We start from the raw sequence: 139,263 nt of genomic DNA, 5'->3' as shown, positions 1-139,263 counted from the left end.
CCATTGGAAAACAGAAACCACCTCCACTGCCTTATTAACATCCTGCATTGACCAGTAAGGCACAAAATACTTTCTTCCAGCTTCAGTTTTCTGATATGGAAGGAATCCATTGACTGGGGATGCCGGATTAAATTTTTCAAATGAGATTGGTGATGGACATGATCTGGAATATCCCTTATCAGAATAGTTCCCACACATACCATGTGCAGAATTGTTCTGGTGTGGCATACTTCGACAATCAATCTCAACTTGTCTCTCCTCAGTTATGTGCATAGATGGCAAAGAAATGAAAGCAATGTCAGATGCTTTAGGTCCTTCGCCATGCAACTGGATGGGATTTACAGCTGCATCAGACGATTCTAGGGATGAAAAAAAACCACACTGAAGATCTGAAGATTGGATTTCTTCCAATATTGGTTTACATAGAAGAGATGAGTCCATGTCTCTTCTTGCAGCAGAGGAAGATTCACCACATTGTGGCTCTCCTAATGTTGCCCCATCAGTTACTTCATTTCCATCTGAAAAAAGAGTATAGTGTCACAGGAAAGCCAAATCAGAACTTTCTTGATCACGTTGAAGGTAGAAACCATACAGACGTTAACAAAAAACTATGATAAGGTAATGTTTGAAAATTCACAACATCATCTAACCCTACAGTTATGCACCAGTCAGACTAAAAAAATTTAAAATGCCGACATTGAAAAACAAACAAGGATAAAAACAGAGTAATACACACAATTGAGCTTTTCAATGTGATAAACAATGTGTAGGACAACCAATTCATTCTCCACAAGAAGAATGAAACTGTCCACAATTAAGGTGTACTCAGCACATGTTGAATTACACAAAAAGGAACTTATATTCTTACCAAACCCCTCAAAAACTAAACAGCAGATGGTTATGCTGAAAACACAAGATGGCCTTGATTTACATCAACAAATAATGTCAAAAAAAGAGATAAGGGAAGTTCAACAGCTCGCACAATTGTTTTGGCACAATGAAGTCAATTTTTGGGCCAAACTCATAGTGCCTATATTTTTATCTCTTCCATGCATAGATGCAAACTAACTTGTAACTGTAGTTTAGAATCAAGTATTACCAAAAGCAACTCACATTTTTTGTTCTGGTTAAACGATTTAAGTCAATATGAAGTCAAGAAAAATGACAATTGAAAATTTGAAAAAATAGGAACACAAAAGACTTTTCAATGTCATACAAGAGTAAAGTTCGGCAACCTGATTTATACTTTTGTTAGTAAAAAAATAGTTCTCTTGCAGTATTATTTGCTCCAATCAGAAATTTTAGAAACTTGAAAAGATTTTGATAGATTTATCAATGAATTTTAACCTCTCGTGAAATTTGATAATTACCCATAGATATGTCACAACAGACAAGGACCTATTGTTCTTTCCTCAAATGATTTTCTTTTCTTCCACTTCTCTTAAAATCCAAGCTTGTTCTTGAAAGAAAGTAAAAAAATTTCAATCAAAAGCACATAAGGATAACAGCAAGACTACAGAATCTAAAACCCACATTCATAACAGTTTCAAATGGAATATGAACAACATTATCCATGTCTTCAAAGGGAGAACAATGAACTCAAGGGTCATACATACATTCGGATTCAACTACATTTAGGAACAGTGAATCCTAGGCAGCAAGCAGCCAAGCACATTCATATGCCATAAAAATAAGCTTGAATTTATCTTTCATGAGTATGTATGAGACACAGCTCCTTATGCAGGCCCAAGGATCATTGACCAATTAATTATTCAATGGGCACAAATGTTGAACATGTACTCCATCATTTTATCATTGGTTGATTTGTTCTACTACTTGCCTCATGCAGTGAGTTTAGGAAATAAACCATAGCTACGGCAACTGGTTTTGGAAGAAAGAGGGGAATTTCATATAAGAAAAAGGAGAATCTTCATGGACTGGCTTCCACCAATCGAAGTCTTACATATTTAAGATGGTGGTAAAGTGAGAGAGACCCACAACAAGAGCTCTGACTCATTCAGTCATCTTCTTCCATCAAATATGTAAGTACCTTTCTTCTTTAGTTGAATGAATGATTTGCTTTTAATTTACAAAGATAAACATCATCAGAATCGGTTGAAGCTAGAAATATAACCCATTTGAGTATTTCCTACCCAATCATAACCCAACCAACCAGTCCTTTGCTAAACTCCTAGACATTCATTCATTAGACAGAAAAACAATCTAGATACCATATGCACAATTGCACTTATACTTATTTGGTTAGAGTCCTTGGAATCAGGCTAAACTTCAAGCTAGATGTTATCTAGATTGTGTTGACTGTGCATAGAGGGGTTGGAAGTCAGTTTCAGGCAGCAACTTATTCTACCAGAGTGAGTTTTTTTGTTCTAACAAAATTCTCCATCAATGAGCAAAAGAGAAGAGGAAGAGCATGTAACCTAATGCCTCACTTTGGTTCACCATTTATGATGTTTGCAGATCCCATTGTCCATGTGACTACATTTCAACAGAATTATATGTGCCAAATCTGGGATACCAAAAAATGTCATTGGCTTAACATGCCAGCGCCAAGCTCATGCTAGTACCTAGTACCCTTTTTTTACAAAAAATAATAATAATAACTAGAAAAGGGGCACTACCCGCAATAGAAGGGGAGAGGCTTCAACATTGTGCAAGTCGCCTATACAGTTGATTGGTGAGTCCCCATAGCCAATAAGGTACAATATACAGTGGTTTTGTATATTCCTTCGTGCAACCATCTATGGCCTGTAATATATGCCTTAATTTGGTACCAACGCGTACTTACTACGAAATACTAGTTGATTGTTTGTGCTTTCCCCGTAGCTTTGTAGAAGGAGCATGAAAGGTAAAGGAGGTATCGCCAATTATTTGGAGGAACTTCATCCAAACATGGGAGCAGGACAAGAAATTTTGAACACGCACGCTTCTTCATTCACTTCATTAACTAACATCTCGCTGGAATATTCCACCACATGCTAGAACACGTTAACAATAAAAAACAGACAAAAAAGCGTCTTTAACCGAAGGAATGCATAATTGAAGAAGTACAATCCCTAAAAACCGAATGCCTATAGGACAAAGAATGCCGATAAGAGCCGGAAAGATTCAGCAGATAACAAGGCAGGGAAACATCAACAACCCACCGATAGAAGAAGTCGCCAGTAATCAGATATTCTGATCGAAGGAAACACAAATAGCAAAGACGGGATAGCTTCCTACCACCTACCGATAGACGACGTCACCAGTAATCAGATATTCTGATCGAAGGCAACACAAATAGCAAAGACGGGATAGCTTCCTATTAATGCCGTCGTTTCCAATAACCTACCGATAGAAGAAGTCACCAGTAATCAGATATTCTGATCGAAGGCAACACAAATAGCAAAGACGGGATAGCTTCCTATTAATGCCGTCAAAGAAATGCCCAGAAAAACCACTTCTTCTCTATAGATTCAGAAAGGACTTGTACAACCAACTAGCAACCCAAAGATCTTTTTGTTGTTGAACGTTCTAACATGGATCAATTCAACAAGGGAAACCAAATGAAAAGCTCCTCCCAAATATCCGACCTCCAGCACAAGAAAAAATGGAAAAAGAAAATATCACCTGAATTCTTCCCCGAAGAAACCAAACCACCTTGATTCTGCCGATTCCGCCGATTCGCTCGGCGCTTCTTCCGTTTTTCCTTCTCGCCTTCTTCGAACCTCTCAGCGACTGAGTCCATAAGACCCCCGTCATTCCCTTCGTTCCCCTTCATAACTCTCCCAAACAAATCCACAGAAAAGAGCGCGAAAGAAAAAATTTCGAAGCAAGAAGAAAAAGAACAAAGCAACTCCTCTTCGAAGTAAAACCGAAGAGAAGCAAAAAGGAAATGGGACCCTACTCTACGGTTCTCTCCACACGCTTCGATCAGTCTCGTCCAACAAAAAACACAGACGAAACCGGCGCGGGAGACTCTTCCTCCCCCTCTGAAACTCAAAAGGACATACGGCGTGTGGAAATGTCCCAGGAAAATGAGAAATTGAGAAAATAGCGAAAAGAGGGAGGGTCGTGGGAACAGGAGGTCGCCGTCATTGGTCGGTGAAGCATCACCGCCGAATCTATTTCTCTTTCCTCCACTCCACGTGATCTTGGCTTTCCCTCTTTTTCTATGGTCTCAGCAAATCCAGAACACCGCTTTTCCCTGTCCGGACTCCGCAACTCATTAATATCATTTCACAACAGTTCGACGAAATTAATTGAGGTTCGACTTTTTCTCCTTTTCTGAATTAAAGCGAAATTTTATTTACTATTACATAATTATTTTTTGAATTGAAAATAACAACAAAATTAAATTGCTCTTGATCTGGTGTTGTTGAAACCTTTCTCGCAGAAAAATGAACTTCTACTTGCCAATCATTTGTCAAAATAAAAAAAAAAATCACATTTTTTAAACCATGGAGACATGTTTATTATAAACCAAGCTACCAAACCTTTCAAATAAAACGACTTAAAAAAGGAACTCATGATATTTAAAAAAAACTACCAACCTTTTAGCTACGGACGCTATCTTGGTCTGATGTCTACGAAGAAAAATATTTTAGGACACGCAAACTCGAACATATACTTTCTTCTAAGTACCATTTATTATCATTTTATTATGATTTAATATTTTGTACTGTAACAAAAAAATTTCTCAGCTTTTTTTTTTTCGTGCTACCAATTGCTCTTAACTTTTAAATATCTCTATATTTTTCAGAAATAAAAAAAATATATGTGATACCTAACAAAATTAAAAACCTTTTAAAGAATAATAAAAGATAAATATGTATGTATAACTCCTCTCACCCTTGTAGTAATTGATAGTAGAGACGTATTTGGAAAAAATAAGGACCAACCCGAGCATATTTCTAAAACATTGAGTTCACGGGACCTTCTTCACAAAAAATATATGAGAAGTTTGATTACTTCTTATCTAAAATCCTCATGATTTGACACTTTATAATTAAGTTGGGACCCTCTCTTATTCAATCTTAAACATGGCATTTTCTCAATGCGAAAATGCAAAACAAGAATTTCAGTTGCAGATCTTATTTATGTCCTAACTCTATGGTTTGATGAACCATAGATTTTACCAAAGATGATATGGCACATTAGATTCGCATTAAGTCTACAAATAACTTGTAATAAAGTTGTCAAAAGCATGCACATGTGTAGTTCTAATGAACGTAAAAGTTTACTTGCACGGACCCCAAATAAAGCACCTTTGTTCATTTTTATGTCTTGTTATGTGACTTGGCTCCGCTTTTCCAGTAAAATTCTATCATCCCCTCTTTCCAGAGGCACTTTATAACGTCTTTTCACGTAAGCTTATGAGGATATTCTGAGATTCTCTCTTCATTTATCCATTTTCAATTAAAGAGCACTGTAATCCCAACCACCACACTGAATGAAGGGCACGTCAGCGGAGGAATCCTCAAAATATAAACTTCTTGAAGACAAGTGAAGACAACGCTAGACTATAAACTTTTAATTAATTAGCAGCTTAGTTTAGAGATAATTTTCGACAGTTTGTAATGTTATTGAGGATACCTTGTTAAAACTTAAAATATATGTAAATATATTTTTGTCAAGCATTGTAAAAAATGAAATTGGTGTGCATTGCAGAGACAAATTTTGATGAAGGAAAGAGAAAGAAACGCAGAGAGATCTTGCTTGCAGTGGGAAACATAAAAAACAATATAATGGCGCCGAAGGGAATCGTGAGCCCAACATAAAGCTGTATCTTTTTATGCTTTTGTAGAACTTTGCAACAATTTCAGATATCCGACTGAATTGCTTGAAAAAAGTCGGGTACGAAACATCAAGAAATCTAAGCAGGTTCATGTTTAAGAATGACATCTAACTGGATTCAGATTTGGTCTAAAGAAAATATGTTGTGGGATCTTGATTCAAAGTGTTACTTAGTTTTGCATAAACATCTTACATCTAACATCCATATACATTTTAAAAGTTGGTTCTTAACATATACGTCGTAACATATATTTTATTCTATCACGTATTTAAAGATAAATTTTACGATTTGGATGTAAAAATAAAAGTCAGATCTAATCATATTTACATTGAAATTAAAAAAAAATCAAATTTATATATGGTATCGATTATGTTTTCAAATTCATATTTGTATCCATATTTGAACTTGACATATTAACATTCATAAATCGGATAGGGCATTGACAAAAATGAATAAAAGCAAGAAGAGAACAAAATCAATACATTAACAAGGCAGCTCATTACATGGCATATAACATGAGTCAAATTGCCAGAAGGTCACCGATTAAAACTGAAACCTTGTGAGTTTTCCTCGCTCTGTACAACCACAGGACTAACGAAGGTTTAACTCTTAACAAAAGAGAGTGAACTGGCCTGTTTACTTCAGTTGGCTATAATCTTCCCCTTCACTAGCAAAATTGTCGCAAGCAAACAAGGAATGGAGATGAGAGAGCGGGATGGTCTTTAAGCAAGCCGCTAAGCTTTGCCACTAGACGATTCATTTCTTTGCTGTATCGGACGGACCGAGTTGTTCCGGCGTCACGAACCGTTTCCAATACCAGTGCTGAGCCCACACCTTGTTCACATCCTCTAACGGCAAGCCCTTGGTTTCAGGCAAAAACACTGCTATGAAGATGGTCATGATCATAATCCAGACGACATAGAAGACGAAGATCCAGTACTTGAAATTGCAGAGCATGGCGAGAAAGAGTTGAGCCAATATGAAGGTGGTGCCGAAGTTGATTGCCACCGATATGCTCTGGCCGGCGGGCCGGATCTCTAACGGGAAGATCTCGCTAGGAATCACCCAGGACAATGTGCCCCACGACCACCCGAATGATGCCGAGAATGAGCACATGAAAATCAGAACCAGCGTTGCTTGGTTCTTGGTCAGCGCCGACGTACCCGACCTCGCCGTCGACAGACCTAGCACACAGGCGATGGCCGCCTTTACCGGAGCCCGGCCCAAACAAAGGGAATTGTATCAGCATGGTCATCACGCGATGCATAAAACAACAGTTAATTAAACTAAATTGTTTTATTTTAATGTCAATTATGTGAGTCTTCTTTTTGCACTGTAGACAATTAAAGTACTTAGTTAATTAGTGAGGGGTTAGAATGGATGCGGTACTTACATAGGAGAACATCATTTGGAGTCCACCTTCGATGAACAAAATTCTCCTACCATAGCGGTCAACAGCGTAGCTGGAGATGAACACGGCCACAAGGCTAACCAACCCCAGCACCACCGCTCCCAGCAAAGCGGAGCCGTTCTCCAGGCCGACGCTCTGCAATAAAACCGGAGAATAGAAAGCGATGATGTTTACGCCGGAGAGTTGCTGGAAGAAGGGAATCGCGATCGACATCACTAGTTGTGGCCGATACCGGCGCGATAGCATGTTGCGGAACGGCTTCTCCGCGGCCTGGAACTTCTTCCCTTCCTCGGCTAAGGCCTGGATTTCCGCATCTATGTCAACGTCCGGTCCGCGGACGCGCTGCAAGGCGGTGCGAGCGTCCTGAACCCTTCCTCGCTGCATCAGGCTGCTGGCGGTGTCGGGGATGAACAGCGAGCAGGTGACGAGAATTATGGCCGGGACTGCGCCGATGCCGAGCGAGAGCCGCCACCCCGCGATGCGGAGTTGAGCCACGTAGTAGTTGACGACGCTGGCAACTATGACGCCGATGGTTACGCAGAGCTGGAAGCCCATGACGAATGCGCCGCGCCACTGGGACGGTGCCATCTCCGAAATGTACACCGGTGCTGACTGGTTGATGAAGCCAACTCCGAAGCCGAGCAAGAGGCGACCCACTATGAGCATCGCGATATGGATTGCTCCTGCGCTGATGAACGACCCGAGCAAGAAAGCGATGCCTCCGAAGAGCATGCTCGCCCGGCGGCCGAAGGCCCGCGTTACCTTTCCGGCACCGAAGGATGCTGCCAAGCCGGCGATGAAGATGGAGGAGGTGAAAGCTGTGAGAAGCTGGCTGTTGAACATGCAGTATCCATCCCGAGCCTTCGCCATGCTCATTTGCTTCAAGACAAAAGGGAAGAAGCTCTGAAGGAAAGGCTCCATCGTCGTCACTCCGCCTATTATCGCCGCACACAGACCGGTCACCGGCGTCAGCTTACTCTCGGATTTGAAACTGTGTTCGAGTTGTTTGTGCTCTCACTCGTTGACTAAGGCGTGCGCCGTTTGATTCCAGGCCAAAAGAAGTCGCCGGAAAAAGAAAATTTCCACGTTTTCCGTGGGGTCGACCCACTTGGTAAAACAAATGCGAGGAAACTTTTCGATCGGTGAAAACTTTTTCAGAGTTTCTCCAGAAAAGCAGGGATATTAAATGACATTTCATCAACTTGCAACATGGTTGAGTACTTCAGAAGATCCCAACCGAACACCGAGCGAGGGAATGATTTTTTTTTTTTTTTTGTCAGATTGCCAACATAGTGAAGCGAAAAAGATAAAATCTTTTCCACGTAAAAGTGATTTGGCAAAAATTTTTTGTGAAGATTTCGCTAGCAGATTAATCCGGAAGCCCAAATCACTAGAAAGTGAAAGAAAAAAAGAAGAGGCGAAGTACCAAAATGGATATATAAATAGAAAAGTCAAGAATCAGGGTGGTGGGCGTACCGGAGATGCCAATGTCATATCCGAAGATGAGGCCGCCGGTAGCAGCTACGACACATGTCATACAAACTGCAAACGTGATCCTCCCATCGAATTCTCTTCCACGGCCGCTCGGCGCCACTGCTCCGACGGCCATCTCTCTCTCTCTCTCTCTTGAGCAATTAGGTAGAGCACCTGCAGCGACGAGGTGAAAGACGATCTACCGTGCTTCTTCCGCAATGATAGTCTCAGGACGTTATATTTCTTTGCTAAACTTGGGCTTTGACTTCCGACGACCATTGAGAAAGACGCAAGACGGTCCAACGAGAATGGCGCATATAATCAGGTGGCCACAAATCCAGGGTCAGCAGTTCTCGACCTTGAAATTTTGGTTTTTTTTTAACCCCATTGCAGTGACTGGCTCCCTGAATTCAAGGAATCAAGAGTAGTTTCTTGTTTTTTTATATTCTAACAACTTCGCTTAAAAGAAAAATCTAGTCAAAGACCAAAAGAGAGGAGATATGTGTCATTTACCTTTTTTTTTTTTTTTTGAAAATGTACCAATAAATATGGCTACATATTTTTAATATTTCAGTTTACTCTACCGTTAAATATTTTTATTTGTATTCTCTGGTTTTTACTCTTGGCCAAATATAATTCCTATTTTAATTTTAATATTGGGCTTTACTTCCATATGGTACCTGCTTGATGCGCGATTTTTTATTCGTCAATATTAAAATCTTTGGATGCAGCTCATTCGAATAAAATGATTGAATAAACATGTTATTGTGAAGTACGAAAAAACTGAAAGATACTCACAACTCTAAATCCACGATCGCAAAAATAAGAAAAGACAAGACACACATATATATGGCATGAAAACGACCTCCTCTCATATTTTTGTACATTTCACTTCAAAAGTAGTTTGCAGTACAAATATGTTTGTGGCTTCCTAAATAAATTTAATTTCTAATATGGGATGCATATTTATGTGCTCTCCTTACACAGAAGACACTATTTTGGGGACATTTGGTAATAAGAACTTTGTGTTTTTTTATTGGATGTCTTAATGGATAAGTTGTATGAACTATTGCCACGGGCTACTTCAAAATTTTGGCTAGCTTAATGTTGCTTCGTTTAACCCAATAATAACGCCTTCCAAACAAGCTACGAGAATTTAACTGATGCCTTATTCCGTATAAGGGTGTCATGTTTTTAGTAAAGTTCTTACTGCCATATCAAATCGGCGAGTGCAACATTATTGTATCGTATCTAGCCATTCCTAAGCTCATAAACTTAATATATTTTATGCTATTAGTGCCTGCTGGCTGTGCAGCCCAGTTGGCGACACCAGTCAGCAACCCACCCCAAACCATACCGACAACTAGGAATTAACACCAGCTGAATCGAGCTCGAGTTTAGTCAGCTCTAGCTCGACGAAAGCAGCTGGAGCTTGACTTGATTAAGGTTCGATAAACTCGTTTGAATATAATTGATATTCATCATTACGTGTTAAAGTCGAGCTTTGCTCGATTAAGGCTCGAGAAACTCATTTGAATAAAATTTATATTCATTGTTACGTGTTGAGCTTGGGCTCGACTCGATTAAGGCTCGACAAACTTACAAACTCATTTGAATATATCGACTTGATTAAGACTCGACAAACTTGATTAAAGCTCGAGCTCGACTCGGCAGTTACGCGTTGAGCTTGAACTCAACTCAATTATTTGAACGAGTCGACTTGTGAACTTGAGCTCGGTTCATTAAGCAAATGACTTGGTTCGAACTCGCCCATGTTTAACAAGTCAAGCTCAAGCGTTGTTCACGTCTCTAGTTTGAGCAGATCAATTTTACCCTGCTCTAAGATCCCAAACAATTTTGCATCCATACACAGACCACGTGAAGTCGTGGGCATCGTATCAGGTGCATGAACCTGGTGCATGGTTGCAAGTTTGCAACAGGCGAATCTCTCTCTCTCTCTCTCTCTCTATATATATATATATATATATATATATATATATATATTTTCTTGTTATGACCTTAAATGTTGTTTTGCGAGCTTAGTCTTAAATTTTAATACACCCACAACGTACTGATCTTACAGGTTCAGAAGACGCGTAACCTCTTATTGATCTTTTTGTTTTGCATATAAATTGTCATCGTAGGTGTCGGTGTGTTTGTTAGCTGCGAGTCTCTGGTTTATTTGCAGATATTTTTTGGATCTCAGATCCATGAATCTGAGATCCACATTTTATTTAATATCAAAGGATATCTGACTGTCTAATATATTGGTCCAGCCTATCAACCAGTTGTTCATTTACATATCAGCGCGTTTCAAATGCCCTGTATAATTTGGAAGTAATGACAATAAACTGGAACCTGCTGTCTGTTCTGGATCTGAAACCCAAGGGAGGGTGTCAGACTTGATCTGTCTCGGTCAGCTCACTGGTTCAAGGAGTCCGGAACCACTCACCTGTTCCTTTCAGTATTAATTTTTAACGGCCGGTCCAAAGTACGGCATGCAGTCTGCGCCTCTGGGGCACCTGACCGGAACTCTTCGCCCGGACTCGTTCGGACCAAGCGGCCTGCCCACAAACTGTTGACCGATGACTTCTAGCCTTTCCGTTTTGAGAAAAGCCAGGCCGTCCGTTGCCGTGATCGGAGCGCTCGAGTTCTCCGAGCTTTTCAGTCAGCTTTTTTCTCCTTTTGTTCTGGCGCGGGTTGATTCGGACGGTACTTCCTGGTGCCTTCCTCAGGGCAATCTTGCAATGCCAGTGAGCCTGCCAGTCCTTTTCGTCAACATTTCACCGGTCTATAAAAGCGAAGCCGTCACTGAGAGCCGTCTCTGTTAAGATGACTGGGAATTCCCGTTCGAGTCGTCATCTTCTCGCCCATGAAAGGAAGAGTCTGAGATAGCGCCTCTCTCCGATTGTCTTTCCTTTTTTTTTTCTTTTCGCGCTGGGATTTATATCTGGAGAGGAGGAGCGGAGGCTTCGCTCACCGCAGGAGAACTGTGGAATTCTGGTTGGCGGGGTGTCTGAGCGAGGTTGGAAGCGATCATGGCGGAAGGCCGACGTTATGGGATCAGTAGCCGATTAGGTATAAGCTCCTTGTTTGATCTGCTTTTCGCTGGGTTTTTCGAAGCTTTAATATGGTTAACAACTGAATCCGGTTTTGAATTGTTACTCTCTTGGTTGATAACCCCGCGTTTTCGTCTTCTGATTTTTGTTTTTTGTTTTTTTTTTTGCTTTCCATTCTGTGTTGGTTCCCCTTGAGATATATGTATGTATGTAAGTGTGGTTATGCCAGGGTGTTGTTAGCTGGATAGGACTTGTCTGTTCTCCAGTGGAAACTCATACCGTGTGAGTTTCAACTGCTCAAATTGCGACCGGCGTGATTCTTTTTTGTTAGGAATCATACTTTCGGTGTATTGGCTTCTGTATCAATGCTTTCACGTGAAATTCCAGTCTCGCAATGGCTGGTTGTCGAAATTCTTATGAATATTCATTAAGCATCAAGATTTAGGGCTTGAGCTCCATTAAATTAATGAATCGAAGATAACGTTGAGTCTGGTATGTTAGTAAATCAAACTCAAAGTTGCGGACTATCCTTTTTTGTAGTTGATTATTTTGTCCTCCTAGTGAGTAGTGACCACCGCTAAAGCTTGGCGCATGGTTTTCTTTGATGTTGCGTTTCAATTTTTATCTCTTATTTCATCCTGTCATTAACCTGATGAGTGTGAAAAATTGATGAAACTTTGGCAACGTAAAGTTAACGAATTACTCAAATTAGGAGACAAGTTTGTGCACGAGTTTCATATATTAAATTGGACAAGTTGGCAGTAAGCCTTCGAGCAAAAGTTAAGGTTTTGCCTTATTCAAGCTAGCTGCCTTGAGTGAGTTAGCATGTTCTGCTAGGTGTTGTAGCGTGACTCACGTCTTGCACCGGCCCAGCTAAACCTCAACTTGAAGCAAGCCCGCAAGCCCTGTTAACTTCTCGTCCATGATCTCTAGGACATCTCATTCCGTACAACATAAACACGAAAGTGAGTGCTATGACTCCCAATAACTTGGCTGGAACAAATGTTTGGATTAAATGATCAGAGCAAGTAGCTGATAGCCCGCAAATACACAGTCAATTACCCTAGAGTCATCTCTGTCCCTGAGTCTGTCCCTCTCTAGCTTCATCTGCTAAAAACTGGAAAAGTTACTTAAATCGGTTGAGAAATCAAGCCTAGCTTGGGGCATAGATATAAATTGGTTAGAGCTGCATTATAAGTATTGAATAGTTCTAAATCAGTACTACAAATAGACGATGTTGAAAAAATTCCTGACTGTTATTTCCAGTTTTTCCGTTCTCTCTCTGGACTTGCATATTTGGGAGGTGCATCCAACTGATGGTATACCTGTCAAATTATTTTCTATCTAGATGAATGGTTGATCTATAACAATTTATGGGGAGAAGAATCTGGCTTAATTAACAATCCCTCCTGTAAAAGTTTTGTACATTTAATCTAATGTCTTGGTTTTGCGTTACATCATGCAAATGTTGGTATCGGCAAAAGCATTGTCTTGAAACTTGTGATAAATGTGTTTTTTACATTCTCAGTTGCTGTTTAGGAATATGTGTCTATGTGATGCTTAAGATGGTTGGTATTTTCTCCTCCCACTCCCCAACTATCCTTTTCCTTTTCCCTTTTCTGCTTCTTGCTTGGATATGTGTCTTTGCGATGCTTAAGATGGTTGGTATTTACTCCTCCCACTCCCCCACCATCTATCTCTTTTTCCCTCTTTCCATTTATTGTTTGTTACTGATGAAATGCTTGTTGACTTGATGAATAGATATTGAGCAGATACTGTTGGAAGCACAACATCGCTGGCTGCGCCCTGCTGAAGTCTGTGAAATTCTTCGAAACTATCGCAAATTTCAAATCGCTCCTGATCCTCCTAACAAGCCACCTAGTAAATCTCTTCACCCAAATTTTCGTGAATTTCTTGCAATATCATGTGCATGTGGTGCACATGCATGATTTTACTTGCTTGGGTAATTTTTCAGTGAATGTAATACCATATGGATTATAATCTTCTGAAACTAAGGTGTGTGATCTTAATTTATTTCCACAATTCCCATTTGAAGCAGCATGGAGTTTATAATTAGAATATTCCTGCAAATTTGCAAAATGCTAACTATTACAATTCTCATTATTAACACAAAGAGAGAGAGAGAGAGAGAGAGAGAGAGACAGGGAATAAATGCACAAAGCCACAAACAATAACTGGATATCCTATGGATTGAGTTTCTTTCACATTTCATGTACCACTCATTATAGGAAGTTAAGAACAGGGGACCTAATCTAGATAGAATCATTACTGATAATAGCCTATTCTTGGATACTTTTAAATTCCCTGACAGGGGTCCTTCTAATTTATTTTAATAGTACTTCTAGAAATCCAGGGCCAGCTGGTTTATCATTTAAATCAAGTTAGACAGCTGGTCAGCTGGATCTTTGAAAATCATAGACAACTACTTGCTGATGGTAGGATGCCAATGGTTTTGTTTCACCTATTCTTGTCTACATTACAAACTTCTGATGATAGAGGTCTCAGACTTCTGGAACTCATTTATTCTCTTTTCATATATCCTCAATATTACAGCTCTACAGATATTTTTTGTCTTCATTTGCATTTCCTTTTCTCTTGCATTTCATTTGCCAGATGGAATTGAAAAACAAAGAACCTAATCTTAAGAGTTATGTTACCATTTCATTGATACCTGGAGCGAGAAACTGGCAAAGAGGGCCAGATTCCAGACACATGAATACACTTCATTAAGTGCGCCTAACTCATAAGGATCCTAGTGGGTGTCTGGTTCATCCTCAAGTTGTTGAGGTCACACCAGTAAATACACACTAATGCAACTCAAATGACCATGGTTCTTTATCTCTTGCTGCATTAATTTCAGTAAAATTCAAATTATGTAGGCTTGTCATTTTTTTTCATACGTTGGCACATTATTTTGCATCTTTCAAGCATGTCTTCCTGGTGATCACATACATTCTGGCGACACCATCTAAAGCCCAAGAAACTGCAAGTCTGCCTGATTATTTATTTGTCATATCATATGGACCTTTTGTAGCATGTGTGACCTGAAAATGCCTATTTATCTTCTAGAACCTTTCTAGAGTGGGAAGATTTCGCAAAAACCACCTTCTGCTTTGTAACGTGACTGTCTTTAGGTCAGAATGTCTGGGTGCTTAACCTAATACTGAAGTATCATAAACTGAATTTATAGTGTGTCAAAGTGGCTGTTGTTTGCATACGAACATGGGATTTACATGCATAAATTTTTTGCATATTTTTTCAAAAGTACAACCATGTCATCTTTTTTGCAAGTTCTTTCTTTTAAAGCTAACATACTTTTTTTGTCAGGTGGGTCTCTTTTCCTTTTTGACCGAAAGGTGTTAAGATACTTTAGAAAGGATGGTCATAATTGGCGGAAGAAAAAAGATGGGAAAACTGTCAGGGAAGCACATGAGAGGCTGAAGGTAAGTATGAAAAATTACTTATTCTCCCCACCATTGTCTTTTTTTTTTCATGCTTAATCTACAACCGTATTCTCCTAACAAAAGGAAAGGTCATTTCCTTGCCTATTTCATCTTAAGTTATGAACTTGTGATATTGGTAGTTATTCAGTGGGGCCTTGGGTGTTGCAACCTTGTGTAATAGTTTGTTTGTTTTTTTTTTTTTTTGTGTGTTAGGCAGGCAGTGTTGATGTCCTGCATTGCTACTATGCTCATGGCGAAGAAAATGAGAACTTTCAGAGAAGAAGTTATTGGATGCTTGAAGAGTGAGTCTTAAATCATGATTTTTTTTCATCTGCGAGCTCCAAATTTGCTAGAGCTGGTCGTTGCTCCTCTATATCTTATATGTACTATGGTACCTTTTACGAGCTTCCTGTTTTTCATGGTACAACAAATTGATGGTTCCTGAAAATATCTGACTTGAACATGCATGGATGCATTCCTGCAGATCAGAAAACATGAATATTTTTAAGTGATGGAAATCAGCTTGGCTTGCTCATGTTGCTATATTATAGGGAAATCATGCTTTAATTTTTTGTAAAAACATGTTAACCAGTTCAACCATATTAATCTTATGTTTACACGAGTTCTCTATTTACCTTTGATTGGTCATGCATCGTCAACTGATACATTTGCCAAAAACTGCAGGGAGTTCGAGCACATTGTGTTAGTTCACTACCGTGAAGTGAAGGTTGATCAAATCTCCATCCTGTAGTGCTGTAATGTTACTTTTTATTTGTTTCTCCACATGAGAAGTACTCTCATGTTTTGAGCCTGCCATCTATAGTTGAAAATTCATTTTTTTATAATTTCCTATTTCTTTTTCGTTTTTAATCTTTCTGTACATTTTTTTCCTCGGAAGCTCTAATGTTTTGCAAGGTCTGATATTTTAATCAATTATAACTGAAATATAATTTAGCTGCCAAAAGAAAACTGTTATGTGAACCGTGGAATTCCTAGCGGGGAAGGGTCTGCTTTCTAAACAAGTAGGAAGTCCTAGAATAACTTGCAAGAGAGGCTTGGAGTTTTCCTAATCTTATTAATCTCATCATATTAGTTTAGATATGCTAAAACGAAGAATTTACATGGGCAACCTAGTGCATGTGGCACATGAAGTCTGCAGTCCAGGATTTATTATTGATGAATGTAGGCTAAACTCATAAAGGATCTTTCTAGTACCATCCACTCTTAATATCTGTTTTGATGCATTCATGCGACAGATTCACATACAGTTGTGTGATGGCTTGATCTTTGTGGCAAGAGAAACCTGCAATCTAAGATATGCATTGGTGAATTAATTCTCAAGAGTTCTTATCTTCGACCAAGTGTACCATTATCAACTGATCTTCACCAATACAGCTTTCTTATTCCTAATTCGTGGTATTAATAACCAAAGATTTAAATTTGGTGTCATATCGACATGAAAAAAAATGAGACATGGAGAGCGCGCATAGTCTGAAACCTTGAGAATGTTATGTCAGGCCTATTTTCATTTTTGTGCATTGGCTTTTTGGCCTTGGTGCATGTTTCTTCTCTAAAGCTTGTCTTGTATCATGTTTTTATTAGCATGTAAGTTGTGTCATATCTGTCTTCATGATATGCCTATTTAAGGCCTTTGACATGACTGCTAAGTTATGTTTGGCTTCTGTTGTCTTTGCTTCTGTTATGCCGTGGACTGTTGGCTCGTGGTGTTTGCTTGCATTGATGGTAAAAAGCCATATTGCTCCCTTTTGATATCTTTGAATACCATTGTTTCTTGCTTTTATTTATTAGCTTCTCTTCCTTCCTTGTGTGGTGGGTCTTGCTATCCTCTCATCTTCTTTCTTATCCTTTTCTTTTGCCTGCATCTGGGCTGTCAATTTTCTTTCTTATCATCATTATCATGAACATCTTGTTCAATATAATCATCTTGGTTATATTGTTTATTTAAAATCAGCTTCCTTTTCATCTTTGTCATCCCTCACAGCTTTCTTTTCCATCGTATTTTTTTGATGCTCTAGCCTCTACATCAACAACCAGACATGTTTAACGAATCCATGAACTGTGGCATCATTGTGGTGCTAGTCATCTATTTCCCCTACACCTCAGTATTTCTTTGGATTGATGCTTGTCTTTTCTTACTTTTGTCATATTTTTGCTATCTTGATTGTATTACACAGACACTAGATCATTCATATTGCAATTGGTTCTGCATATCTACTTTATAAAGAGGAAAAAGTTGCAAAATTAATTGCTTAATGTGCTAACATTAAATAAAAATGACATATTTAAAAGGTTGTGTCAGAGAATTAACAATTCGAGAGCCTTGTCCTCACCATTGGATGAACAACAAGTGAAGCCGATGACTCTAAGGACAAATCTCTGTAACTCAACAACCCATGCCTATAGAAATCCAGCACCTTGTGTGTGGATGCAAAAGACAAAATATTAAAAACCAAATCAATCAATTAATTGTTTGGTTAAAGAATCTATATGTAAAATCATGAAACTATGACATATTTTAGAACACCTGTCGCTAAAATAAATGGGATGATAGTTGCAGTTTCTGTCTTCAACATGGAGGCATCCTTGCACTGAATGGGGATAAAATGATGGATGCAAATTGAGCTCCTTACATAGTGTACCTGACTTGTGGAACTCCCTGATAGATTTGACAAGATTGACAATAAAAACTGCCCAAAACCACTTGAAAGAACCAGACTGAAGGATGCCAGATTAAAAATATAAACAAGCAGTGGGTGGGTTGTTATCTTTTTAACTTTCTGATCTCTATTGCTGTGTGGTTTCTGGAAGTTAAATTTCCTATTTTATTTGTAGATATATAAATTCTCTCACATTAATATTTCAAGCTTGGCGATATGCATATCCTGATATTATGCGGCCATTTTTGTAGAGCAACAAAACAAGCTTGAGCCGTGTGAATGGTGTGGAAAGGAACTCTCTAAGTGTTGAGATGGCTAGTCCTGCTTGTTCATCAACACTGCTTCCAGACCAGAGTTCACTGCAATGTCAGTCAACAAGTACATCATGCCAGAGCACCGGTCAGGCATTGGAGTATGAAGATGCTGAATCCAGTAAGTATGCGGTTGTCTTTTTGAATTAATGATTAGATAGTATTGCCATAAAGAGGTGGATGCAAATTATTTTAGAAGCATCATGGATTTCATCATGGAATTCTTTTTCCAAAAACATATATCTGTACTCATGGTTGATTTAACTAACAGGTGATCCTCAAGTAACTTCGAGATACAATTCTCATTTTGAATTACAAAACTCGGAAGATAAAAGCTTTCTGGCTCAGGAGATGCCTAGCACTTTGCATGATTATTTAAATGTGCAAACTTCACATGGTAGAGGTAATTGATTTCTATATATGTAAATTAAGTACATGAAGGGAGGAGGTATCTTGCAATATCAATCACAGGCATCCTAACTTTAAATTTCTGCCAGGTAATGATGGGAAGCAGCTTAATATTATACAAAGCTCCTTCTCTCTTGCTGAGCAAAGTTTGTCTAGCAACAACCAAAATCCTGGTTCTGGAATAGGTTTTGATGATTCCAAGAAGCATATTGATTTGACTTCTTGGGAAAACGTTTTGAAACAGTGTACGGTGGATTTCCAGAATGTACCTCATCAAGCTCGACCCCTTTCTGGCCATTCTTTTGGTGTTGGTGAAACACCAAACAGATATGTTCAGCCCAACTTTGAACAACTCTTCACAGATGAGCTGAGAAAGCAAGTTGATGGAAACAAACTGGACGATGGATCTGCATGGCAGGTGCAATTTTTTTTTGTTAAGTTAAGAAGGCTTATCTTTTATATGCTGTTTTATGCACATTGCATTCTATTTTTGAATAAGAATTGACTCTGGGAAACTTTCAGATTAAAAGAGAATGACATGAGAGAGAGAGAGAGAGGCCACAAGTTCTTTGGTATTAATTCCAAAAAGATTTCTTTGTCCAAAAGAGTTTATGTAATGTAGCCTAAAATTTCAGGTGATTTTTTGCTATAGCTGTTGAATATGTAGGCAGTCACATAAAGGAAGCTTTCTTTATCTGTTGGGTGGTTCATCAATCATCCAGAAATTATTCTTAAGCCCTTGCTCATGATGAAATCTGTATCGTGAGTAAATTTGCAGAAGTGACACTTTGTTTTACTTTTAACCATTGCAACAGTTGACTTCTGGAGAAGATCAATTAGCTTCATCGACATGGTCTGTCAGCCCACAACTGCATGAAGATATTCATGAATTGAATTTGTCCAATAACAAGAAACCATCTACTAAAGAACCAAATGAACAGCATCAGCTTAAAATGCAGATGACAGAAAATTACATGCTCTCAGAAGTTGGTTTTCAGGAACACAAAGATTTGGTGGATGCTGCAAATATGGAGGCAAATTCAATTTCAAGTACAAAGGTGGTAGACTATCCTGCAGAGGGAGATGGACTAAAAAAGTTAGATAGCTTCTGTAGATGGATGAGCAAAGAATTTGGAGATGTAGATGAATCACTTGTACCATCCGATTCAGGCATATACTGGAATGTGGAAGAGGAAAGCCGGGATGTGAGTGCAGACTCAGAATTGCTGAGCCCATCACTTTCACAGGAGCAGCTTTTTAGCATTCTGGATTTCTCCCCAAATTGGGTATACTCAGGCATGGAAGCAAAGGCATGTCATCTTCCTCTCTTGCTTTTTTTTTTCCCCTTCTTCCCCCGTCTTTCTTCCCCTAATCTGTAGCCTTCTTTATTGCCAATTTTTATATAACATAGGATGGGTAAAGAAGGATATTAATGCTTTGAGATTTCTAATTTGCTTCCTCTTGCATCATTTTACCAATTGAAGCGTTTATGGTAATGGGAGTGCAAAACTTTTGTCAGGTTTTGATTTCTGGGACATTCTTGCATGACCAAGATTCATATAAGTGGTCCTGTATGTTTGGTGAAATTGAGGTTCCTGCAGAAGTCATAGCCCCAGGTGTTCTTCGCTGTCATGCTCCAATACATAAAGTTGGAAGAGTGCCATTTTACATCACATGCTCAAACAGGTTGTCCTGCAGTGAAGTGCGTGAATTTGAATTTCGGGCAAACAATATTTCTGTGGACATTGCTCCAGGATTATTGGATGGTGAAAATGTGATGCTCCTCCGGATGAGGCTTGCAAGATTCTTGTCATCAGGTTTAGACACACAGTTGAATAATCCTGGTATTCATAGTGGGAAATTGAACATCTGTACCAAAATCAACTCCTTGCTAAAGGATAATGGGGATGAATGGCTTCAATTAAAGAACTTGGCTGGTGATGTGGGTTCCCCTGGACGTGTGAAGGATCAGTTGGTTCAACAATTAATGAAAGAGAAATTACATAATTGGCTTCTGGTAAAAGCACTTGAAGATGGTAAAGGTCCAAATGTACTGGACAAGGAAGGGCAAGGTGTCCTACATTTAGCATCTGCCCTTGGTTATGACTGGGCAATAGCGCCAATGATTGCCGCAGGTGTCAACGTCAATTTCCGTGATATTCGTGGTTGGACTGCGCTTCACTGGGCAGCATTTTGTGGCAGGTAAAATTTTTGACATCCTCTTTCCCGTACTGCACATGTCAGTTCAAGTTTTGGTTTTGTTTGAAATTCTATTTTAGCTGTTGAAGCTATGAGTAACCTTGGTTGAACATGTTTCCTTTTTCAGAGAACGCACTGTTGTTGCATTGGTCACAATGGGTGGTGCTCCTGGAGCATTGACTGATCCAACACCTCAATTCCCTTCTGGTAGAACTCCTGCAGATTTAGCTTCCGGAAATGGGCACAAAGGAATTGCTGGTTATCTTGCAGAATCTGCATTGACATCACATCTTTCCACCCTCACTTTAAAGGAAACCCTTCAAGATGGACATGGATCTGCAGGTTCTGGCAAAAGGGATACAATTACCTTTTTTGATAGTGGTATGACCCATCTTAATGAAGGTGGTCTGGAAGATGAGTCTTCTCTGAAAGATTCATTAACTGCTGTTCGCAATGCTGCCCAAGCTGCAGCACGGATTCATCAAGTATTCAGAGTGCAATCCTTCCACCGTAAAAAACTAATCGAGTATGGTGATGATAAATGTGGAATCTCAGATGAGCAGGCTCTTTCGCTCATTTCTTTTAAGGGTCAGAGAACAGGACAAGATGAGCCTGTACATTTTGCTGCCATAAGGATACAGAAAAAATTCCGTGGTTGGAAGGGGAGAAAGGAGTTTTTGATAATTCGTCAGCGCATTGTTAAAATCCAGGTAGATCTCAGTTTTACTGATTTCTGGATGCACTCTAGAGAAAACTTATCTTCATGTATCCATTTTCCTTTTGAGGTTTAGATTCTGTTAGTTTCCCTCTAACTTAGCTTTCAAGTGCTAATCCATGAGTGTAAAAGTTGGAGTTTTACTGAAAGCAGCTTGATGGACATATTTACTGAGCCCCTTGGCTACATCAGTCTATTGTTGGAGACAGTATAGAAAAGTGGAGGAAGGAGGCAGATAAGATGTCAAGTTGTATGGTCAAAAGAGAAGTGAAGGACAAGGTATTAGAATTATGGCCTTAAGAAAAATTAGGTTTTCAAGGACATGCACAAAAGTGTAGGATTCTAACTATGACACGAGCAACACATGATATTAGCCCACAAAAGTCTGCAGGAAGTCTATGTGTCATGGGTGATAGGTTACCATACCTGATCAGGTGTGCTTATGTTAATGATTTATTTATCATAATTTATTTTTTAATTCAAATGCATATATTTCTTCTATATTTGTAACCATCCTTCCAACCCTAGATTTATGGATCTTAGGAAGGGAAAGGGACAAAGATGTAGACAACCATACGCTTGATGCAGATGCAAATTTTGGTACATACCATACCATACGAAGCTCGGGTTGGTTAGATCCAATAAGTATCAGAGTACACTTATAAGTTTTGCAACATTGATGCTGTCATGACCATGGAATATAATATAGCATAAGTCCATCCATGACATTGGAGTGCCAATACAATTTTCATCATGGTTATGCTGTTTGGTTCATTAGACTAATTTTGTACACATTTTTCCTTTAAATGGAATGCTTCCTGTTTTTAGCTCATGCCTGCTATAAAAGCCCTAACTGTGAAGTTATAGGCCCATGTTAGGGGTCACCAGGTAAGGAAACATTTGAGGAAGATTGTGTGGTCAGTGGGTATTGTTGAAAAAGCAATTCTACGGTGGAGGCGGAAGGGAATTGGTTTGCGTGGCTTCCGTTCAGAAGGTTGCATAGATGGTCCTCCAATGCAGAGCCACCTATCTAAAAAGGATGATGATGGTGACTTCTTGAGAGAAGCCAGAAGGCAAACAGAAGCAAGGATGGAGAAGGCCCTTGCACGTGTGAAGTCCATGGTTCAGTACCCTGAAGCCAGGGATCAATATCGAAGATTGCTCACTGCTGTGACTGAGTTTGAAGAGAGCAAGGTAATCATATTTGCTGAATTTTTGTTCATAAATAATATTTATAAATCACCAATATCAAGCATGAAACTCTCAAAACGGAAATTTTCTCTGGATGTTTCCTAGTTTCTGGAATCTGTATAATTGCAAGGAGAATGCCTCCTACAAATTTGGAAAAATAACATGTAAGGAAATATTTAAAACTAAAAGTCACTGATAATTATATCAACAAATCTCAAAAGAAAAAATAAAATGTTACGTTATTTTTCCAAGATATTGTTGTGACTTTTGGTCTTTTATCAATTACAATAAAGCCCTGGCAACTTGTGCACATTAGCACCAGTGCACATAATATTGTCAAAATATAAATGGGATCATACGTTCACTAGTTCAAGGCTAGTTATTACCGTTCCCATTGTATGGAATCCTGGACAATGCAATTTGAGTAAATAATGTGCACCTGACTTATTGCCTTTGTTTTCTCAATGATTGTATCCATCTGATTTGGTTCAACGTATATGGGGCTGTCAACCATTAGGAAAGTACGCACTTTTGCTTTGATCTTCCAAGTAGATTGAGGCATCAAAACCTACCAGCAAGTTTCGTGCCTCGGGTAATAAAACATAGATTTCCATGTCGGAACTTTAACTCAACTCTTCTACAAAAGGCTGCAGTGCCCTTTGGGGTTGACTTCCACTTGTTTCATTCATGGACAGACCATTTATATCATAGTAGTATGGTCTGTCCATATTAAGTGATCATTCTTGTGATGCATGTTAATTTTAGATAACTTTTTGTTTCTAAATCGTTGTTGAAATCTTTGAAATGTGTGCCGTACAGGTTGAAATTGAAAGATTGATAAATGGTGCGGAGTCCATTGAAATTGATGACCTGGTCATTGTTGAAACACCGGAGGACGATGACATTTCCATGCTTTGAACAGGCTAATGCCTGGGTCCTGCATTATACTGTAAATTATTAGTCTTGTAATATTGCACAGTTTGTAGTGTTCATCAGGAACCTCATTGCTTCCTTTTTGGCAAATAATCGTGTCATGATATGGGCGAATGTATAGGTGCGTCTTTTGTTTTTGACAAGTGTGAGTTGTATGCCTATGGTAAACAATTACTAGGATGTCTACGGGAGGAACCCTAAGCGTATTTAGCAGTATCCTGGGCCTCTCTATGCATACGCCCTATAGATGTAAAAATACGTAAGGCAATCTTAAAATTTGCTTTGTTCAGAAACTTGAGGTCCCTTCTCCCTAGTAAGTTTGTAATCTCCTGTACAGGGCATCACTTTCTCTCCTCTGCATGAATGGAAGGTGGGTTTTGTTTTTATGACTGTTTAGATCGGTAAAAATGGGATCTTCATCTCGCTGATCTGTTCTTTTGCTGCCTTGCACATCCTTGTGGTGTAAAGGCCAATGTCCGAGTCCCCATCAATCTAATGCCGGTGCCCTTCTCTTGACACCCGATAAAATTGGGACTTCAGAGGAGAGAGGTAAAGATGGAGGGGGTAGAGCTGTATCTTCCTTCTAGCTCGAAAGGCGTGTCACTGATGGAAAGTCCTGAGTTATATTGAGTTATACCAACTTTGCCGTATAATCGGAATCAATGCATGATGCAGTATAACACGACATCCTTCTCAAAATTGTAAATTCCCATGTTTCATTTCCGCACTTGAGATGCTACTTAAGAAAGGCACATGCTGAGATCTCAGGTGTTGAAAAGAAATCCATTTCCAACTGCACATATTCACTGCGAACCAAAAGTCAAAGTCGTTTTTTATAGTCATGCACATGACCTTGCTTTTCCTTTTTTCTCCCAAACCTTAAAGTACTAAATCTGCTTCCATATCATTTCTGCCCATTGGAGTTGGGATATCACAAAAATTGCAAAACTTAGCACCATGAACGAACTCATATATTGACCAAACAAGATTAGCGGCCCTACCATTTGCAGTGTTCATAAAACCACTTATATTCTCCAGTACAACTGTAAGCAGCAACGGTCCTGGTCGGCCGGTCAGCATTGAAATTTCCCGTCATTGTCAAGTTACACGTGATAAGTTCTTGAAACAACAGGGAAGAAAACAATTAAAGTGTGGGCGGTTGAGCGTCCAGCCCACATTTTTAATATGGAGTGATCATTCAAATTCAGATTTAAGAAAAGATATTCGATCGGATTCAGATGCAGTTTTGGATTGGATTTATTTTTAGACAAATATCCTCTGCTGAAAATTGACAAAATTTGGTTCAAAATTTGGATTTGGATTGAATTCGGATTGTACAATAATCGGTGGCTAGTGTGGACAAAGAGGGGTGCCTTTCACACTCTCCTTATTAGCCCATAATATGCAAGTTGGACGCCACTTGCAGCGGCCTCTAATAGAGGCAGGAAAACCCTGTGCTACTTATGGACCATGAATAGATAAATTTACGATTTTTTTGTTAATGTTACTTAGCTCGCGTTTTTATCTTTTGACCCGTCCGAAAGCGTTTTACAATATTGCGTTTTACTTTTACGGTGAATTAGTTTGTAAACTTTATCACATAGATTATTATTCTTAGCAGTAGTGACAAGATCCATTATTTTTTTTTCTCGAGTCACAAGGTCAAGCTTGGTGTGGGCATTTTGAATAATCACACTGTGATGTTGAAAGCTTCTAATGAAATTTTCCATGTGCTGGTGCGGGCCAGTGTGGGTAGTGGCCCACACATCTCCACTGATATTTAATTAGTGGCCCAAAAATGTTATACTTGATTAATGGCTGGCAGCAAACATATGAGTCGCACTAAGAATTTTCGAAACATGGGTGACCATTCCGATATTATGCTGAAAATGTTGGACTATGATATTCTCCTGCTTCGCGATGAATCCCATGATCGCCAGTTCGAAGGTTCTCAGAATCTCAGGTAGAGCGCGCGCGTGCGCGCGCCAGAGAGAGAGAGAGGGAGGGAGGGAGAGGGGAGGGGCTCCGGAAGCCCTAAATTTCCGGTTGCCGGAGATGGAGTCGCCGTTATTTCGGTTCGATGGAGCATCCGATCACATAAAGCATGAACCCCGCGAGAACGGCGTCATTCTCCGGCACGTCTCTGGCGAGAACGGCTGCTGTGTCGGCAGAGAACGCTCGGATCCCGAGGAACTGGCGTTCCCGTGTCGTTCTACCTCTGCCGCCTCCCCTTCAGGATTTGGATTATCGAAAGAATGGGTATGGTTGGAGAGGTGCGCTTATGCGTCGATGAAGGGATTCGCCATTGGTGCAGGCCTCAAAGGAGGCTTAGCCGCGTTCTCGATCCTTGCCCGTATTAAGAGGCGATCGTCTTCAAGGTGAGAACTAAGTTGCGAGAAAAATTTTCTCTTTCAACCTTGTGTTTTTCTCATGTTTTGGCTTATTTTTTCTGTTCAGGAAGAGTGTCTCTATGTCGGATCGGGACAGCGTGGTGATTGCCCTGAAAGAGACCTTGCGTTATGGGCTTTTCCTCGGGACTTTTGCGGGCACATTTGTTTCTGTAGACGAGTTCATTGCTGCTTTTGGAGGGGCTGATAGGTGCGCTAATTTTATCTGTCTTCTTCCACAACCCCTCTTCTATTTCCCGTCCCCCCTCTCTCCATCTCTCTCCTATTTTCTGGCCTACATGCTGCGTTTTGTTAAAGGTAATGGAGAGCAAGTCATGTATATGTTTTTCATGGTATTCGTCTTGACAACACTTGATTGGCCAGGTGTTTTTGTGCCGTTAATATCATGTTATATCAGAAATGTAAAGATGACTGTATATCAGAAAAGAAGATGCTATCATGGAAAAAAATCCAAACTGTTTGAGGTAAGCAACTAAGCATGATTAGAAGAACGACCACTTATATTTCACATGCATATCAGCATATGAAAGAAGCTTCAGCAACTTATAGAGGAAGAAGGTGCAAATGCATTAGCTGATATACAATCTTGAAGGAGGTTCAATAATTTTATAATGAGATAAAAGTTAAAACAGAGTAGTCAAATGAAGCTTGAAAAGAAGAATGTCACAAGAGTTTTGGTTCGAAAAAGTGTGAAATTTCAATATCTCAACTTGGTAGAATGTTGCCTAAGTTTATACAGAAAAATTAAATGGTATTCTATGTCACACAAGTGTGGGGTGCAGATGCAGCATTTTTCAGGAAGAACATAGGTGCAAGTGCACACATACATATATATATATATATATATATATGTCCACGAACAATAATACTAAGCAATTAAGAACTAACGAACTGTGATTTTATCAATGAGACAATAAAAAAGAAAGCAATTTGTTGCCGCATCTTCACCTGCACCTGCACCCAAATCATGTCAACTTGTGTGGACCACCTTTTTGAAGAGTCCATATGACTTAGATGACAGTCTAACACGTGTATTTGGTTATGTGAAGCAGGGACAGTGTAAACATTTAGCAGTCTAAACTAAAACCAAAAGTAACCAGATAAATGCTACATCAGAGACTAAAGAAACATCATAATCTCATGAATAGCAACCGAGATGACACATTTTATAATTTATACTATGATTTTCTAAAGTGAAGCTAAGGAGATCTCATCAACAATAACTACTAACATACTCATTGATTGTATGTCATAGTTGCCAAAATAGTAAACCTTCTGATCTTTAAGACTAGCATGCTCATACATTTATATCATAGTTTCCAAATAGTAAACCTTCTGATCTTTAAATGAATGAGTAACAATCACGTATTCCCTGAGAACAACAACATACTGCTTTGAACCTCTAAGAACTGGGAAAATATTGGGAAATGTCTAAGAGCACACACAAAAAGTGAAAAAGAGACTTTTGGACCTGGTTCTTTCTTTCTTTTATTTTTTTTTCTACTTTTATCCAGTGTTGTACGCATTTTACAATATGGGGCCATATTGTACGATACATACTATCGCTTTTTAAATTAATGATACGATACACCACCACCTATATCACAAACAGGTGGTGTATTGTATATGTATCACATGTTTCGTGCGATACACAACCTGTATCGGACGATACAGGGTGATACACCTTGTATCACACAATACATGTCTATTATTAAAAATATGGAGTTAAAACCACCCTTTTTCAAACCTTTTTTTTTGAACATATCTAATAGTTGAAGGAGGGGGAAATTGTGGCAATTTTCAAAAGGAATAATCAGTTTCACCATGAAATAGTCAATTTGAGGGCAGATTTATGCATGGATGATTGATTTTTGTTTAGACAAAGAGGGTTTATATCTTCTACGAAAGATGAAAACGACAATGAGATGATAAAGATTATGAATGAAGCTGTTTTCATTTGTTATTTGCATTAACATTGAACAATTTGGTCTTGTGATGTGATGTATAGTGTACGCAAAACGTGGTTTTTAATGTGTCATGGATCTTATGACTTACTTATGAGTTATTATGTAGATCATCTTATAAATTATGTTTCTTGATGTCTTAGATCATGTTGTGTTACTATATGATATTATGATCACTTATTAATGTTTGTGAAGTAACTTCATACCTATAATAAGCGTGCCATTATGTATAACATATTTTTTCAATTTAAAAAACATAGTTTTTATTTTTCTTGACTTATCTGATTTTTCTCTATTTTTTCTATTTTTTTAAATTAAAAAAATAAATTTACGATACACGTACGATACATTACGATACTTTATGATACAATGTAACTATTGCCTGGACTGATACGGCTTACGATATTCTTTTGACAACATTGCTTTTATGATTTTATCTTTTTTCTATATTGTTTTCTCTTACCAGCTTTCTGTCTTGATGTTGCTTTGAATGAAACAGTGGAAAAGATGTGAAGATGGCCCCTCTTCTAGTTTTATCATATCCAATTTGTAACCAACAGGCCTTTTCCTTTTGTTCTCAGGACTGCAGGATGGAGAGCACTGGTAGCTGGAGGAGTTGCTGGGCCTTCAATGCTTTTGACTGGTCTGGATTCTCAGCACACCAGTTTGGCTATATATATTTTAATGCGAGCTGCAGTCCTGGCATCACGTTGTGGAATAAAGAGTGAGAAATTTGGGCGTATTTGTAGACCACTGGCATGGGCACATGGTGACATATTTCTTATGTGCCTTTCCTCTTCACAGATACTGTATGTATACTTTTTCTGGATGCAAAATTGTCTGTTAGTCAGATGATTCTTTTTCTGCACTGTTTGTAACTTGTAAGTGATACTAACTTAAGCCCATGTAGGTCATAGTAACTTCAGTTGTGTGTGATTGTGCACTTGAATCCAATGCAATCTAGTCCACTACTCTCGCATGAATGTTTTTTTTTGGAAAAGTAACTGCAAGGGAAGCATCTTGGAATTGGTTAGTGAAAGTTGAAAATATGCTCCTTTTTTATGCACAGATATGTTAGCCATAAGGTTTAGAGAACCTGAACTATTGAAAAAAAGAACATGGTTTATGTGTTCACTCTTAGGCTTTCTAAACATAATGATTGCATATGTGTGGTCAGTTTCATGAAAAAACAATCATGGCTAAGATGTCTGCTTGGACACATGGAAGTGTACATGATAATCACCCTCTTTTTATATGTGTGGGGTGCAGGTTCAGGCTTAGTTGTTAAGGCATGGACTACTGCACGCCTAGGCATCGCCTAGGCATGAGTCCACACCCGTCACCTACGTCCATCACTGAGGCGACAGGTGTTAGACTGGCACGTAGGCTGGACTAGGCGCTAGCACCCCTAGTCCATGGCAAGGTGAAAAGTCACCTTCCCTTCAAATTAAGTCCTCAACTTTCATTATACACTGTTATACCATATATACTTATGTTATACACTGTTATACCATATATACTTATATTATATGCAGTTATATTATATAATTTCTGTTCTTTAAGTACAGTTTGCTGTATGTTAATTACATATTCTATATCAACTCATCAAGTAGAAGTTCCAGCCATATCTTAAGTACATATTCTATAAAACCAATGAATTTCTTTATATATCTTATTTGTTCTAAAACATATTTTGTGGAACCTATGGCAGCCTTCTTACTTACCCATGTTAAAACCTAGGTTTATGGTAGAAAGACCACCAGTTTCTCTTGTTTAGTGCATGTCTAACAATCAGAGAATACATGCAAATCTCACTGCAACTTGAATACAGATTTATTTTCTCAATTGTGAGGGTGTTTTGTGTGTTATATGTATACTATATGTACAATCTGTTGTAAACTTGTAATGTACATTATATGTACTGATTTGATATGATTTTTGTTTGAAACGATTCAAATGAAATAGTCTATAACTGAAATAGCCGATAAGAAATGCAATCATTGTGTCCAGTATGTAAACAAGAATGACGTATTCTCTTTTGTGTATCAAACTAAGGCATCAGCTAGAACAGAACAGCACAGTTTTCCAGTATGTGACAAGTTGGAAATGTACTGTTAATCTGTATGTAAACAAGAACAGAACAGTTTTTCATGTTTTACTTTTTGGCGTTACTTACCTTTGTATAATAATTCAATTAGAACAGAACAGAAGTACAGAACAGGACAGTTTTTCAAGTTTTACTTAGAATAGAAGCTTATAGTTCAGTCAGTGAGTACATAATTTTATTATGTAATGGTTAACATAACTAAAAAAACCAAAAAAAAGGTCGCCTTTTTTTGCTTAGGCATGCTTAGTCCTGCCTAGGCGCCTTGACAACTAAGGGTTCAGGTGGGGCATTTATCAAAAACTTGGGTAACACATGGAAATACACACAAACACACACACACACACACACACACACACACACACACACACACACACACACACACACACACACATATATATATATATATATATAGAGGAATTGAAATCAGGCGGCTGCTGTATGTGGCGGAATTGTTTTTTTTTTTTTCTTTTTTTTTTTTATGTTGTTGAAAACTGTCACAAAAGGTGCATTGGTGACGGGCTGACAACAGTTGCGTGACTATGGTTTTTAGCAACTGAATGCACCTTTTGTAATGGTTTTTAGCAGCATAAAATAAAAACCATCTGACCAACAATTTATGATGGAGCAACTGTTCATGATGTGTTTTACCAACAACTCATGGTGCTTTTAGTGATAGATTTTTAATTTTATCATCATATATATATATAGGGGAGTTTTGTGCTGCCATGTGATGGATGTTACCAGATGACTAAAATTAAAAATTGATCACTAAAAAACAATTGTCACATGAGCATTAACAACAAATTATGGTGGAGCAACTGTTCATGATGTGTTTTACCAACAATTCATGGTGCGTTTAGTGATAGATTTTTAATTTTATCATCCAACAACGAAATCATAAAATTTTCCTATATATATATAAATGAAAATTGAAATCATCCATCTATCCATGTGGCTGGATTTTTTTTATTTATTTTGTGTTGCTAAAAAACAATGCAACAAGTGCATGGAATTGCTAAAAGCTGTGGCCAAATAATTGCCATCGTCAATACACCTTTTGCGACATGTTTTATGGACAAGAAAAAATCCATCCTGACCTGGTTCATTTCAATTCCTATATATATATATATATATATATATATATATATATATATGAAGTCAATGTTGGCAGATGTTGTTGGATGACTAAACGTTAAAAATTTATCGATAAAAGGACTACAAATCATCACTAAAGCTACCATGAAACTTCGCCGCATCATAAATTGTCACTAATGCTGTGGTGACTGTTTTTCAGCAATAAATATTTAAATTTTAGCCATGCATTGACAGCCGGCATATATATGTAATATTTATATATCCCATAGGGAAGACTAGAATAACCATTATAATTATGGTATTTAAGAATTAAGAAACAACAAAATAGCAACAATAGTTAAAAAAGAATAGCAAATTGAAATCTAAATTCAAGTTGACAGTGAAGCAATCCTGTTATGCATATTATAGTCAAACATAGATAAGTAATTTGTTGAAATCTCTCTCTCTCCCTCTGTGTGTGTTCCTACACACAACTCCTGTTGCTACAACAGAGAGAGAGAGAGAGAGAGAGAGAGAGAGAATGTACTGGTTGCCAGTGGACATCGCTGTGTGTGTGTGTGTGTGTGATGTGTAAATCAGTTCTTGTAACTTGTATATGGTCCCAATTGAGGGTGTACCTTGGGTTGCTGTCTCTCTACAACTGGGATAAGGCCAAGCTTGTGATTTGATTGGTGAAATATCATCTTTCTTCAGAAAAGCATGTTTTTCTTTTTAAAAGATGCAAAGAAAGTATAAACATAATGAACTCTCTTACCTGTTAAACAAGTTCTCTTTTAGGTGACGAAAGCATGACCTAATATTCTCCATGGGCATGTCTGTCTTGTCCAACTATTGAAAAATAACTAATTTTTTGATGAGACAAACATGGTAGGTTCAAATGAGACAATGATCACTAAAATATTCTGCAGGTCTGCATATATTCTGAAGCAGGAGAGCTTGCCATCCTCATATAGGTCCTTTCTGAACAAGCATGGTGGGAAGGATCCTATTCTTTTGCAAGGTGTGAAAGCGATTGCAAGTGGCAAGGCATTGGAAAATTTGGAAAAAATTGAAGATTATTATAAGTCCATTGGTCTAAATATAAAACTGGATCCTGACATGAAAGTGCCATGCTCGGTATAATTTTTTTTTTCCAATTTGTTATAATCTTTGCTGGCGAGTGATTTTGATTTTGCGTAGATGCCTTGGACTTGTTATCTCTTCTCTCTTGTCATATTTTTTATTCATTTGGATACTGATTCTGTTCACTTTAAATATCCCTTACCAAATTGTTTGCAATAATGAAAACCACATCCAATGAGTACAACTATTATCTAGGTTTAGGGAGGACAAGAAATATGCTTCATAAGAGCAGCAATACAAGGGTGTCTGTTCAATTATGAAAAGGATAAATCTATACTTTTAGCAAGATTGACCTAATCATTTCTGAATGGTACTTCATGTAGATTGTTGAGTGAGTGGCATAGAAAGGCCCTGTTTTCCATGCATTTAGGGGATCAATGTGTGTGCTTGGGGAAACTGACGTTATGCTCCTTCTGTCCTAATATTGTCACTGTAATGCAGTCAAAACATTTTTTAACAATTTAGATGGTTTTCTGCTGTCAATTCATAAGACACGACTATTTCTTCTGTTTATGTATTAAGCCCTTTGCTTTTTGCTAATCATGTCCAGCAGTACATCACTGTGGCTCCCACATTGTGTTGTCAGTTGATAAATTCTTATGAGTAAAAATTAATTAGGTAGTGAGAAACAAAATCCCTTAATTTGGTTGAAAATACTGCAAAAGGTTAAAGTTGATATCATATCATGCATAAACATGCTTTTGAGCCTCACTTTTCTTGTATCCATGAACATGTTCATCTTGATTGTTAACTATGCCTCAGGCTATACAAGTCGTGATGATCATTGCTCACCTCACTTTTTTTGTATCCATGAACATGTTCATCTTGATTGTTAACTATGCCTCAGGCTATACAAGTCGTGATGATCATTGCTCACCATACTCATTATCCTTGATTGGTCCATCTGTTCTGTTTTTGATTTTTGCCAGCTTTATTGTTGTCTGATTTACTCAGAGAGTATGTACAGTTAAGTACTAGATGTCAATAAAGTGGGCTATATTGGAACTTCATCTGCATTACTTTGCAAATATCTGTTTGTTTCTAAGTTTGTTCTTTGTTTTGGTTGAGATGTCACTGTTTAACAACCTTACGTGCCTCAAGAATGTGGATATATAAGCCTAAAGACCAACTCATTAGTGTTGATATCTTGGTTAGCCAATTTCTAGCCATTCCTTGAGTTCCTTGTAAGCTGATCATTTGCATTTTGTAATGCAGCTGAGGATGCACATAATCACAAGGTCTTTTACACATATCATGTGCCATCATAATGTGATGTATTTTTCTTGTAATAATGTTTTTCAGACATTAATGCTGTTGGTGTGCGCTTTCAGATTGTGCATGGGAATCAGTCATGTGCTGCTCATACAATCACTTTCTTACTTCAGGCTTATGGAAGGGCATTGCCAGTTTATATCCCCGTCTATTTGATTCCTGCACTGATAGTCCATAGGCAAGGGTTGTTGAGAAGGTATTAGTTGCTTGTGGAAAATGGTCCCTTGTTCTGTGTCCTGTTGTAAGAGATCCTGTCGAAATGCTTAAGTGAAAGGAGTGACTCCTGCTGATTCAGAGTTATACAACAAAAATCCATGTACACAATGCCATGCAACTCATTTACCAGTGGTGTTATTAGTGAAATTACTCAAATATTCAACAATCAACTGGCAAGGGCTGGTTATAGATGTTGCTCAAAACTTCCCAGATTTGCTGGAATCTTTGGCATCAATCTGGTGGTTAACATATCATGCATTTGTAAATGTAGGTTTGGCACAAGAAATTCATATTTTTTTGTTGATTATATATATTGCTTCTTGTATTTTATTAATTTTTTGTTCTTGGAAAATGGATCACAAGTTGCTATTTGTCTGTGGAACATCTGCCTTTTCTTTGGAAAAGAAAATGTCAAACAAGTTGGAGCTGCATAAGCTGACCATGTTATGGTTTTAGGACTTCTTCAGAGTTAGAGAAGTTAAAAAAATCTGTGTTAATCATAGTTTGATCATGAATTCATGACATGATAATGAGAACTGTTTTATTTCTTGTGTTAAAATGTCATTTGAGAGTGGGGCAATAAATATTTGATGCGATGTGGGCATTAATCCATTTGACAATTCAATGCAGGCCCTACAGTCTCATTGGGAAGAGCATTCTGGGCATTGCACGGTCCAGTTTGTTTCTTTCTGCATATTGTGCATCAGCTTGGTAAGTTTTTTATCCCGATACAAGATTAACTTCCATTTTCTTATGGTCATAAATTCTTTATTTCTTTTCATTCACTAGATATAGTGTTAGAAGTTGTGGACAGAAATGGATTGCTGGTTGCTCTACCTCCAGAGCAATAATTGCACGTTTTGTACATCAATGGTGTAATATGATATGGTGTGTTGTTGTTTGGACTGAATATACTTGTGCTTGTTCTTAGCAATATGGTTGAGGTGTATTGGCTATTGTACGATTCCATTTTGAGAAAATACTGGTCCAGTTATTTTTTCCCCTCTTGGGAATAGGTTGACCAGGTGGAATTACAGAAGACAACCAGGAGAGGTAAGCCTAAAGTCATTGATCTGGTCTAGTTTTAATAAAGCAAATGTCCTTTCCTCTTGTAATTCGGAAAAGGTCACATTGAAAGGTTGAAGCTCGCAGGCCTAAATCACTTTGGTTAGGCATGTACCCTAACACTAATACCCTGTGAGTATCAAGCAAGATTGTGTAAGTGTGCTGCTTAGTGTACCATATTTTGGAGAGTCTTTCTTGGTATATCTGAGACTCTGAGTCAATTTTGGGGAAATAAATCCCTTGATATCTGGTGTGGGGTTGTTCTCTTCCTGCCTACATATTGGCTATCTGAAGTTCTGAACAGAAAGTGGCAGCTGAAAATAGAACTGGGACCTTTGACGATGATGCTCTTGTCCTCAAACAGATCTACTCGACATACAAATTGTGTCAAATTGAGATGACCTGAGTTGGATTTTGCCTGATTAATATCACTTCGTCTCAGCACCTGCTTTAATTTTTTCTTACTAATATTTTCATTTTTATGGTGAACTTTGCTGTAGGAGAATATGCCTTTTATCGCTTTACATCTTGCAGGCTATGTAGTTTAAGTACTGAATGTTACCAGTGTGAACTAGATAAAAACTCTGTTAGATGTTTATTACAAAAGAAAGAATGACATATTTCTTCAGAACGTGATGTAACTCTGACATTTTTATTTCCCTTTTGGCATTTTAGGACATGGACATGCCTACTTTTCAGAATTTTCAAGAGGTGTAATATTCCAATGGTTGCTATTGGAACGGTAAAAAACAAATCATCTATGTTATTTCATCTGTTTAACTTTACATTTTGTTTTTACTTTGATCTTCATGTGTTTGTATTCACTGGTTATTCAAGTTGATAGTTGCCTATTTCTTTCTCAAGTTCTGTGTTCAACTGAATGAATTTTAAGGAAGTGAATGTTCTCTTTTTGTGGCCTTAGCACTGAATTCTGCTTGTGCTCTCTTTTGGTGCTTTGGGCAGTTCCCTCCAGGCTTGGCTTTGTTAATAGAGAAGAAGAGTAGGCGGATGGAGATATCTCTCTACTGCTTTGCAAGGGCAATCGAAAGCTTCTTCACATGGATGTCCGATATTGGCTTGGTCCCACCATCTAAGGAAATTGGCAGGGCAGATGTTGTTTTATTTAGCCTATCAACTGCCATCATAATGCATTGTTATGCACAAGAACGAGAGGTTTTCCGCTCAAAGTACCTGAATGTACTTGATTGGGTTTTTGGGATCCCCTCAACATGCAAAAAGGATACTCAGGTGGATGCAAACGAGAATAAGAAATCTCTAACTGTTTGAGCTGCATTTATAGATCCTGGTTTCTGATATAAATGGACAAACGCATGCCATATTGACTGCTCCCTTGAAAGAATTGAAGTGCTGATCTCTAGCTCGGGTGTTTTTCGTTGGCTTGAGGGATCAGTAACATCATTTAGTGTTGTAACCATTTTTTCTGGTAGTATGACAATCAACTACCTGATGTAAGAGTAGCAACAAATTGGAGGTTTCAACCAAGGATTAGTCACAGGGTATACGATCTTATGGATGACTATTTTTTGTCTGATGTATTAGAAAAGAGTATAATGTACGATATTCAATGTTATTATCTTCCTTCAACATTATTTTACTCAAGAATATGTTGTGGTGATACATCTCTTAGGTCCCCTATAGTCTATATTTTAATCAATGAAAATTGTATTCGGCGTTTTTATCGTGTGGTCATATTTTTGTGGCCTTCATGTAATTTGCTTGTCGTGCCTTGGTGCTCTCTTTCCCTTTCCAGGTTCATATGATGTATTGTCAAAACGAAAGGACTGTATTGCTGTAAAGCCTTTTCGTTTGATCAAGCTGCTAGCTTAGAATAAGAATAGACATTCCGCAGTTCACCTCATTTGGTGTTGAAGGGTAGCAAGCTCAAGAGAACCTTATAGAAAAACAATCGCGGTTGGTAGTTTAGATTCTAGAGGGATCGTGCACTTTGACGCCGTGTTCTAATGACTAATGAGCATGCTTTGAAAATGAAGGGACTGACTTGGAAAACATGCAAATGTCCGACAATGCAGTTTGCTGCGGATGAACGTGTGAAACTATAGCTTCATCCATGCTCATGGCCGAAATCTCTTGCACGCCTACAAATGGTGTAGGCATTTTGTTCGTCATGGCCAACATCCAATTTAGAATGATACCATACTTCTTTTGAATGACAAATATTTTTTTATATAACCTGTATCGGGTATCCATCTATTTCTTCTTTGATGAGCTCATTTACCATAGAAATTACTGCACTAAAGGACTTTCCTAGAGACCACCTAGGTTTTGGCTGAAATCCATTTTTGATTTTTTCGTAATCTATTGAGCACTAGGTCCGTATAGAGTTCCTGCCTTCTGAATATACCTTTTGGAAACGAAGCCTATGGGCATAACTTAGTAGTCAAACTCGTTTTCGGAATTTACTGTGTTTTAATTTTAATATTTGTTAATGTTTTATGACCATTAAAGCTCTCTCTCTCTCTCTCTCTCTCTCTCTCTCTCTCTCCCCCTTATTGCCCGTAGTGCAAAAATCGCTGCTTGTACAATAGCTTCATTTGCCGCTACATTCTAACGATTTTTTGTGAGCTTGATCGGATGAAAGACACGCTCCGCTTCTTCCGCAACATAGCCATATTGGGTGTTCGGAAAGGGGCATTTTGGGCCCATATCATATCGGCCAAATATGAGCCCATACGCAACGACATTGACGACTTCCGCTTTGGCACTGGGCTTGGATTTTTGCTTTGCAGCTGATAGTTTTAGTACATTTTCGAAGAAGACAATGGCAGGATCTGAGCTCCAGTTTATGAAGCCACAGAATAGAGCAGAGCTTCAATCTGCATGCTTCGACGTTACATATATTTTCCTCCAAGCATTAGATACCATTCTTGCATGCTCTCAGAAAAACATGGCAACTACAAAAGCATTATTTGATATTCAGAGCAATGAAGCAACTACATTTTCATTAAATACAAACACATATGAACTGTCAAAACCACCATTTACACTCATTGTCCAACGTGCAAAGGACCGCGTGCTTCCACCATCGTCTGTACACAGGAATCTGCAAACACCTCCACATCTCACAGAGATCCTCTGAGACGACTTTCAAAATGGGGAAAGAGAAAAAACGAGAAGATCCCCAGGAATCTTTGCATTACTTCCTGGAGTCTAAGCTCTCGTAAAACAGGATATATCCATGATCTGTGTTGCTAGAGTACTCCTGTGCTGATCCGAAAAATGTCTGAACAGCTGACTCATCTATCATCTCCACATTTTCGTCATCAAAGAAAAGCCAATGATTGTGGCTCTTCACCAAGCTGACATAGTGACCATGATTAGGGCCACTACCAACATGAACAACAACAGCAAACAAAGAATACTCGGAATCTGAATCATCCATGGTGTTACTGAGCTTCAACTCCAAAGGGAAAACAACTCTATATGATAGTTTTTTGTAGCGACCGAGCTGTTCAATGTACTTGAAGCGTTTCAAATGAATGACGAGGATATGAGGAGGCTTCTTTATCTTCATCCTCTTCTGTGCTTCCTGCAAGCTGCAGAACATGGTAATTCTGGTTAAGAAAAAACAAAAGATCTCACAAGAAAAAAAAAGCAACCAAAAGTAAAATACTGCCATATGAGGAGGTATCATTTTGAAGCATACAGTAACTAAAATACTGCTAGCTAAGAAGATACTTTTTCGAGGCATATAGTTACTTTCCTAATCATAAAATACTAGGACGGAACCTAACATTTTCAATTCAATGTCTCGCAGAATTCATGGTTGTTTTGCAAGCGTCAAATATAAAATGTATCAGAGAGGTACTGAAACACCAAAAGGGTACTGCCTTTCAGGTTTATGCCAATGTAAACTGGAAGGTACACCAACACACATGCACAAAATAGACAATGTGATAAACATAAAGCTCCCCAGGAACTACCAAGAGTTCTAACTTCTAAAATAAAAGCGAATGTTTGTGAGAGAGCGATCCATCAAACTGAGAAAGAATGAATCCATAATTTAGCTCCAATTATCAATCCTATGGAAATAATAGAGATAATGATGAAAGAAATTGAACCTGCAACATTTATCACAAAAAAATTTATCCTCGGCATTGAGTGTCTCTGTAGAACTAAAATTTTTAAGACAACTGGTGATGGAACTGTTCTGCTCGATATCTAGGCTCAAATCTAGAAAAGTCTCCTCCCTGGCTGTGACTGTTTCACACCTGAGGCATCTAGTTTCATTGGTGAGGATTCCCTGAAAAAAAAAATGATGCAGCACCAACCAGTCAGTGGAAGAAACAATCATTGGTCACGACATAATACAGCATCAGCCTGCCAAGCAAGAAAGAATACCTGAAAATTTTTGTGAACCCAAGTCGCCAGGGGCTCCTTCTGGGTTCCATTTGCTTGAAGGGTGTGCTTTCCATTTGCAGTTTCTAATGGTGATGAAGCCTCTGGAGACTCTTGTGCAGCAAGTAACTCTTTCTCAAGGATATCAGCAAGCTCATTTAATAGGAAATTCAAGAATTCATGTGCATCCTGCACCAACAGGTGGAAAAACTTGATTGATCTTTCCAGGAAGGGTGAGGAAATCATGCAGCAAATTTGTCGGTGCACCTGTACCTGATGGCATCCATACCTGATGCATGCAACTGCGGAAAAGCTCATTCTGTTTCTTCACTCTTTGCACAAAACGCTTTGGAGCAATAACACCAGTTTTCTTTTTCTGAGAGCTTATCTGCATAAAATGAAAGAACCGATATTTGGCACTAGCATAAGAGAGTACATAAAATAAATAAAAGCACTAATAATACATTTCAATAAACAAATAAGGTAAACCATATTTTTGGCATAAAAGATAGCATATAAAGTGCAGATATAAAATTCACATGATACAATTGTAGAATCCATTTTAAGAAAAAAATCCTCTGGAAGAGACCTATCACATCCCATAGATAGCACTTTGAAAATGAAGTTCCTTGCAATAACATTGACATTCCACTAGATTGCATATGTGCAGGTTTTGAATTACATACTAGCATCACCCAGCCTTATCTTTCTTTACCTCAACAGCAAGATCACACACCTAAAGATGGTCCAATTTATCAGGATTAATTCTAGCCAGTTGCGATTTTTGAACCAAGTCTACACCTGGATTTTATTCAATTACAAGGCTGTCCTGTAATTTGGATATGCACGAGAGCTTACAATTGTACACAATTGTACCCAGTACAAAAGTTGGCTCTGTGTTCCTCCGCAATGGGTACCTGACCCAGAGGACTACAAATCCAAGCAATAATGTACATTTATAATGAGGGATAGGCAGACTGAAAGAGTTTACTCAGAGTAAAAGGGACAACTGGATACTGTAGAAATCTCAAAAGTTGAAAATGCTTTAGAGAGATGAGAGCAGCCAGTTTGAATACTTCAAGAAGAAAGTCGGTCCTTTTGCATTTTTATTTCTTCCAATGTGGGTACTGGTGGATGTGATGGCTAAATTTTAACAATGTCCATCTTTTCTTGTTTGCCTTAATAAAATACAAACTACTACATTACACAAAAAAACTTATAAACTTAGGATGACTACAAAGAGTTGGATGCTGATACTGCACAATAATTCAGAGTCTCAGGCTGCTGATATAAGAAAGAACTTTCACAATGAAAATAACCCCAAGATACATCACTCCAAGCAATCTCAGTTACAAAAAGGCAGCCTCGCATCAATCTTACACCATTGATTTTAAGAGCCATAAATGATGACAGCATTCAAAATCCAAACTGATAGACAGCTCCAAATATAGCTAATGTCAGCTGCAATTCCAAAGGACCTTACCTAGTCTCATTTAGTAACATCCACATTTTCAAAACATGGATTTAAAAAATGTCATTTTGAATTGCCCATCATGCAGAAAGCCCGGCGGAATCTTTAGGTTTAAGCCAAGTGAGTATGATGATTTCTGTGCTAATCCTTAAACAAGATCTTCCTCTTGATAAATATAGAGATACAGATGCACACTCACATACATACAAAAGCAAAGCTAGCAGTCAGCTTAAGTAAAGAAGGAGAAAAAAAAATAGTTTTGAACATCAAATACAACTACCATTCCACCAGATCTGTACCTGTGTAAATAGATCTGCCAAGCATGTTAGCAGATTCTCCTCTGCATCTCCCGAATTATTGTTGTTAGCATAGTATTCTAACAATTGTTCACGGAATGGAACACAGAAATAAAGTGCCTGCATAAAGGAACTAAGTTGAGCTATTTATTGCTATATGATACATGGGTAAAGAAAACAACACAATTATTGCAAAAGCACAACCAAAATGCAAATTATAGCCCATGTAATATCTTCAAGAAAGACGAGAAACCACCAACAACCAAAAGTTTACATCCTGAAGCGTAACAGAAGCAACGGTGTTCATTGTCATGAAGCACTTGGAGAAGGAAACTATCAACCAGCAAATGCATGGCCACAAGTAAATTGCACCATAAAAATCCCTGCTGAATATAAATCTACTGCAGTGAATCAACTGCCAATGACTTGTGGAATTTACTCAATCTTATCCTACTTAGCCTCCACAAGGAGAGATAAAAAAATCTCCTCATGAAGTTTGAACAGTTTAAATGTCATTGGACTGGAACAATTTCAAACTCTACTCGAAAGATCATTAGGGACCAAAAAACGACACACCACGTGGAGAAAAGGAAAAGTTTCAATCTTGTTATTTCCAGTAACAACAGTAACGTGGATTTTCCCTATCTTCTTGGCAAGGAAATACCAACACCCTTATTTGCTCTTCATTTTGTCCAACAATTCAATACATAATTCATACATCTCAGATAGGAAGCAAGCATGCGTCAATTGAAACGCGAGCACCAGTGAGACTGCAAAAACGAATGGAAGCAACAATGTAGGGGGTTCCGTGAAATCCCACCAATGGAAATGAGTAAAAGTTATTATAAGAATCCCAATTTCAACAGACGCCCATCATGATCCTTAGCAACTACAAATATGCCAAAAAATATTGGTCATTCCACGATGAAGGCAACGGGAGAGTTATCAAGCTATCTCAGAAGGCGAGGCAATAAATCAACAGCGATTCGGGTTCAAGAACGAAGGACGGGCCGAAGAAAATAACCTGCAGGACGCTGTTGCAGTAACAAGTATTCCCGAAATTTTCGAGGCCGAAGTACCGCTCCCCTTCTGGAAACTGGTCGCCCAAAGCCTTCTCTAGCTTCGAACCTGCGACCCCCATGACCATCAAAGGAGAAGCTATACGCCTTTCTTGGATGCAAGAGACCCCTCTCCTCTCTGGCTCTCCCTTGGTCGCCCACCTAATTCTGCTGCTTCTTCATGAACACACTCTCTCTCCCCCTCTCTCTCTTTTCCTGTGATTAACAAAGAATCAAAGCCGAAGGCAGTTCAAGAAAAAATGGGAACTCTTTCCTTTCATACGCGAAGAATGGTGGCTCTGAAAGCAATCTGCCCTTCATAGAAATAAGATTGCCGGTTGACCATCGAACGAAGGGACACGAATTTGCTTCCTGGGTTTTGTCTGATGACATATGACAGCTCTGCGGCATGCCGCCCGCCATACAAAAAGGGAAGGTGCTATTTATATTACATAGCCACACGCATCACATCAGAAAGAAATCAGAGATTCAACTCATGTTGATCGTTGTTTCATCTTTCGAGGAACCAACCGGTTGAATCATGTACGAAGACAAGCAATTTCGTTTATGTGGAGTGCAAGACTTTGCTTTGATCAGATTATATCGTTTATTGGGGGATGGTGGTATCTAGGATATTCTTAACAAAATACCCAAATCTAGTTTTGGGATGGAAACTCTTTAACGTTGGAAGGATGTGGATAGGGATGCTTGAGGTTGATAATGGCCAGATTGGCATTTATGACCCGCGTTGTTAGTGTTTTTCTCATTTTAGAGAAAATGAAGAGTCTTTACATCAGCTAAATAGATGGACAATCAGAATTATAGCATTCAGTTCACTTTGAATGTAATTAGGATGAACTGAGAGTACCCCCCACAGTCTGAATGAGAGCTGAAGACCTTCCTTTTCCTTGCTCCAATGGCGGTGACTCTACCTAGTTTGGAACCTCAATGCATGTTAGTTAGTAGATTAATCTCACTCAATAAGAGAGGGTTGACATCCATGTCACTCCAACCAATGACCGGTTGCCTATCAGCTACTGATCTGAATCGAAGGAGCTAATACACCTCTACCTCAAATACCCATGCTCACCTGCTGGACCCTAACCATTAACTATTGAAGATTATTGTGATGTCAACTCTATCGACCAGTCTAAGAGTAACTCAAGTATACGGCGATATTGGTTTTCATCTGGTCTGCGGAACCTTGTAAAATAGTACGTATTGCCAGATTGTATCGGGTTAATTCGATTTTATTATATATATATATTAAACATTATTTTATACAAATGTCAGGCGATGCATCCCATATCACATATAAGCTGACGTTTGGAGGGCCCACATTGGCCCTTGCATGGCCTGACCTCGATAAGGAGTCAATACGATAAATATGGGACAGGACAAGACACAGCAGAATTGATAACAGTTGCTACATCCACAAGTTACTTTCCTTTGTCTGCATAACTTTTACACGCTGACTTGAGGATGCATATTACAAAGTTATCATGCCGTGTCCTGTTTCGGTTGGTATACTAATTATGTGAGGAGTTAGCATGTGTTTTGGCCCGATTATGCTTTACTAACCTTCTCACATCTTTTTTTTGGTAGGTCGTGGTTTCTTTGTTGAATATGTATATGATTTTTTGGTAGGTTATGTTTTTTTTGTTTGAACTTCACTTAGGGAAACAACTCTTGCTTAAATACTTAATCACTTATCCAGCAGTGTAAAGGCTATTCTCCTCATTGAAGGTCATAGTGTGCACTGGCAATAGTAAGAGCCTAACACCCATAGAACTTTTGGGTGGGTAGGAGAGACTCACTACTCGATTGAAGGTTGAAGCTTCGATCCAACTATTCATTTCTTAGGATACAATGTTTGTTTTTGGTGTTCTGGGATGCCACCTTTCTCTGCACTAATTTGTGCATTGGTAGCTCTTTTTTTGCTGCACGGTTAAATGCACTTAGAATTTAAAATGTAAATTGGTCCCCTATCAGTTCCACCTCGTCATTGTGCCAACCCCTTTAAGGACTAGCACCCATAGAATTTATTCCGTGATTGTTTGTCTCCTGGCCCACCCAGCTGGGTACCCCAAAAACCTCAAAGCTCTTGGTAGGTTATGATTGATGATGAATTATGCTTGTCAACTTAATCGCTTAGTTTTACTTAAAAGTGGAAAAGTGTGGCAAAAATTAACCAAAAGTGTGGCAAAAATTAACTTGTAATTGTATGCATGCATGAACGGTAAATGGTATCAGGTAGACCTTTTACATTCAAAAGTAGAAAAAAAAGAATAGAAACATTGGGTGTCTTGGTTAAACCAAGGATGTGGACAAAAGCTGACGATAGAATAGTTTTACTTACTGAAAAGATTTAGGTGAATTTGTGGACAATGATGAATCAACCTTGACAAGGCGACCAGACTTTTCCTCCTACTAGAAGGCGCCGGTACTAAAAATAGCATTGGTTTATCACTTTAGAACTGATATACTCCACTATGCACTTCGAATTTCAAATATGAAGGAGTTGTTTGATGACACTTTAAAATGTTGGCATTTTACGAATGTTTGGGTGACATCAAAACTGGATTTCAAAAAATATAGTTTTGTAAAAGGAAGTGAAAAACCCGATCCCTCCTCCTTGGCACAGTTATTCCCAAAACATTGGGTTTTGGGTACAAACACAGGAATCAAGTTTTCAAAACTCGTCAGGAACTTGTTTTTCATTCACAAAATTGGGTTAAATGAGGGTGTCATCCAAAGGACCAAAGCCTCAAGAAATTTTTTTTGACAACAGAAAGCAGTAAAAAGATTAGACCACTAAATGAGTTTGCCATTATGGGTGAATCCTGACCGAGCTCCAATTGCCATGCCTTAAAAAAAAAACGACGTATCAAGAGTTCATGTTGCAGAATAACAGTGTTGAGACTCGACTTCAGTAACTCTTCTCTCGCTATGCTGGTGTCTAACTGTGATAGTCAAACTTGTTGGTAAAACTATCTCATGAGCGTAAATCCATGAAACAAGAACATGAAATGCAAAAAGAATAAGAAAATCTAAGTTTTATATGAACAGAATGGAAACGTAGCAAAGAAAAGTTTTTAATAATGAAAGAAACTTACAAATATGAGATTGGGTAGTTGCTCCATTGTTTCTGGTGAGTTTGAAAAACTCGGACAAAGCATACCCAAAGGGTTAAGACTAGACAATGGAACCAAACATGGTGTTAGACAGACAGAAGGACTTAAAACTAGTATAATGGAGCCGATAGCTTGCACTTAAATTGAATTGAGATCAAGATATCAAAAGCGCATGTCACTTAGGAAACCGTTTGTTTATTTAAGGGAGAGTAATTCATTCCACCGCCCTTAAGATAGGCCATTGCCTCCCTCTTGTAGTTGTGCCCCCTACTCCTAGGGTTCACAAAGCATGCTATTGGTAAGAGTCTCTGTCATCCCTAATAAAATGTTCTGGTGGCTGGGTGATTCAAGAAGGTTAAATGGAGGACAACCTGATTTTAATTAGGCTAGAGTTAGTTTAACCAGGATTTAAGTTCAAACAAAGAAACTTAGATGCACTGAGCTGTGAACCGGATTGGTGTTTGATAAAAAGATGATTGTGTTCTAACATATATGGTTAGTACTCCTATTTCAAGAATACTTTGTTTTTAGTTAAAGAAACAGGGTACAATTATACATGTTCATGGAATCCAACGATCAAATGCCGTACATAATTATACTAATTTTATAGAATGGAAACTATTGTGTTCATGAAACATGTCTTCTATGAACATGTGTTTGAGGAGACAATGTGTTTATGATCAAATGTCTCGGTGCGAGGCTCAGGCACGACCCTTTTTAGTGAAAAATGTGAACTTAGCTACACGCACGCGCAGATAACTGTATAAATATAATACTTGTACAAACCAAGAAGAAAACAACGTCCTTTGTACATTTAAGCCCTATGTAAGATGACAACCCTTCCCCTCTCGGGTGGAGCTCGAGCCATCTAACCACACTATTTTTATGGCAAGGCACTATTAAGGGGGCATTTGATTACCTGGGTCTCAAATATGAGGGTTGGATCTACCATGAGATTTATGTTAAATCCATGGTTCTATCTATCAAACTCTGGATTTAAAAACTGTGAGTTTAAGTGGGCGTTTGGTAAGAGTAACACCGTGTTATAGTTTTATGAATTTGTTTATAAGATTGAATGTTCCATGAATTGACCTCAATGTTTAAAACAGATTCATAAAACATTAACACAATAACACAATGTTCATGTTATCAACTCACTAAAGTATATATTATTTCTATAGTTCAGTCCCCAAAAAGCATAACATAGCTGACGGAGTCGGCTGGTATGTAAATAACCCGAACCCATTGAATCGAGGTATGAGTAAGTTGGATTCAGTGATTTTTGATCCGAACCGAGTCTCGGAGAGGCAGAAGATTTTTCCAGGGTTTTGATTTATTTATTCTCGTAGAGAGAAGAAAAAGAAGAAAAAAGAAAGAAGGACAAAAAGAAAAAGAAAAAGGGAGAAAAAACGAGGAGGTGCTTTGGCATCTTTAGGGCGTCGAAGGACAGGATTTCCTTAATTCCTCCGCTCGCTGTAGTGAGAGTTTTTGCTGCGAATTGGCCGCTGCTGCCGCCAAAATTTTGAAATCTTTCTTTCTCTCTAAAGCCGTTGCTGTGCCTTCCTTACTATGAATGGTAGTCGGTGCAACGGATCTCTTCCACGCTCATCGGCCGTCGTCCCTCCTTCGGCGGTCGCCTTCCTTCTTCTTCCCGAGCGCCAGGGTATTGCTCTTTCAGAGAAATCCTCCTGTTTGGTTCTTGATTGCGTTTTTATCTTTTTGGCCTTACTGCATTTGTATTGGCCTCGTAATCGGTGGATGGTTCAATGTCACTTATGGAATCGTTGCCTTTCGCGCGTTTCCCCCCCTTTCCTTTTCTAAATTAGTGAAGGGTGGCGCTGAGAAATCTTATTCTTCAGCCTCGTTCTCCTGGATCTTTTCCGGGATTTTGTGGGAGTCCTGGACCTAAATGGAGGAGTAAATGGTGACCATTTCCTCTGTGAATTGGAGGTTTTTTCCTTTCTCTTTTACTCTTCTGTTCTTTGATGTTGGGTAGGGGAGAAATATGTATTTTAATTTTGTTGGTTGGTGTTCATTCAATTGGTTCCTATCATCTTCTGTGTGTGTTTGGTGAGCATTCTATCAATCTCGCCGGAGTTTAATTGTTCAAGGAGTCGAAAGTCGAAACGTTCATTCTTTAAATTGGTTCTTCCTTTCATCTTCGTTCATTTTCTTTTGACTGGTAAAATTGTCCCATACGACCCAGGTGGAGCCAGAGTTCTCTTTTTCTTGCACAACAAGTATCCGTCCAAGCGTAAAATTTTCTGTACATTTGTGTTTCTTAGAATATTTTCTACGTTCCAAGTTTTTAAGTGTCACTAGTGTGCATGTTTTACATTGACCGGATGATAAGATATTAGGAAATTCAGCATTCGGCAGGTTTTAAGGTTTTGTTATTTTACTTTCCTAATAATGTTTTTTGCAAAAATTATCTGTGTTTTTATTGTTTCTCAATGGGCTATCTTTTTAGTTGCTTTTGAGGGGATTCATGGAATGTGCACCCTTTTGGCTGCTTGATTCATTTCTTAGTGTGTTGTGCGTTTCCCGTTTCTAGATTCATAAAACCAAGCGTGTGACGGCATGAATCAGGCTGGGAGCTGGGTCGACTTTCTTTATTAGTTGCATACAAATAGAGGTGACGGCGATCGATCATGGAGGCAGTGGTCGGAGGCAATAATTCTCTTCCTCCTTTCCTCAGCAAGAGCTATGATATGGTTGATGACCCTTCCACGGATTCAATTGTCTCGTGGAGCTCAACTAACAACAGCTTCATTGTTTGGGATCCCCCTGCATTTTCCCACGTTTTGTTGCCCAAGTATTTCAAACACAAGAATTTTTCAAGCTTTGTAAGGCAGCTCAATACATATGTGAGTGCAGATTTTTGTTTGCTTTGTTGATGATTGCTTCTGTTAAATACACCCACAGGGTGTTTGTTTGTTGGTAGTTATCAAGATTTATTGTTTCTGTGCCAAGTGTTTATATGGTAAAGCATTTTCAAGTATATGCGTACAACTAGCTTGGGTTTTTTAGGCTTGTGTTGTCACTTTCTTGGACCAGGGCTTTCGGAAAATTGATCCTGATCGCTGGGAATTTGCAAATGAAGGTTTCATCAAGGGACAAAAGCATTTGTTGAAGAGCATCAATCGGAAGCGATCAAGTCATGCCCCAGGACACAATCAGCAGGCACAACAGTCTCAAGTGCAAAACCAATCTGTTGGAGAATGCATGGAGGTCGGAAAGTTAGGATTGGAAGAAGAAATCGAGAGCTTGAAGAGGGACAAAGACACACTCATGCAGGAGATGGTAAGGATGCGGCAGCAGCAGCAAAGTACTGAGAATAAATTGGAGAATGTGGGTAAGCGTCTTCAGGGAATGGAACAACGACAACAACAAATGCTTTCTTTTCTGGCAATGGCTATACAATCCCCTGGGTTTCTGGCGCAGTTGATGCATCAGAATGATAACAACAACCATATATCTGAATTGAACAAAAAACGCAGGTTTCCTAAGCAGGGCAATCACATAGAATCTGAGCATGCCCAGTCTGATGGACAGATAGTTAAGTACCAGCTGCCTATGAATGAGGCAGCAAGAAGTTTGCTTAGGCAGATATTAAATATTGATGCATCTCCAAAACTGGACATTTCATCTCCTCATGGTGTTGACAACATATTTTTTAATCTTGAGGCAGTGGATAGTGGAGTTGCCCCTGCATCTGGAGCATCTACCCTTATGAAAGTCCATGTAGCTTCAGGATCTTCCTGCTTACCTGTTATGTCGGGATCAAATGGATCACTGGACATGGTTCCACTATGTGAAACTTCAAACACCAGTAGTCTTTCGAACTTTTCTGAGCGTGTTTACCCTTTTCAGGATGGTTTAGCTCCCAAGGTTGCTCAATCTAGGGAATTGACGATAGAGAACAGCACACCAATTGAGCCTGCTAATGACAGCCATCCAGGGTTGGCAACAGGAATGGAATTTGCAGATTCTGTTTCACTTGAATTCAGCCCATCCATGCCTATGGAAGAAGAAAGAAATGATTCAGTAATTAATGATATGCTTAATTTGCCAAGCATCAATGATCCGTTCTGGGAACAATTTCTTGTTGCAAGTCCTCCATCAGATGATGTTGAAGAGACACAAAAAGGGAACACAGAGATTGAGAATCGGAAGGATTTCACAATGCCCATTCAAGAACCCGGATTATATGCTGACAAGAAATTAGAAAATCTCACGAAACAGATGGCGCTTCTAGCGTCTCAAGGGAAAGGATAAACTTGGACTTGTCCACTGGGTTCAAATAGTTCAATTTTTTGGCGATTTTGGTCTCACTAATATATACATGCATTCGTAGTACCTAAGTCACACATTACCATTTGTTGGCTTCACATGGATGACGCTTAATGACATATACTGCATTTTGGGTTTGCCTTATGTAAGCGCTGTTTGGCCATTGCTGTGGTGGTTGTCTAATGAAGTAGAAATAGCACATCAATATAAACAGTAACTGAAGCCATAATGGGGAAAGGGTGGAAAATTTCGTCTGGTGATTCTAATGGTCTTTGATGCTTGATGCTGACTTTTGATTTTCAGATCCTCTAGGGTAGCATTTCAACTAACAAAATTGGTATTATTGCTGTTGATGAGCCTTTTGTATACTAAATAAGAATAATGTGAAATGAGCTCTTCAGTGGCTGGTTAACTAGGTATTTGTTTTTTGTCATCTGCATTCTGTTTCACAGATGCCAAAGAATTACTTTCCACAATGTAATATGTGATGGATAAATGCAGTCAGCTGGACGGTTTTCTGTTCCAAATTCCACGCATGGCCATCCGTAGCCTGTCTGTTTTGAAGGAAGAAAAGGGTGTTACTTTTGTCTTGTGCTTTCTTCGACTCCCTTTCCTTCCCCAATCGACGTAGATGACTTCGGAACTGTAGATTCTTGATAGCCAAGAGGTGAATGTTACAGTTACACGTGAATTTGGTTGGAGATATTTGTTACCTGGCGTGAGAACTGGGACGGTCTGTACTAAATTTTGCGGCCAGTCTTTGTATGTTCTGCCGTTTCTCTCAGTTATGCATATAGAAACCTTTTATATCAGTAATAGGACAGGAAAAATCATGACATCTTTCATCATGTATAGGGCAGGGTTCTTATTGCAGCTCCTTGACAGAACAAATTATCTTCAGTAGTCTTCCTTCCGTAGAATGCTTCTAAAGCACTTTGAGTTTCAAGTCTTTGATTGGAAGCCTGCCTGTCGCTGAAAAAAGGAGGTAGTCTAATTTATTCGTTGACGAAAAATAAAATAAGGGTAAAGTTACAATATCTGGATATCAGTGTGATCTGCAGGTTGGAAAAAAAAAAAAAAAAGATTTGCAGAAAAAATGAATGCAAACAAGCGGCCTCTTTTTGCCAATAAAAGCTTCAAACACTTGCTAGGTGAGTTGGCGTAATATTTTCAATTTGAAGGAGGATAAGAGTTTGATACCCTTAAGTTGTTTCTCTAGCATAGTTTGGTAGCAGTTTGCCTAACCCCATCTTGCAAATAAAAAATGAAATGGAAGCAAATGTAAACTGATTTGAAGCAACCGCTGGATCCGTAACCGATTTTTTAATTCCCCACTTTCTTCAGAAAATTTTACACAAGAAATAAGCGTGCCTGCAACTACTGTATAAAAGATTTGCATATTTGCATCACTTCACCACCAAACATTTGTAGGTCTCATTTAATGGGCAAAGTGATGTCTATTAAAAACTTGTAGGTTTGCGCACAAAAGCTCCACCCACCTGGCTAGCTGCAAGCCTGCAAAACAAAATCTTTGAGTTGTTGAATCAAGAGTTCAATATATATCTCTGATCATGCTTATTTTAATTTGCATTCTGGTAGAGATCTTTATAAAAGCAGATTAGTATGAATTTAATACGAACCCACATGACTCATGGTAGAATCGTTTAAAGAAGCTCTCTCAATTGTATTAATGGCGGCTACCTGTCATTAAAAAACAGTTAGTCCCGCTGCATTTGGATGAATACAATACATACGCGATAAACTACAATGGTGTTCAGGTACAAGAATACATTTTGTTCATAACTAGAGTATGTTTTGTGAATGTACATAAAGATTAGCCGCCGTTTTATAAAATAGTCACTTTTTTTTATACACGTTAAGTTCAAAGCTCTAGCCAGATGAACAACTCTTGCTAACGAAGCAATTGATCACACCCCTTTGCCAGTTAGACTGCAATGAACATTATTGGGATATTTTTGTAGAAGCAACGTAGAGCCATAATTGCAAAAGAACAAGTTGAAGCCCAGAAGGAGACAAACTGAAGCGTGAATCGAGGCAGCTTTGTTTGCTTCAAATAATTAAAGAAAGGTAAAAAGGAGGACACAAAGGCCATGTTCAAATAATTAAATATAAAACCGGATTCAGTTGAGTTTTTGGATGTTTGTTCAAATTTACGAGCAAAACCCGGATTTGGAGATTCGTGTAATTGAATTCAGATGGGCCATCCATCGGTAACCGGATTCTGACCCGAACTGGATAGGATCCGAAGTCAGAACCGCCTACCGGTGCCGTGGGATCGAGTTCAAGCTGCAAGTCAGCCCGAACGAGGACGGAACGGATCCTTCTCAACGTCGGGTCTACGTCTTGGGTAGGGACGGATGGGTCGGATGGGCAAACGTCTGCGCAGCCGACGTGCTGTATACGTGAATTCTACGATACTGAGATGTGACCCTACGCGTTTCATTTATACGAAGCGTGATGAGTGGCAAAAACCCGGCAAAAGAGAGGCGGCCCCAGTCACCGAAAACTCTCAAGCGTCGGCGAATTTGGCATCCTCCATGAATCGGGCTTATCATTTGGGGAAGAAAAAACAATAAAATTTAACCCAAAAAAACTCATGTCGTTTTACTCCAGATTTCAATTACAACGCTGAGGAAAAATTGAAGACGGAGGCAATTTTCCGCCAATTTTTGTCACCAGAGTGTGAAAACGAGTCTCTGTTCACATGGGTAAGTAATTGGTAACTATCTAGGTATGTACATGATACAGAGGTGGAAGAAAGTAAGAGCCGCCTTCCCTCCCTCTTCTGGAAAAGACAGAGAGATGAGGAGGAGGACGACCGAGTTACGAGACGGCGAGACGCTGAAAGGCAGAGGAAAGAGATGAGGATGTGGATGAGGAGGAGGGGGAGGGGTTTTTCCTCTTGGCGAGGAAGGGGTGGTTGAGCAGCTGCGCAGCCGTCCACCGGCGTGAAGGCTCCTTCTGGAGGCAGCAAGCGATGAAGCTCCGGAACTCGGGCGAGGTGGACGAAGGGGGCGGAATCGGCGGGTCGCCGAAGCAGATGGCGCACATGAGCGTTGGCCAGTCGGGCCGCTGCCCTGGCTGGAGGAAGGGGAACCGGCCGAGGTGAAGCTCCAGGAGCGTGAGGCCGAGGCTCCACACGTCGCCGGCGCAGCCGTCGTAGTTCCCGCCGTAGCTGTCGGGATCGAACCTCTCCGGGCTCATGTAGGCGCAGGTGCCGACGTAGGTGGCGCAGCCTTCGAGCGTCCGGGCCATGATCTTGCTGACGCCGAAGTCGGCGATCTTGACCTCTCCCCGGCGGTTGATGAGGAGGTTCGATGGCTTGATGTCTCGGTGCACGATCCTCTGGCCATGGAGGTAGGTGAGGCCCTCCAGCACTTGGCGCGCCGCCCCCACGAGCGACCCCTCCGAGAAGGTGCCCTCCGCCCTGAGCAGGCCCTCCAGGGTTCCACCTTCCATGTACTCCAGCGCCAGGCACACGTCTCCCCCGCCCCTTCGAAGATCCCGTGGCACCGCACCACGTACGGCGAGTCCGTCTTCTTCAGGATCTCCATCTCCCTGATCGTCTGCCGCCGAGCGGCCGAGTCGCAGTCACCGTGCACAACCTTCAGCGCGTAGATCCTGCCCGTGCTCCGGTGCCGCGCCTTGTAGACCGTCCCGCCGTTGCCGCGGCCGAGCACCTGCTGGGTCTCGAGGTCGGATAGGCGCTCCACCTCCTGGCCCCGCGTCGCGAGGCACGTCGGCGGCAGCGGGAGCGGGAACCGAGGTTTCCGGTCCGCAACCTCCGGCACCGGGAGTTTCAGATTGAGCTGCCTTCGTTCTCTCACCGCCGCCATCTCTGTGCTGTTTCCCTCTCCCGTTTTTCTTCCCTCCCTTTCCCCACTTTCCTCGTGGTAGTTGCGCCTGGGGAGACTCTTATAGGGAGAGACGTGAAGCGCCCGGCTGGGAAGCAGCGATGAAGACGCTGTCCAGCATGGACTGCGGGTCCCGTCAATCCCGTTCCTCCTTTTACCCCTTTCGGCGTTAAATTGTTTCGACAACGCCACTATTCCCTTCCCAAGCTCCCTCTCCAAACGGGTCGGGTTCTGGATCAGCTTATGGTGGTTTGTTGGATCAAAAGTGTGGCACATCATGTCAAATGCCTTCATCGGAAACATTTTCCGGGCTTGCCGGAAAAAGAAGAAAAACAGTCGGAAAACTCGTCATGATTTACGAGGAGGAAGAGCCCCACCTCCCCTGGATCGGTTCCTTGTTGTTCCGACGACATGGGCAGCAAATGCAATCTCGATTCGGCTGCTGCCCTCGAAAGGAAGAACAGAGGAACGATTTGGGGGAGGCTGCCTCCTAAAAGTAAACCAGTCTTGCAACACACTCTTTCTTCTTTCTTAGCATCGGGAACACGGCGTGAATGAATCGGGGCGGCGCCGGAGTGGGAGCAGAACGGTCGCCGGGGTGAGAGTGGCGTTTGAGAAAGGGGAAGGGAAAGTGGAGGGCGATGCGGGGAAAGAGGGAGGTGACGTCGTCGGTGACGGTGTGGGTGGACGGAGAGGAGGGACTAGAGAGGTTGGCAGCGCCACCGTCCTTAGATCTTATCTGTTGGGAAGGTAGAGAGCAGCTTCCACATGGCCCCCCCACCATCTCCGTCTCCTAACCAACTCTCCCTCTCCTGGGCTCCACATTTCTTCCCTAAGTCTAGAATTCGCACGCCTATGTTTCCAGTTTTTCTTACAAAAATTTGTCCTACTTTTTAACACGATTACTGAAACTAGTCAAGAACAAAAATAACAGACACCTAAGCCGGAAGACGGTGCAGATTCAGCCGGAAAATGGTGCGGGTTCAGCCGGAAACAGGTTCATCATCCCATTCATGAGTAAATATTTCATCACTTTCTCCACTGGATTGCTCGAAGGAATGGACTTTCTTATCTGGACTTTTTCTTCTGAATGGATTCCTAGGCAGTAAGAAAAAGGAAAATTAAAAATAATTAAGCGTGATGATCCCATCTCTCTCTGCAGAAGATCTGATACAATCGAAAACAAAGAGGCCCACTTGACATTCCGATCAGATCCGTGAGGTCCCATCAACGAATGGATTAGACAATGATTCAACAAAGCTTAATCTGATCAGCTGAGCCGTGATTAAGATATGCAACCTTCTAAACATTTAAAAAGTAAGGAAGGGAACGTTATATGATTTAATAGGTCAGGGAGAGGATTCCATAGGGAAGGGTTGATAGGCAATCGGTGGCCGGACATTACCATGAGACATCAAAAGCAAGCCTTATACTTTTGGAGATAAGACAGAAGGATTTAACTTTTAGTCGGGCGGCGCTGGATCTCCTCCGCTCACCCGAAACCACGTTCAAGTTGGGGATTATCATGAGACATCAAAAGCAAGCCTTATACTTTTGGAGATAAAACAGAAGGATTCAACTTTTAGTTGGGCGGCGGTGGATCTCCTCCGCTCACCCGAAACCACGTTCAAGTTGGGGATTTCCATATCAAGGGTTCGATAAAGCGTAGAAGCGTGTTTAGAGCACCAAATGTGGATGTAGTAGGTCTGAACCATACAGTCTTTGCATGGGGCAACTCGCGAGAAGTGGGTCCTTCCACTTCATTAATCTTAACCTTTGATTATCATAATTAGATAGTTTATAAATTAGCAAACATAAACTCACTACTAAAAAAACTTAAGTGTTCATTACGTTTTTTATTAACCTTTAGAACGAGTCAGCAGTATTTACAACTCTCTGGTTTTACGGATCAGATAGTCGAGAGGTCAATGTACGCAAGTGCTTACATTTCTTAGTGCTCCTCTGATGAATCCTCCCGTTCAAATTATGTCTTACTGTCATTATTATTCTTGGATTTGGGTCGTTGAAGTAGTGATCCAGACGTGCACTCGGTTCAGACTTGGGTTTGACAAATTTCAATTTTTGTTTAGATTGCCGTCAAACATCCCCACTTTCTATTTGGGTCACCATCCAATCTGAACAGACATGCATCTTTCACATGTAGAGGTCAATTCGATGCCGGTGTGTGTCTCGAATCTTGAATTATTGGATCTTGGTTCACATTCAATTGAACTAAAAGAAATTATCTTTTTATATATATATTTGTCGATTGGGAGCACACTTATGATGAAAATTGTCAAATAAAGGCTTGATGTGAACTTTCGTCAAGTTGGAAGACAAAGTTCCCGTTTTTCAAGTTGAAAGAGATTCACTTCGAGCTCTCGGTTCGCAGTTTTTGTAAAAGCACTTAGAAGCTTTTATTTGATAGTTTTATAAAAATTAAAGGCCTTGTTAAGAAAATATTGTTTTGTTTCTTCTTTTCTAATTATCAAATAAAATGTTGAAAAAAAAAATCCTCTGTCTAGGGATTTATGATGCACTTGGGTGTCGAGACAATGCATCTTCAACTTAGTGCTATGCCTTGCCCTTTACGGACTAAACGGACTAAAGAAATTACACCCATGAAAATTGAACTGACTATCTGGTATGCTACATACCCTTCAGCCTCGAAGCAACAAAAAGGGAGAGAAAGTTCTAAACTTATGAAAAAGAAGCAGTTAGTGAGGATTTTGTTTCTCATTTGATAGTTAAAATTACAACTTAAAACAATTACAACAAAAACAGCAATTTCATTTAATCTAAATGTAATTTGTTCAACTAAAGCCTGCAGTTCCAGGGGCATTCAGAAAAAGCTAAATTCTTTGCTGTGCTAATAATTTCCCATAAATTTAGATTTAGAATCCAAATTCTCTTTGTACAGTTGCCAATGCTGCCAAGCAACTGAAGAAAAGGGCCCTTTCGCAGAGAGGAAGTCAGCAACATAATGGCTAGAGAAAGGAGGAGGAGGAAAGGCAAACTGTACAGCTCTTTCCAACCTCTGCACATTCATGCATCTTACACAACATGCCTCATGTTCATTAGTTCACGCATTATGACAAAATCATCACACTCATTTACGTCACATCGACGCGCTTAAACCACACTTGATGCGTCATTTTGTTGCAATTTGGCATCTAAAGCAGCATCTTAACTGACATAATATAAGATTAAATTCAAGTTTATCTCTTTGAGATTGTAGATTCTAGTCTAAATTGGCTGTACATGCTTGTTTATATTGAGTTGCATGCACACATCAAATCAGATGGCGACAGATTCAGCTTATCCATGTCCAATCCATTTGCGAACTCGCGGATGGATTCTGGCACCAACCAATATTTCTTTTTCTTGAAAAGACTTTCTAAAATTGAACATCCAAGTGTTTGAATGTTCTCATCTTAATTTTTTTCCTTTTTCCTTGTGAATAAAAGGAAAGGAAATGAAAGGAAAGAAAAGATGAAAAATAAACCGAGGTGCAAGAACAATTATAAGGAAGGGAGTCATCACGTGGGTAGGGCGAATTGAATAACCTCATTCCTTTTAAGTGTACTTGTGCTGACGGCACGCGTATACACGTCGTCCCGAGCTCCCCGGGTCCCTCCACTCTTCGCTCTCAAACAAATGTGACCGACAAATAATAATAATAATAACAATAATAATGATCATGGAAGAGAGAATTGGCACGGAGGCCCCCCAAGGGTGGTGGGGTGGCTATAAAGGAGATCCACATGAAAGGTGTGAGGCCCATTTCTTCCTCCCTCTCTACTCTCATGTGCCCCTATCTGGGTCTTTATAGTGGAGGCCATATCTTTTTCTATCTGCTTTTTCTGTACTTTTCATTTAAAGCACCTTCTCCAGTCTGTATCACTTTTCATATCTTTCTCTCTCTATCTAAAACATGGGCTCTACATTTATTTTTCTATGTGCATATATATGTATATAACTGTGTATGTGCACATGCATTTATTGAAATGTGGATAACCATGATTTTTTTTAAAAATTCTAAACCCAAGGTGATCAGAACACAACTTTTTCTAATTACCAGATTCTTGGAGCTGGCTTCAAAATGAAAAATGGCTTTAAAATTCAATCCTGTAGTCCTCTAAGTTTTTCAGACAAATCGCAATATCGAATGAGCGAGGACGACTGTATGAAGAAGTACTGTTATAGGTGGCTGGTCATTAGTTCGAGTGGCATGGGCATCCATGCACCCATGGCCCATTAGAGGCCTCCGACTGCCATATAAAGCACTTAATTCGGTGTTCTTTTGCTTTTCTTTTTAAGTCCTAAGAGTGTCAAAACTCTCGAGCTCTTTTCATATGAAATATTAATCTTAAGATACCCAGTTGCAAGTAGTTCTTCTAGGAACTACTGATCATTTGATTATGGAAACGGCACGATGTGAACAACTGCAAGCTTCCATATTGATAAAAACAGTAACCTCTCTCTCTCTTTGCAATCATTGATACGAAAAGGAATGCAAAGGATCTTCAAAATAATCATGAGATTAGTTAGGTCACATGCAGCAGGGGGCCACCTTCAAAAGGAAGGCGTAAAGGAACTTTTCCTTGGATACTCTTCTGCCCCAACTCATAAGCAGTGAATCACATTGTGCACGTATGGGGGCATCGACTGACATAATTGAGATAAGGTCCTTTCTATGGATTCATGGGAAAAAAGCAAGTTCACCTGTCATCTCTCTACTGCCAAAAAGGGGTTTGGGATAAGATGATGATGATAAACCCACTGCTGGGTAGACAGCACATGACATGAGCCCCTAGTCCCAGTTCAAGCGTTACACCGCTCTCTCTCTGACAAAGCTCAATGGATTCTAACTAATCCAGGCACATCCATGGCGGTTTCTGTTGTTTCTTCATCTACCTTTGATATGATGAGGAAGATGGGCACAAGTTCATAAAGAAAGGAACCCATGATCCACACCTCAAGTGCATTAAAGATTAGCCACACATAGATGAATGGATGAGCTACTCTACTGGAAAAGCACCGCCGACTCGTTCTAATAATCATAGCTTGGGGCCGAAGTCCAACTGGCCTCCACTGGAGCCTACCGAGAAATTCGGTCTTGGCCCTTCTTCCTTTATCTCTAGGTCATTCAAAGTTCAGTTTGTATAGGTTCTTAAATATTTACTCTTTTTTAAAAATCTGTATAACTGCCGTGCTAATGAAAGGTTTGGAAATAATCGGATTCCAGGGCCACAATGCGGATTAGAATTTCAACAAAAGCATAATAATAAAGCATTTTCGGACGGAATTTGCTCAAAATTTCCTTTGGATGTGATTAGCTATTTATTATTACATCCCCCCAAATTCACCTGGGCACCAACCACAAGCAAGACTGGTAAAAACCCCACGACCAAGGCTACAAATTGTAAAGCAAGTTTGATGTCTTGAACATCAACATTTATGCTCTCTTTAATGAACAGGTAAAATATTCACCACGTAATAGCAAATAATTCCACAACAACAAAATTTAGTAAGCAGCCAAACTTGAGAGAGCTAACAACCACCAGACCAGAAGATTCAACTCCCTCCCTTAGGAAGTCCGATCAGAATATGGCCGAATTTCTTGAAAATTCCTACTTGGCAGGAGCTCAGGTACAATGACCAGCACATCGACAGCAACCCTTCCAACAATCCCCATCTTCGCGAAAGAGGAGATTGGAAAGCCACGCTTGGTGCACAATGCCAACAGAGATGGTAAGGTTACCAGGCTGTTCAGGTTGAAACACTTGATCCAATTTTCTTACTCTTTCAGGCCAAAGTCTGCAGCTGCTCGCTTCAGCACATCTGAGACCATCGCAAAGAACGCAGGATCCTTTTGTTTCATTTCACCAAGGGTTGAGGCCTCATGTTCTTCCGCCTGCAAAAACCATGGCATGTGGAAACATGAGAAAAATCAGAACAAAAAATCCAGGGTTCAAGCATTACATACATGAACAATTTTTTGGTCCGCCTTCTTTTTTCCAAAAACAAAACAAATAGTTGCAACAAATTTCAGTCTAAAATTTCCAGCAGGCTGACATCACATTTGGTGCATAGAAATTCAATGGCACAAATCATTTTTTTAATTTGATTTGTAAATTAAATTTATCATTCTAAAGAAAAGTAGGAAACCATTGAATGTGATGTGATCAAACCAACTTTATAAACAAGCACAAAAATATTTCACCAGTAAATGAGTTTAATTAGTTTTCCCATTCTTGTTTTTCTGAGCGTTAGTTTTTGAACTCTTGTTATCTCATAAAACTTGTATTTGAGCACGAGGTCAGCATTTTTTATGAATGAACAAGCTAGAGACAACCTCAAGGTACCTGATTTCTGCACCCTGTGCATTAGACATATGACCTATTCATACTGAAAAAGCAAGATAATGAGAAGCATCTCTTTTAAGGAGAATGCTGTAACATAGATGGTAATGCGCAGTTCATCTTTGTAAAATGGATCTTGAGGACTGGATGACATAAATAGTTAATGCACATAGGTCCACTGATATGAAAATAGCCATCAGGGACATTTAGAATACTAATATAGACATTACTAGGCATAAAATAAAGTCACCAGTTGTGCGCCTTGAAGCATGAGCTAATGCATTTTAAATCAAGCACATGAACAATCTATATATCAGAAGTTCAGAACCTTTACAACTGCTTATGTACCTCCTTGAATTTGAGAAGTATCAAATTTGATACTGTAGCAGGTTTTGCACGATCCCACCTGGACAAGTAGCACTTTAATTACTATTTTGAATGGAGGCAACATTAAATGGTGAATGGAAACAAAAACTCAAAGTTGGAGAAAAAGCAAGAGAAGCACAGGTGAATCAGATACAAAGCCTAGGAGTGAAGTGAGACTAGGGAAGATATAAGCAACAACCTTGAACGAACATTCTTAAACAAATGAAAGAATAGACAAGAAACGAAACTAACTAAAATATTACACATGTAAACAGCTACAGCAAATCCAGGATATCCTGGAACTGCATCTTTTAACCGGAAACTGCCAGACATCACTCATATTTCATAAACTGGAAAAACAAGTCAATTAAAGCAAGAGCAAGTAAGAAAGTTGCACACATAAGAAAGAGAGAGAGAGAGGTTACAATTGCAGTTTTATTAGGCTCCATACAAGTAAGAAAGTTGCACACATAAGAGAGAGAGAGAGAGAGAGAGAGAGAGGTTTCAAATGCAGTTTTATTAGGCTCCTATGGAAAAACAGTAAGGAGTGTACAAGGCATGGATTTGAATTCTGGAAAGCGATAATCATGTGAATAAGCATGGGATAACATGCAGATACACTTGCAACAAACACACACACACGTATGAGAAGCAGAAAGATAACAGATGCACACACAAGGGTAGGACAAGGAGAACCGGCTCAACAATATGCAGAGAAACAAAGATTTTTTCAACTCTTTACCTCACCAACATCAATTCATTAACAGATCTCCACATCCCTCGCCCTACATCTCGTTGAGACTGATCTCGTGCACTACGTCCACGCCACAACTCTTTGACAACATACATCACTTCCTCGACATCAACCTTTAGAAAAAAAAACATCTAAGTTCACCACACTATCATTGTGTAACATTCTTGTGCAGCTAATTTAAGGAGCAGAGAAAAACTTGCACCCAAATATGTAAAATATGGCTTATGAAATACAGCCAAACCTAAGTTACTGTGTAGCCTCAAGGTTCATAGGGAAATGAGCAAGAGAGAAGGCTAAACTCAAATATATTCCTCAAATTTCATCAAGTCTAAGGATTAGGGGGAACAATTTATAATTTTAGATGTTAAAGAAAAGATGCCATCAAAACGGTAACAACAGAGAAAAAAGTCTCGTTATAAACCCTAGGATTGAAACCAACAAGAGAAACCTTTGTTTTTTGTTGTATCATTTGAATATGAAGAATAATACAAGTGGAGAGGAAGCATTTAAACAGTCTTACCAAAGCACATATGACTCTCCATGAAGAACAGGATTCAATAGAGGAACCAAACAGACAGAAGAAGTCTTACGATTTTGATAGTTTATATCAGGAAAAATGTTACCCACCTCAACTTCCATGGCAGTACCATGTAAGAGTTCCTCATGCTCAATAAGACGGTGGTGTAGGATATGATAGTGATCCAAATCCAGATTAACAACTGGCTCCATTTGGACGTGCAAGTCAGCCAGTTTGGTAACCACATAAGATGCCATTACTTGTCCAAAAATGGCCGGAATGGTACCAAGAACAGGTATTATACGTACTCTAAAGCCTGGAACTATCTGTCATCAGGACTCAACAGTGTTAGCTCAGCAACAATATTACACAGAAAAGAGGCAGCCTGAAAAGAAAAACAAAACAAAAAAAACAAAAAACCAAAAATGTCTGTCTTTTAAACCTGATAATCAGAAGGGTTTTCATCATTTCCAGATGAACCTTCAAAAGGAAGAAGCTTGGCCTTTGGTTTCTCCTGTGAAAAGACAACAGGTATTCCACCATTGATACCATGTTCCTTCTTTAGACGGTGCCTCACCTGTAAATGAGTAATTTCCACAGGTAAGGACAATTAATGAAAAGTACACCTGCAGGAAGAGCAATCTTTGACTATAAAGAGAAATGGTTCTTATGTATATGAAAAGGTAACTGGATAATGATGAATGGGCTAGATGACAAAACTAAGCCTAAAATAACAACTTCCATTCCCATTTGAAAATTTTCTGTACATTTTGAAAATAAAGGACAGTTTGATTCCTTCTCAGAGTGACATATTCTTTTTCTTTTTCATTAGTTAAAGTATTATAACCTTTGCAAATATTTTATTGATGTTAATTCTGCTCATTTTTCCTCTACTTATGCATATAAATTAAGATCCTTTTAATCTTCACATGAAACGAAATCGAAATATGCTAAATATTTTCTCGGAGATGTAAATAAGTCAGCCATTGGAATATAAGTTAACAAAAATTTTTGTATTTTTATATATTATAAGACACGGAGACACAAATTTCACGGATGTGAAAAACAATCTAGCATACAGAAAAGAAACATTAGTTTTTGGAATTCATCCAACAAGATAGACAACATGAGAAATCCATTCTATTTGCATAATAAAGTCAGAAACACCAGCTATATGAGCAACTAGGTCTGATCAAATCATGCAGCATTCAAATAATTCCGATTATATACGCAGCATATGCAATTGATGCCTTCATGGATCAAGACTGGATCCATTGCTGTCAGAGTTAATCTCTATTAATCCTGTTATGATATGTGACTCATCCACAATTTTCCTTTAATATGTCATCCACATTAACATAACTAATACTATCCATGAATATAGGAGTAGCAAATATGTGACTTCTGTTAACAAAAATTACAACCCTCAGGAAGGTTATCTTTGAGAAAACTGTTAAAAAGGTGGTAAACTGCCAGTCAAAGTTGAGTTCAAACGAAAGACAAGCACTGACTACTGATGTGGTCAAAGTCTCAAAGGTGATGGTTATCAGATATATAGGACAGTCACAGAACTATTTCATTTCACAGCTTCAGGAGAGCTAAGAAACGTTAAACACCTGAAAAGAAAATCAATCAGGAAGAAAGGGATTGTCTAACACATAAAATAATCAGTATCAAATTCATCAATGCTCTTTTTTTTTTTTTATTGCCAGAGTTTAGAGACGTATAGGCACTCAAACAAAGGATAATGCTTGGCAAAGAGAAATGTGAAGGCAGAGGAGCAGAAAATGAGCTGGCTGGAGGTGCAGTGAGACTAATCACTAGCGGAACAAGGATACAGTTGACGAATGTTAGCAAAAGAGAAGCAGAGATTAATTGATAAAGACAGAAAAACAAAAAAAAATGTTATCAATAGAAAAACATTAAAAGCATCTGAATATTAGTGCATTATAAATCTTCCTTTAGAATTCCCATCACTAGGCACCATGGACAGTGACAGAGAATCTAGGCACTATGTTGCTCCATGATAGGCCATGTAACATGTAAGTGCCCATGAGGCATGAGAGACTGTTTTCATCAGTTTCATAAGACACACTCAAGCTCAGTCAGCTAACCCACTTGGTTTCTTGATTATCTGAAAACTGAAAACTGAATAAAATGCTGCTTGAGCTGAACCTGAGCTAGGATCACCTTATGCCTGGCACACTTCTGAGGTAACAATCAATCAGGGCAGACTCTGTGTGAGAATTTATATAGAGCTGTAGAAGAAAGCCTTGTACCAATTCATTTTGCATTATTTCTTAAAGGATGCAGAACAAAGAGTAAGATGAGAGTAATAACTGCTCGAGATAATGGGTCTATTGATGATTCACTTAAATCAGCAACTCGAATCCTTGTAGGATCAGCACGAGCACCAGCACCAGTTGCAGAAAGCACTTTCAAACCTCTACGCACACATGCAGCAAGGAGTGCCACCTGCAATACATAAGTGCTCAAGTTAATCATAATATGGTAGCTGGAAAAATATTCATTGTAGGATCCATAGCCAAACAAGTGAAGAAAACTTTGACGTCATCCCCTTATTTGCCTAAAAAACAATAACTGCATCTTCAACACACTATAAGTGATTTGCATGGTAATAATAATACACAACAAAAATTCTTTACAAGATTATTTTATAACATATGTTTGCTATCTCAAAGAAAGACACAGCTTATTGAACCTTCTAATTCATTGAATCCAATCAACAGTGGGTGGCACTGGCTTCTGTAGGGAAAAAAAAGTTTTTTAGGGCTTCAGGAGTTTCTAACTGAAACCACACATTACAATAAAGCTGCTAAAAGAATCTGCTTCATTGAATACAAAGAAAAAAAACCTGTATTAAATGTTCGTTTTGCCATTCCTCTGGAGGGTGTTGAATATGTATACATGTGTATTTGATACCTCAAAAAAAGATACACTGTAATGTACAGAGGGGTTCATGTCATTTTTTACCATTTATTACCATATAATATGCAAATGCTGTATATAAATCACCACTTGCCTTGTAAGTGGTTACTGAAAAATGCTTCAAAAGTATCTCTGAATTCACGTCCAATTAATAGCCAGTATGTTGTTCAATTTACAGCACCACTGCTGCATGTAGAAGTAACTTATGACTAGAACTAAACAATGATTTGCTAACTGATCCAGGCTAACATCAGACAAAGTTGAGTAGCAGCCTCTAGCTCATGACAAATGCAGCTTCACAATGACAACCATGAGAAAGAAGAGGGTGAAAGGAAAGAATGAGCAGCTAGAAAAAACAATATAGTGATAATTCTTAGATCATAAGAAACTGCAATTTTACATTGTCTATAAGGGAGTCAGCTTTGGGCCTTTACACTTTTCTAGACAAACTAACAGAAGGCCTAAAATCTTAAATTGCTTGGAACAAAATGTAATGAGTTAAACAAGGGCTGGGTACGTTTGTAACATAATGAAATAGCAAAATTAGGACCTAAGGTGGTAGAAGTACCTTTGTGTCTATGTTATCTATGCAATCCAAAACATAATCAGGAGAGCCTCCAAGAATTTCCTCCTCAGATGATGAATCATACAATTGAACCCGGGCATCCACTTCGCACTCCGGGAAGATCAATGAAAAATGTTTCTTAAGACACAAAGCTTTTGGAGTTCCAACATCATTTCTGGTGGCTACAGCATGGCGATTCAAGGATGAAAGTGACACCTTCAGGAAAAAATATAGAAGGTAAGCTTTTCAGCTTAAGAAGAACAATCCAGTTATCTTTTGATATAGTTGTGGAACAGGACAAAGGAAAACACCCAAAAATGCTTGACAATAACCAACATACTCAAGAAATTGGAAGAACTTCCATAGATAATTTCACATGAAACAGTAGAACTTTAAATGTAATACCCATTTTCTCTACATACTCACTCTCACAGTAAAGAAGACAGGCCTTACAATTTCTGGTGTGTAATTTAGTTAATGAGCAGGAAAAGAAGCACCAGGACATGGTGTAGGTTTTAGCAATATTCCTACAAGAGTACGTATAATATCTCTCAGCTTAGGAGTCTAGGACTATCTCCAGATTAAACCTCTCCTTCACCTGAAGTTAAGGGTCTGTAGCAGGCTAGCAGCTGGCCCTTTAATACTATGAAGTGGCATACTATGTACCGGACATGAAAAGTTTCTGGCATTATACATTCAATCAAATCTTGCACGTGTAATTTGTTGTCGCTTGCTTATGATAAAACAAACTTCCAACTAATTATTTTATTATTTAAAAAAACGCTTATTGTGAAGTTCAGATCCATTATATAAATTTATAGATTTCATTAGAAACTTGTTAAACAACATATCTCCTAATCCAACTCTTATTGTCCACCATCAATATATGTATGTGTGTGTATGCAAATGAGAGAGAGAGAGAGAGAGATGTTAACAAGTGGACTTCAATAGACATCCACAATTTCACCAAAATTATTTGGCTTCTTTAGATCTTATGAAATTTAAGCCCATGTATTAACATAACATAAGCCTTATCAGTGTCTTGACTTGGTTACTCATGGTAACAGATGAGGCATAGAATGGCCATGACCTTTTGAAAATTATGCAGTACCCACCACACAAACAAAACCATTGAGTCACTTTAGAGTAAAAAAAAACACTGCACAGGATTTGCACCATACATGGATTCTATTCCAAATTATAACTATACAGCCAATGAATATGCACTCGTAGTTGACCACCATAGTGATAATAATCAGTGTTAACAACCATGCAATTTTGAAACCTGTTATGAGAAAAAATTTGGCGAATTTATTAAATCCACCAAAGGCTTTTAGACAAGAATACATTTTGGAATTTTGCTGATGTAAAGATACTAAAAAGTACTACAGGCTACCCTATCTTGTACCTTAATAATGAAGCAGCAGGTGAAACCAGATGGTAGATTGAAAATGCAACAAATTCAAAACAACAACTTGTTGCTCAAACTATTTACTATGGCAGGGAGAGTTTTTCAAGGTAGAAATAACATGGAAAAATGCAAAAATGAAAGAAGACAAATTTATGTATTTTGTTCTCTTTCGTGCTATAGTGATTTTAGTCTTCCAACACCAATAATTTCCAGGATGTACTAAAGCCACTATCTTCTGACGATTTTGTGAAAAAAGTCTGTCTTTCTAGTCAGGTTTTGTACCTTCAGAACGGCAATTTATTGACATAAATTCCCAAAGATCACAAATAACCACTCAACAGTTTGTCAAAAGAGAAGGCATCAGAAGCGACCCTCTGATAGAATGGACATTCGAGTTACAAGTATCCACATGCATGCATGTGTGTGTGTCGGTTTGTGCACGTGTGTGTGGGGGTTTGTGCGTGCGTGCGTGTACGAGGAGAGGGAGAGGGAGAGATAAGATTGCTCAAATCTGGATATTCCAGGAAAAGGAAAAAAGAAAGAAAAGAAGAGGAAAAGGAAGGACCTGGTCAAAATCCACAATAAGTAGCTTTCCCACTCCTGATCTTAAAAGCATGCAAGCAGCATGACTCCCAACTCCTCCAAGACCAATGACTACAACAAATGATTTTGTCACTTTTCGTTGGAACTCCAAGCCAAAGAATTGAATATTCCTAATAATACAGAAATCATGCACTTCTTTGAGCACCAACATGGGGAAAAAAGAATCGGAAAAACTCCTAATATTCGCAATACAGATACAGGAAAGAGAAAAGTCAATGGGGAACTAACCAACTGAGCTTAACCTATAAGTTAATTACCTTGTAAGTTGTTCAGACACTATTTCATCTTCCATAAGATCATGAAAAACCTCCCCTGCATCCTCCTCATCATTTTTTCTCCGTGTCCCAGATATGAAGTTCTTCACTGCCATGGGTAAAATGCAACGCAAACAGTTAACGCAGAAAATCTAATGCATATAAAGATGCATAACCGTTTTCTTTCTCTTCTCTTTGTGGAATCAAATCCCACTTATTGCACATTTTTTCTCAATTTTTTACGCCTAGTTAGCACTTCAGAGAAGTCGAGCGACATTTCCCATAGTAGAAGAGCTTGACAATTCACCGAAAGAAAAGGTTTGGAATGGAACTTTTTGACATTAAAAAATCTTATGGTAAATAAGAATGCATTATAGAAGGGTAACAAGATCAAAAGAACTGAAGATTGGGGCCTTGAGCATTGTACCTTGTCAACTTAAGAAGCAGGCACATAAAAGAAAAACTTACCATGATCGGCATCTGTGATGCCCGTAGAGTTGATCAACCGCTTCTTCTTAACATTCCTGCAAAACAAATACACATCATCTTTCCAGGAAATCAAAATGTAAAATACCGCAGTGACCATCTCGCCGCGGCGTATCAAAGACGGCGCCGATTTTTGAATCTGATTGTATTGCTTAGATAGTATAGCGACTCTCTCAGGCCGTGGAGAAAATCGAATAGCACTTTCATGACGGGTGAAATCTCCGTCAAGTCGCTGATGTCTACGAAATTGAAGGGGAAAACAAATGATGAAGAAGTGAAGAAGAAGAAGAATAAGAGGGCTTACGGAGAGAGTAGCTTCAGAAGCGCCAGAGTAGCACATGATCCCAGAATGACGCCCGCGCCTACCAGCACCACGCTATTGGACCTCCCCATCATCCCCCTTTCTCTCACTGATGCGTTTGAAAAGATTGTTGCCCGCCACTTCTCTCGCCCTCTCGCGCGCGTTCGGCCCTCGCCTTCCTGTCTGGGGAACAACGGCTTTGGCACACTTTATGCGCCTGCAAATGGATTCATTTTAAGTGGATCCACTATTTCGGATCTATTTAGGATATAAATCCGATTTAACTCAGACTGAGATTAACACCAAAAAATCAGTTTTAGATCAGATCTGAATCAAGATCTAAAAAGTACAAAGTTTTGCCAATGTTTTCTCCGACCCAATATTTTTACCATCGTCCTTTTATCAGATGCAGTCACGATGAAAGATCTTGCGATTTTAATTCGAGGATAGATAATAAGATCTAAACTCAACCTTTTTAATACAAATTCATGTTTGATATACCAAGGTGTTGATTAGATTAGGTCTCTTCACGAAACCTACGCAGCCCTTCGCAAATCAATCGCATTCGACAAAGACGGACCTTTTTTTGAACGTAGCAATCATTTTTCTGAGTGCCATCAAGTGAAGAGGTCTCTTCTTGGCCTGAGCTTTGAATTTTAAGAGTCCATTACAACGTTTTTTTTCCATATTCATCTTCACGGATAGGCAATTGAACAACTCACTGTAATTTAAGCATGTCTCAAATCATTTTAGGTTAGGAGTTTTTAAAATATTTATTAGGGGAAATTGCCTTCGGCATGATACCCTCAAGGCCATACCTTTATACTATTAAAGTTCTGACCTACTTCGGGGCCTTAGTGGACCTATTGTACATTTTTCAACTTAAGCGTCGCACTTGCCACCATTGGTGGCTCGCAATAATAAAACACTTAAAGTGTGACAACAAACTATGTGATTTGAGTTTTAGACCTCTTGAATGATAGCCACCTTGCCACTCGGTTGTGCTAATACCCTTTGCATTCAAGGTTAAAACTAATGGGCAAATTATATGCTACAGTTTTCACTCTTATCACAAAATGACATCATACTGCTTTTAGAAAGAAAGAGCGAGGACCAACTTGAATGAAATGCGCATACCATTAACTTCAATAAAGGATAAACTTCTTCTCTGTCTCTTAACTATGGCAAGCAGTTAATTATAGTAAAATTAGTAAAGATAGTCATTTGCCTTGAAGGGTGTGAATTGGAACTTTTTCTTTTCCTTCTTTGAAACAAGTTAAGATATACCAAGGAATACTAATAAGTATTGACATTTTGACATTTTAGAAGGTCTTTATGAGTTCAATCCCCTACCCAACTGGACGGCCCCTTATTGGCAGATCATTCCTTTTCCAGGGCAACGTGAACAGAGGTAAAGGAAGTTTAATGGTGATGCATACATATCATGAGCAATGCACTACCTTAAATATCAACTTTCTAGTGAAATAAGAGGGAGATCAAGATCTCATAGCAATCAAGGATAGTTGCAAGTGAAATATGAAAATATTGTATTTTATTGTCCATCTCTCGACCCTTTTTTAAATAAAATGGATTTTTTCCCCATTTTTCTTGAAAAAAGATGTCTAGCATTAATAAATGGTTGTGAGCATCCTATATATCTAGCATCATGTCCAGTTGCAATTTTAAGATGAACAGAAGTCAACAGCTTAACACAATTAATCAGCAAGATTGAGTTTATATTCTTTGAAAAGCAATTCTGCAGTATACTCTTCTCTGCTTTTTCTCAGGTTAACTTTTGCCAGTTCACTAAAAGAAAAGCAACTTTTGTTGACAAATTGATGCACAACAATAGTAAATGTGATTCAATTATTAAATAAATTGTACAAACATGTATGGCTGAACATATGTAATTACGTTTCGCAATCAAATTATGATCTCCATGTATCATTGGCACCATTATTAACCAAATACAACCTTTGACCATCAGAAATCATGTCCAATTCGAGGATCTTCCCAGCATCTTCAGACAAGAGACTTGAAGCAGAATAATTGAGTTTTTCTGAAGCAGACTCTATTAGCTCCCCAAGAGTATCGGGTATCCACATCACAATTCCTTCCCTTCTCTTCTCTTTTGGAGCCCACGGGTGGAAAGGTAGGATGGTGCACTTCTTCCGCAAATGCTTATCTGCAGTTTGATGGTTTTGTGATTTAAAGTTACTTGTTAGTGGATATTCAAGAATCCAGAGAAGGGATGTAACGAAGACTGCGGGATGGCACAAAATATCCCAAAATTGAACATAGGACTGCAACATGGTATCTCTCAAAAGGACATTATTTTCATATTCAAAAGTTAAAAAAAAAAAAATCAAAGATTTCGACAACTGTGATATGGAAGGGAGGGGACAGTTCAGGAGCTTGGTATCTGTTCCGAACAATACATCAAGTAACCAATCAAATTTTGTTGCCCATACTCTCTATAAATAGCATCAAAACCAGCTTAATAAAATTTTTTCGTTTGGGAACCAGTGCAATCGTTACAAGAAGATGCCTCAGATCCATGTTTCAAGTGCTAAAGTGGAAAGATACAAGAGAAAAGTAATGGAACTCATCCTTGTTGCACGGCAAGAACATGAGGAACTCCTACCTACGTTAGGAACTTGTGGAAAACAAATATGAACCCCCTCAACCTTAAGAAGGTATCTTTGCAAACTATGAGGAAACCTCTCTCCGTAAGGCAATTCTACAATTGATAGGAATGTTCCCAATTAAGATGAGTTTCTCTGTTGTCTTTAGGGCAGTTTGATAAAACTAATCAAGCCTTGAACTTGAGATACAATTAGGATTTGACAAAAGTGAACATTTAACCATCTTTGATTGCTTTGAGCTCCAGCAAGGCCGAGCTTTGGATTAACCCTGGTAGAATTTTCTGAAAAGCACAGTAGATAATGGTTTTCGAAAGACCACAATCTTAATAAATTTTAAGTTAGGACAATGAATTTCCACATGAGGGATACAGTGTTCATTGTTGGCCTGGAGAGTTTATTGTGGTAAACTCAAGAAGCTTTCTTATGAAGTAATCGTGTTTACCTTGGACTTCTTTGGAGCAGTCCGGGAGCTGCGACAACTGGGAACTTTTGGCTGTCTCGAGTAATTTCATTATTTGTTTACTTCCACTTCTATGTGCTTCATCAATAGGAGTGTTTCCCCATCTAGAAATGAAAGAAGGAGCAACATTAAACAAAAGATTAACAAGAAGAAACGACAACAACACCCTTCCCCCCCCCCCCACCCCACCCCCCCCCAAAAAAAAAAAGGTGTCCTGCAGCAAAGGATGTTGAAGCATCTTAATGCCTAAAAAGGCAAGCAAACCATTAAAGTACATTTGAAAGCATGACTAGTAGAAATTTTGAAGATCTAGCTGAAGAGGAAATTCGCAAAGTGTACTTCCCAGATCGAGCAATTATTCTGGGAGAGATTGAGCAATCTCTGGCAGTTGGAGCTGCTTGTAGATCAGGGATATGGCCACAAGGAAAGAGGAATAACCATTTTTGTGCACTATATAAGGTATGAAATTTTGAATTCATTTGCCTTGCCGTTATCTTCCTTTTAACCAAGGTAAAAAAAAAATGTAAAATAATGTACGCTTCTTGTTATGCCGCATTTGAACTCATCATCTTCACGAGATATGGAATAGGACAAGAATGTTTGGCTCAAAAATCCTTTGATCAATATTTAGTATTAAAAACACCAAAAAAGTTCCAATATAACCAATCAAAGGTATTCATCACACAGGTAACCACTCCGTTCTAACAATTAAAGTTTCTTTTGCAAACAGTGAGGACATGAATTAGCACTGTTAAACGAAATCTAAACCTATTTTCACAATACCTAGCGCCATTTTACCGTTAGCTATGGCACACAAGATGACGAGTATATGCAAGGCGACAAAAAGCAAATAAGCTTAAGCATCAAACGAGAACATGAGCCACCACCAGTTCGTTTTATGCTGTTAATGGAAAGTGCACAATAAGAGTCAATAGTGGAGGAACCTTGAGGATTTATAAGAGAAAAACTGAAATAATAATACCTGTCCTTCAGAAGCACATCTGCTCCAGCCCCCAATAAAATTTTGACCAGCAAATTCTGTCCCTGTGCAGCGGCAACATGGAGTGGTGTTCGATAATCATAGTCTTTGGCATTTGGATCTACACCATATGATACAAGGCGCCTAATGAAATCTGAATTTCCTCTAGCAACAGCATGGCAAAGAAAACTTCCTGCATCATCAATATTTAAGGATGCTCCATTTTCTAGCAGAAACGAAGCAACTCTGTCGTGCCCATACTTGAGAGCCTCTAGAAGTGGTGTGTTTCCAAAATTATCTGTTAAAATTATCAGTTGAAATGGAAGTCAAATCAGGCTTTAAGATTTAAATTCTCCTACATGTAGTAACAATTTTACCCTTCAGGTTGATGTCGACTCCTTCCTGAATGAGGAATGCAGTTATGTCATCATAGCCTTTTGATGCTGCTAGGTGCTGAAAAGCAAAAGGTAGCCGGTGTAAATTAAACTAAGATATTAAGCTAACATGTTAGCCAAAAGCTAAAGATTGATTAATGTCTTTGCGTTTTAAAACAAGAAAACTAACTAGAAAATGCTGTAGAGAGACAGATTAAATTGTGGTACCAGAGCTGAACGTCCATCATAATCTGTCTTATTGGGATCTGCTCCAGCTCGAATTAACGCCTTCAATTGGTGTAGATCTCCATGGAAGGCAGAACTATTTAATCTTAAAGCAATTTCAGCTTCTTTCTTCTCAATGTGAAACGTAATGTCTGATTCCAATTGCTTTAACCGAACATTTGACTCCTTCACCTGCCAGTATGCAGATTTGGTTAATTCAAGTCTCCGACATGCACAGTATGAAATATTAGTGACAGTTAAAAGATCGATAAAAGGAACCTATTCCAATAGAGAGGGAAAAAACTAAGTAAAGAAACAAAAGCAACAAACAAAGCAAAATGGGCTGCTCTGAACAAGAAGAGGAAATAGTGCTAGAACAGGGTGCCAAATAAACAACTATCCAATGGACATTACCAGGTTACGTTAAGAGATATACCCCAGCTATTGAACCTTGACCTCCTTCCACTAGAAAGCCTTCAGTAGCCCCTTAGGTACACGGAGACATGGCTGCTATTTTAATGAATTTGATGCACGGTGGGGCAATACGTATTCTTATTTCTGTAATTTTGCACACTACCATGTAGGCTACGTCTCTTTCTTTGGAACTCTTAAAACTTTCAGCCCAACTGTTCGGGTAATTAGCCTCAACGAAGTAGCATGTCACCCAAACATTTGTTTTCATTTTAACCATTCTCTTATGGCCTGTTCTGCAGGTGGATGATTTCCTGGTGAAGCAAAAAATGTTGGAAGATTTTCCTGTGAGAACCAGTAACTTCTAAATGCAGAATGTTGGATTCTGCCAGCTTCTTCGTAAATCTCAGTCCAGATTTTTGGGATACAATGTCAGCAACTGAATTTTTCAGGTTTCTGACAAAGAATCCAGAGCTCAAGTATTGAACTCAAGTCCCCTCAATATGAAGCTTAGAGCTATCCTACCTAGCCAGCTGTCTGAAACTCTTCTGAGCATGATAGAAGGGTTGGTCAAATTTCACGCAATTTTTCAATGCCATATTTCAAGAAATCCTCATCTTGAATCATTGACATCTCCACCAATACATCAAATGGGAAGTAAGCTAGACAAGTCTCCATATTGACAAAAACAATCGTACTTATATGCTTTAGTTTCAGGTGTGCAGTGAGCAAAATATCTACCTGAAGAAGGTTATTTAGGATTGTCCGCCCATCTACAAAGTATACTTGCAGGATATTTGTAAATGACTGTTTGTCAAGCCTCAAAAGTCTGCATAATTCACAAACACGGACTGTGTAGGGTTGAGGGATATGGCAGAGAACAGCAACTTCACCGAATGAACAATTAGGTTCAAGCTGCAAAATAGTTTCCTCCAAACCATCTTCTCCTATGCCTATTTCCTCCTGTACAAGAAAGTCAAGTAAATTACAAGTCTTTAAGGTAAGATTTAGCTAACAAGCTAAATAGTCTAGAAGAAAACAGGAGTTTGGGATAATGCTGTAAATTACTCAGATATTTCAGTTCCAATGAAGTTGTGTTCAAGTAAAACTATGCAAGAAATACTGTCTTCAAGCACATGATGTTATACTTTAGAAGTTAGAACTTGATATAGAAAAGCATTTGTTAGTTCAAAGTCGAGAAACCAAAACCCATTGAATTTCTATTAATATGCAAGGTTCTCACGATCGTGACAGGATGAGAGCAATGAAAGACAGAAAAGAAAAAGTTATGAAATAAAATATTTTTGTCAGAATCCACAAGGAGTAAGATGATTTCTCAAATAGTTTAAACTTTAAAGAGGAAAACTGGAGCTCAGTTTTATTGAACAAAGAGATGACATGGAACCGGAACACTAGGAATAAATGGATGATAAGATTGAACTATTACCAGCATTCCATGACAAACAAAATAAAGCTGGTCAACAGCATTCCCCTGCTCCATTATCACTTCCCCAGGAAGGAAAAATTCCTCATGTAGTCGAGCTACCTGATACATTACCAAAACTGGTATGAGAGAAGCCACATTAAGAAGCTTACTATCAGACACTAATAAACAAAGAGTGGATGCAACAAATTGGCAAGAAAAAGAAAGGGGTCTACAGACATATATATGAGGAAACAAGTTTCTGCGGTTTCAGGATAAGGCCAATGCCTCATCAAATTTATGACACTCATTAAAGGACAAGACACATTAAAAGGCCTACAATCATCACCATTATGACATAGGATATTGTTGCAGAGGATACTTTTCATGTGCCGTGCATGCATACTTGCATGTACGTACTTCTATGTATATGTATAACCATGCGCACGCTCCAAAGGTCCTTAATGAAGTGATAAATTTTGGTAATTAAGAATATATGCAACTTACTATTTGATTAACAAACTCAGAGCTGCATCCTTTGAATAGAGGAACATTTTCAATCACTGAACTATATAAATTCTGTGAGATCTGCAAAAAGAAAATCTTATCAACAGAACTTTATGGTCCATAAATGACAATAATGAATACAACGAAGAATTTGGAGAATATGCAGCAAGACTATTCCAAAGGAGTTACTCATAGATTCGGTTGTTTCATATATTAGACAAAAAAAATCTAAAAGTAACACGGATAATTAAGATTCTAAGCAACAGGAGTCAAGCTAACAGGATCATAGTGGAGCAAGATGTCAAAAGAAAAATCTTCAGATCAATAATACAGTTCTGGAAAAAATAAAGCGTCTCTAGTAGTTACCTATTGTCAATGTTATGGTTTATGTTTTGAAAAAACACCTTCATGAAATATGTCACGGATGTTAGATCTTTATTTTCATAATCTCATGATCTTTTTCCTGATCCAATGACTAGAGAAGTCCAGCCAGGAACCAAGCAGCTAAAGCACAAGTAGATATAAATTTGCAGTACAACATCCTACAGAGAAACGAAACTGGTGCTAGTTGTTTGTTTATAACTGCATTTTTATGATCATGAAGAGATCAGGGTCAAGATAAGAGAAAAATGCTGGCAATAGAGAACCGACTACCCAATAAAATTTAAAATTCCAAGAAATAAGGCAATCGTACAGAATACATGTTGAGTAAAAGCTCATTCGACATATTCCTACTACCTTAGCACGTATAGAGACTGGAATGTCCTGAAGAACGGCTGCCTCTGTATAACTACTTTCATACTGTAGGCGGACGTGACCTTTTATCTGGTCACGGATCTCCTTGCCAAGTTTGTTTCTGTTCATGTATTTGATTAGGTCTGTCATTTTATCTCTAAATCTTTCTGTTTTCGAACCTTTCACAATTAGGGCAGTCATGTTACCAATGAGATAAGCACCAAGGATCATGTCAAAAGAAACGAATATCATGATGAATATCATTTCTCTGGTATTGACTGCATGTATGTCTCCATAACCTGCAATTATTCATGTACACCAGTAAGAAGATGCATGTCCTCGTCGGAAGCAACTCGGAAGTGCATAATAAAAAAAAAGAAAGGAAGGACGCGGAATCCATAACTTTTAACAGGTTCACTCAGAACAAAATACAAATTAAAGACGGGCACTTCGATGTCAAGAAATCTGGTTATCAAACCTGTCTTAACAAAGACATTGGCTTTGTGTGTTTGTGTCAGAGAGAGAGAGAGAGAGAGCGGTTTGATGGCACAGAAGCCCACAAGAATATAAATATGAGGACAGCTTTAGCATATGAAAGTTAAACGAGGCAAGAAGATAATTACCTACTGTCGCCATGGTGACGATGGCGAAGTAAAGTGATGTCATGTATCGTTTTGTCAGATCTATTTCTCGGAAATTCTCATAGCTAAAGTTGCCCAACTTTAAGCTTCCAATCCATGTATAACTCTCTTGTGATGCTGGTAGAGTGGTGGCTAGATAGTAAAAGATGCAGGCAGCCGTATGTGTGCAGTAAAGCTCCACAACAAGAAGTTTCACTATCCTTGTGAACAGGTAGTTGATGCGTATGTCCTTCTCTAGCTTCTGGAAGAAATTAGTCACTTTACATATTCGACTTAGCCTGAGCCATACCAGATATCTCACTTCTTCTCTTCTCCCATAGGCCTAGTTAAAAGAAATTGTTTAGTGCACTGACTTATAATCTGTTTTTACTATGGAATATTTGGAAAAGGCATGCCTAATAACCAGAAGAAAGAACTAACAAAAGATAATAATCTTTATGACAGGTTGGAGGTTGAAGAACACAAGTGCCATGCTTTAATAGGAGAAAAGAGAAGGCACATCATGTTGCAAGAAATGCAATATTACTTCTGCCGGACCTACTTCACGCGAGTCGGTTGACAGAAATTTCAATTTCCGACTGGGGGGCAGACCCTTCAAAAAATCAATACAACATATAAACAAGTTACTAACTAAACAAATGGTTATGGGACACTAATATGGACACGAGTACTTCGTGTGGGTCTGTGTCCACACAAACCTACATGTGCCCCCACCATCGTGTCCTCAGTGAATTTGACGAAAGCATCAAGAAATGCCTTCCTCGTTTGTAGCCATGCGTACAAGAAGGTCACTCAAGTAACCAACAAGAAGATCAATCAAGACCGTATAGAAACTTGAAATCATATGAACACATTTCAAGATTTGTCAAGTGCTTGTAGTGTTGGTGCATGCCCTCTTAGATCTGTCTTGGCAAATGAGCAGCTTACGAAGACAAAAACACTAGTAATGACTAATGAGTGACGCATGTATATTAAAAAACAGATCAATTATGAAGCATTTCGTCATACATTTAATTTTCTTGACGTGAAACTAACTTTTACTGTCCAACTGTCAACCGTCAAAGAAGAGTTTATTGAATTTTACCATTGTCATATGAAAAAGGTTAAAAGCTTTGTAAGTTAAGAAAACGAAATAACATTTTTTTCATGAAAGAAGTACGGAACAAAGTTTTTACATGTACCAACATGACAAAATATACATCGAGGCTACTAATTTGTCGGCGAAACTGGGGCTTGTAAAAGGAGAATTGTGAGGCCTTTCCTCAAGTTAAAGCATAAAAATATGGCTCTAATTGAAAATTTTCAGTCTCTCAATCTAAACATTACAAAAGAGTGGTTAACTACATCAGCGAAATAGCAAAAACATGGCCATATTAACACTGAAAAGTTTTAGCTACCATTCGGACGCGGCCAATATTGTTGCATAAACACTTGATTTGTCACTCTCAATTCAATAGTCATATATTGGAGATCTTAAAAAACCTTGGTAATCCATCTATATATTATTCTTTTTAAGTGCAAATTGAAGCCGTTAACTCATTGCAACTGGTATTCAAATGAAATTTGACACTTAGACTTGAAGTCTAATATACCCAAATGCACACCATTTCCACATGCGGACCACAGCATGTCATGTGTGCAGCAATATTTGAAAGCAGTCTCATGTTGAAGATCTTTAAAAATGCTGGAGTTTATATGCTTTTGTTTGATTTATACTGTCAAGTTCTTGGTTCATAGCTTTTTTTTTTTAGGTTCAAATGAAATGCCGCCGCAGGATAGCTTGAGATCACCCATACTACACACTAATTAGTCCAATTTGGTGAAGGAGCGTACCTTGTAAACAGCGTCCCATGGCACGCAACCAAGAATATCGACCAGGAATCCAGATTTCAGGTACCTTCAAATGCAGGACAAATATATGTTTGTTATAATCTTGCCTATACAAACTGATGCATCTTTAGGTGACAGTTTCTTGACCATCATATCCTGTAAATTCTACCAGTATGCATAATATTGGCTCCTCACTGGAGCCTGTACATAGGAATCTATTGCAGTTCTGCTTGAATCGGCGGATTTCTTTTGTAATGAACACAGCCTTTTTAAAAACTTGATGTAAGTGAAAAAAAAAATAGAAATAATATCCAGGTAAGCATGCAAATGCCTTGGAGGATATAGCCTTTACCGGATTCTACTTGATCAGATCACATGCAACCGGGTTCAGATTCACACTTGGATTCTGGTCCTATTTTTCCAAAACGATTTCATATCTGACTAGCAAAAGAACTAACATTCATATATGTAATCCTCCCAATTGAATATTAGGCTTGGATTCGGATTCAAATATGAAACTGTCTACTAATCCGAGTCTGGGATCTGGATTTCTTTACCAAATCCAAATAATGGACTTGAAATTGGATCTATAATCAGATATATTGAATCCATTTCCATCCCTAGGTTCAGCCGATTTGTGGTGGCCCCGAGAGTCCCTTTCAGCAAAATACGGGAGACGAACAATGTCATTATTGTCAGAATCATAACCTAAATAACATCCCAGAGTTTTTGATTTAAAGGGTAAAGTTTTTACCGGTATAATACGGTGAGCTTGAAAAATATAAAAAAAATACAGTAAATTTTTAAATTTTTTAAAAAATTAAAAATAAAGAAAAAAAATAAAATAAGTGAAAAACTAATAACACAAACGTAGATTTGAAACAAATAAAAAATAAAAAACAAAAAACATGGGTTTAAAAAACTGAAAAAAGTGAAAACACGTTTTTTTTTCATTTTGAACGTTTTTTTAAAAAATGCATTTTTTAATTTTTAAACTGCCATTTAATTTATTACGTTTTTTTGTATTTTTTTTTCAAAAAAACGAGTTTTATGTGACTATAATATATGAACACCATGGAAAAAAGTCAAGTGACAAGATCAAGATTTGGTTCGGGGTTTTCACAAATCACAACTAACGGTGCGAGAAAAAAGAAAGTTAAGCAGCGCACCTGATGGCGATGCTTCTTCTCTTGTAGACCATTCTATATGTTTGGGCATCCCTGTAGGCGACGAAGAAATGAAGGAAGACGTCGATGAGGAAGACGGCCTGGGTGGCGATGCTGAGAAAAGCTAGGCTGTCGGGAAGCCCCCTGAAGAAGCCAAACTCAAAAGGAGTGAAGAAGGAAGAGTAGACCGCCCACAAGATGATGAACCGAGCCCATGCCTGGTACCACCTGCAACAAAGTCCAAGGACGTCGCCTATAATAAGTGAGCTGCTACCACAAACTCAATGTCTATAGCAAATTTATACCTGAAAGAATCTTGCATTTCTTCATCTTTCCTTTATTAAGCGGTAACAAGAAAAAGCCATTGAGTTTAATAAAAAATCATTACTATCGCTTGGCAATAAAGAGGTAGATATTTAGAAACGTAAAATACATAAAGATTTTGAACATTCAATGGAAAAAGGGAGAGATATGATATGTTGGCCCTTGCTCATTTAATGTTGTTTCGACTTTGTTGTATGAGTCCATATTTTGTGAACACATGGACATGGACCGCTATGTGTTTCACAGTCGGAATTATGCTTACGAAACATTTACCTGTACATTTAACTGCTACCAAGTAGCTAGCCAGTTTTTTAAGACCATAAAAGTAAGTTTCAATTCGGCACCTTTCATTTTTTTTTATTTGACAAACTTATAATCCCTTTCAACTAGGCTGAAAAACAAAATTATATATTAAAAAAAAAGGAACCCTCTTAATCAAACTTCTAAATTTCGACAAAATAACTTTGATTCCTTTACGCACATGTTTTGCTTATACCCTGGTCACCTTCGGGAACACTGCGAAGTTTTAAATTGCTCTTGTGCAAGGATCGTAGCTGAATGAATCAAGCGTCGATGACTAAGTTGCACTATGACGTAGTTATTTGTGTCTGCTCGACGTTGGCTGTGGACGCAAATAGTAATAAGACATTCTTTTTTAATAGTTCAAAGGGAAAAAGTTTCATTACTCGCCACGCATTGGCTGACTTCTAGCTAGTAAAACACTTGAAGTCCTCAAAATTTAGAACTTAGAGAGAAACTTACATTTTCTATGAAAAAGTCCAAGGCGTATCTAACTTGTAGCAAATGTAAATAAATCTCTAAGTTATTGCAGCCAAAAGGCCGATTTCCTTTAAAAGGAAAAGGGACAAAAAGAAAGGAAAGATCAGCCATAACTTTAAACTAAAAGAATATTCACGATAAAAAAGAACGCACCTGCTTGCGTCGTTTTAAATTGAAATGAATACATTTACCCCCAAAAAAGGTTGTTCTAAACTAATGACGACGAAACAATTTATGTTCTTAACTAAGATAGTTTTGCCACGACCAAAGTAGTCGATCCATCTTCCACTTTTCGAAAAGACGAAGGGCGGATGAAGCTCGTGGTTACGTAAATAGGTGAAGACGTGACCCCAAGGGGTTGGCGCGACCACGCTAAGGTGGCTGGTCGTGGGTCAGCCTGGCTTTTTTGAGGCTAATGCTCGCCATGCTCGTCTAGTTAGAAGGTTGTAGAGATTCAAATGGTTTTTCGGGTAGGTGAGAGGTTATTCACCACCTGGATGAAGGCTTTTTTATTTCCCAATTCTTGTCTTATGAAATTGTTATCGGGATTCAAACGGTTTTTTTAGTGAGCAAAAGTTTATCCATCACTCGGATGAGGCCTCAAGTCCCTCCTCCATTCTCGGTGTTTCTGGAGTGTTGGACTGCGTCGAGGTTGAGTCGAGGTCGAGTAAGTGACAGCTACCTTCAATTTAATAGATGCAACATATGTTTGGGAAAATAACACTCACGAGAATCGAAAACAAGCACATAGTGATAATACTCACTAGAATCGGAAACAAGAACATAGTGATAACAAATCGAAAACAAGAACATAGTGTCTCCCATTATAACAAGCTATGCTACCGCTTAAAACGATTCAAACGATTTTCACTTTAAAGGTTTATATATTCGTTGAAAGTCTTCCACCTAAACCACGGTTCGTTATAAAAATAATTAAATCAGGTCGCATCAGCTGCTGACATGAACATTGAAACGCGGGTTATAAACACGGTTAGGGTTCAGGTCAAATGCGATTAAATAATGAAACATTAGCTAGTCAGTCGCTGAGTCCGGTTGGAATTCACCGGCAAAATAAAATGCACAATAAAAAACAAGACATTGCACGTCATGATGTCGGGAAGTAGAGAATAGAAAACAGACAGATCGTATTAAATCCACGTGAGCGTGAGGCTGATGACTCGTTGTAAGTTCATGTATGGAATCTTGTTGTAACAAGTTGGCCGTTGCAGAAATACCAACATGACTTGTACAACCATGGGGGCACAAATCTCAAGGGGCCTCACAATGAAGGAAACGAAGCTGCCCATGGTTTAAACGGCAACTGAGCTTGCAAAGAGCCAGGACACGTAATGGCGGGAGATCAAACGCTCACCTTCAACGTCACGGGTTGGTATGAAATAGACACAGCAAACGGGCGGAAGCTGACGCCGGCCAGCTTCCCTTACGCTTGAAGAAAAAGACCACTTAAAAGTATCTGAGACTCCAGTGTAAACAATAGTTACATACACAAGGACAGACCCAGAGGACTATACGTCCCTTTTTTTCTCATCTTGCCTCCCCCGATTCTCTCCCTCTCTATCTCTCTCCCTCCTGATGCCCTCCCCGGACCCTTCCCTTGCCGGCCACCCCGCTTTAATAAGATACGGTTGGCCTATTACATATAAGAAGTTGAAGGACTATTAAAATCTCGTATGTAGTCCATTGTGGTGATAGTCTGACAGAGCAAAAAATGGATTAACATCTGACAGACTTATCATCATATCTGTCTAACCAGTTATTGCTTTATGTTCATAATATTTGATTGACTTCAAATCTACATATGCAAAAAAAAAATCTACGCATTTTTTCATGCAATTGGATTCGGTTGCTGGCCAAAAATTTGTACAAAACATATACAAAAGTGAAACGTTTTCTGATTAACCAATCAATGTGATTTTTTTTTTTGGTTTAAATGTGACTACTTTAACGTGGATTTGAATCAAATACTGATTTATATCTGTTGAATCAAGTCGGCCTTTTATTTGATCTTTATAAGATGAGTTCTTTGGCTTATTATGTAAAGGGTGATCTCTATTGAAATTTGTAGCTTGCACTGGCCAAGCCATCATTCGTGGCCTGCCTTACCACCCTACATCCATGGGTCATAACTAAATATAGCCGACCATGATTTGTGTTCAGTCCCCACCCCGAATCTCATTTGTTGGAAAATGATAAAAACGAAATGTGAAAATATTGTCGGTGGTTAGCACCTCGGTGAAGTGGGACGCCGTTTGGTGGCGATGGGATGTAACAAACGCAATATATACAATGCGACGTTGAGACTCCGAGACAGTTACTGCATTTCTCAACGTTTGCATCAGCTATGGTAAAGGATGACAGCGCCTCAATTCCAAACCCATACCTTCGTTTGCTTCACACCTCATTTTCTGTCCATCAATCAACTAACAATATTGATCAACTTCAGTGGCAATTTCATAAGCTCAAACACGTCCTTCATGCGAATGAATGATGGGAACTCTCTCTCTCTCTCTCTCTCTATATATATATATATATATATATATATATATATATATATATATATATATAGAGAGAGAGAGAGAGAGAGAGAGAGTTCCCATCATTCATTCGCATGAAGGACGTGTATACATATGTATAATGCCATTGGCCAGATGACTTTTTATATTTAAAATGCTAAAAAACATCGCAAGTGGTACATCTCATGTCTAAAACCATAACCAATGAATTGTCATTACGAAATACACAATTTTTTGGATAGTTTTTAGCATCACAAGATTTTTTTTAAAAAAAAGTCATCCAGTCATGGTTTTTGTGTAGCTGACTTCAATTCCTATATATATATATATATATATATATATATATATATATATATATATATTCTTGAATAACAGTAACTTGTAAAAGTTGTTCGTTAGATTTTACAAACTCTGCAAGTACCAAGTTCTACTGAAATCTGATTATTTATGTTTCCAAGTGATTCTAATTTAGAGGCTTTGCATGAGAGAGAGAGAGAGAGAGAGAGAGAGAGAGAGAGAGAGAGAGAGAGAGAGAAAAACCAGTTATCCGGGCGGATGACGAAGCTTGTGCACCCTCTCAAGCCTCTGAGAACGTACTGGCTGCTGCTGAACCGGCGGTCCCGATCCAGACCAAGCTGGATTGACAACAAATTAAACCGGCTCGTTCGAGATGATTTGAGCCTCTCGCTCACCTCCTCCACCTCGAACTCGTCAGGACACTCCTCCTGCCCCATCCCAGATCGCCACACTCGATCCTGCGCAGTTCAAAGATTCCGTATCAGGATCAATTCCAATTCCATGAGCGGGAACGAAGGTATTTCGGCATCCAGGGAATATTTGGAACAAATTTGAAAAGAAGCGAAATTCGATCGGGAAGCACGGGACAACCAAAAATCACGTTTCAATCGCCTAAAAAAATGGCCGATACTTGGAATCCGAAAGTTTCAGTACCGTGGAACTTGCAGTTGTACTGATAATGGATTGTTCTTTACTCTTCGATTCCTTCAATTAGGCTTCAAAAAGAGAAAAACTGATAAAGTTGACTAAAACCTTGAAGTTTCTGGAGATTAATTTCCCAAATTCCAGAATCAAGCGGCTGGGCAAATCGGAATGTAGTTATCTAAATTTTCTTCTAGTCTCAAAAATATATATTTCAAAATTTTAGCGTCTGCGAAGTGATCAAGATAGTACAGAGGCATGCTCCTCCTATAAGGATCTGACAATACAACTTTCACAGCGTAAACTTCTTTCGAACTTCTACAAAATGTAGAATTTATGCATGGATTTCTTTTAAGCAACTGGATTGCATTCACGCGGTGACAATTTTAGAGAATACATTTGAAAATTAGCTCCTAAATTCTAACTGCAAGAACAAGAATGCAACTAAGGACGTACAACTCAATCCACCGACTGATTTGAGCATCAGAATCACTAAACAAACAGAAAAGAATCTTGCGGATGCTGAAAAAAGAAAGCGGATCAGAGCCGGGGCTAAGAGGCTGAAGAAAAGAAAAAAGAAAGGAGGAGTTTTCCTCAATGGAAATCAAGCATGTCCTTGTTTTCACAATCGGAAAGAAGATTAAAGACAACCGAGAGCGCCACGACTCACCAGAAGCTTCAATTTACCTTTTAGCTCGATCTTCGTTTCCCGTCGTTCTGGTCCACCTCGTTCTTGCTTTCAGAATCACCAAGATGAACGGATCAGCGGCAGCAGAAGTAGAACGTAGAACCGCTCTTTCTCAGTTTCTCTCTCCGGCCAATCGGCTATCTGCATAAGCCGGTAGAAACAACACAGTTGTCAAGAGCTTTCAGAAAGAGCGTGCTACGGCGAATGCCCTTTTATAGTGCAAGCCAGGGAGCGCAATTAAAAAGGTTACGTCTCTCACACACGCATAATGACATTGTTAAATAAATATAATAATGACATAACTAAATAAATATAGTAATATAGTGATTTTTTTTTTTGTTTAAGAATTAGAACGGGACCATTTTGAACAGGAATCTTGGTGGACCGCAATGCACTATGATCCCGCATGCTACCGGACCCGGCCATCTGAATAGCCTATTAAAAATATTGACACTGTGAAGGCGAAAATTTACCAAGAAGGAGCATGTTTTACAGGGACAATGCTGAAGGTCGTTGTCAAACTTTACAAGGGCAACGTCGGAAAATCGTAAACTAAGTTGAGAGGTTATGTCATATGGGAAGGTTTGACCTTCTAACGAACTACTGGCTGTCATTTGTCAAATAGGTCAGGATGGGGCCCCACAAAAGTTTTATTTATTTTTACTACCTTTTCCATCTTGTGTTAAGCGAATTGTTTTGTAGTAGTAGTTCTTTGGTACGGGGCTTTAAGAGGGAGAATTTGACTTATTTTTCTACCATTAATCTTCTATTTTATGAGATTCAAACATCTAAAAAATGGTATCAGTTGTTTTCTTGTGATAACTTTTGTAGGTTTTTTAGTGCAAATACGACAACATTTTATGTCTCAGCGAATCTTTGAGAAACTTCCACTTAAAATAAAATATTTAGTTTTGTTGGTAATTGATAGGCACCATTGATTAGCTAATTCAACAATAGAGAATCAGAAATGGCACTTATCAAAAGTCTTTTCTCTAAACTCTATACGTAAGAGTAATTTAAAATTGCATAACAAATTAAAAATATAAACTCATAAAAGCTACCTACTAAATTCAAAGTAATTATTCTTGTTATTTGGGCAGGGCTGTTACATCGTGGGATTCATATTAATATATTAATATAGTTGTTGACTGCACTGGGGCATAGTGTAGTTGGTTGAGCTGGCGCGCCGGTAGGAGTTCAATCGTCGATTTTCATGGGTATGATACTCGTACCTTGATGGCGCTAGAATGCAGTACTTAGGGACAAAGACAAGGTAGGGCCCGCATGGGTCGTAGCCCCACCTCCAAAAAATATTTTTTTAAAATTTACATGTAAATTTTAAAAAATTTTATTTGTTTTATATAAAAATTTTGAAAAATGATATTTCAGCCATATTCAAAATTTAGAAACTTTAATTTGGCCCTCCTCATTAAAAGTTTCTGACTCCGCCCCTGACATTGCCAAGCTCAAGATGCACTATCTCCTTTTGAAACCTTCGGCGGCAAACTAAAACAATTGTTTATGTCTAATTAGATGTAGATATCAATGAAATTTGAAGATTTACGAGAATTGGTAACAAAATCCGGATATTTTATCTTTGTCCGATTACTGATTTAGAATGTTAATTTCCTTGACATCTTCTGGACTGATCCTGAATTAACTAATGGTTACAAGGTCCGCGTTTTGATCCAAACTTACATGACGTGTGAGGAGGAGCCAAAAGCGTGCACGGCCCGTTAGTAACTCCACATCATATCCGAGATGTCAATAGATTGGATTTATATTGATGAGTACGATTTATTAGATATCACTCCATCTATCGAAGGTCAAATATTTTTTATATGCAGTAATCTGCTTCGCTCGTGACGTTGGGTTCAGTAAGAAAATCACATATCAGAAGAATGTTATCCGAGTATTGATCAGATCGAGTTTTCTTATTTCTGATACTCGCACTTTGGATTAAAATCCAAACAGTAGATTGTATCCGAATTAAACCATCGATATCCCTTCTTCTTTTTCTACTCCCGACGTCACGGATCTGATGCATTAGACAGGGACCAAACACAGTGAAACAGGTCCATTTAAATCCCTTCACGGACCTATCTAAAGATGACGTTTCTGTTCCCCACATGAACCATGTGCTTATTATCTGTTCCGCCCTGGCGTCCTGTCTGTGCTAATTAAGTAAAAAATTTAATTTCTATTTCTATTTGAAGATCGACTTCTTGTTCTTCTCGTTTTTAAATTATTTTTGCTTGTAATGATAAGTTAGTCAGCGATGTCAATTATGGAGTTACATTCCAGGAATCAATTTGCCGGATACATTCTAAAAAGGATGATATCATGTAGATGTGATCTAAAGCAATGTTATCAAAATGGGTTTCTGAATCGAATAAGAAAGCTAAACGATTTATTAAATCAGATTCGTTTGTGAATCTGATTTGATTAAAGATGTGTTTTAAATTTAAATTTCTACCAGTGTATTGGCTCATGCTAATTTCTGCCATTTGTTTATATATGGACGTAAAAGCGAAACTAAATACTCTTTGTGTGTGCATTTTTAAATATATAGGCATTTCGCTTGACCACGACTCTGTGGCCTCTTGGAGTTGGAGTTTGTGTTTGCTTCAACAAGTGACTCGTTCTTAGCTAGCGGCTATGTCACGAATGCCACGGTCCCGTTTGATGACCGAAAAGCTTTGTCGCAATTCATGTCCCGTTTAATATATATGTATATAGGGTTGCTATTTGGTCTCAGGTCTTCGACTTATCACCACTCATATATATTAATATTTTAGAAATGGTTGATTCTTAGAGATATACGTTATATACGTATTATTTTGCATGCACTTTGGACAAATAGAATTTATTTCGCTGTTCTAAATGTTTATTCGATTTTTGAATAATGGTTTACTGGTCTTCCTTCGAGAGGAAGGGGCGATGCTTGAGGAGCCAAAACTCACCATGCTAGGTTTCATTGTGCTGCAGTTTATGAGAATCGAACTCATGGCACACGGGCTAAACCCTAAGCAGCTCAAGCAGCCCTACACAATTTATTTATTAAGCCTTTTTCGCTTTGTATTTGAAATGTCACATTGAGGTCTAAAATTGTGCCAAAACTTATTTATATGAAAACCGATTTAAACATCAATATTCCTTTGCATTTTCTTATCGTTAAGTAGCCGTTTTTATGTTATTCTTTTACAAACAAAAATCTTTATAAATTATTGAAACGCTTTAAAAAAGACAAAAAAAAATTACCAAATTTTGATATTTTTATAAGCGTTGAAAAATCAACAAATTTAAGTTTTTGAATGCTAGAATCTGATTTGCGCATAGAATTTCATGTGCTTTAAAAATTCGGGACATGTTTTTGTATATACACAGAAACTATTTTGTTCACATTTTCTTCTTCGGGGCAGCAGCAAGACCAGTAACCTTCGCACAGTACGGCAGCAGTCGAGTTAGTTAAAGGAGCTGACGTGGAGCCAGGTGGGAGGACTATAAATGCTCGCTAGTCAGCACCAGTGCTCATGATCTCTCTCTCTCTCTCTCTCTCTCTCTCAGGGTTGTAGGAGTGAGTTGAGGTGCGCTTCGACGTTGCGAGCCACAATTCTTAACCGCATTCATCTTCCGTGCGGTTGCTGTCCGCACCATGCCCCCGGTCCTCCGATCGAGCCGTCTTCCTCCAGAATCGTCCACGGAAACCACAAGGCCAAAGCGACGTCGCGCTACGGATAGTCATTGCAGGAAGCGAAGATCGAAGATCGCCAGACGGAGACGTTCGATCGACCTCCCAGTATGGGAAGCCCAGCCGGAGGACCCGTTAGGGCCGATTGTGTCCACTTCATGCTATTCGTCGTCGTTTCCCATGGAGTTCGGTGTTCAGAACGGAATATTCTTCCCGTTGAGCGTGCAAAGGAAGCCCCGATCGTCGTGCCGGAGGGCTTTACTGAAGAGGCTACCGAGGAGTTTTGTGAGAGAGCCGGAGGCTGCGAATTCTAGTACGTCCGGAGTGGAAATAGCTAGTGCCGACGTTTCGGCTAGGATTCACGGCGACGAGTTCAAGAATGAGTTCGGCTTGGAGAATTTTATGAAATCGACAGACGAAGCGGTCATTTCTACGGCTAAATTCGGCAATTTCGACAGAAGTTGCAGCGAAATATGCGAGGGAAGCAATAGCTTCAAGCCGGAACTAGTTTACATACCAGGACAAAACTCGACGGAAAATCCGTCGGATAACGAGAAAGATAATCTCGAAATGCGCGAGAAACTGTCTGAGACTTTTCGTGAAAAGGCTCCGGAAGCATGCGTTTCAGAATTGACTGTCGAGGCAGAAGCAGAAGGGCTCCGTCACGATCTAGCTTGCTCAGAGCAGTTCTCATGCTCCGATTATGAAAACCGAGATGGAGATAGGCCCTTCTCCAATCGTTTCCAGACAAGCGCGCTTTCGGACAGTTCGTTGCTGAGTTTCAGCGATTTCTCTCCTATCTTCTTCGAATCATCAGGAGATGAGTTCTCGGAAGGGCAAGGAGAGACTGTTCACTCTTCGGCTTGTTTTTTGCTTTTCCTTGAGTACAGGAAGGAATTTTGCAGATCAGGGAGCGAAGAGGGAAAATCCAGTACAGTTGCGGTTAAAATCGAAAACATCGACGACTTCAGAGTGAGTATCGCCTTTTCGCTCTTTCAGTTCCTACCCTAAAATCGCTATATTGTTAAAAAATTGATAGTTTCGGCATCTGAAACAATTTTAGTAAACATGAAAGGATGGCAGCTCGTTCCTTTAAAGACAACATGCGCATACCTCCTCTTTAAAGGTTTCGTTTCCAAAGATATCTAAATCATTAAACACTACGGCAATGGCTTTGCAAATTTGCGATAAATATTGAATATGAATTTCTAAGTATTTTCTTCACTTGAATGAATTCTTTTTGGGATATTCTTCGATTTGTTCTAGTGAGAAAGCCTAAGAAGTCCTTCCTATTAGAAACTTCGGCTGTTCACATCGTCAGGATTGTAATGCCGTGCGCATTGGTCGATGTCCCACTTCCACTAATGCCAGTGATGTAACATCTTATTGTCTTCATCCTTATGAGAGGCAAAACGTATCAAATAGAATTTGTAAGTAAACTTAATTAAGTCTGTATATGTTATCTCTTTCTTTTTCTAATGAAGGGCTGTAAGATCATAAGTCTGTGTCAATTCGAACGTGAAGATGGAGTTTTGAAAAAACTATATTTTAATCATCCTCCTCTTGTAGATGTTTGAAGACGACGAAGATGAACAAACCTATAGCAAACTCAGATTCAGGGAGCGGAGGCGTTCTTGTCGTCATCGTTATGTCGAACAGCAAGCAGCAACTGAACAAGACGGGGTCATTTGCAGTCAAAGATTGTCTCTAGTAAACTGGATCGTCGAGGTAAAATGCCGATCTTTTTTTTTTTTTTTTCTAATGTTTTGTTTTGCCAAGTAATTGCTTCAACCAATAGCTATTTTGTCTATAGTAATTTTTTTAGGAGTTGGTATATTGAAACATCTTCGCGACTTAGACGAACTGACAAAAGCTCATGTCACCATGAAGACACCTGAGAAATAGGTTATACCTCTTTGATTTAAACCTTCTGACTGTTCTGTCGTCTCTTATAATCCTTTCCGTTCATTTTCCTGGTCAATGGGAGGTTGACCATCGCAAGCAAAAAATTCCTCCACGACTCACGAGGACAAGATCACAAACCTTTTATCTTGGTACTTACAAAAGCTTTGTGAACTCGATGATGGGGGCAATTTTGTACACGGTTGCTTTTGTAGCATTAACTACTTTAGTGGCTTTTCAGTATTTTGTAGGAGGACGTCCTGGGTCATTTTATATGTGACTTGCCTTACGGGAAGTGCTTCAAAAGCATATGGATATGTCAGTAAAAATTATTCGAGAAATAATTGGGAAAGTCTAGAAACTGCGTTTCAATATTTTTTGCAAGTTTTTTTTTTTAATATTGCATTTCAAGGTTTGACCGTTTCTATCGCTCTCTTAGGAGGTGTTTGGGTGACACTTCAAAACCAAGTTTTACCTCCAAAATCAGGTGTTTGCATGTCATCATAACTGGATTTTGTAAAAGGAAGTGAAATGCATAGTCCCCGTTAGATTATTAAAAAACCAGGTTTTAGATGTATCACAAAAAAAAGAGGTTTCTAAAACTCATTAAAAAACTTGGCATTCATAATACCTAGTTTTTGCAAAACTGTATTAGGGAAAGGTGTCACTCAAATGCTCCCTTAATTAATAAATAGGCCAACCTTTCCCATTCCCTTCGCCTTACAATCTGCTCCCACAATTTTGATGTGTAGTTAGAAAACAATTTTTTTATTAGTTAGAATACTGCTAGTATTAAGAAAAGGCAAACAGCGTAAAACAAGAAAAGTTGAAAAAAAAAAGTAATTTCTTAACTTTGTGGAGGTTTAACTTTGTTACTGTTATAGATCTAAATCAGAAAGTTTAAGAAAGTGTCTATCATGTTATGCACACTTGAAATAGACATTAATTTATGCAGAAGTTATAAATGTCATTTAATTTTTGAAGCATACAAAATTAATTACTTCTTAAATTTTAATTTTTTTATAAAAGTTTTTGGAATTGTAGATAATTATAATTATATTAGGGTAAGTTGCAGAAAACTGCTGCCATTACTTATAAGATATAATATAATTATGGGTTGGTATTTCATCCTCCAAATTAATCTTTTAACAATTTCCCTCGTTGTTTAATGAAGATTAAACAAGTGCGTTAGTTATACCATTCCCTTTTTCATGATTATGGGATGTATTTCGCCTTTTTGTCTCTCCAATTTTTCCCTTTTTGTCCTTAGTTGATTCAAATAGGCGACGATTTTACTAACTTGAGATCTTTTCTCTTTTCTTAACTTTTCGGGTTAAATGATTTCAACTTGATTTCATCCGAAAGCCCAACCTTTTCGACGGTACTGGTTGATTCTGCCTTCGTTTTTTCCCGAAAAGGGGACGTGTTGCAGAGGGCTATCTTGCATAGTCCGCACAAAGGTGCGCTTCCAGTGGCTAATTGCTTCTAAAAAGTATGGGCTTCTCTGTGACACCACAGTTTTGTTTCCGGACCACTGGATGAGACTTTTGCTAATTTCTGGATCATCTTTGGCACTGACGGACGGAGCTTCTTAACATGTATAAACGGTTTAAGTATCAAGGCTGGACGCTTGCTTAGGGCATTAGGGTTTACGTACACAACAATCACATGTTAATATTATAAAATACTTTAGGGAGAGTTTGATGGCCCTGAACAGCTTCTATGCAAAACATATTTCCAAAAATATTTCAACCAAAAAAAGGATTGAACTTAAATTAGAAATTACATAAAATTTGATCAGACCACGCAAGCTTTGTTGTGAAAAGTTTGAACCAGTAAACATAAGTCGTCCCTGGAAAAGGTTTATTTCATTCCAAGAAAAAGGAACTTCTACTACCAAGCGCACGAAACCGAAAGCCTGGGCCATAGTAACTTTCCAGCAGTTGGTACGTATAAGCATTAAGCCGTCTTCTAAAGGAGCTGATGAGGCCTTCGTAATCGGCTCTGCAGCATTGCACCAGCTGCAGTCTTCAATCGGAGACGATCTTCTTAAGCGTGAGCCTGCTCGACAGGTTCCTCTCCAGAGGTTCTTTCAGAAGCGGAAGTCGCCTTCAGATCCTCGGAATCGCTTGCGCCACTCTGGCCACCAGGATCGAAGAAAATCAACCTCTCAACAGGTAATATCTTATGCATACCCACCCATCCCACCCTCCCCTTGCCCCCAATCATCCTGTTAGTCCAAGTCAAGATTTTCATTTTCCTTCTTTGTTATTGATTTCCTGAGGAAGAATAATTGGGGTTTGATTGCCTCTCGGATTACTTACTTCTCGGTCTTCTAATTCCTGCAGTATTAGGAATGAAGAGTTTCAGATTGGGGACAATTTGTACCGTCGGTGTGAAGTGGTGGCCATGGAATGGGTCATTCTGGATGTGCTGGAGTACGAATGCTTCTCACCAACGACCTTGAACTTCTTGTGGTACGAAAACTACAGACCTCTGCATATCGGTCCGCGGACGCTGCTCTCCATTTGGTCATTTGAATCGGTGGAGGATTAGGAAAGACTATCATTTCTTTTGGATTGGGTGAACAGGTTTTACCTCAAGGCAGTAGAGGCCGATGAAGAACTCGAAAGGCATGCTAAGGTACTGGCCATAAGCTCGCTCTCGCACCATGAGCTGTTGTGCTTCTGGCCGTCGACCGTCGCTGCAGGCCTGGTTGTTCAGGCTTGCTCTGCCAAGGGACAACGCTCTGCAGCCGAGCGGATTTTCGAGGTAACTGCAGTCTGCGTATCGCGCTTCCTTCCATTAAGCGGTCGGTTTCGACTTTCTCGTTTTATCGGCGGAGTCGGAGGTTATCCGGGAAACTCAAAAACCGACGCCGCTAGGTTATAATAGGTTATAATGGTTGGATCATACAACCGTACGATCCAACTCCACCCTATACCAATACTACACCTGAAAACTTATTTTGTAAGGGAATTTTCGCCTAAGGGCTTAATTTTTTGGCTGGAGTTCCAAAAAAATACCTCCTATGTGATTATAAAAAATACAAGCATCACTTGCGATGACAACATAGTTAGACCATCCATTCAGTGACGTAGCTAAATTTTGCTGCTTCAGACTCATGTACGAAGTAAAGAGGACTTGAACGACTTGGAGGATTGCGTAAAGGTATGAACCTCGTACTCTTTTCTTTGATGGGTAAGAAATGCAAACTAATTGGTGCCAATAAGTAGCCCTGCGCTCTTCTTTGCTCTTTGTGATGATAATGTATGTTTTTCTTCATGCCGAGTTTCATTCAAGTGATTTTTGTTGCTCTTTTGATCTTTCAGTTGATAGGATCACCGGACAAGCCATTTCCCTGAAGGAGAAGCCCTCGGCTGCTCGTGTTTCCATTTTGCTATTTTGTTAATTCTTCAGCACCATAAAATAAGCGGCTCCAGAAGGGGTAGTTTTTTTTTTTTTCTTACCAGCTTTTGGAGCCACAGTAAATTGGGGCGGTGGTGCCGTAGATTTCATTTTCCAGGGAAATAACGACCCCCATTTTTGGTAGGTCAGTCATCCTCAGTATGCATTTTGGACCCAACAATGTCCGAACATGTCAATGAAATTTCTTGACATTTGAATAACAGAAGATACCGATTCATCGGTTCAAAAATTTTTGCTTCTGGGATATCGCAGAAAAGAAATGTGGACATGCAAGTGAGCAGTGTCCTGTAATCTGCTAGACTGTTTTGGAAAGGAGACAACCATCTCCACCACACTTTTTCAATAATAGATGGCATTACGAAGAATAAAGACATTCCTTGGTGGGATCTACTAAGAGTGTGAATGCAGAATCCATTTGAAAAGTCATTGGCATATATACAAATCAATAAGACATTAGATACTACTTACCTAAAACAATCAGACCCAAATTTGGGTATACAGATGAATTCAATTCACTGGCACAGCCGTGCCACCTCCACCCCCCCAACACAGAAAAAAAAAAAGGAGACAAAATCTCTTTTCCTCTTGTTTCTTTTTAATTCTTCCCGTCTCAAGTCTATTAGCCAACATTGGCACCCCCCAGATTATTAATTTAGATCTTAAACATTTACCATGCATGAAGAATAATGCATAAATATCTGGGCATGTGATTAATTAAAACGACAAAGTATATGCTTTCCATTTCTAATTCAACCGAAGTTCAGTTACGAAATCAGATGTGATGACATCTTCACCATGTTGATTGATTTCCTACTAAAGGCCTAAGCATGTCATTTCCGTCACGAACACTTTTCAGCTAATCCAATAATTCAGTTTGTTTTGGTCAGGCTTTTATCAGTCTTTTCCAACCGATCATTCCAGAACCTTGCGCAAGAGGCTGCAGATCATACTCAATACAAAACATGTTTGATTAATAGAACATAGGAAGAGAGACCAGAATATCGACAAGGCAAGCTACATAGGTTCATAAATTCTGTTCTCCAAATCATAATCTGGGACAAGTCAACAAAGTTTTCAGTTGAAAAAGCAAACAATACAAGGCGTTGAAACAGGAAGTCCTATAAGTTCACAATGTCTGATTGGCCCTCACTTAAAATACTCATCGCAGACAAGAGGATTCCCAAACATCCTGCAGTAAATTATACGCCAGGTAGAGGAAGTCTGACATCTATCATAGGTTAATTTTCTGGTGGATTATACTGAAAGCTGACAAAATGAAGGCACCAAGTCAATCAAGAATGCATTCTAATAGCATTATCTATTTTCAGTAAGCAGATTCTGATTCCAATATTGTTACTAGTGTAAGAAAAATGATATTTCCTTGCTAGCTGGGAATATGTTATATGAAAGATATTCCTCTTGGAAATTTTATATGGGAGAATTTGTGTTGAAGTCATAAGTACCACAAATGAAAAGGCGCAAACATCACTCCTAGCACTAGCCACTGGAAAGCTACATGATCAACACAGCCATTTCCAAAACTTGGCCTTTTATTGCATATGAAAAAAGTGATTCCACAGAAAAAGAATAAACAGAAACGACAGAGAATGCAACTTATGGCTACAGCTGAGCAAACTACGCTTCATTTCATATAATACCAAGTTTACCCATGTCACCAGAATGATCAAGTGGCAGAGTTGCAGGTTCATCTGCAGATGATTCATCCAGATGGATCTGTGCAAAATTGCTAATCATATCAGTCCTTTCTCTGTAAATACTTTCCCTTTTCTCTTCCTCTGCCTTCTCAATCTTTTCCTTGGTCTTAAGGCTTACATCTTCTGCAGCCTTAGCAACCATGTTCAAGGCACTTGAGACCCAGGCTGCACTGGTGAAGACATATCTATTGCTCATTATTGCAGTACCAGCAGTGTCAAGAACTGATTTTGTTTTCTCAGAAAATTGAAACCGTTCATTCATTTCCCTCATTTTGTCACTTAGTCCAATCTTCTGGTCAAGGGATGCAACAGTAGCAGTAGCATTGGATGTGAGCTGAAGCTTTTCATCAAATTCCTTTGCTTTGTTCAGAGCATCCTTCCCCAAGACAAAGCCCTTTGCTAACATGCTGCTCACCACTTCCTCTGCTTTTTGGACTGCAGAACCAGCAGCACTGGGTACTTCACTTTCCTTTGCCTATGCATAAGAAGGGTGATCACTGACATGTCTGAAAAATGCTTAGTTTTATTAAAATTATCACAATTCTATCTGCAACCATCTGGAGTGAGACAAAAGGTAGCATTCATTTGTTCACTTTGTAAATAATCACAAATGTCACGGCTCCCCCTTGCCGTAACATCTTCACATTAATAAAACAAATTTGACTGCAAAGAGCTGCTAAGTAAGTCCATCATACAACAGTAGTTGCATATTTTTGTGGAGAAATTTCTTTCCAATCTTGAAAGTACAATTTCACTGATAAATCAAACATCTTTTCTCATAGACAAGTATTCAATTCAATGGCTGGTTCAGAAAGAGCTACTTAATATGATCCATGAATAATTCAATGGAGCAGGTTCTCACTTCAAAATGCTGACGTTTCTGATTCCTCCATGAATAGATGTGAATGAAAGTACAATAAGCAAGAAAATAGAAAAGTAAACAGCTTACCAACTTTGCAATGATTTCAGGAGGTAACTTGTAATCTTCAGCAGGTGTAATATTGACTGAGAGATCCACAATTGTCGCTCCCTATGAAAGAAGATCAAGAAAATAAAGTTCGAGAACAATGCTTGCCATCAAAAGACCGGGCAACTAATCTTTTGCATGGATATGGACACTGCATGCTATTCGCAATTGGATGAAAGGTCGAGACCGCACCCCCCTTCCCCCTGCCCCCAAGGTTGACGGCCTACGTCACACAGACTCTTCAAAAAAGGGGCTGCACCCATGTCCACACGACGCTGGTGCCCCAACCACATCCTTTTTTATGCATGTTCAAAATAATTTTTTTTTTATTTTTTTCTTCCCTCTGTCACTTTCTTTCTTTATGTACAGTAATAAAAGTAAAAAGAAAGGACAGATTACGCTAAGAAACAAGCTAAAATTATATATACTATGAATACATACATGTATATATATAAAATAAATATATATATATATATACACCCTCGCCGCACCCTCGCACCCAAATTTTTTGGGATACGCCATGCCGGCACTTGCATCCGCACCCGCACCCCCACTCATGTGACATAGTTGACGGCTGCTTCGGGACCTGGGTGATTTTATAGTTACTCTCGTCCATCAACTTGAGAGTAGCACCTACCACCATTTGCAGTCCAAAGGAGTAGCGCCCATGGGAATCAAATTGACGACTAGGCTTTCACTAGCCCATCAGCCCAACCAGTTATGCTACTCACCTCGGGCCCACTACATGCTATTGCAATGTCCCAAAAATGAAGCAAATGTATCTTTTCATATGTCAAGTAAATCCTTTACCAAATTAACCAATATCATCAAGGCGAAACCAAATAAATACTAACCGTTGAGAAAGACAATCCACCTAAGCACAATTCTGTCATTTATCTTTTATAAAATACTAAAAAAAAAAAATTCAAACTTCAAAAGGCTAAGACCATACAGTCAAAAGCATTGCTGTGTCTGCCCCCTGTGATTCCTTAAAAGTAACATATGCTAGCTGAGAATGATCTGTTTCCCTGCAATAAAAGATAATTTTCTCAACAGTCTGCCAGGTCAAGAAATTTAAAAAAAGGCCTATATGTCATGGATGATGGAACTGACCTTCGCATTTCCACATATTCAATATCACCAGAAAAGGAGAAGAATTCTTTTACTTCTTGCTCTGATGCTTGTAGAGAGATATTGCTAACTTTAACTGTTCTTACCTAGAGACAAGAACCACAAGAAAACAAATTCAGCAAGACAATGCCTCATTTAGCCAACATACTGTCGACAGTTGCAAGCATTTTAGTATGATATTAAGAAAAGAATCGAATTTCTACTGCTATTTAGTATTTGAAATAAAATGCAAGCATTTTAGTATGATATTAAAAAAAGAATCGCATTTCAATTGCTATTTAGTATTTATAATAAAAAAACATCCAGTTTAAGCAAAACCAATGACATATGAGCAAATTTGCATTGACCCACAACTGTATACCAATTACAGAAGAATGTCCTGCAGAGCTATGACAGTTCTATGGTGACCAATAAAGCCTGTCCTATTTGACAAGTAATGACATTGCCGGGATAGCCTGCCTGATGGATGAAGCCAGTAATAACCTGTCCTTCATTCATATTCCTTATACAACCAAACCTACTATTAATGGTTGCTTATATTTGCTCTGGAATTGCTCTAGATGGTTTGCATAATGACATGACAGCAGACAGATGAATCATTTACTAGCATCAATGACTCCAACTGTACATAGCAAAATAAAAAGCAGAAGCAGGTTTAAGAACCAAACATGCACACTGAGCAGAACTCTTATGAAAAACATGATGGTTGAAGAATAAGCCAATTTTCACAGTGGAACTATCAGGAGGGAGGGCATAGAAGGGGTTAGTATAGACCAAAGAAAAAGGACATTAAATATGGCTTTGAGTTTCAGAATGTTTGGAGTCTTACATCTGAAACATCAATTGTCCAGTTTGGTGTCACAGTTGATGGGGTATCTGTTCCAACCGTCGGGACGCAAGGGTCCATTGGGACCTGCACATGTCACGGTCTATTAGGCATTCTTCTTGGAACTAAAGCTATTTCTAATTTGCATAATTAAAAAGTGAAAAAACCAGCATGTTTCTTTACAGCATTGATGAAATTGAAGCCCTAAAATTGTTTCATGATTAAAGAAAAGAAAAACAAAAACAAAACTAACCATAAAATAACAGAATCCAAGGAAATTGACTATACCTTTAGCTTTATAACTTAAATCACATCCACTAGCATGGTTAGGTGATTAAATTACATTTAGTTAGAAACCTCAAACCAGATAAAGAATGGAACTCCAAATATGTTCCAGTAATGACATTTACAAAACCTAGCAACAAAAGCTGGAAAGTGGGTAGTGACCCTACAGAAATTAATCAATGGATGAAGACTTCTTAAACTAGGACAATTGCATTTGAAGATTTATGGAGAAAATATTACGGGGAATGAACATGAATCACAAGCCCTCAGCCTGAACCAAGATGTGCTCACAAGGACCAATTCTAGGATTCTCAAGAAATAGTTCAGCTTTTTTTTGTTTTTTTTTATAAACAGATGTCCAAATAAGCTGCATTTCACGTTCTGTGAATAGCACCGACACATGGAAATAGTCAGGAAATGCAAAAGCAATGCAGGGACGTTCAAGAGCAACTGACATCAATATGTCTCAATTGAAAGAATAGCGTGCGTGTCTACCAATGCAGCTATCGCATTTAACCATGTTCGCAGAAACGAATGTGGTGAAGACACGGCAGAATTGGACAAATTCATACAATATCCACCTACATAATTGATCAGAAGAAGCCAAACAAGCCAATAGAGGATATAATTCATCCATTGTCCATCTACATAATTGATCAGAAGAAGCAAAACAAGCCAATAGAGGACATAATTCATCCAAGCTCCTCCTAAAAACTTGCAATTATACGTGACAACAGGAGTTCACAATCAGTAGGCACAGTGTAAATACAGACTTTATTTATACAAATAAAGTATTAGACACATCCACAGTCACAACGAAGAAGAAGAAGAAGAAGAAGAAGAAGAAGAAGAAGAAGAAGGAGGATTAAAAAATGCACGGTATGCATACAACATCAGCAAAACGAGATGGCATAACAACGGCAATATCTAACAGAGTCAACCATATCTAATGAAAGTCGTATAAAGGAAAGAAAAAGAAGGCTACCAAGGCATTGAAGAAGGAAAAAGAACGAAGCACCGAACGGAGGAGAAACAAAAAATTACATACCGACATTGTGAACAGCTTCCGACCGCCAATGTCCCAGATCTTCACAAATGCGAGGAATCGTCGGCCTAGACGAGAGAACTTTCTCTATTTTCCTTAGCCCCAATGCTAAAGAGCAACAGAGAGAAAGAGAGAGAGAGAGATGAGTTTTGATGTTTCGTTAACGGACCGCCAACTTCCCGCAGTTGCCGCGCGCGTCGGCAGAGAGAGACGGAGAAAGAGAGAGAGAGAGAACCAGTCGAGCGCGTGAAGGCCGGCGCCTGTGGGCACCCATGGACCTTGCGAGGACTTTTCTGAAATTGCTGGCACAGACGCTTTCCTCCTTAATTTATTATTAAAAACCAGAAGAATTCATGTGTTGACATTATGAATTTTTTATTAAATTAACCTTGCATTAGCAAGTTCCTCTAGCTATTTTTTTGCCTCAAATTTGTTGTTATTATTTTACTTACGAAGGCGAAGACAGTATTTCGTTAAGAAAAACATAATATTTACTTAAGAATTTAGTATTTGAAAATAATTTGAAATGCTTAAGTAAAAAAGAAAGAAGGATCAATCTGTCAATTTGAAAAACCGAAGTTGAAATGATCGCGGGACCGAGGACCAACTTGTGGCGGGGAGACGTGGTTCCGCTTCTTGAGGGAAACAGCGGACCGGTCCCAACCCGCTAATTACTTACCCACCGATGACGGGTCGGATTTTATCTGACCGTTGGTTCAAATCCATAGTCAGAGATTCAGTTTTGCATCTGAATTTGGATCCAGGTACGGTGAAATGCCAATCCAATTTAGGACAGGGTTTAGTCTTTTCTCTCTCTCTCTCTCTCTCTCTCTCTCTATATATATATATATATATATATAACTTCTTTATGAAGATAACTTCATGATGGTACTCGAGTCCAATTATGTCCGGATCTGGAATCAGTATATACTACATGGTACAACAAGGACAAATTTATATCTGCCTAATTGGAGATGTAGAGGAGCTAGATGCTCAATCTACGCAAAGATCTGACCTTATTGGATTTGGACTCAGCTTCAAACTTGGAGATGATATTGGATTTATCTAACTTAACATCCAGCGTCCATGTGTATTTGGATTTAGGTTCTTGTTAAAATTTAAAGCCAGTTAAGTTTCATATCCATGCGCATTTTACTTGAGATTTGTGTCTGATTATACTAATTGAATACGTGTGGTAGGGATGTTAATGGATCAAATTAGATCAGATAGACTCTTAACTGTATTTACTTTTGCAGATATTTACAAAATTCATATTCGAATACGGACGAAGAAAATTCATATATGAAAGTGACTCTGATTTCACAATCAGAATCTGATTTTTACATTTGCATCTGCATCTGAGTCTATATTTGAAACTTAATCTGGCCATCTTTTTTAAATGTAAGGGTATTGGATATAGGATATTGATTTAAAACTAAATCTAATCTCAATCCAATGGAATTTTATTTCTTAAATCTGAATCCAATTGAGAGAGAGAAAGAGAGAACGAGTGTGCATATTGACTGCACAAACGTGTTTGGCATTTTGAGTTATTGTCAAGGTCACAACGCTCAACGTCGAGGATTGATCCATGTAAATCTGTCAAAGAATTATATGAAAATGGTTAGCTTTTCTTTGGTGCTAACAACTTAACACAGCCCACCTTTAATTTCTGCCGCTCAAAATAAACCAAGCGATGTCCCACTCTATGTTCAAGTCAAGTAAACTGATCATAAAACTTCTAAATTAAATCACCTCACCTTACATTGCTGCTGCCTTAATTTCTTTTTCTTTAATACGAGGCATTATGAGGTGGGTTCTACCGTCTCGTCCTTGAATTGAATGAGTGAGACCCACCGGCAGTGAATCTCTATACTATAAGTTTTCTTGAGAAAACAGGAAGAGTAACATGAGAATGAAATTTGACGATTTCGGGACCCATGAGGCCAACTCATGTAGGACACGACCATTCATAATTGCCAGCCAATTCTATGGTTGTGCCCATTGTTTTTTGGGACATTACATTACGAAGCGCATGCAGATATCATTATCCTATAAAGGGACATAGTGTAGCTAGTCATATTGACAGACGAGTGAAAATTTGTTGGTTGTTAGTTTGATTTTCATAAGTATTATTCCTCGTAGATCCACACTCTAGTTTATGAATATACGGCTCTCAATATGAGTATCAAAATAGCTTAAACTCCAAAGACAAAAGAAGAAAAAAAGAAGAAGAGAAGCTTCAGCTTCTTTTACGGTGTCCCCTTCTATGTCACCATAGTGCGGGTGCCGGAATGGCATATCTCAAAAAATTTAGGTGCGGCGGTGCGGTGATAGTATTTTATTATTATTATTATTATTAATTTATTATATATATAACATAATAAAACATACTTGAATAATTATATTACATAAAAAAATATCAAAACAATATATAATATAAGTAATTTAGTAATATAACATTTTAATTGAGCTCGGGTGTGAGTCAGAGCCGCATCCATATCCGGTGCGCACTCCAAGACTCAGTAAAATAGGGACCTTGTTCATTTAGCTGCCACTTGTCAACCGCATGTAACCAGGCCGCTGTCTCAAACGGGCCCAATTGTAAAGGTATTTTCTTTGTTAATGTAAAGGATTTCCTACAAGTTTTAAAGTAGGCCTTAGGTGTGTTTGATTAGCTGTTTGGTCACCAAGTTGATGAGACGTCACGTCGAAACCTATAAAAGTTCTCTCCATAATAAGATGAGGTATCTATCACCTATGCCTAGGAAGAAAAGAAAGAGACATTTTTTAAGAAACGTAAAAGAATGCTGCCATTTTAGTTGGGCTTGTTTTTGAGCAAGCTTTGTTAGCATGGTTTGTTATTTTAGTCGTTTGGCAACAACGAGGGTCTTTGATTTTTCCATATATCTACTCTAAATATTTAGAAAAGTTAATAGAACACCATGTTACAGTATCTTATGAATCTCTCTAATATTTGAAGAAGTTGATACATGAAACAGTAAGATAGTGTTATTACTGCCAAAAACCCATTTGGGTGTTGCACTTTTCTCGAAATTAATCATGTTTTGTAAGCGAAAGGGCCTTCTTACACGATTAGATTTTGACATATAATAGACACAATCGACCATATTTAGCATCACTCAGTCTTTCCTTTTTCTTGAAATATATCCAACATTGTGACAACTCCACCGAGGGGAACTTGCGTTTGATCTGGGCCCAACCATAGCCTGCTTCAAAGCCAGCGTCAGTTCCTACAGAATATGTTACAAAGCTAAATGCCTTAAACTCTAGAATAAAATTGAGTGGAGTGTCTCATCTGATGAATCTTAATGCATTCTAGCTAAATGCAGTTTGTACAGTCGTCTACGAACTAAAGATAGATGGTAACAAGTCACACATATGATTAAACTCTAGAAAAATAAAAAAACATAAAAGAAATTCATGTAAAACTTTCTGAATGTGCATGGCAAGGGTGGAGACATGTGTAGGCAACATGTGGGCAATTGCCCACATGGAGCCACAAAAAAGACTCCTTTTCATATGACACTCTAAGGAAATTTTTGTCATTACATGTTAATGCCCTTTACAAATTTAAAATTTATTACTAGTCAGAAATTTCTGGTGAGATTTTAGCGCCAGTAATAGCTGCCTCGTCTCATTCAAATCCACCTTTTCACAGGTTTCCTTCAAATTTTAGTGATGATTTAATGCTCAATTTAATAAACATTTTTAAAAAGCTTTAGGTAATATATATATATATATATATAGAGAGAGAGAGAGAGAGAGAGAGAGAGAGAGAGAGGATCTGCAAGGCAAATCACTAGTGAAGATAATGATATCTTACCATTCAAATGTTCACTTTTAGAGATGATATCCAATGCAAAACACTTCTAGAGCTACCAACTCTATCTTGTCAGTCTGACTAATGTTGATTACTACAATATAACTTTGGATTGGTTTGATTTATCTTGCTTTTAAAATTATCAACTAAACCTGCTACCAGACTAGCTGAAAATCAACAGTTCAAGAGTTTTTGTTATCTGATAAAAAAAATTATTAGCACAAAACTTAATTCGTGCATCCACTTTTGATTATTTTTCTCGTCACCTCAGTGTTCTTTGATTCTTGAGCTCAACATCTCTGCTCCTTGATCTAAATGGCTGGTGTTTCAATTCCCAAAAGAACAGTTCTCTTTGTGCTATTGAAATTTTAGGTTACTGTTTCAAATCGACAGCTAAACCGTCCATTGTTCTATTGATATTTAAAACCATTGTTCGGAATGATGAAGTTTTAATGAGACTTAATATCGTCCTCATGAGTTTTACATGGGACACATCAAACCATATAGCTACCAATAAAGCAAAAGAGTGTGGGAACCGAAAGGTGCAGCAACAGTGGAGAAGAAGATACTTCGGAAACTATTACATAATTTAGTGGACAGGTTTTGAACTTCAAAAAAGTTACTTCGTTCCCTCCTTTGAAGCCATTTGATGAAGAAGGATCATCTGGCAAGGGGAAGAACAGCTTGAAGGGACCGAAGCAACGTTCTTCAAATATTGGCGGATATAAGATCTATATAAGCAAAAATAGCTCAATATTGGCCGACAAAAGTACTTTTTATTTAATTTTATTGTAGCCGATACGGCCTGAAACAGGCTACAAGCATATAGTTTGGGTCTCCAATACGATATGAAAAGTAAAACTAATATTCATCATACAAGTCTTCCGACTCTCACGACGAACGGGCAGCCGTCCCCGTACGAGGGTAAAGGGCAAAGGTTGAAGAAGCGTAGCCATTTGATCTTCCTAGTGTTGGAAGGGCCAACCTTTGTTGCTTGTTTGGCTTTTGAGACAGTGAAGGAATTCCCTAAAGCCACGACTCTGGAGCCCGTCTTTAAGGAGAATATTATACACACTTTTTGGATTTTGAGCTGGCTTTCTTATGCATGGTTATGGATTTGGACTCCTTATGCACTTACTTTGCATGATTCATGTAGCAAAACTATGATAGTTCATTTGGGTATTTTTCCATTCATGTAGCAAAACTATGATAGTTCATTTGGGTATTCTTCCAATCCTGTTGGATGGTGTACAAAGGGAATCAGATACTGAAATAACTGCAGAATAAGTAATAAATATCGCATCCAGGCCCAATCCACAAGGAAATGCAGATGTTGAAGGGAAGTCTGAAGGCAGCCCGTGAGTAATATGCTAACAAACAAACAAAGTAACAAGCAGAAGGATGAGAAATCAATGAATAAAAAACCCCCAAAAACCCTATGCTGCTGCAGCAACATGGAACTCCAAAGGCCCAAAGTCTAAAAAATACCAACAGGTTCGCTCCGCAGCGGACTCCCAACAACCCTCTAAATAAATAAAGAAAAGAAGAGAGAGCAAGAGAGCGCCACCACCATCGTCAGAAACACAATCTCCCTTCGCCTCCTCGAGAGGTCCGCCCCTTCTCCCTCTCAATCCGAGACCCATAAGAGATACTGAAACCAAAAGCGCTACTCCCCATCTACCGAAGAGCTATAGTTGGTGGTGATTTTGCTCCGAAGGGGAGAGAAAGAGGGAGTTTTGAGTTAGGAAGATAAGGGGTAGCGATGGAGTCGGCAGCGGCGGCGGCGGCGGCAATCTCCCGCATCGGGCTGGCGGGGCTGGCGGTGATGGGACAGAACTTGGCCCTCAACATCGCGGAGAAGGGCTTCCCCATCTCCGTCTATAACCGCACGGCCTCCCGCGTCGATGACACCCTCCACCGCGCCAGGGAGGAAGGCGGCCTTCCTCTCACCGGCCACTACGATCCCCGGGACTTCGTTCTCTCCATCCGGCGGCCCCGCTCGATTATCATCCTTGTCAAGGCCGGCTCCCCTGTCGACCAGACGATCGCCACCCTCGCCCGCTTCCTCGAGCCCGGCGACTGCATTATTGACGGCGGCAACGAGTGGTACGAGAACACGGAGCGACGCATCGCGGAGGTCTCCGCCTCCGGCCTCCTCTATATCGGCATGGGCGTCTCCGGTGGCGAGGATGGCGCCCGCAACGGCCCCTCCCTCATGCCAGGCGGCTCCTTCCAAGCTTACGGCAACATTCAGGATGTCCTCGCCAAGGTCGCCGCCCAGGTCGATGATGGCCCCTGCGTCACCTACATCGGCGAAGGCGGCTCTGGCAACTTCGTCAAGATGGTACACAACGGCATCGAGTACGGCGACATGCAGCTCATCGCCGAGGCATACGACGTCTTGAAGAACGTCGGCGGTCTGTCAAACGCGGAGCTTGCGGCCACCTTCGCCGACTGGAACCGCGGGGAGCTCGAGAGCTTCCTCATCGAGATCACGGCCGATATCTTCGGCGTCAGGGACGAGTTCGGCGAAGGGGAGCTCGTGGACAAGATACTGGATAAGACCGGGATGAAGGGGACCGGAAAATGGACGGTGCAGCAGGCGGCCGAACTCTCAATCGCTGCTCCCACGATAGCCGCTTCGCTCGATTCACGCTACCTGAGCGGGTTGAAGGAGGAGAGAGAGGAGGCGGACAGAGTCTTTAAGGAAGTGGGTGTTTTGGGCGAAGCGCTGGGCAGAAAGAGGGGAATCGACAAGAAGGCTCTGGTGGACGACGTGAGACAAGCTCTCTACGCCTCCAAGATCTGTAGCTACGCACAGGGGATGAATCTGCTGCGGGCGAAGAGCACGGAGAAGGGGTGGAACCTGAACCTCGGCGAGCTTGCGAGGATCTGGAAGGGCGGGTGCATCATCCGAGCCGTGTTCCTCGATCGCATTAAGAAGGCATACGAGCGGAACCCCCGGCTCGCCAACTTGATGGTGGATCCGGAGTTTGCTAGAGAGATGGTACAGAGGCAGGCAGCATGGAGAAGAGTGGTGGGTCTGGCGATCGAGGCGGGAATCAGTACGCCGGGGATGAGTGCGAGCCTGGCGTACTTTGATACTTACAGAAGGGCCAGGCTGCCGGCGAACCTCGTTCAGGCGCAGAGGGACCTGTTCGGAGCGCACACTTACGAGCGGGTCGACCGTCCGGGATCGTTCCATACAGAGTGGACAAAGCTCGCCAGGGAGAGCAAGGCTGGAGCTGGTTCTCTCAACTAAGTGAGTCTGAACTTGCACGTTTTGTTGTCTGTTTCTTCCAGAATAGGGATTTTGCTGTGATTTTTGCTGTATTCATCAGAAATCTTGATGTAGGTTTTCTTTTTTATGATCTGGAAAACAAGATTGGCGTCTGGACCTCTTCTAAGAGGACGAACGATGGAAAATTTCCGGAAGTATAACAAGATTGTCGTCTTTTCTGGTGAATTTTAATAACAGGAATGCTCCTTTCAAGATCCTGCGTAGTGGAATATCTGGTTTTTTTAGCTTTTTCTCTTCGGCCTTCTGCCACCATCTCTTTGCAAAGACGATGCTTAGATGTTATCCTCTTTATGAAAATAAAGATGCACGCATTTTTCAGCACTTTTTGTTTCTGATATTTCTGTTCTGAATCAGAACGAAATGAGATGAACGTTTGAGGATGCAAGCAAGAAAGTGTAAAACAGGTAGCGTATTCAAGTGATCTGCGAACATGAACTCACAGCATCAGGAAAGTTTCAAGGTCTATGAGCAGTAGGAAGTCAGTGGAAATGCAACTGGAGTTGCTTTCATGTGTTTATTGGATGGTCCGAAAACTTTTCGGATGGAAGTAGCAAAAGTAGGTGATTGGATGGAAAGTATTTTACAGATGCCAAAACATGTGGATATTAGCAAGTTCCGGTGCTGGACAATGAAGCACATAACAAGGATTACTGCCAGTCCCAATAAGGTTCTCTTCAACTGTATCCTTACTTTGTTTTTCGTTGCAGCTCCAATGAGGTGCTCTTCTACTGTATTCCTACTTTGTTTTCCATTGGTAGTAGACGTGAGAGAGTAGCTTTGAAGGGTTTTTCTTTTCTAAAACGAAAATATTTCGAGAAAGCAGCATTTGCGTATGTGTTTGGGTTGAACATTTAACTTTTCAATTTCTTTGTTCCTTTGAATGATGGTACGGCTAGAGAATTTTGAAACTGCAAATGTAAAAACGTACTCCATACTGTCCCAGAAAACTTGAGGACCGAAGCACTCTGCGAAGAGTTCTACATTTTCCTTTTCCTTTTTTTTGAGGAGAACCATATAGCATATGCTTGCTTACAGAAGAGCGATACGTTTCTTGTATTACTCCTTTGTGGGAATCCTATTTAGGCGATCAAGGCACTTTTCTCCAGATGAATAACATAGGGGAGCACCAATTTTTTGCTAGGCTGTATAGGAAGTTCCTCCATTGATATGCTGTTGATTTATGACTTTCAAGACAAAAGTGTGTGATTTTGTTGAGCTCGCACCGGCTTCTGATTTTTTTTTTTTAAAAAAAATTTCTTCGTTCTCTATTCCAACTCTTTCCTTCATTGGAAACCATGCCTTTATGGTGTGCCAGAATGTTAGTGAAGAAGGTTGTGCGACATGCTATAGTTCTGCTGCTTTTCTATCGTGCCTCAGAGGTGTAAGAAAAAGCACCATCTTTTGAAAGTTAATGCATGATTTGGTTTCAGTATAGAGCTGCTAGATAAAAGCTGTTCTTAGAGCCTTGTGGGGTCTGTGGAGAAGTAACATAAATTGAGCTCTTATTAAGGACCAGTTCCTTCATAACCATGTTAATTTTGTCCATGAAATGACCCATCCTTCATACTTGTTATCTGTTGTGAAAAATTTGTCTGAAGAAGCATCTTCTGAAGAGTAAGAAAAGCACCATTTTGAAATTCAGTTGATGCATGATTTGTTTTTGGTAGGAGAGCTGCTAGGTGAAAGCTGTCCTGAGAGCCTTGTGGGGTCTGTGGAGAAGTAACATAAATTTGAGCTCTTATTGTAAGGACCATTAACTTGATAACCATGTTATGTCCATGAAATGATCAATCCCGTCCTCTTTTTTGTCTGTTGCAATAAACTATAATTATTCAAATAAAATTAATGCACAATTGGGACTGCCTTTCCCCCACTATCAAAGATGAAATTTATGAAGTTATTCGATGGGCAAGGTAGTGAAGTATTTTGTAAACTAATCTTCTGAAATGTGTTTTTTTAATCCTTTCTTGGAAATTAATGGAGAGTTGGTCCAATGCATTCCGGCTGGGAATGGAGAGTTGGTCATGATTCATGAATACATGTAAAACCTTCTTCTGCATGTACGCTGATTGTCAGTGTCTTTCTATGGAGTTGATTCTTCCATGGTACTGGCCAAAACATACATGACCATCGCACTCTGGAGAACAAATTAGAAGAGTCTATGCTGGATGTTGCAAGAAGGGATTCAGGCTGACTTGCTCGTCTCTGTTATCAGGGGCGATGCCAAGATGGGGCCGGCAGAGGCACTTCAAATTAAAAAAAAAAAACATACAATTTAAAAACAAATTGTTTAAGCTTATATAAAAATTTTGAAAAACTATATTTTGCCCCCCTTAAAATTTTAAAACTATAGTTCCACCCCCCAAATGGAAAATTCCAAGCACTGCCCCTGTCTTTCATCAAGAGTCTAGTCTATTTTTTTAATCCTTCTATCTTCTGTTTTGCTTCTTTCCGAAAGCCAAGTTATCATGAAGATAACTGAAAATGACATTCAAACAGCAAAGAGTATGGTGTTTCAGCTCTCAACGTTCAGTTGGAATACAGCTCCACCTGCTCTGCATGGTTCGTGGCAGCACATTCTTTCATTGCACCATTGCATTCTTGGCTTTTGTCTGACAGAAATGCGCTTTGTTGTTTAGACATTTTGTATGTGCTTTGTTATTTTTATTGTATGAATCTCCTTACTGGACTCGACTCATTTTCTTTTCTTTTATATCCTTTTGCTTGAACTTGGGTTGAGAAATTACACCTGCATCTTGTTAATTTTGACATCTTGGGTGCTTTATTTCCATGATTTCCACCTGTAATGCAGTTTTTGTATGTCAAGTTTTCAGTGGTGTGTGAATTTTTGTATATGTCAATCTGAAGAATGGATAGTTTGTCCTCTTGACATAACAAATTTGGATGTACTTTATGTCCCTAGTATCGCTTTCAGTAGTTGTATCTGAGGGACTCGAATTTGGATTGCAGTTTGCCTAAAAATTGTGGATTAAGCAGACCTGCTGTTGACTGACCAGGCACTTGTTCTTTCCCTTATTTTATGGCCAATTATGAGCAGTGAACTTGGTTTCGACTTTTGTGGGCTCTGCTGCATTAACCCCTGCTTTGGGGATTGTTATATGCCAGTAACCTGCTTACTTGAATATCGGATATGATCACCAAGGTGCTGTACGGGAACTCTTGTATGGTATTTGCTTCTGTAATGCCAAATCCTGGTGATTGAATGCAGCCATACATATATTTTTTTTGGTTGAAGTTTTTTTTTTTTTTTTTCGGAATTGTTTGTTTCATCCTTCTGTTTCTGCAGAAGTTCATCCATCTTTGGTAGCTTATGAGTTCTGTAGTTGAGCATTTGAAATCTACCACCAATTCCAAAATATGTGGCATATTTTGGGTCTAATTGTTATCGAACATTAAGTTTGCAGTCCGCAACATGCTTTAAGTCAGTCATTGGTTTACTGCACTGCAGCACCTACCCCTCCTAGATTTGTCAAAAGCAGGCACTTGAACTTCTTGGTCTTTGAGTTCCATAAATCTTCTGCGATTCAAGAGATGATATACTATATCGACAAACCACTGGGTGAAGCAAGCATCCGGAGTAATGCAATTTCAAGCTTTTGCTGCAGGTACACCAAACCTTGATTCTCAAGTACCGCTGAGAAATTCAATACAAGTGTGAGTTTGGTATTTGAAATTTATCGGAATGATTGCCTGATTATATGCGTTTCCACTTTTGCAATTCCAACATTTGATTCTTAAATACCCTTCCGAAAATACTAACCAATACAAAGTACAGCTTGTGGTCAGAAAAACTGAAATGTCTAATATAGGATCTAAAATTCTAGTATGAAATTTGTGAAATTTTTACATTATCTACACAAGCTGATATCCTTTTTTGCTCTCTTCTGAACCAAAAATTGATTGTTTCTCCCCTTCTGAACCAAACGCCGCTGGAGTTAGATGTGTACACGGCATGTTCATGACCTATTTTTTCTTCCAACTAGTATCCTAGATGTGTGGTTATCAATTCCTCTGACTTCTGTTCCTAAGACCCTCTTCTTTTCCTTTTTAAATGTCTCTGTCATTTAAGATGTCTATCGTGGATGAGCTTACTAAATGATCTGAATTTTAATGGTTTCCTGTCGTTAAAAGAAGAGAAAGGCTGTCGCCTTCCTATCAGTTTGTTCTTAGCATTTGAATCACTCAAAGGGACACTCACGCAAAGCAAAATAGTTGTCGAACTTGAATATGGAGTGGCAATCCTTTCGCGTTAGATGGGATAGAGCAAGTCGAATGCACACGAATAATAACATCTGATTAGATATTTTTCCCTAGCAAAATGCACTACTTACCAAAGTTTCGAAGTTTTACATTTCACTGCTTGCGTCGCTTAGTTACATGTCCTGAACAACCTGCGGAATTCAAATTCCTTGAACATGCCATGGTTAAGCGAGGATGCTCTCGTAACAATGAAGGGACCACAATAAATGGGCTCTTCCCTCTTGGTATCTGATTTGCGATCGAAAATGGGCAGTCGGCAGGAACTTGTGTGATCGTTCAAGCAAGGCTCCGGCGAGACCAGTGAGATTTGCCTGCTCTTGTTTTCTAATAAGCAGATGCATCATTGTACTGCAGATTCTGTTCTCAGATAATACTTCTGATTTCCAACTTCTGCCGGCGCAGCTGCCTATTCTGGCTGAAACTAGTCCTTTTTAGTTTTTTCTCATCCCTGTATCGAGGCTATTACACCTATCCCGAAGAAGAGTCGGTCACTCCTAAACCTTGTAGACTCAATGTGGCCATGTCCTTGTAATAGAAGCTTTCTGAGTAAAGGAAAAGGTTAAGAACTTGATCTACCGCATGGTATGAAGCCGATCAGCCAGAGGAGATCATGAACGAAAGGAAACATTATAATAAATTAAACCTGCCGATTCAGGCGTGGTACAGAAGCAGGTGGCCGTGGTGCTCTTGTTGTAAGAAGATTGTATACCACAATGGTCTACATGCTTTTTTGTCACATATGCTGCAAACAGGTGAGAACAACCTGAGCATGAAATGCTCGATGATCTTTTTCACTTTTGTATGTGTGCTTACGTTTGGATGTGAAGAAGTTCATAAAAGCGCCAAGTTCCACTTATTTTTAATGTGAAATATTCTGATTTGGATCGAGACAGCACGTTCTGACTCAACTCAAACAAACGACGGAGCTAGGGAAAAATTGTCTAGAAGGGAGGTGCACCTCTTCACCGATTTATATATCTAAAGGAACACTCATATACATAACAAAGCAAATATTTAAAGATATCAATTTGAAAATAAAAAAAACTGATTCAAACACAACAAGCTCACAATCCCCCGCTTTACAAGAAATTGCTTATATCTCTACTTGGGATTTGGGATTTGGGTTCCCCATACATTGCATGGAAGCAGACCTGGGATCGGGTCAACCTGGATCCAAAATGTTAGATTATAAGTTCCTCACCTGCTACTTGCCGGTTCCCCCCACATGTCCTGATTCGGTTCACAATCCAACCGATTCGAAAGAACAGTTATACTCCAGGCCACCATTCAACCAATCACGAAGTGCCGCGTGGCAATGAGATCTGCGTCGGGTCCCGCCGCCCTCCAAGAGCATGAAACGGCATCTTGCCACGTGTTGAAAGACTCCTTCCCCCTTAGATCGGACAAATAAGAATCGGACGGTCGAAAGTGGCCAAAGCCTTAGAGAAACGCCACTGTGAACCGTTGGATCTCCCCATGGCGGCGGCATAATAAAAAGAGCAGAAAATTCCAAGAAAATGGAGGAGACATAAAACCGGAATTAGCTGCGACCCAACGAACGCGATCGAGAGAATTCCTACTTTTTGAGATCTTCGTTCTTCCTTCTTCTGCATGAGTTTTGGAGGAGCGCGCGAGAGCCGGCGATTGGCTCAGGCATCCTCACCGTCGTTGTCGTTGTCGTCGTCGTCTTTTTCATGGTTCAGCTGTCGACAGTGGACGCCCAACGGGAGCAGCTCTCCAGGAAGAGGGGGCGGGCAGCTCGGGCCTACGGTTTCCACACCTTCGCCGATCCCGGCTGCCCGCTCGAACTTTCCGGCGCCTTCCGCGACAATGTCCGCCAGTTTCTCCAAGAATGCGGAGAGGCCGAGGACTATGCCGTGGAGGGGATGCCCACTTGGAAGACCATCTTGATCGAGGAGGCTTCGGGAGTCGCCATCCCGCTTTACGTCGTCGAGGAGCACGTTTCCCAGTCTTTCAGGCCACATTGTGATTACTGCAGATGCAGCGGTCAGGCGCCGAATCCTTACGCTCTTTGTCTTTTCCCTTTCTTGGTGCTTCTCGTGGTTTTGGGTTGTTTTTTTCCGGCAACCGCCGCCGAAGTAGGTAGCGGTTTACCGGAATTCAAGAACGTAACGATGTGCCCTTGGCATGGATTGCCGTTCCAATAATGACCCACCACCTTCGCCTTTTTTTTTTTGATTTCCTAGATTTGCGTATGAATTCTTTCGCTGGGATTTGGCAGTCCTTAAGATTCGAGTTATGCACATGCTTCGCCGGAGGAACTCTCCGGCGACACATATGATAGCATCGGAATTCTTATGCTGAACTAGGGCGAGGGTTTTGCTGATCGTTTCAAAATTCGAATTCCAGGGTGGAGCCACCACTTCGTATCGAAACGCCGGTACCATTTTATCATTCCACGGTCGGACTCGTCACACAAACCGCTCGGCGTCGGGGGCAGGGAGTCGACGGAAGCGACGGCGTTCGACCGGACCGGTTACCTCCTTCACGGAATGGTCCATTGCAACGGCTTCGGTCACCTTATCACAATCAACGGCCGGGAAAAGGGTTCGAAATACGTCTCCGGCCGCGAAATTATGGACCTCTGGGACCGAATCTGCAATCTCCTTCGCACCAGGTAATCTACCTCGCTTCTGTTGGGGTGACGTTCCGGTTAATTTTCTCGTCAACCGACCCTCTTCTTCGTGCACTTCTTCAGGGAGGTGACGGTGGACGACGTCGCGAAGAAGCGGGGCATGGAGCTCCGGCTGCTGTACAACGTCGCGTATGGACGGACCTGGTTCGGAAGATGGGGTTACTCCTACGGCCATGGGAGTTTCGGAGTCACGGAGACGAAATACGCGACCGCCGTGGAGATTCTCGGCGGCTTCCCCCTCCCGTCCGTCCTCGACGACTTCCGAGCAGTCGACAACGTCGATACGATTCGACGTATCGTCCGCACTTACCAGAGGCTCAGCGATACAACGATGCTGACCGTCAGAGACTTACTCCGGTTCATGTTGGAGCTTCGGTCCCGCTTCCCTGTTCAACCATCTGACAAGTTAGACTCAGACGAGCACTTACAGGCTCCGGCGGTGCCGCCGGTGACTCGGAAGTCTCACGCAGAAAAAAGACGGAACGCGGCACCCGTGCCGAAACTGCTCTCGTTTCCGACAAGCCGGTGGTCGGACAAGCGGCTGAGATACGCCGCAGACGTGATCGTCGACGCGCTCCTGGACGGCGGCGGTAGAATGTCGCGGCAGGCGGTGCGAGACGCGGCCCGGCTGACCATCGGCGACACAGGTCTTCTAGACTTCGTGCTGAAATCGCTTAACGAGTGCATCATCGGCAAGCGCATCATCCGTCGGAGGGTAAATTCGGCAACCCGAGTACTTGAGTATACCGTAGAGGAGTTCAGTAGTAGTAGCGGTGGCGCTGGTGGTGCTGGCGGCGGCGGTGCTTTGGGTACAGGCATCGAAAGGGAGCCGGATTCGGCTGGCGAAGACAGCTGCGGCGGCGGTAGCGTCGGTCAGATCGGGCTGGAAGAGCTAACCAAGGACATCATCTACTTCTACAAGCACGTGGTAGAGAACTACTGGCCGGCGAAGTTGCGGTCGACGACGGAGGCGGCGGTGATTCAGGCGGCGGCCCGGGCCATCCTGGACACGAAACGGTTCGTCAAATCGTGGCCATTCTTCGACGACGACGACTCGATGCTTCGGTTCCTGTGCAGCGTGGTGCCGGGGACCGGCGCCGAGGCGGAGGAGCTCAGCCGGCCTCTGCCGCCGCCCGAGGTGGTGGTTGTCCCTTTGTACGCCACCGTGGGCGACCTGAAGAGGGAGGTGGAGAAAGCCTTGCGAGACACGTATTACATCGCGCGGGAGTTCGTGGTGGTGGAGGTGGAAGTCGTGGAAGGAAAAGGTGGGGATGTGGACAATGAGGAGCCGCTGTTCGGGGTGGCTGAGTCGGGCGCCAGGATGTGGGTGAGAGGTAGAGGGCTCGACCTCGGCTGCGGCCTGAGGTACGAAGGCGGCGCCGACAATTGGGTTGTGGACTGCAGCTGCGGGGCGAGGGATGACGACGGTGAGCGCATGATCGCTTGCGACGTCTGCGAAGTGTGGCAGCACACGAGGTGCGGAGGCATCGGCGACGGCGAGAATACGCCGGTCATCTTCTTCTGCGAAGCCTGCGGCTCGTCCTTGATGCCTAGGGGTATCCTACCCTTGATGGATCCGGTCTGAGCTCCCCCTAGCCTACTAGGCAGCCGGCCGGCGGCGATGCATGGCTTTGCATGCTTCCATTTGCGGCATACATTACAGGCACTGTTAATACTTAGTGAGCCGTCTAGCGTTGCGGGATGGATACAAAATTGTAACGATGTTGAGTTTTCTTAAAGCTACGAAGCTAATGGCGGCTGTCACTCTCTCTAGTCACTCTTTCTTTTTGTGGCTAGATGTCTACATATAACTGAAAAAATCATGATCATGGAAATTGTAAAAATTGATGATCGAGAAAAGAATAGTTCAGAGAGTATCGAATCAACTGTGAAGTGATTACATTTCAGCAACGCAACTGAAAGGTTGAGATTAACAGTCTTGCAGTTGCTTAAATATAATCACTTCACAGTTGAGATCAACATTGTTGCTAAGTAACATGGTTATACGCATCTCTTGAGAGTACTACCAATCGGTTTTCAACGTGACTCACATACGCATCGAAACCGAGGAGCCAAACCGCTGATCTCACCGACATCAGCTCTTCATCTTCTCCTGAAATAAAACTCATGTTGTTTCACCAGCAGAGTCAAAATGGAAAGTTGATTTAGAGTTTCGTGCAATATTCTTAAGCAACAGCGTAATCCTTCGGCATCTATATCACCTACTTGGAAATTATTTTGTCTCCAGTTAAATTGTCCTGTAAATTTATACTATCTTCTCTTATCCTGTGACATGGCTTGCTTATGGTTGATGCATTGTCCTTGTGTAATATTATGCAGAAAAGATTCTACCCGTCTTCATGGGCATAAATTGTTAGATCAAACCATGCATGTTTGTCTCTAGATAGGTAGCCCTCTCACCTGGTCTTAGTGGCTGCACCCAACTCTCCAATTGCTTGTAATTCCTCTTACCATGGAGGAACAGAATCCAAAGCTCACCACCTCGACTAAAATTTCAGAACCCTGCTATTACATGAGAGATGGATTTTGAAGAATGCACTAAGAGAGAGAGAGAGAGGGAGAGATGCATGCGCCACTTGGTGCACGCAAGATATATATGCCAAAAAAAAAGGGGTAAAAGTTGGGTATTTTAAAAATTATTTAAAAAGAAATGTCCTCTTTAGTCTTTTTTTTTTAAAAAAAGTGCTCTTTTTTATTAGTCAAGGGCATTTTGGTCATTAAGCGTACTGGCACCCAGAAAAATGATGCACCGGCAAGCGCACATAACCAGCTCCGATGCATTAATCCAACCTTGAAAATCACACTTCCATACAAGTCAGTCGGTACAACTCTTTTGATTGATCGATAACCACAATGCTCTTTCTCAGCAGGAAAGTCAGCAAATTTGGACGTGAAAGATAAAAGAACCCTAGAGGACAACTCCAAAACATTGATGATTGAGAGCCAGGCAACCATTTGCTCATGTTTTGGCTGCTCAATGAATTTCATGGGGCCTGAGAGCTTTCTATTTGACAAGAATGTTAAACATATCTAGGTTGCTGTGCACAAAAACTGTGATCCTGTGGAGAAGAGAAAGTATCAACTCCAACAAAAGGTAGCTAATCTTATAAAGGGAGACAAAGCCATTGTACTTAAGTTGATGCATGAACTCAAGCAACACAAAACTCATGGCCGCGGGTGAAAATATATATATATATATATATATATAGATGAGGAAGCAATTAGAAGAGGGTATATAAAGTTTTCAAACTACTGGCGATTTAACGAGAGGTTGGAAGTTGGAAGTCCTCCCCTATACATATTGCGGCCGGCATATTGAATTTGAGAGGAAGTCTGCGGCAAATATGAAACTATAATAATAGCGACTAGCGAGCCTGACGTGCTTGTCACGCTCCGGGGATCGGCTCGGTTGCCGCCAACTGAGAGAGAGGGAGAGCGCGCGCGAGAGAGAGAGGCCGCAGTCATCAGCCGTTGGGAACAAATCCGTCGTCGTCGTCATCTCTCTCTCTCTCTCTCGCGCGCGCGTGTGCTGGGATCCCATCCATGGACGTGAGGCCCAGGGGGCGGAAGCTTCCCTTTGAGCTCCTCGCCGACGAGAGCATCGGAGAAAATGTAGGGCTTCTTTCCGGATCGCAGTCAGCGGCTATTACAGAGGAGCTGGCCGATGACGGAGTCTCGTTCCTCCTGGAGAAGAAGCGGAAGCGAAAACGGAAGAGTAAAGGTTCCAAGCTGAAGGATGCCGATGCTGGAGATTCTATCGATGCCACTGCTACCAATCGATCTGGTTTAGCCTCCGGTGAGGTTCTGGGACATGGTGTTGGGGCCGATCGTGCTGAAAATCTGGAGATAGCCGTCGTCGAAGGCTCAGTATACCCTAGAATTGAGCCTGTTGCTAACGAATCTTTGATCGGAGAGATTAGGCCATTCCAGTCGATTTGCATGGGGGGTGTCCAGACGGTGTGCTTGGAGCCTAGTTTGGAAAATTCATCGGTCATGCCGATTGCTTCTGTTGAACTAAGGCAGCGAGCAATGAATGGGAGTCATGTAGGCAGAGATTTGGATTCGAACAGGTCGGGGGGTCGGTCAGATGCACATGCAAAGGAGGATGACAGTGCGATGTCTAATAATCTCGGGAAGTGGGGGTCCCTGTCCAACGGGAATGCACGTCTGGAAACAGAGAAGTCCTTAGATTGGAAAACTTTAACCACAGATGATTCGAATTGTAAGCCTCTCTATCTTGTTTCATTTCGTAAGTGTGGATTTAATTCATTGCTACCTTACGGAAATCCCATCAACGAACTGGTTATCTTTCTTTCAGTTATAAAGTGGGCATTTTGAAGGACATCACTTTTTTATTAATTGGGGTTGAAATTGCGCAGCAAAAATGATTATACTGATTTTCAGTTATCAGAAGGATACAGTTGTTTGAGGAAATGAAGATTTGTTGGAACAAGTGCCTCATTAAGCATGAATATAGAACGAACGAAAATAGGGGATGCTAATGTGGGTTTGTCATCTCCAGTAAAACAGAGGAAATCGAAATATTGCAGTAATTGTTGTGGTTGGGAGTCTTCTAGCACAATGAAGATATGAGAAACTAACTGTGAATAACATTAGTGTAGTTGCAAAGTGACGGGAGTAGCTGGGAAACATGACGAATAATTGAAAGAGGCCATGATGCCCGTTAAAGGACAAGGCAATATGTTTGACATAACCAAACGTTCCATATATGTTGCACAGATCGAAATGTAATTCGACTATAGGAACAGAAGAAGAAGATTTTTTCCGAAGAAAAAGAAAAAAAAAAGAACATAGATAATGGAAGCCTTACTGGCTGACTGATGGAGTTAGGATGCCTTATCTCTTACCACTATTCTTTGGTACTGGGTTTAATGACCAACATGTTATACCAGGCCATCCTAAATATTTGAGAGGTGTTTTCTCTTTACAATAGACGGTGAAGAAGAACATAAACCTTTCTTGGAAGTCAAGTCCCATGCTTAGTGACGTTAAATGATGGTCGGAAAATGTACCTAAAGCCACCAAAGTTATATGGATACCCATAATCAAAATGTTTAGGAGAAAGAGAAGTAATTTAGTTGTGACCAAATAAAAAGAACACTGTAAAGTTTTAAGAAAGATAAATTTGGGCTTGATAAAAATTGATCGAGTCCAAATTGTACAAAAAAGTGTTTATGTGTTGACTGCATTCAGCATGGCTTTGATTGGGTACCTGCCTTGTCCAAGAGTGCACCTGTGTCCTGAACTGTTGACGTGGATGCTGCAGCCTTTTAGGCATGTCTATGTGACATAGATTATAGGATACAGAAGCTCCGCGGGATCACAGTTTATCTCGCAGTCAAGCAAGTGACAAAGCAAACTACACAATAAATGCATCAAGCATCTGGATTGGATAGTGGATAGAAATAGAATACCTCAGGTTGTGGTGTCAGATCTTCCATTGATTTTTGTTGGCACATTCTGGTGTGCTTTTGAGATAATTGTTGTAGAAAACCTGTTTATATGCAGCCTTTTGTTTCTTCAGTCATTGTTCCAATTTTGGTTACATAGTGAACCTCATGTCTGACCCAGATTCAAGCACCGTGCCCGTAGAAAAGATGCCATTGCAGTATTTCTGGGGGGAGATACATGGTGGAAATTCTTTAAGGATAACAGCATCTGTTGGAAATGAGAAGAAGAGGCAGAGGGTCTACAATACAATGTTTCATGTGCCATGGAGATGTGAACTGGTTTATCACTGCTCTCTGTTCTTTTAGCATTGGATTATATTCTTCTTCTCATTCTTTGGTGTGAAATTGCTAATTATCCAAAGTGTGAATTTGCTTCCTTTCCTTACTGGGGGTGTTTCATGATTTCATGGACAAAAAGTTTGACTTACGACTTGGTGTATGCAAGAAGAATAGTCGATCAACATAGCTTGTAGAATTTATAAGGCTCATATTGAGATTAGGGTTGTGAAACATGTATCAGCTAAGTACATACAATTGGGGGATCAGATTTGGACAGAAGACAACCAAAAATAGACAAGTTTGCTTAACCAGTTCATTTGGAACGGTGAATCTTTTTCAGCATTGTAACTCTTGCATTAAGCATCTTGTTGGTGCACGCTTGCCTCCTTTCTTTCAAGCATGTACTGAGTACATTAGTATTTGTCTTGAGCCTTGCAATAGATGTTCATTTATCATGAATTTAAGCATGTTAAATTTACAACTGAGTCCAATGCTAAATTTCAATATTTGTTCTCAATGTAGTGTACATATGTTTGACGGTTACAATTCCTAATGCATTTAAATCTGTGCAGCTAATTAATGTTGGATTCTTCGTCTGTCTTGATTCTTTTCTTTCATTGTTGACAATCATGCCAGCTCGGATCATTATGACCTTTTGGACATTCTTGAATATGAGGTGAGAAACACATTCTTGTACTTTTAGTTATGAATATCTATTGTAAAATCAGCTCATGTTGTTCACCTGTTTTAAACATTTATTGTTTTATAGCTTTTATTGGTGTCTATATATGCATAGAGCCATCCTGTATCCAAGTTTTTCTGAAAATGTTCCAAGCAGCACCCATACTATCACTTAAATCTGTATCCATGTGACATAGCTTGGGAGATCATTCATGAAGACTAAGATAATGATAATACTTTTTCGTATAATACTTTTTCCATATGTAAGAAAGCTTAATGTGAATCCATAATCGGAAGAAGCTGGATTGTATATTGTATTAGTCAGCTCATCGAGGATGATGAAGCAGGTTAAGTCCTGCATTGAACATAGACAGTAAAAAAGAAAGTAGGTGTTCTTCCATATGCCAAAGTGCTATACCGATTACTTCTGGTTCGTAGATTTATTCAGATCTTGTTTGAGCTGCTTTGTTACCTGTTCTACCGATATGACAACTTAATTATATTTTCTATTTTTAAGAGCAGTCTTAAACCAAACAAAAATAGTTTGACTGTAAAATAATTTATTAATAATTCTGGCAGGCAGTTCAAGAAGCCTTGTGCAGCCGATTTATCAGACTTCGGTTGCTTTGTGGTATTGATCTGTGGTGTTACACTGTTGCAGGCAATAGGTATTGTTGGAGAGACATTATCTTGTGTACTTGTAGTTTAGTTTTCTCTATGCTCTTGATGTTTCTTTACTTGGTTTGTTGATCTAAGAATTTTTTTTCTCTTTCTTTGTGAACTAGATATTAGCCTTATATATCATATTATTCGGGGGCAAGGTACACTTAAGCTGTATGTGGTGTACAATGTTCTAGAGGTGAGATATTGTCCTTAACTGTTTACGCATAGTAGCATGCTTGTGTCGGAGTTTTTTCTATTTTTCTAGATTGATACCTTTTCATTGCAGATATTTGATAAACTGTGTCAATCATTTGGTGGGGATGTCGTGCAAGTTCTATTTAATTCTGCAGAAGGGGTTGCAAACTGTTCACAAGAGTGCATGACATTTGAGCTTATGAGGTTCATCTTGGACCAGACAATAGCTGTTATTGCATTCAATATCCTTTTTATAAGCACTTAATTTATTTTTATATGATTTTTTATGTCCATTACTGGTGCTACTGCTGCTGGGTTCCTTAGCACGTGATAATTGTCCATTCATTTATCTTATTAGCTCAGGCAATAACTTTGTCTACCTGCATCGTGGCTCATAATAATGCATTACTGGCTCTGCTAGTCTCAAACAACTTTGCAGAGATTAAAAGTAATGTTTTCAAGCGCCTTAGCAAGGAAAATCTCCACATGCTGGTGTACTATGGTATGCAATTTTAGTTGCTTGAGAAATTTGATGAGAGAGAAAAATCATTATTTTTTTGTGTTTTGTGTCTTTCGCTAAATAAAACTGTTGTTATTATCAATAAATTGTCTTTTACTTATTTATTGAACAGATACCATTGAGAGATTTCATATCACTGCATACATCATATTTGTACTAGCCCAGAACATTTTGGAAGCAGAAGGATCTTGGTTTGGGAGTTTCCTTACTGTAAGTTCTATAATGTCTTAGCCCATTTATCAGAGCCAGCTGATTCGCTCCGCTTTTCTTTATTCTCTTCTGAGTGTATATTCTCTGTTTTTGTCTTCAGAATGCAGCCCTTGTTTACATGTGTGAGGTGGTTATTGATATCATCAAACATTCATTTCTAGCCAAATTCAATGACATCAAACCAGAAGCTTATTCTGAATTTCTGGAAGCTCTCTGCAAACAGGTGAGATTGGCTTCCTGCTTTTTCTGGATTTCAACTTGTTGAGTTTCCCTTTCATTATTGCGGATGTAGATATGTTGGACTTCAACTGATTCTAGGTTGTGAGCTTGTCTCCGTTTAGGATTTCCACTTGGTCTCGGATGTAATTCTAGAAGCTCGGTCTATCTAACTCTAGATTTCGTCAAATGTATCTGGTTTAAAACATTGTTGAATTTTGGATGTAGTTCAAACTTGGATTAAGGTTTGAATGTGGAACTAAAAACTGAATCTCATTGTTAATCAGGTCCGAGGTTTCTTTCCTACACCTTAATTGTATCCAGGTTTAGTTTGGATCAGTTATTGAATAATCTCATACATGATATTGCTATTAAGTATTGGTTTCTTTTCTGGCCTCCAACAGTTTGCAACTTTGCATATTATTGTCATTGTACTGAAAGTGGTTTACCTTTAAATTGGTTTCAGCAATGTTCATACTGTACAAAATTGTGCAACTAGCAAGTGGGTCTATGTTCTAATTCTTGACATTTTCATGGATGTCCAAGTTGTTGACCTTGAGATTGGATTCAAGTGAAACTTAATATGTCCACTACCCTATACCAGATGTTTTTGTAGTTGGATCTGCTTATATGTTCTATTTTCTTTTTGCTTCTTCATTGATGCTTATTGTCTATATTGGTGATTGTAAATTGTAAACTGGTAATGTAAATCCAATCAAGAAAATTCAATTTCTTGAAAAAAATAAAAATTTCCTTCATTTTGTCAAAGAAACTATAAAACGATTCTTGAATTTGTGAATCGTTACTGAAGCTCACTGCAGGAAAGACTTGCATAATTACTTGATACACTCCTGATCTGATCAGTTATTTCTTTTGCTTTTCATCGTAGACTTTGAATGTAGAGCCTGAGGAAGGCCGGAAACAATTGACTTTTATCCCACTAGCACCTGCTTGCGTGGTATGTTTCCTTCTGTTGGGCATAAATATCCAACCTAATGATCTGCAAGAAGATATATACTAAATTCCTTCTCGTGGGATTGTAGGTCATCCGGGTCCTAACTCCAATATATACAGCTCATTTGCCATATTGCCCTCTTTGGTGGAGGTTTTTCTGGATATGCATATTGACATCACTGACTTATGTCACACTTGTAATCCTGAAGATAATGGTTGGGATGGGCCTCCGCCTTCATGCCACGTGGTACATCAAGAGGTGTCTCAAAAAGAAACAACACCTCCATTTTGACTAGGTTGGTTTCCTTGAGGATCTTGGTGGCTGCTATATCGGCTTCTTGCTTCTACTCAAATGACCCGACCTGGTGATCATGATTCCATCTATCAATTTTGTGAAGCAAGAATTATTTCAGTCGGCCATATAGATTATGGCGATTGATGCGCTGATCATCACTGGAAAAAGTTACCTTCTGCATCTCTGGCAGAAAAATATGCGCGTGTATGTTCTCTTGCTATATCTTTGATCATTCATTAATGCATTTTCTCAAACTCACCAAAACTCTTGGTGGTCAATCTTTTCTACCTTAGCCTGGTCAAATTGTTATCTCTGGCTGATGGGTCTGAGGTGAACTGTACCAGATGATTACACTACACATCTACTCTGCTTCCAGGAGTTTTGACTCATTTGCAGGATATACTTGAGATTTTGTGGGAGCAAACAATTTTGGAACATTTTCTGATTGTGGATTTTGCGAATACTGTACCTTATTGAGGATTTTAGATGGATCTGATTATATAAATGTCTTTATGAGCTCTCTGAATATTGGCTTGTAACCATCATTAGTCCACGTGCAGTATTATTAAAATGGTTGTTCTGTTGTGGACAGCGAGCTGTTTATAGAATTGTTGTTCATCTCATTTTGTAAGTTTCAACGTTTCAACCAGTAAGTTACCGCCTATATTTTAAGGCGTAAACCAACGCACTGGCATAGGCAATAAGTGATTTCCTACTGCCCAAAGTGCAAAATTCAGTACTCTGAACTGTATTAGTCTTGCCGGAATTTTTTCTTATTATTTTGCTGTTACATCTATGTTTCATCTTTTAGAGTTCCTTCGTCATGTGGACGGTGGACCAACGCTCAGCCTTGTCGCATGGCTAAGATTTTTTTTTTCTTCCATTTGACAGACTACCCACTGCGCTAAGGTCTCCAGTTTATCATTTTTCTATAAAACAGTGCTTCAGTTGCTGGATTTTCTTTTAGTTGAATGCAACCTTTTACGCGTGCGCGTACCTTTCTTTCTTTTTTCTTTTTCTTTGAGTGTGAGTATTCCAGTGCCATTGCTACGTTTTAACCATCAAGCATCGTAAATAGCAGTTATAGTAGGTGTGGAGGGGTCTACCTTCATTTACCACTTCAAGGTTATTCAGTCTCAAAGCTGGGCTTCTTTCCAGGAAAGGATTGGGTTACACTCAGACGTATGTGCCTTTTAGTTACCTAATTGCAAAGGCACTCATGGTCCAGTAGTGGATCTCAAGTGGTCTCTTTGGGAATGGGATCCCCCTGTACGCAGTTTACTGATGGTGATCTTTTCCGGATCGTGAATAAACAGGTGGACTATGGATTCTCTGTAAGAAATTAGGGTAGGAGGCTTCCTGAAGGTGCGAATCTTGGTGAGATCCGGTGAATCAGGCTATTGCCGGTGATGGTGCAGAATTTGGGAAAACATCGGTTGTTGTAAATCAGTCATTTGTGGAGTTTGATAGACCAGAAACTCGTAGACACGCCTATAGCTGTCCCAAGCAGATAGACCAGAAACTCGAACATACAATTATAGCTGTCCTAAGCAGACATTATCGAGTAAGTGCGTGCATTAACATGCTCATTTCAACCATATGTAACAATTTAATGTCAATAATCACATCCTAACCATATTATATTTGAATGTCAAGCATGATCCAGTATAATTATACACACAATTTATAGAAGTCAAAATATGACAATAATTGGATTGGGTTAGTCGCCATCTGCCCATTGAAGACCTCTTCTCAACCGGGAGAGGGTGGCGTTGGAAGGATAAACCATCCGATTGGCACTACATGGAGTGCTACCTTATTTACGTTCATGTTAGTATACAAACTCTTCTATGCAAATTTTTGCTCCTGTGCGGCACTGCCTATGTACAGTTTTGTGTTTCTTCGCATTGAAGTTTGGTCGGGGTTTGCCTATGGGAACTATGTTGTTAAGGCCTTGCCTAAATGTGACTCCACACCCATCGCCTGTGCCCACCACTTGGTGACAAGATACGTATTGGCACCTAGGCTCCATCACCCCTAGTCCATGGGAAATTGAAAGTCACATTCCCTTTCAATTAAAGTTTCTTAATTGACTAGGTATTTTTATGTACTGTTGTTGATTATGCTGTTATATATGTACTGTTATGTGTACATACTATTAGTCTGCTATATAGCATTGAGATGCCTTATGCCTGTTACATGTATACATTAGCATGGTTATGTTACATACTTATATCATATATTATATGTATTGTTAATTTGTTATACTTGTTATAAACTTATATGTATATACTATATTGTAATACAATTTGTTATTCTTGTTATATGTATTGTAATATGTGTTATGTGTATATATGTTATTTACAGTCCGTTATACCTGTTATATGGTATTGCATCAACCTATTATATGTATATACTGTTAGCCTGTTATATAACATGTTGTATTGTGATACCTGTTATATCTATACGTTAGTATGGTTATGTACTTATATGTATTGTTATTGTTGTATACTTATATGTATACTATTATGTATTATTAGTTTTTTTATTATATTATGTCTTTTTTAAGTACAAACGGATTAAAGCCTTATTGCAGATTTACATTCCTTCTTCTAGATATGAGATTTAGTTTTTTAAAATTACATTTAATGGGTAATGTTTAACTTCTATTGATTTTTCATATTCAATAAAGTTAACAATTAATTTTGACTGTTTAAGTTGATCATGCTTGTCATATTCCTACTCTTCACATTTCAAATATTAGTAATAGTTAATCAACATAACTTCACATATTAATGTAACTATAATTTTTTTTTTTAAAAAAAAAACCTAGGTCTCACCTGGGCGCCTTGACAACATAGCTATGAAATTAGTTCTATCTCTTCTTAACTGTTTCCCCCACATTAAATGGTGACAATCAAAGGCTAAAAGGTCAGGGTTGTTTAAATTGAACTCATAGGATTCAGTATATTATAATGGCCTCTTGAAGCAGTTTTTGATAAAGATATGATGATTTTATTGTATTTGTTTAACATATAAACATGAATTTTATTTTTTCAAATGCGGCACAATGTGTTTTTTGAGATATTAGTACATACATATAACAGCTAGAACTATATAGTTGAAAACTGCATAATTAATTCAAAGCTTATTTTCTACTAAGGAATAGGTTTAAAATATTTCCACAAAGTTGGATGCACGAAAAACATATTCTTATGAAAAGGTGAACTTTTTGCGAATGTCGGCTCTCTCAAGAGCACAAGACAGACAGTCTACTGACCTTGAGGAGAACTGACTGCAAGTTTACGTTTCTTTGCCTACTCTAGTCTATAATATGGAGAAACTTATGTAATAATGCCCTCAGTTTTTTGCCATAACACAAAGAACAGGCCGACGCTTTGGTTTTCTTTCAATTGTTACTAACTGCCAAATGGAAGCTCACCCTTGTCATGGACCCTTCTCTCTGTTTTGTAACTCAGTCATCAGTGAAATCTGCTCAGCAGCATCAACCTCTTTCAAGCCTCAAGGAAAAATGACAAAAAATTAGTTCTATAATTAAGTTGAGGCTATTACTTGGACAAGTTATCAGGATCAAGAGATGAGTCATATCAAGAAATTCAAAAAACACAAGGATTTGGTGTTGATATCACGATCGAAGGATGGACCTCTAAGTGAGAATTGAGTTTACAGGTTCACTTTATTTGTACCCTTTGATAAAAGATAAGACGCTGATATGCAAATTGAAGCATAACGAAAGCATCACCCTCATGGAATGAAACCCTGGGGGATGATGGAAGGGAAGGTCAGAACTCGGATCCATGCTTTTTACCGTGTTGCATCAGTTTAAAATTCGCACTGCTGAGATCCACTGTTTTGTGGAGGCCTAGACACAAATCCGATGCTACCAAACACCACCTTACTTCTTAAATTGCCATTATCTTGCACATGTGGTTTTAGAAAGTGCACTCCTTGTCAAGGTTTGATTTGTTTATTGTGGAAATTGCCACTTAGAATAAAGTCCTTGCCTGATAGATTGCGAGATTGAGAATAACCACATCAGATATTATAATCTCATCAGATATTATAATCTTTGTGCACCATTTTCAGAAGACATAAAAAAATGAAATGTGGTGTTGAGATTCTTCTATTCAATATGATTTAAATGTTGACATAGAAAATATACAAGTCCATATCGTCTGATTTGCTTGGTATATATTGTAACATTCTAGCAGTTTAGTCTCGTATCAAAGGTCGTGAAAACTCTTCAAGGGTTTATAAAATGGATCATTATCATAAATGGTTGTTTTGGTTCCTAGCCTTTTTAGGGTTAAAACTGAAACGGCTATGAGAGCGGGTTGGGATCCGTCGAACCATGAACCCGAGCCCAAGAGTGGGTTAGGTTATAAATGAGTTATCCATGAGAACAAACTTCCAATATAACATGCACAAGGTCGGATCTCAAGTCCATGGTTGAAGATCTATGATTAATGACATTTTCTTAAAAGGACGTAGCAATTGTTGATTCAAAGGCCATGAAAGAAGGACGTGCTTGCAAGTTGCAGCATCATTGGCATGCACCCTTTTTATTTATAAGAGCAGCCTTCTTCCATCCACGTTCTTACTTACAGGGTTGACCTTATATGGTTGAGATCTACCAAACTTTAGCTTGTCACAAGAGTCAAACCCCAACACATAAGTGACAAGGCCTAAATTATTTGTGGCTTTTCCTCTTTTTTTTTCCTCCGCCTGTTTGGACATAGAGACGGAAGTCAAGCCCAGCTGATGCCGGCCGGCCGCCCGCCTCTTCATTCTTTTTGACCTGGATCTGCTGCCTAACTCCAGCTCGCGAACTAAAAAGCAAATGTTTGGCACAGTTTCTTTTTGCATATTTATGTTTTATGTATAAGGTTTGTCAATTTCTTCCTTCGGATTTGAACAGAAGAATCCTTTAACCTCAAACCATCCGGTTTGACTTAAGCAATCCAAAGCATCTCTCAGAATTACTCGAGTGATTAACATCTTACTACTTTATTAAGGATGGAGTAGGGCAGTCATGGACAATGAAATTCTAGTGCTGTAGAAGTCAGTTTTAAATTAAGATTTTGCATGAACATAAAAAGATGCCCCCACCTTGAGCATAAATCTTAAATCGATTTAGAGAAATCCTCCGCTGTTCAGGTAATTATAACGGCATACTCTTTTTTAGGCTTTAAATGCATCCAATAGTCCAGATTATAACTGTCATGTAATTAAAAGCCCTTCATGTAATTTTTTTTTTTAAAAAAAAACGTTACAGCAAGCTATCATCACTAATATTCACAATTTATACAACTCAATTCTTTATGTAAAAGAACGTTTTTATCATGTAAAAGATTTGCTGCCACTTAAACAGTAACAAATTTCCCCGAATTTTTTTTTTCCTTCTTAGGTTTGTCTTCATTTAAAGAATCAAATGGTTCTTTTACATTAGTTTTGTATATTAGAATATCGATCATGGTGAAGGTGCTGCTTTGGAGTTAAAGATTTGATTACCGTTCTGTGCACGAGATTTTAGCAGGAAACGCGTCGGATCGCAGTCACACTCCGACCGTGTTTTTCCAATCGAGAGGAATGCCAGATAAAGATGGTCAGACGTCTTCCTTCCTCTGCCTCCCCACGACCACCAGCAGCAGCAGCAGCACCGGCAGATTCAGGCTCGCCTAATTTTCAGAATACATCCAAGGGAGTGCCTACTCGGAGCTGCCAACCCCTTTGACTCTGAAGAACGCGAAGACAATGCTCTTAAAATGCCACCATGACTGCATATTAATGTCATTCCCTGTTGAGCAAGACAATCTCCAACATCCCCATCAATCCTCTTCCCGATTGCTCGATCCCCAACCAAGTCCAGTTGCTATATAGAGAAGAAAAAGAAAGAGCGAGGGAGAGCGGAAGGGAGGAGAAATGGATGCTAGCCCGCGATCCTTCTCCAATAATCTCTGCTTCCTCCTGCTCTGTGTGCTCATCTCTAATCTCCTCACCCTGTCCCTCTTCTCCTCCGACAGCCCCTTCCGTCAGAACACTTCCCGCAGCTTCACTGAATCCCTCCTCAGGGCCGAGGAAGAGATAGACCGCCTCCGCGACGAGCTCCGCGCCACCAGATCCGCGTCCGGTCTACTTCTGCAGCAGTTATCTCAGTTGGCCTCCTCCCTCCCCAATGGCACCGCCGATTCCCCTGATTCGGCGTCTGACGCCGAAGCCGACCTCCTCCTCCCCAAGGAGTACCTCGAGTTCGTCTCCCCCAAGAAGCTGCCCCTCGGCCGGAATTCCAACTTCGGGTCAGACCACATCAACCCACCCGCCGGCCGCGCCTGCGACCAGTTCCCCGAGGACCTCGCCCGTTACATGAACTACACCGTGGGCGGGCCCTGCCCCGACGACGAGCTCCTCGCCCAGCGCCTCCTCCTCCGGGGCTGCGAGCCCCTTCCTCGCCGGCGCTGCCGCTCTCCGCCCGCCCTTCCTGCCCGTTTCGTCGAGCCGGCCCCCTTCCCCGCCTCCCTCTGGTCGATCCCCGACGACTCGTCCGTAGTCTGGACGGCCTACGCCTGCAAGAACTACTCGTGCCTCGTGGACCGGAAGAACCAAAAGGGGTTCGACGATTGCAAGGACTGCTTCGACCTCGGCGGCCGGGAGAGTCGCCGGTGGGTGGGGCCGGTAGCGGATCTCGACTACTCTATCGACGATGTGCTGGCGTACAAGAAGGGGACAGTGCGGATCGGGCTGGACATCGGCGGCGGGACGGGGACGTTCGCGGTGAGGATGAGGGAGCGGAACGTGACGATCGTGACGACGTCGATGAACTTCAACGGGCCGTTCAACAACTTCATCGCCTCCAGAGGAGTGGTGCCGCTGTACCTGTCGATATCGCAGCGGCTGCCTTTCTTCGACGGCACGCTCGACATCGTCCACTCCATGCACGTCCTCAGCAACTGGATCCCGACGCGGCTGCTGGAGTTCGCGCTGTTCGACATCTACAGGGTGCTGCGGCCGGGCGGAGTCTTCTGGCTCGATCACTTCTTCTGCCTCGAGGACCAGATGCACGACGTCTACGTCCCCATGATCGACGCCGTCGGCTTCAAGAGGGTCAAGTGGACCGTCGGCCGGAAGCTGGACAGGGGCCCCCAGATGCGCGAGACGTACATCTCCGCCTTGTTGGAGAAGCCTATGACGGCCGGAAAGCAGCGCCAGCGCCGGCGCGGCTTTACCTAGCTGATAATCCGTCTCCCACGCACTTCCCTCCCTCGCTCACTGCTGCCCAAGATGAGCCCCCTCCATGGCTGCTGGGCTCGGTCTAGTTTATGGGCTACACACCCTTTTTCGATTCGAACGTGGAAGGTCCTTTCTTCTTGAAGCAGGAAAAAATTCAGTTCGATGAATTATTTTCTAATAATTCGGGCGTTTCTGTTGCTGCATATCAGAAAACAGTGTCACCCAATACCGATCTGTATCGGCCAATCATCTAAGCGATACGGGTCGTTCAAACCTTTCCTTTTTTAATTTAGGTTAAATTTTTTGTTATTTTGAGACTAATGCACTGCAATTGGGCTAGATCCGGCAGAGTGTTCATACATATATATATATATATATATTCCTCGATTCCAACGCAATCACAAATCTATTTGGTTTTCCGGATTCAACCCATTTGGAATCCTTATGTTCTTAAGCTTGTGCTTGTTTTTAAGACCCGGACATGTTGCATCAATGCAAGTCGGACCATGTCATTGACTCATCATTGTATTCTTACTTGGTTGGCGTTTAAATGGCAAACACTTGATCATATACGAAAGTGTGAACGACGTGCTCCGGTAACAATTCACGTCTCATCTGTACATACAAATTTTCATGAATACAAATTTGACAAATTGATCATTGAGAAATCAACTATAATGATTTTATGCATTTGTGTAGTCTCACTAATTTCAAAGGACAAGCGTGAATTTCCAAGGGATTGAGTGTCATAATAGTTGGATTTTAAACTAAATTGGCCAGGCTGCCATTTCAGTGAATTGCCGGATTGAGCAATTCAATCGAATCAGTTCTTAATTAGTATCGGTTTTAATACATGTAAGAAGACATTCAGTCTGGTTACTCCGGATTTTAAACCCGTGGATCTATGTGTATTGACCTGCCATGCTTTTGCTAATTTGACAAAAGATCCACGGTAAAACCTTATGGTTCATCAGATCTTATTTTATTTATTTGCATTAAGAAAAAGTTGGATTTAAGATGGAAGGGTTCAGATGTTAAATTTACGGTTTTAAATTTTGAGAATCTCAAGTCTGATGCTGTCAATTACCCCCTAAAAGTACATGCTCAGTTTTGAAGTTGAAGGTTCCAAGTTATGAACATGTTCCTAAGTTATACCATCTTGGTTCGCAGTTTATCCTGGAGATGAATGAGAAGCAACGCAACCATGAAGCATTTTCCACCCAGCAAAACAGAAATCTCTTTACGATAAACAAATCAATTCCGCAGATTCATTATTTTTAAGTACTTTTTCTAAGAGATCAAACTGATGGCATATACAGTACTTGAATTTATACTGCTAGTAGTATTATTGACAAAAAAAAGTTTACACTGAAATGGGTATCTCAATGACTGTTGAGAACGAACCAAATCGAATGATCTTATTTTCCTGTGTTTCTGACTCGCTCCTCCCAAACCAAAGTTTAACAAATTGAGTAATCCGACCACGCAAACCATTGATGGAAGATTCCTCAATTTTTTTTCCACAGGTTTATATATTTCTCATGAAAAGAATGACATTTCTGCTGAAAATACTGTGGAATTGGACCTGCCACCGCCGGTAGGAAGGGACGGTGGTAGGATAGTTGTTTGACGGTTTCAGATCTGAATCCTCGCTCGCCGCCGTTGTCTCGTTCGTTTGTGATCTACGGCGGGCAGAAAGGGAAGAAGGGGAGAGAAGGCAGAGGAAGATGGTGGGAGCGGAGGTGGAAGCGCTGAGCTTCCACCCGGATGGATACGGAACCTTTAGGCGCACCCCTGCCGAAACTCCGTCCACCGTCTAGTCTTCGGGGAGTTTGATGGTGCCAAGAAGACTAAGGGGAGGCGTTTCCGCCAGGCCGACTTTGATTCCTTGGTGTCGCTGGTATGAGTTTGCGGTTTCCTTTCTCGAACGAGGCGATTTCTTGTCTTGATGTTTCTCCTCATTCCTTGTCTTGATCACGTTTGTACCGTGTTCATCTGGATAGTGATACCACTTTCCTGAAAGCTCATTTTGAGTGAGATTAATTATTCACGTATCAGCGTTTGGGATTCATTAGCGAAATCTTTGATGTCTTGGGGCTTTCTACTTCAGTCTACATTCATGTATCCGGAAGTCCTTCGTGAAAGTTAACCTGCACAGTTTAGATTAGCAGTAACACGATGGTTTGACAATTACTGCTAGTTTCTGACGATAGCTGGAGTTTCACATTTTGAAAAGCAAGACTGTTGTGCTTTTTGCTCGATGGTGTACTGCATGATCGATAGCAGCTAATGGACTCTAGTAAGTATATAAATTAAAAGTCTTGCTGTGGAAAGCACTGATAGGATCTGCTGTTAGCATCTTTAAGTGCAGGTTTCAACAGAACATTTATACTGCTATATATCTGGAATTGTTGCTTAACTCTCAGCTGGTTCCAACTTCCAACCTATGTCACACGGTCCTGCCCGGAAGGTCCTGCCCTCGTGCCAACATGTCTGGACATGGGTGTGGTATCTATATGGGTCTATTTTGGTAATTTTTTTTGTTTATTATTTTATATTTTATGAATGTGAATAATGAATATATTATTTGTTTGCTTAAAAATCTTATTTTTGTCCTATATATATATATATATATATATATATATATATATATATATATATTTTACACACACACACATGGACACGACACACCTGTGTCACCCGTGTCCACGACCACATCTGTGTGTGCACTTATGACTGCTCCGACACTCATGTGGCATGGGTTCCAACTCAAAAGAAATCCTGCAAGGTACATCAAGGCTCAGAAATATGTAAATGTGCTCCAATGTGGAAGAATCATCTGTGCTGAGAATGCAACAAATTTCTGATAATTCAGGACTTGCTTTTTACAACTTATCTTTGAGATCACCGTAGTAGAGTTCCTTTTAGGGCCAAGCATGAACCAGGAGGTGGTGTGTTTTGTGCCGTCACCACTTGGTGGGCAATCTGGAAGGAGCAGTAAGGGTGCTTGTTGGAGTAAAGTTTTGGGCTTCTCATATTCACAAAAGGAACTTCCCCTGTTGTACTGTTCAAAGGGAATGGGGAGATTCAAAGTTTGCTTGGAGGAGGCTGTGATTTTTGGCTTTCTGTAGGATGCGATTATTGTTCGTTGGTTACTGCTCGCCTTCCTTCTGTGCTTAATTTCTGTTGTCAGTGCTATCAGTTTTCTTCTTCAAAAGAGAAAAAGTATCCATCGTATTTTTAGTCTTGTTTATTAGGGGATTAAAGTTCAAATTCGTTCTTTCTAGTCACTTGTATCTTTGCCCAAGGTTTGTCACTTGATATTGGTGTTTCTACAGTGAATGAGGGACACCCCTGCTGCTTTCTTTGCTGTTGAATTTCTGAACTCCGTGTTTAATGTCCTTTATTGTATCTGTATCACTTCTCTTGGACGCTTCTTCTTATACCAGGACTCGAACCCCTACTACCATCTTATGATACTACCACAAGGCCAGGATACAATTGTATCTATATCACTTAAACAAGCTGTATTTTAGCCTTCCTTTATATTCTTTCCATTCCTTGTGTGATTCTGTTGGCATTGTTGTTCCTCAGAAGAAGCCGTGGAGGGCTGGATTGTTTTGGTTACTGGAGTTCGCGTAGAGGCTCAAGAAGACGGCTTACATGCAAAATTTAGAGACTGTTGGGAGTTCAAGTCTTTAAGAAATTATAGCTCAATCTTCATAGCTTGTAAGGGTGATTATGGTTCTTTCTCTGTCCTAATATGCCTGTGTGAAAATAGTGGGGTTTTTGTTTAGATTGCTCAGTTTTCTATATAAGAATGTTTCATTCTTAGATTGTTATTTTCACTTACTCCACTCGATTGGTTTTCCTTCATCGATTGTGAGTTTTCAGCCATCTCTACTGTCTCAGAAACAGCTTTCTGGCAGTACTTTTTCGGAAGGCACTGATTGTTGTAAGTGATAATACTTAAAGTAGACACTGTACCAGTGACTGGATTTATGATTCGGGATGCTGTATATATGAAAGACCGGAGAAGCATGTAATCGTGTCAATAAAGTATTCCAATAAATATTTGACAGTTCAGCACTCATGCCATCATAAATTGAAAACAAAGGTCCAATACCCTGGAAAGTTTCTCCCTGGACCTCTTATATCTGCTAGCCGTCTTGAATGTTCATCCTAGCTTGGTCCTTTTCTTCTGGTTAAGAAGCCAAACTGATGGCACAATGACATTTCGGTTTGCCCTTAAAAGCGCTCATGATTTCAGTGGTTTCTGAGGTAACATTCACTTAATGCACCTGAAGAAAATTTGTAAAATTTTCCGTGGTTTTTCAAACTGTCTTTTTTAACAAGTCATGCTTGGCTGAGGTGAAGTATTCTGTTTCTTAAGGATTTCTCTGTCTGAAGAGGAAATACTTTTCCATTCCAAAGCAATATACCATGTCCTACATTCTAATATTTGATCATCTCCTGTGCTGATGGTGCTGCTTTGAGTTTAATGGGGAACCTATCTCCCAGTTCGTTGACATGGTATTGAAGTAAAAAATTGTCAGAAGAATCATCTGCTGAACTTCAACATGTAAAAAATAGTAATTGTGTTAAAGACAAGTATCCTTTAGAATTAAAATAACTTTTTCTTGTTGATAAATTCACATAAATCAAAGGTGTACCATCACAGATTATGGTGTTAATGTACCACAAAAGGATATACAAAATTGCCTTTCTGTAATTCTGTTCTCTTGTGTGATGTTCATATTAACAAGGAACTGGGAGGACCCGTTTGGGCATTCTTGTCTGTACCCTTCGTCCGCACACTTTCAACACTGCATAACCAATTACTTTGTGGAAACTATTATGGAATGGTAATTTTACAAAGCTCACCTAATATTTTGTGGAACAATGGATATATGCTTAAGTCTGAGTTTCCTTTATTTAACTACTTCTTGTATATGTAATTCCAGCGATCAAACGTAAAATATTCAAACCTGAACCTGTTTTGTATTACCCTTCAAAGATTTGGGCTTGTTTTATGAAAAATTTAGTTAGAAACTTCTCTTATCATGCATGGGCAATTTTCCACTGCCAGGATATTAAGGTCGACGGAATGCGGTATTAGATTGTTGGGGTTTCAGTACCATGGAGATAAAGCATCATTTTAATCCTTTTAAATGGCCATTCCGGTGTACTAACATGACCTGATTCGTTTACACTTGTAGTCTTTCATCCTCGGCTGCTTGAAATTTGTCAGATCCTGGTTTGCTTTGACCTAGTAGAATTCTTTTTGGCTTCCCAGGATTCTGTATCGAGTCTTGTCCACAATTGTTGCTTAATTATCTTTTGTTTGGTAGATAAGTATTTTGGTTCAATAAAAACGTGAATGCAATACTTAAGTTGTTTCGGCACAGGGCTATTCATTGATTGTGAGAACATAGAGGAAGCCTGGGTCGCCATAGATGAACCTGAATGGAACTAAACTACTCACTCAAACCATTTCTGTTGATTGGGCTTTCAGCAATGGACCCTTTAGGCGTAGGAACATGAGGAACTTATTACCTCGATGTTGACCCCTTGTTTTGTTATTGGTAGTTGTTATATTTTCAGCCAATCCAAAGGTAGCTTATATTCATTAAGGCTCTTGTATTTGCTTATTTCTGCAGGTCTCCCCGTGGCCATTGTTCCAAATCGCCTCCTAGAAGAAGATTCTGAGGCTGCCATTTTTTTTTATGAAACGTGGGAATCTTGGTTGAGTGCGGGGTGGGCGTATGCTTATTGTGTTTGATCACAGTTTCTTTGTGCCGGTGCAGGCCTTAATGTCCTACAGTAGTTGTATCGTATTTGGGTTTGATCTTCCAAGGTTTCCTCGAGCTCTATTTTCCCTGGTCTTTTCTCTTGTGCAGTGGTTTGAAATTTGAATTGCGTCATGGTAACAGAGGTTTTCCCCATCTAAACTGGAAGCTGTGCTGAACGTTGACACGCATAACGATGAGCCTATATACAGAATCTGTGAATTGGTACTTAGCTCTTTCTGAATACCATGGTTTTCATGGTGTAAATGCCAAAAAAACTGCGGCTTTCATGAACTAATGCTGAAGAATTTTGTTGTCTTTACTTTTACAATCTTGCACATGCAGTTCCCTCTCAGATGTGAGGAGATGAAGACTGAAAAGGAGGAATGGTTATGGGTTCTTTTCTTGAGGAGCTATCCTACTTGCTTGGCTGCTGGATTCTGCTAAATAAAAAACGGTCGGCCTCGTTGGTTCTTTGATCTCCACTGCCCCTTCCAGCATCTTAGCAACCTTACCCATGGAAGGCCTCAATTCAGGCTGGTCTTGCAAGCACCACATTGCTGTTTTGACCATCCTGTCGACCAATACATGATTCTGCTGGTTGTCAAATGTCTGCAGCAGCTGCGGGTCGAGAATCTCTTCGATGTTCTTCTCTTGGTACACCTTATTGAACACCCACTCCGGGAGGTACCATTCGTGGCTCTCTATAGAATGCCCTTGCTGCTGAAAGCTCCGAATCCCAGTCAACATCTCAAGCAGCACTACCCCGAAACTGTATACATCTGCTTTTCCTGTTATCGGTTCTGATCCAAGCCATTCTGGTGCAATGTACCCTCGAGTTCCGCGTATCATCGACATGGTCAAGATATCTTCCTTCTTTAGGAGCTTTGCCAACCCAAAATCTGATACCTTTGGGCAAAAATCCTGCTCTAACAGGATGTTTTCTGGCTTGATGTCACAGTGAAGAACCCACTCTATGCATTCTTCATGTAGGTAGGCGATGGCCCTTGCCACACCCACGGCGATCCGATAGCGTATGCTCCAGTCAAGCGTGGGCTTCTCTGGCCTCGATGCCGTCTGTTTCTCATCCCCCATTTTTTCAGGGAAAATGTGCTTGTCCAGGGAGCCATGTGGGACGTACTCATAGACCAGCAGCCTTTGCTGCTTTTCGGTACAGAATCCCCAGAGGTGAACAAGGTTGAGGTGGTGCATTCTTCCGATGATCTTAACCTCTGCCCATAACTCAGCCTCGCTGCGGGGGGATGTCTTAAGGCGTTTCACGGCGACCACTCGTCCGTCTGGAAGTTGGCCTTTGTAGACGACGCCGTATCCTCCTTCGCCGATTATCTGAGAGAAGTTGCTTGTAGCAGCCTTGAGTTCTGCGTAAGAGAAATGTTTGGGACCCCCTGCTGGGAGGAACTCGAAGCCGAATGCGTGTGATAAGCTGGTGTACTTGTTGTGCCTGCGAAGGAAAAACCAGAACAAGGCCACGCCGCAGGCGAGCTCGATGACGAAGACAGAGAGGACGATGGCCAGATTCCTGGTTTTTGTGTGTGATCGCTTTGGGGGTTCTAGGATTCGGATGGGAATTCGGCATGTGGTGTCTAGCGGCTTGTCCATCCCTGTGAAGTTTGAAGTGGCAGACTCATTCGCAGGCACGCGAAGATAAAATGAAGTTTGCGTATTCGGCGACCAAAATCCGTCCAGCAGGCGATCGATTTGGTGAACACAGTATTGGCTGCCGTCATATTTGTAGGCGAAGCCGAAACACCGAGGATTAGCTAAGCATTTTGTTTTGCAGGTAGCAAAATCCGGAGTTTTGAGGTCTGTTTGGTTTGAGCCGCCGGTGAAGTTGACATAATCGAGTCTGATGAATTTACTCCCTCTGGGGTCTGCCGGGAGTGGGATTTTCCTATCGCAGCTGCCGGCTGGGGTCTCCCGGAATCCGGGTGGGCAGATGCAGGAGGGGAGGTTCGTGATGGTGTTGCACTTGCAGAAAAAGTTCGGGCCGCAGGTGCCATGGATGTTGCACACATCTGCTATGGCATTCCAGACCACGGTCCAGTTTCCCGAGCCGTGTTCCAGAGAATACATTCGTAAGTTCCCATCGGAGTCCAAAGTTAGTCTCCGCAGCCTGCTAGGGCCACCGAAGTCGGCTGATAAAATAGGATTGGTCGGTGTGAGCATCTTTCCATCAGATGTAAAGTTTAAAAATTTCCCCAGGGTCCAGTACTGATCTGATTGGTTGAGGACCAGCACAGTGGAGTTGATGAACTTGTATCTGCCGGATGCATAATCGGTCGGACTTCGGCTGGAGACAAGGGTGATCCCGCTTTGTGGAAGTGGCTGGTTGGGGAGGATGGTGTCTGTCGGGTGGTTGAAGCTCATCCAGTCGCCAAACTGGAGGTTGCCACCATCATCCAGGAGCAACCTCGTTGAGTTCGGTTGGTTGGTTCTGGCATCAGGCCAGAGGTTCTTACCCGTGGCCGGGTGCGTCAGGACCAGTTCTCCGGTGGAGGACAAGACCAAAGAGGCAGAGCGATTCACGGGGAAATCGCGGTTAACCGCCCACACTACTGTCTTGTCTGTAGCATTCTGGCACCAAATGGCAAAAAAGTGAAGCTGTGGCGTGGAGGGCAGGGGTCGAAAGCCGGCGGCGAAGGTGCCGTTGGGAGAGACAAGGATCTGGTTCTGGTCGATGCGCCACGGGGACTGAAACAGAGAGAGAAAGGGTAGTTGTTTCTGAGAAGAGATTGGAGAACAGAAGCAGAAGATGAGAAGGAGGATGAGAATTTTGGTGGCCATGGAGCCTTCATTTGCAGCCATGGCCTTCCTCTGCCTTCCTGATTAGATAGAGGTACGGGACGGTTGTTTGGTTGGTTATAGCCGCCGTGGTTTTTTTTTTTTTTTCTTTGGTTATTGTCAACGCATGCCTTGGGACAGGGACTGGTCCTCTTGCCCTCCATCCTGTTAAAGATAATTCCCAATTCAGGTGCCCATCTTTTAGTTTTTCCCCCAAAGCGGCAA

General features: G+C 39.9%; 15 protein-coding genes and 2 pseudogenes across 26 annotated transcripts in view; 9 read left to right on the top strand and 8 right to left on the bottom strand.

Moving 5' to 3' along the window:
- Positions 1-4,157, bottom strand: part of LOC116262077 (DIS3-like exonuclease 2) — a 10,337-nt gene extending 6,180 nt beyond the window's left edge. Inside the window, exons 1-2 of the mRNA XM_031641135.2 lie at positions 3,628-4,157; positions 22-518 (exon numbers count right to left, since the gene is read on the bottom strand). Of these exons, the coding sequence (XP_031496995.1) occupies positions 22-518; positions 3,628-3,778 (648 nt within the window). The 5' untranslated portion in view covers positions 3,779-4,157. The remainder of the gene's footprint in view (positions 1-21; positions 519-3,627) is intronic.
- Positions 4,158-6,248: 2,091 nt separating this feature from the next.
- On the bottom strand, positions 6,249-8,866 carry LOC116263022 (sugar transport protein MST3-like). Its single transcript, XM_031642588.2, has 3 exons — positions 8,682-8,866; positions 7,188-8,140; positions 6,249-7,000 (listed from the first exon to the last, which is right to left on the bottom strand). The coding sequence occupies exons 1-3, from the start codon at positions 8,812-8,814 to the stop codon at positions 6,551-6,553; spliced, it is 1,536 nt and encodes a 511-aa protein (XP_031498448.1). The 5' UTR covers positions 8,815-8,866; the 3' UTR covers positions 6,249-6,550.
- Positions 8,867-11,487: 2,621 nt separating this feature from the next.
- LOC116262133 (calmodulin-binding transcription activator 1) lies at positions 11,488-23,929 on the top strand. 3 transcript variants are annotated; one of them, XM_031641237.2, is made up of 13 exons: positions 11,488-11,756; positions 13,499-13,618; positions 15,086-15,201; positions 15,415-15,503; positions 15,886-15,928; positions 18,131-18,311; positions 18,462-18,593; positions 18,688-19,016; positions 19,597-19,908; positions 20,118-20,800; positions 20,925-21,507; positions 22,380-22,706; positions 23,523-23,929. In XM_031641237.2, the coding sequence occupies exons 1-13, from the start codon at positions 11,717-11,719 to the stop codon at positions 23,619-23,621; spliced, it is 3,054 nt and encodes a 1,017-aa protein (XP_031497097.1). In that variant the 5' UTR covers positions 11,488-11,716; the 3' UTR covers positions 23,622-23,929. The 3 variants fall into 3 exon arrangements, with proteins under 3 accessions (XP_031497097.1, XP_031497096.1, XP_031497098.1); XM_031641236.2 differs by having other exon boundaries at positions 19,414-19,908; XM_031641238.1 differs by lacking the exons at positions 11,488-11,756; positions 13,499-13,618 and having other exon boundaries at positions 15,419-15,503; positions 19,414-19,908.
- Positions 23,930-25,614: 1,685 nt separating this feature from the next.
- On the top strand, positions 25,615-36,585 carry LOC116262530 (uncharacterized). The gene is made up of 8 exons (XM_031641983.2): positions 25,615-26,014; positions 26,094-26,234; positions 28,590-28,817; positions 32,119-32,326; positions 33,664-33,800; positions 34,451-34,531; positions 35,561-35,627; positions 35,849-36,585. Exons 1-8 carry the CDS (start codon positions 25,692-25,694, stop codon positions 36,170-36,172), a joined length of 1,509 nt encoding a protein of 502 aa, XP_031497843.1. The 5' UTR covers positions 25,615-25,691; the 3' UTR covers positions 36,173-36,585.
- A 1,229-nt stretch (positions 36,586-37,814) lies between these two features.
- On the bottom strand, positions 37,815-42,757 carry LOC116263323 (ubiquitin carboxyl-terminal hydrolase 3-like). The gene is made up of 6 exons (XM_031643014.2): positions 42,054-42,757; positions 41,033-41,149; positions 39,552-39,650; positions 39,266-39,451; positions 38,986-39,167; positions 37,815-38,460 (listed from the first exon to the last, which is right to left on the bottom strand). Exons 1-6 carry the CDS (start codon positions 42,174-42,176, stop codon positions 38,061-38,063), a joined length of 1,107 nt encoding a protein of 368 aa, XP_031498874.1. The 5' UTR covers positions 42,177-42,757; the 3' UTR covers positions 37,815-38,060.
- Positions 42,758-46,608: 3,851 nt separating this feature from the next.
- LOC116262463 (heat stress transcription factor A-1-like) lies at positions 46,609-50,080 on the top strand. 5 transcript variants are annotated; one of them, XM_031641873.2, is made up of 3 exons: positions 46,609-46,884; positions 47,811-48,088; positions 48,279-50,077. In XM_031641873.2, exons 2-3 carry the CDS (start codon positions 47,873-47,875, stop codon positions 49,497-49,499), a joined length of 1,437 nt encoding a protein of 478 aa, XP_031497733.1. In that variant the 5' UTR covers positions 46,609-46,884; positions 47,811-47,872; the 3' UTR covers positions 49,500-50,077. The 5 variants fall into 5 exon arrangements, with proteins under 5 accessions (XP_031497733.1, XP_031497731.1, XP_049936069.1 ...); XM_031641871.2 differs by having other exon boundaries at positions 47,776-48,088; XM_031641872.2 differs by lacking the exon at positions 46,609-46,884 and adding an exon at positions 46,891-47,171 and having other exon boundaries at positions 47,776-48,088.
- A 2,033-nt stretch (positions 50,081-52,113) lies between these two features.
- On the bottom strand, positions 52,114-53,698 carry LOC116262464 (mitogen-activated protein kinase kinase 9-like; annotated as a pseudogene).
- Positions 53,699-58,782: 5,084 nt separating this feature from the next.
- On the bottom strand, positions 58,783-68,127 carry LOC116261823 (tRNA threonylcarbamoyladenosine dehydratase). The gene is made up of 11 exons (XM_031640704.2): positions 67,964-68,127; positions 67,642-67,697; positions 67,177-67,282; positions 66,882-67,029; positions 64,909-65,121; positions 63,732-63,866; positions 61,834-61,968; positions 61,502-61,717; positions 60,863-60,987; positions 60,103-60,160; positions 58,783-59,306 (listed from the first exon to the last, which is right to left on the bottom strand). Exons 1-11 carry the CDS (start codon positions 68,053-68,055, stop codon positions 59,190-59,192), a joined length of 1,401 nt encoding a protein of 466 aa, XP_031496564.1. The 5' UTR covers positions 68,056-68,127; the 3' UTR covers positions 58,783-59,189.
- A 1,678-nt stretch (positions 68,128-69,805) lies between these two features.
- Positions 69,806-84,709, bottom strand: LOC116261906 (potassium channel KOR1-like). Its single transcript, XM_050080141.1, has 14 exons — positions 84,621-84,709; positions 83,535-83,749; positions 79,360-79,584; positions 78,194-78,257; positions 76,343-76,682; positions 75,723-76,018; positions 74,985-75,065; positions 74,502-74,600; positions 73,796-74,017; positions 72,647-72,835; positions 72,422-72,497; positions 72,048-72,342; positions 71,048-71,169; positions 69,806-70,145 (listed from the first exon to the last, which is right to left on the bottom strand). Exons 2-14 carry the CDS (start codon positions 83,726-83,728, stop codon positions 69,889-69,891), a joined length of 2,460 nt encoding a protein of 819 aa, XP_049936098.1. The 5' UTR covers positions 83,729-83,749; positions 84,621-84,709; the 3' UTR covers positions 69,806-69,888.
- Positions 84,710-92,025: 7,316 nt separating this feature from the next.
- Positions 92,026-93,953, top strand: LOC116262991 (cyclin-SDS). 2 transcript variants are annotated; one of them, XM_031642549.2, is made up of 5 exons: positions 92,026-92,391; positions 92,563-92,691; positions 92,806-92,986; positions 93,335-93,385; positions 93,547-93,953. In XM_031642549.2, the coding sequence occupies exons 2-5, from the start codon at positions 92,624-92,626 to the stop codon at positions 93,577-93,579; spliced, it is 333 nt and encodes a 110-aa protein (XP_031498409.1). In that variant the 5' UTR covers positions 92,026-92,391; positions 92,563-92,623; the 3' UTR covers positions 93,580-93,953. The 2 variants fall into 2 exon arrangements, with proteins under 2 accessions (XP_031498409.1, XP_031498408.1); XM_031642548.2 differs by lacking the exons at positions 92,026-92,391; positions 93,335-93,385; positions 93,547-93,953 and having other exon boundaries at positions 92,440-92,691; positions 92,806-93,314.
- A 1,222-nt stretch (positions 93,954-95,175) lies between these two features.
- Positions 95,176-99,900, bottom strand: LOC116261946 (binding partner of ACD11 1-like). 2 transcript variants are annotated; one of them, XM_031640902.2, is made up of 6 exons: positions 99,616-99,900; positions 98,286-98,369; positions 97,439-97,542; positions 97,278-97,353; positions 96,308-96,388; positions 95,176-95,833 (listed from the first exon to the last, which is right to left on the bottom strand). In XM_031640902.2, the coding sequence occupies exons 1-6, from the start codon at positions 99,619-99,621 to the stop codon at positions 95,291-95,293; spliced, it is 894 nt and encodes a 297-aa protein (XP_031496762.1). In that variant the 5' UTR covers positions 99,622-99,900; the 3' UTR covers positions 95,176-95,290. The 2 variants fall into 2 exon arrangements, with proteins under 2 accessions (XP_031496762.1, XP_049935819.1); XM_050079862.1 differs by lacking the exon at positions 98,286-98,369.
- Positions 99,901-104,942: 5,042 nt separating this feature from the next.
- On the top strand, positions 104,943-110,012 carry LOC116262497 (6-phosphogluconate dehydrogenase, decarboxylating 1, chloroplastic-like). 4 transcript variants are annotated; one of them, XR_007574469.1, is made up of 3 exons: positions 104,943-106,718; positions 107,112-107,424; positions 109,728-110,012. XR_007574469.1 is itself a non-coding variant. In XM_031641934.2 (2 exons), exon 1 carries the CDS (start codon positions 105,219-105,221, stop codon positions 106,716-106,718), a length of 1,500 nt encoding a protein of 499 aa, XP_031497794.1. In that variant the 5' UTR covers positions 104,943-105,218; the 3' UTR covers positions 106,841-107,078. The 4 variants fall into 4 exon arrangements, 2 of the variants coding, with proteins under 2 accessions (XP_031497794.1, XP_031497793.1); XR_007574470.1 differs by having other exon boundaries at positions 107,112-107,437; positions 109,681-110,012; XM_031641934.2 differs by lacking the exons at positions 107,112-107,424; positions 109,728-110,012 and adding an exon at positions 106,841-107,078.
- A 2,720-nt stretch (positions 110,013-112,732) lies between these two features.
- Positions 112,733-115,279, top strand: LOC116262658 (PHD finger protein MALE MEIOCYTE DEATH 1-like). The gene is made up of 3 exons (XM_031642142.1): positions 112,733-113,045; positions 113,409-113,676; positions 113,758-115,279. The coding sequence occupies exons 1-3, from the start codon at positions 112,733-112,735 to the stop codon at positions 115,277-115,279; spliced, it is 2,103 nt and encodes a 700-aa protein (XP_031498002.1).
- Positions 115,280-117,085: 1,806 nt separating this feature from the next.
- Positions 117,086-123,822, top strand: LOC116263025 (protein POLLEN DEFECTIVE IN GUIDANCE 1). The gene is made up of 11 exons (XM_031642593.2): positions 117,086-117,937; positions 119,308-119,465; positions 120,038-120,141; positions 120,726-120,814; positions 120,932-121,005; positions 121,096-121,246; positions 121,339-121,506; positions 121,637-121,734; positions 121,835-121,957; positions 122,840-122,908; positions 122,994-123,822. Exons 1-11 carry the CDS (start codon positions 117,259-117,261, stop codon positions 123,198-123,200), a joined length of 1,920 nt encoding a protein of 639 aa, XP_031498453.1. The 5' UTR covers positions 117,086-117,258; the 3' UTR covers positions 123,201-123,822.
- A 4,886-nt stretch (positions 123,823-128,708) lies between these two features.
- Positions 128,709-130,825, top strand: LOC116261900 (probable methyltransferase At1g29790). Its single transcript, XM_031640829.2, has one exon. It carries the CDS (start codon positions 129,143-129,145, stop codon positions 130,445-130,447), a length of 1,305 nt encoding a protein of 434 aa, XP_031496689.1. The 5' UTR covers positions 128,709-129,142; the 3' UTR covers positions 130,448-130,825.
- Positions 130,826-134,016: 3,191 nt separating this feature from the next.
- Positions 134,017-136,096, top strand: LOC116262657 (RNA-binding protein Y14A-like; annotated as a pseudogene).
- A 530-nt stretch (positions 136,097-136,626) lies between these two features.
- Positions 136,627-139,062, bottom strand: LOC116261703 (putative receptor protein kinase ZmPK1). Its single transcript, XM_031640506.2, has one exon. It carries the CDS (start codon positions 139,060-139,062, stop codon positions 136,627-136,629), a length of 2,436 nt encoding a protein of 811 aa, XP_031496366.1.
- Positions 139,063-139,263: the final 201 nt, after the last annotated feature.

The sequence above is a fragment of the Nymphaea colorata genome, chromosome 10, assembly GCF_008831285.2.
Source record: "Nymphaea colorata isolate Beijing-Zhang1983 chromosome 10, ASM883128v2, whole genome shotgun sequence".
NCBI lineage: Eukaryota > Viridiplantae > Streptophyta > Magnoliopsida > Nymphaeales > Nymphaeaceae > Nymphaea > Nymphaea colorata.
Note: the sequence above shows the minus strand (reverse complement) of the source record. Positions and strands in the feature narration are given on the sequence as shown.

Bases quoted from the DNA above. Each gene is read 5' to 3' on its own strand.
- LOC116263022 (XM_031642588.2), bottom strand. From the start codon at position 8,814: ATGGCCGTCGGAGCAGTGGCGCCGAGCGGCCGTGGAAGAGAATTCGAT. The intron at 8,141-8,681 runs GTACGCCCACCA...CGGCGATAATAG, and splicing joins ATATGACATTGGCATCTCCG to GCGGAGTGACGACGATGGAG. The intron at 7,001-7,187 runs GTAAGTACCGCA...GCTCCGGTAAAG, and splicing joins TCCAAATGATGTTCTCCTAT to GCGGCCATCGCCTGTGTGCT.
- LOC116262133 (XM_031641236.2), top strand. From the start codon at position 11,717: ATGGCGGAAGGCCGACGTTATGGGATCAGTAGCCGATTAG. The intron at 20,801-20,924 runs GTAAAATTTTTG...TTCCTTTTTCAG, and splicing joins TGGGCAGCATTTTGTGGCAG to AGAACGCACTGTTGTTGCAT. The intron at 22,707-23,522 runs GTAATCATATTT...TGTGCCGTACAG, and splicing joins CTGAGTTTGAAGAGAGCAAG to GTTGAAATTGAAAGATTGAT.
- LOC116262530 (XM_031641983.2), top strand. From the start codon at position 25,692: ATGGAGTCGCCGTTATTTCGGTTCGATGGAGCATCCGATCACATAAAG. The intron at 28,818-32,118 runs GTATGTATACTT...AATATTCTGCAG, and splicing joins CTTTCCTCTTCACAGATACT to GTCTGCATATATTCTGAAGC. The intron at 34,532-35,560 runs GTAAGTTTTTTA...TTGGCATTTTAG, and splicing joins GCATATTGTGCATCAGCTTG to GACATGGACATGCCTACTTT.
- LOC116263323 (XM_031643014.2), bottom strand. From the start codon at position 42,176: ATGGTCATGGGGGTCGCAGGTTCGAAGCTAGAGAAGGCTTTGGGCGAC. The intron at 41,150-42,053 runs GTTATTTTCTTC...TCCTTTATGCAG, and splicing joins ACTGCAACAGCGTCCTGCAG to GCACTTTATTTCTGTGTTCC. The intron at 39,168-39,265 runs GTATTCTTTCTT...TTTTTTTTTCAG, and splicing joins GGGTTCACAAAAATTTTCAG to GGAATCCTCACCAATGAAAC.
- LOC116262463 (XM_031641873.2), top strand. From the start codon at position 47,873: ATGGAGGCAGTGGTCGGAGGCAATAATTCTCTTCCTCCTTTCCTCAGC. The intron at 48,089-48,278 runs GTGAGTGCAGAT...TTCTTGGACCAG, and splicing joins TAAGGCAGCTCAATACATAT to GGCTTTCGGAAAATTGATCC.
- LOC116261823 (XM_031640704.2), bottom strand. From the start codon at position 68,055: ATGATGGGGAGGTCCAATAGCGTGGTGCTGGTAGGCGCGGGCGTCATT. The intron at 67,283-67,641 runs GTAAGTTTTTCT...TACCCATGGCAG, and splicing joins CATCACAGATGCCGATCATG to TGAAGAACTTCATATCTGGG. The intron at 65,122-66,881 runs GTCCTTCCTTTT...TTTTTCCTGAAG, and splicing joins TTATTGTGGATTTTGACCAG to GTGTCACTTTCATCCTTGAA.
- LOC116261906 (XM_050080141.1), bottom strand. From the start codon at position 83,728: ATGGGGCAGGAGGAGTGTCCTGACGAGTTCGAGGTGGAGGAGGTGAGC. The intron at 79,585-83,534 runs GTTTTTCTCTCT...ACTTTGTTGCAG, and splicing joins GTCATCCGCCCGGATAACTG to GTGGTACCAGGCATGGGCTC. The intron at 75,066-75,722 runs GTAGTAGGAATA...TTCTTTTTGCAG, and splicing joins CAGTCTCTATACGTGCTAAG to ATCTCACAGAATTTATATAG.
- LOC116262991 (XM_031642548.2), top strand. From the start codon at position 92,624: ATGGAATGGGTCATTCTGGATGTGCTGGAGTACGAATGCTTCTCACCA. The intron at 92,692-92,805 runs GTACGAAAACTA...TTGGGTGAACAG, and splicing joins ACGACCTTGAACTTCTTGTG to GTTTTACCTCAAGGCAGTAG.
- LOC116261946 (XM_031640902.2), bottom strand. The intron at 97,354-97,438 runs GTCAGTTCCATC...CTTTTATTGCAG, and splicing joins GAATATGTGGAAATGCGAAG to GGAAACAGATCATTCTCAGC. The intron at 96,389-97,277 runs GTATGGTCTTAG...CTTCTTTCATAG, and splicing joins ACACAGCAATGCTTTTGACT to GGAGCGACAATTGTGGATCT.
- LOC116262497 (XM_031641934.2), top strand. From the start codon at position 105,219: ATGGAGTCGGCAGCGGCGGCGGCGGCGGCAATCTCCCGCATCGGGCTG.
- LOC116262658 (XM_031642142.1), top strand. From the start codon at position 112,733: ATGGTTCAGCTGTCGACAGTGGACGCCCAACGGGAGCAGCTCTCCAGG. The intron at 113,046-113,408 runs GTCAGGCGCCGA...TTCGAATTCCAG, and splicing joins TGATTACTGCAGATGCAGCG to GGTGGAGCCACCACTTCGTA. The intron at 113,677-113,757 runs GTAATCTACCTC...GCACTTCTTCAG, and splicing joins TGCAATCTCCTTCGCACCAG to GGAGGTGACGGTGGACGACG.
- LOC116263025 (XM_031642593.2), top strand. From the start codon at position 117,259: ATGGACGTGAGGCCCAGGGGGCGGAAGCTTCCCTTTGAGCTCCTCGCC. The intron at 121,958-122,839 runs GTGAGATTGGCT...TTTTCATCGTAG, and splicing joins TGGAAGCTCTCTGCAAACAG to ACTTTGAATGTAGAGCCTGA. The intron at 122,909-122,993 runs GTATGTTTCCTT...GTGGGATTGTAG, and splicing joins CACTAGCACCTGCTTGCGTG to GTCATCCGGGTCCTAACTCC.
- LOC116261900 (XM_031640829.2), top strand. From the start codon at position 129,143: ATGGATGCTAGCCCGCGATCCTTCTCCAATAATCTCTGCTTCCTCCTG.
- LOC116261703 (XM_031640506.2), bottom strand. From the start codon at position 139,062: ATGGCTGCAAATGAAGGCTCCATGGCCACCAAAATTCTCATCCTCCTT.